The 144,179-nt window shown below is 45.4% G+C and overlaps 1 long non-coding RNA gene across 1 annotated transcript; it reads right to left on the minus strand.

The window, feature by feature from the left end:
* Positions 1–26,451: 26,451 nt before the first annotated feature.
* LOC143781514 (uncharacterized) lies at positions 26,452–97,103 on the minus strand. The gene is made up of 3 exons (XR_013216746.1): positions 96,963–97,103; positions 36,431–36,504; positions 26,452–26,701 (listed from the first exon to the last, which is right to left on the minus strand). It is a non-coding gene; the product is annotated as an uncharacterized LOC143781514 (long non-coding RNA).
* Positions 97,104–144,179: the final 47,076 nt, after the last annotated feature.

The following is a 144,179-nucleotide window of genomic DNA, read 5'->3' on the forward strand; positions in this document are numbered from 1 at the left end:
GGTGTCGGCCGGGCAAGGTGGGGCAAAAGATTTCGAAATCCAGTTGTGGTTCATTTTAATGAATGTTAGATCGTCAACATTTTGGGTAGCCAGACGAGTCCTTTTTTTCGGTTAATATTGAACCTGCAGCACTGAATACTCTTTCTGATAGGACACTTGCTGCCGGGCAAGCAAGCTCCTGCAATGCATATTCTGCCAATTCTGGCCAGGTGTCTAATTTTGATGCCCAGTAATCAAATGGGAATGACGGTTGAGGGAGAACATCGATAAGGGATGAAAAATAGTTAGTAACCATACTGGACAAATGTTGTCTCCTGTCACTTTCAATTGATGCAGCAGTACCTGTCCTGTCTGCGGTCATAGCAAAATCACTCCACAACCTGGTCAGAAAACCCCTCTGTCCAACGCCACTTCTGATGTGTGCACCCCTAACACTCCTAGTCTGTTGCCCCCTTGAGCTCGTGTGAGAACGATCACGTGCGCTGTGTGCTGGGAATGCCTGAAGCAAACGGTCACAAGAGTTGATTGTTTGGTTGCTAATATTAGTTCCAAGTTCTCATGTGGCATAATATTTTGCAATTTGCCTTTATAGCGTGGATCAAGGAGGCAGGCCAACCAGTAATCGTCATCGTTCATCATTTTCGTAATGCGTGTGTCCCTTTTTAGGATACGTAAGGCATAATCCGCCATGTGGGCCAAAGTTCCAGTTGTCAAATCTCCGGTTGTGATTGGGTGAGGGGCAGTTGCAGGCAAATCTACGTCACTTGTGTCCCTCAAAAAACCAGAACCCGGCCTTGACACGCAACCAATTTCCAGTGCCCCCGGGAAAGGTTCCGCATTAAAAATATACTCATCCCCATCATCCTCCTCGTCCTCCACCTCCTCTTCGCCCGCTACCTCGTCCTGTACACTGCCCTGACCAGACAATGGCTGACTGTCATCAAGGCTTTCCTCTTCCTCTGGTGCAGACACCTGCTCCTTTATGTGCGTCAAACTTTGCATCAGCAGACGCATTAGGGGGATGCTCATGCTTATTTCGGCGTTGTCTGCACTAACCAGCCGTGTGCATTCCTCAAAACACTGAAGGACTTGACACATGTCTTGTATCTTCGACCACTGCACACCTGACAACTCCATGTCTGCCATCCTACTGCCTGCCCGTGTATGTGTATCCTCCCACAAAAACATAACAGCCCGCCTCTGTTGGCACAGTCTCTGAAGCATGTGCAGTGTTGAGTTCCACCTTGTTGCAACGTCTATGATTAGGCGATGCTGGGGAAGGTTCAAAGACCGCTGATAGGTCTGCATACGGCTGGCGTGTACAGGCGAACGTCGGATATGTGAGCAAAGTCCACGCACTTTGAGGAGCAGGTCGGAGAACCCAGGATAAGTTTTCAATAAGCACTGCACCACCAGGTTTAAGGTGTGAGCCAGGCAAGGAATGTGTTTCAGTTGGGAAAGGGAGATGGCAGCCATAAAATTCCTTCCGTTATCACTAACTACCTTGCCTGCCTCAAGATCTACTGTGCCCAGCCACGACTGCGTTTCTTGTTGCAAGAACTCGGACAGAACTTCCGCGGTGTGTCTGTTGTCGCCCAAACACTTCATAGCCAATACAGCCTGCTGACGCTTGCCAGTAGCTGGCCCATAATGGGACAACTGGTGTGCAACAGTGTCATCTGCCGATGGAGTGGTTGGCCGACTGCGGTCTGTGGAAGAGCTGTAGCTTCTGCAGGAGGATGAGGAGGAGGAGGAGGAGGAGGGGGTGCGAACGCCTACAGCCAACTGTTTCCTAGACCGTGGGCTAGGCACAACTGTCCCTAAATTGATGTCCCCTGTGGACCCTGCATCCACCACATTCACCCAGTGTGCCGTGATGGACACATAACGTCCCTGGCCATGCCTACTGGTCCATGCATCTGTAGTCAGGTGCACCTTTGTACTCACAGATTGCCTGAGTGCATGGACGATGCGCTGTTTAACATGCTGGTGCAGGGCTGGGATGGCTTTTCTGGAAAAAAAGTGTCGACTGGGTAGCTCGTATCGTGGTTCAGCGTACTTCATCAGGGCTTTGAAAGCTTCGCTTTCAACTAACCGGTAGGGCATCATCTCTAACGAGATTAGTCTAGCTATGTGGGCGTTAAAACCCTGTGTACGCGGATGCGAGGATAAGTACTTCCTTTTTCTAACCAGAGTCTCATGTAGTGTGAGCTGAACTGGAGAGATGGAGATCGTGGAACTTGCGGGTGTGCCGGTGGACATGGCAGACTGAGAGACGGTTGGAGACGGTATTGTTTCCGCCAGTGCCCTAGATGCAATATTTCCGCCTACAAAACTGGTGATTCCCTGACCCTGACTGCTTTTGGCTGGCAAAGAAACCTGCACAGATACTGCCGGTGGTGCGGAAAATGGTGGCCTTACAGTGACGGAAGGGATGTTGCGTTGATGACTAGCTTCATTGGCCGAGGGTGCTACAACCTTAAGGGACGTTTGGTAGTTAGTCCAGGCTTGAAAATGCATGGTGGTTAAGTGTCTATGCATGCAACTAGTATTGAGACTTTTCAGATTCTGACCTCTGCTTAAGCTAGTAGAACATTTTTGACAGATGACTTTGCGCTGATCAATTGGATGTTGTTTAAAAAAATGCCAGACTGCACTCTTCCTAGCATCGGATCCCTTTTCAGGGATTGCAGACTGAGCTTTAACCGGATGGCAACGCTGTGCTCCAACAGGTTTTGGCTTTGACACGCGTTTTGGGCCAGATAGGGGCCCGTGTTGTGAAATTGGATTCTGGGCTCCCCCGGTGGCCACTTGTGGAATTGAACTTGTGTGCATCATCCCCTCTGTTCGCCTGCTCCTATCAGGATGTGGGAGTCGCTATATAACCATGCTCCTCTGTCAGTTTCTTGCCGGTCAACAATATAATCAGAAGCCTTCTGTGCTTGTTCCTGCTACTAGACAACTCCCAGCTAAGTTGGACTTTTGTCCTTGTGTGTTTTTGCATTTTGTTCCTGTTCACAGCTGCTGTTTCGTTACTGTGTCTGGAAAGCTCTTGTGATCGGAAATTGCCACTCTGGTGTTATGAGTTAATGCTAGAGTCTTAAAGGAATTTCTGGATGGTGTTTTGATAGGGTTTTCTGCTGACCATGAAAGTGTCCTTTCTGTCTTCCTGCTATCTAGAAAGCGGACCTCGATTTTGCTAAACCTATTTTCATACTACGTTTGTCATTTCATCTAAAATCACCGCCAATATATGTGGGGGCCTCTGTCTGCCTTTTGGGAAAATTTCTCTAGAGGTGAGCCAGGACTGTCTTTTCCTCTGCTAGGATTAGGTAGTTCTCCGGCTGGCGCTGGGCATCTAGGGTTAAAAAACGTAGGCATGCTACCCGGCCACTTCTAGTTGTGCGGCAGGTTTAGTTCATGGTCAGTATAGTTTCCATCTTCCAAGAGCTAGTTCTCATATATGCTGGGCTATGTTCTCTCGCCATTGAGAACCATGACAGTTTGACCGGCCCAAAAAAGGGTTAAATTACTGGCTGAGAAAGGAGAGAAAAAAGAAGTCTGCTACAATTTTTTTTTTTTTTCCTCTAGTTCTGAGTGTGCTCTTAATTGAATCACTTGCTAGTCTGCCTATACTGCAGCCTTCCTCTCTTTCTCTCCTTCTAATCCTTGAATGGCTCTGTGTTCACCTGTTTCAAATGGATCTTCAGAGTGTAGCTACAGGTTTGAATAATCTCGCCACAAAGGTACAAAATTTGCAAGATTTTGTTGTTCATGCACCTATGTCTGAGCCTAGAATTCCTTTGCCTGAATTCTTCTCGGGGAATAGATCTCACTTTCAAAATTTTAAAAATAATTGCAAATTGTTTTTGTCCCTGAAGTCTCGCTCTGCCGGAGACCCTGCACAGCAGGTCAGGATTGTAATTTCCTTGCTCCGGGGCGACCCTCAAGACTGGGCTTTTGCATTGGCACCAGGGGATCCTGCGTTGCTCAATGTGGATGCGTTTTTTCTGGCCTTGGGGTTGCTTTATGAGGAACCTCATTTAGAGCTTCAGGCGGAAAAGGCCTTGATGTCCTTGTCTCAGGGGCAAGATGAAGCTGAAATATACTGCCAAAAATTCCGCAAATGGTCTGTGCTTACTCAGTGGAATGAGTGCGCCCTGGCGGCGATTTTCAGAGAAGGTCTCTCTGATGCCATTAAGGATGTTATGGTGGGGTTCCCTGTGCCTGCGAGTCTGAATGAGTCCATGACGATGGCTATTCAGATCGATAGGCGTCTGCGGGAGCGCAAACCTGTGCACCATTTGGCGGTGTCTACTGAGAAAACGCCAGAAAATATGCAATGTGATAGAATTCTGTCCAGAAGCGAGCGGCAGAATTTTAGACGAAAAAATGGGTTGTGCTTCTATTGTGGTGATTCAACTCATGTTATATCAGCATGCTTTAAGCGTACTAAGAAGCCTGACAAGTCTGTTTCAATTAGCACTTTACAGTCTAAGTTTATTCTATCTGTGACCCTGATTTGTTCTTTGTCATCTATTACCGCGGACGCCTATGTCGACTCTGGCGCTGCTTTGAGTCTTATGGATTGGTCCTTTGCCAAACGCTGTGGGTATGATTTGGAGCCACTGGAGGCTCCGATACCTCTGAAAGGGATTGACTCCACCCCATTGGCTAGTAATAAACCACAATACTGGACACAAGTGACTATGCGTGTTAATCCGGATCACCAGGAGGTTATTCGCTTTCTGGTGCTGTATAATCTACATGATGTTTTGGTGCTGGGATTGCCATGGCTGCAATCTCATAACCCAGTCCTCGACTGGAGAGCTATGTCTGTGTTAAGCTGGGGATGTAAAGGAACTCATGGGGACGTACCTTTGGTTTCCATTTCATCATCTATTCCCTCTGAGATTCCTGAATTCTTGTCTGACTTTCGTGACGTTTTTGAAGAACCCAAGGTTGGTTCACTACCTCCGCACCGGGAGTGCGATTGTGCCATAGACTTGATTCCGGGTAGTAAATACCCTAAGGGTCGTTTATTTAATCTGTCTGTGCCTGAACACGCTGCTATGCGAGAATATATAAAGGAGTCCTTGGAAAAGGGACATATTCGTCCTTCGTCATCTCCCTTAGGAGCCGGTTTTTTCTTTGTGTCTAAGAAAGACGGCTCTTTGAGGCCGTGTATTGATTATCGACTTTTGAATAAAATCACGGTTAAATATCAATATCCGTTACCACTGCTTACTGATTTGTTTGCTCGTATAAAGGGGGCCAAGTGGTTCTCTAAGATTGATCTCCGTGGGGCGTATAATTTGGTGCGAATCAAGCAGGGGGATGAGTGGAAAACCGCATTTAATACGCCCGAGGGCCATTTTGAGTATTTGGTGATGCCTTTTGGTCTTTCAAATGCCCCTTCAGTCTTCCAGTCCTTTATGCATGACATTTTCCGCGATTATTTGGATAAATTTATGATTGTGTATCTGGATGATATTCTGATTTTTTCGGATGACTGGGACTCTCATGTCCAGCAGGTCAGGAGGGTTTTTCAGGTTTTGCGGTCTAATTCCTTGTGTGTGAAGGGTTCTAAGTGTGTTTTTGGGGTTCAAAAGATTTCTTTCTTGGGATACATTTTTTCCCCCTCTTCCATCGAGATGGATCCTGTCAAGGTTCAGGCTATTGGTGATTGGACGCAACCCTCTTCTCTTAAGAGTCTTCAGAAATTTTTGGGCTTTGCTAACTTTTATCGTCGATTTATTGCTGGTTTTTCTGATGTTGTAAAACCATTGACTGATTTGACTAAGAAGGGTGCTGATGTTGCTGATTGGTCCCCTGATGCTGTGGAGGCCTTTCGGGAGCTCAAGCGCCGCTTTTCTTCCGCCCCAGTGTTGCGTCAGCCTGATGTTGCTCTTCCTTTTCAGGTTGAGGTCGACGCTTCTGAAATCGGAGCTGGGGCGGTGTTGTCGCAGAGAAGTTCCGACTGCTCCGTGATGAGACCTTGTGCTTTTTTTTCCCGTAAATTTTCGCCCGCCGAGCGGAATTATGATATTGGGAATCGGGAGCTTTTGGCCATGAAGTGGGCTTTTGAGGAGTGGCGTCACTGGCTTGAGGGGGCCAGACATCAGGTGGTGGTATTGACTGACCACAAAAATTTAATTTACCTTGAGTCTGCCAGGCGCCTGAATCCTAGACAGGCGCGCTGGTCGTTGTTTTTCTCTCGGTTTAATTTTGTGGTGTCGTACCTACCGGGTTCTAAGAATGTTAAGGCGGATGCCCTTTCTAGGAGTTTTGAGCCTGACTCCCCTGGTAATTCTGAGCCCACAGGTATCCTTAAAGATGGAGTGATATTGTCTGCCGTTTCTCCAGACCTGCGGCGGGCCTTGCAGGAGTTTCAGGCGGATAGACCTGATCGTTGCCCACCTGGTAGACTGTTTGTTCCTGATGATTGGACCAGTAGAGTCATCTCTGAGGTTCATTCTTCTGCGTTGGCAGGTCATCCTGGAATCTTTGGTACCAGGGATTTGGTGGCAAGGTCCTTCTGGTGGCCTTCCCTGTCACGAGATGTGCGAGGCTTTGTGCAGTCTTGTGACGTTTGTGCTCGGGCCAAGCCTTGTTGTTCTCGGGCTAGTGGATTGTTGTTGCCCTTGCCTATCCCGAAGAGGCCTTGGACGCACATCTCGATGGATTTTATTTCGGATCTGCCTGTTTCTCAGAAGATGTCTGTCATCTGGGTGGTGTGTGACCGTTTCTCTAAGATGGTCCATCTGGTTCCCTTGCCTAAGTTGCCTTCTTCTTCCGAGTTGGTTCCTCTGTTTTTTCAAAATGTTGTTCGTTTGCATGGTATTCCTGAGAATATCGTTTCTGACAGAGGGACTCAATTCGTGTCTAGATTTTGGCGGGCATTCTGTGCTAGGATGGGCATAGATTTGTCTTTTTCGTCTGCTTTCCATCCTCAGACTAATGGCCAGACCGAGCGGACTAATCAGACCTTGGAGACATATTTGAGGTGTTTTGTGTCTGCGGATCAGGATGATTGGGTTGCTTTTTTGCCTTTGGCGGAGTTCGCCCTCAATAATCGGGCCAGCTCTGCCACCTTGGTGTCCCCGTTTTTCTGTAATTTGGGGTTTCATCCTCGATTTTCCTCCGGTCAAGTGGAATCTTCGGATTGTCCTGGAGTGGATGCTGTGGTGGAGAGGTTGCATCAGATTTGGGGGCAGGTGGTGGACAATTTGAAGTTGTCCCAGGAGAAGACTCAGCTTTTTGCCAACCGCCGTCGTCGTGTTGGTCCTCGGCTTTGTGTTGGGGACTTGGTGTGGTTGTCTTCTCGTTTTGTCCCTATGAGGGTTTCTTCTCCTAAGTTTAAGCCTCGGTTCATCGGCCCGTACAAGATATTGGAGATTCTTAACCCTGTGTCCTTCCGTTTGGACCTCCCTGCATCCTTTTCGATTCATAATGTTTTTCATCGGTCATTGTTGCGCAGGTATGAGGTACCGGTTGTGCCTTCCGTTGAGCCTCCTGCTCCGGTGTTGGTTGAGGGTGAGTTGGAGTACGTTGTGGAAAGGATCTTAGACTCTCGTGTTTCCAGACGGAGACTCCAGTATCTGGTCAAATGGAAGGGATACGGTCAGGAGGATAATTCTTGGGTCACTGCCTCTGATGTTCATGCCTCCGATCTTGTCCGTGCCTTTCATAGGGCTCATCCTGATCGCCCTGGTGGTTCTGGTGAGGGTTCGGTGCCCCCTCCTTGAGGGGGGGGTACTGTTGTGAAATTGGATTCTGGGCTCCCCCGGTGGCCACTTGTGGAATTGAACTTGTGTGCATCATCCCCTCTGTTCGCCTGCTCCTATCAGGATGTGGGAGTCGCTATATAACCATGCTCCTCTGTCAGTTTCTTGCCGGTCAACAATGTAATCAGAAGCCTTCTGTGCTTGTTCCTGCTACTAGACAACTCCCAGCTAAGTTGGACTTTTGTCCTTGTGTGTTTTTGCATTTTGTTCCTGTTCACAGCTGCTGTTTCGTTACTGTGTCTGGAAAGCTCTTGTGATCGGAAATTGCCACTCTGGTGTTATGAGTTAATGCTAGAGTCTTAAAGGAATTTCTGGATGGTGTTTTGATAGGGTTTTCTGCTGACCATGAAAGTGTCCTTTCTGTCTTCCTGCTATCTAGAAAGCGGACCTCGATTTTGCTAAACCTATTTTCATACTACGTTTGTCATTTCATCTAAAATCACCGCCAATATATGTGGGGGCCTCTGTCTGCCTTTTGGGAAAATTTCTCTAGAGGTGAGCCAGGACTGTCTTTTCCTCTGCTAGGATTAGGTAGTTCTCCGGCTGGCGCTGGGCATCTAGGGTTAAAAAACGTAGGCATGCTACCCGGCCACTTCTAGTTGTGCGGCAGGTTTAGTTCATGGTCAGTATAGTTTCCATCTTCCAAGAGCTAGTTCTCATATATGCTGGGCTATGTTCTCTCGCCATTGAGAACCATGACAGTTTGACCGGCCCAAAAAAGGGTTAAATTACTGGCTGAGAAAGGAGAGAAAAAAGAAGTCTGCTACAATTTTTTTTTTTTTTTTCCTCTAGTTCTGAGTGTGCTCTTAATTGAATCACTTGCTAGTCTGCCTATACTGCAGCCTTCCTCTCTTTCTCTCCTTCTAATCCTTGAATGGCTCTGTGTTCACCTGTTTCAAATGGATCTTCAGAGTGTAGCTACAGGTTTGAATAATCTCGCCACAAAGGTACAAAATTTGCAAGATTTTGTTGTTCATGCACCTATGTCTGAGCCTAGAATTCCTTTGCCTGAATTCTTCTCGGGGAATAGATCTCACTTTCAAAATTTTAAAAATAATTGCAAATTGTTTTTGTCCCTGAAGTCTCGCTCTGCCGGAGACCCTGCACAGCAGGTCAGGATTGTAATTTCCTTGCTCCGGGGCGACCCTCAAGACTGGGCTTTTGCATTGGCACCAGGGGATCCTGCGTTGCTCAATGTGGATGCGTTTTTTCTGGCCTTGGGGTTGCTTTGTGAGGAACCTCATTTAGAGCTTCAGGCGGAAAAGGCCTTGATGTCCTTGTCTCAGGGGCAAGATGAAGCTGAAATATACTGCCAAAAATTCCGCAAATGGTCTGTGCTTACTCAGTGGAATGAGTGCGCCCTGGCGGCGATTTTCAGAGAAGGTCTCTCTGATGCCATTAAGGATGTTATGGTGGGGTTCCCTGTGCCTGCGAGTCTGAATGAGTCCATGACGATGGCTATTCAGATCGATAGGCGTCTGCGGGAGCGCAAACCTGTGCACCATTTGGCGGTGTCTACTGAGAAAACGCCAGAAAATATGCAATGTGATAGAATTCTGTCCAGAAGCGAGCGGCAGAATTTTAGACGAAAAAATGGGTTGTGCTTCTATTGTGGTGATTCAACTCATGTTATATCAGCATGCTTTAAGCGTACTAAGAAGCCTGACAAGTCTGTTTCAATTAGCACTTTACAGTCTAAGTTTATTCTATCTGTGACCCTGATTTGTTCTTTGTCATCTATTACCGCGGACGCCTATGTCGACTCTGGCGCTGCTTTGAGTCTTATGGATTGGTCCTTTGCCAAACGCTGTGGGTATGATTTGGAGCCACTGGAGGCTCCGATACCTCTGAAAGGGATTGACTCCACCCCATTGGCTAGTAATAAACCACAATACTGGACACAAGTGACTATGCGTGTTAATCCGGATCACCAGGAGGTTATTCGCTTTCTGGTGCTGTATAATCTACATGATGTTTTGGTGCTGGGATTGCCATGGCTGCAATCTCATAACCCAGTCCTCGACTGGAGAGCTATGTCTGTGTTAAGCTGGGGATGTAAAGGAACTCATGGGGACGTACCTTTGGTTTCCATTTCATCATCTATTCCCTCTGAGATTCCTGAATTCTTGTCTGACTTTCGTGACGTTTTTGAAGAACCCAAGGTTGGTTCACTACCTCCGCACCGGGAGTGCGATTGTGCCATAGACTTGATTCCGGGTAGTAAATACCCTAAGGGTCGTTTATTTAATCTGTCTGTGCCTGAACACGCTGCTATGCGAGAATATATAAAGGAGTCCTTGGAAAAGGGACATATTCGTCCTTCGTCATCTCCCTTAGGAGCCGGTTTTTTCTTTGTGTCTAAGAAAGACGGCTCTTTGAGGCCGTGTATTGATTATCGACTTTTGAATAAAATCACGGTTAAATATCAATATCCGTTACCACTGCTTACTGATTTGTTTGCTCGTATAAAGGGGGCCAAGTGGTTCTCTAAGATTGATCTCCGTGGGGCGTATAATTTGGTGCGAATCAAGCAGGGGGATGAGTGGAAAACCGCATTTAATACGCCCGAGGGCCATTTTGAGTATTTGGTGATGCCTTTTGGTCTTTCAAATGCCCCTTCAGTCTTCCAGTCCTTTATGCATGACATTTTCCGCGATTATTTGGATAAATTTATGATTGTGTATCTGGATGATATTCTGATTTTTTCGGATGACTGGGACTCTCATGTCCAGCAGGTCAGGAGGGTTTTTCAGGTTTTGCGGTCTAATTCCTTGTGTGTGAAGGGTTCTAAGTGTGTTTTTGGGGTTCAAAAGATTTCTTTCTTGGGATACATTTTTTCCCCCTCTTCCATCGAGATGGATCCTGTCAAGGTTCAGGCTATTGGTGATTGGACGCAACCCTCTTCTCTTAAGAGTCTTCAGAAATTTTTGGGCTTTGCTAACTTTTATCGTCGATTTATTGCTGGTTTTTCTGATGTTGTAAAACCATTGACTGATTTGACTAAGAAGGGTGCTGATGTTGCTGATTGGTCCCCTGATGCTGTGGAGGCCTTTCGGGAGCTCAAGCGCCGCTTTTCTTCCGCCCCAGTGTTGCGTCAGCCTGATGTTGCTCTTCCTTTTCAGGTTGAGGTCGACGCTTCTGAAATCGGAGCTGGGGCGGTGTTGTCGCAGAGAAGTTCCGACTGCTCCGTGATGAGACCTTGTGCTTTTTTTTCCCGTAAATTTTCGCCCGCCGAGCGGAATTATGATATTGGGAATCGGGAGCTTTTGGCCATGAAGTGGGCTTTTGAGGAGTGGCGTCACTGGCTTGAGGGGGCCAGACATCAGGTGGTGGTATTGACTGACCACAAAAATTTAATTTACCTTGAGTCTGCCAGGCGCCTGAATCCTAGACAGGCGCGCTGGTCGTTGTTTTTCTCTCGGTTTAATTTTGTGGTGTCGTACCTACCGGGTTCTAAGAATGTTAAGGCGGATGCCCTTTCTAGGAGTTTTGAGCCTGACTCCCCTGGTAATTCTGAGCCCACAGGTATCCTTAAAGATGGAGTGATATTGTCTGCCGTTTCTCCAGACCTGCGGCGGGCCTTGCAGGAGTTTCAGGCGGATAGACCTGATCGTTGCCCACCTGGTAGACTGTTTGTTCCTGATGATTGGACCAGTAGAGTCATCTCTGAGGTTCATTCTTCTGCGTTGGCAGGTCATCCTGGAATCTTTGGTACCAGGGATTTGGTGGCAAGGTCCTTCTGGTGGCCTTCCCTGTCACGAGATGTGCGAGGCTTTGTGCAGTCTTGTGACGTTTGTGCTCGGGCCAAGCCTTGTTGTTCTCGGGCTAGTGGATTGTTGTTGCCCTTGCCTATCCCGAAGAGGCCTTGGACGCACATCTCGATGGATTTTATTTCGGATCTGCCTGTTTCTCAGAAGATGTCTGTCATCTGGGTGGTGTGTGACCGTTTCTCTAAGATGGTCCATCTGGTTCCCTTGCCTAAGTTGCCTTCTTCTTCCGAGTTGGTTCCTCTGTTTTTTCAAAATGTTGTTCGTTTGCATGGTATTCCTGAGAATATCGTTTCTGACAGAGGGACTCAATTCGTGTCTAGATTTTGGCGGGCATTCTGTGCTAGGATGGGCATAGATTTGTCTTTTTCGTCTGCTTTCCATCCTCAGACTAATGGCCAGACCGAGCGGACTAATCAGACCTTGGAGACATATTTGAGGTGTTTTGTGTCTGCGGATCAGGATGATTGGGTTGCTTTTTTGCCTTTGGCGGAGTTCGCCCTCAATAATCGGGCCAGCTCTGCCACCTTGGTGTCCCCGTTTTTCTGTAATTTGGGGTTTCATCCTCGATTTTCCTCCGGTCAAGTGGAATCTTCGGATTGTCCTGGAGTGGATGCTGTGGTGGAGAGGTTGCATCAGATTTGGGGGCAGGTGGTGGACAATTTGAAGTTGTCCCAGGAGAAGACTCAGCTTTTTGCCAACCGCCGTCGTCGTGTTGGTCCTCGGCTTTGTGTTGGGGACTTGGTGTGGTTGTCTTCTCGTTTTGTCCCTATGAGGGTTTCTTCTCCTAAGTTTAAGCCTCGGTTCATCGGCCCGTACAAGATATTGGAGATTCTTAACCCTGTGTCCTTCCGTTTGGACCTCCCTGCATCCTTTTCGATTCATAATGTTTTTCATCGGTCATTGTTGCGCAGGTATGAGGTACCAGTTGTGCCTTCCGTTGAGCCTCCTGCTCCGGTGTTGGTTGAGGGTGAGTTGGAGTACGTTGTGGAAAGGATCTTAGACTCTCGTGTTTCCAGATGGAGACTCCAGTATCTGGTCAAATGGAAGGGATACGGTCAGGAGGATAATTCTTGGGTCACTGCCTCTGATGTTCATGCCTCCGATCTTGTCCGTGCCTTTCATAGGGCTCATCCTGATCGCCCTGGTGGTTCTGGTGAGGGTTCGGTGCCGCCTCCTTGAGGGGGGGGTACTGTTGTGAAATTGGATTCTGGGCTCCCCCGGTGGCCACTTGTGGAATTGAACTTGTGTGCATCATCCCCTCTGTTCGCCTGCTCCTATCAGGATGTGGGAGTCGCTATATAACCATGCTCCTCTGTCAGTTTCTTGCCGGTCAACAATGTAATCAGAAGCCTTCTGTGCTTGTTCCTGCTACTAGACAACTCCCAGCTAAGTTGGACTTTTGTCCTTGTGTGTTTTTGCATTTTGTTCCTGTTCACAGCTGCTGTTTCGTTACTGTGTCTGGAAAGCTCTTGTGATCGGAAATTGCCACTCTGGTGTTATGAGTTAATGCTAGAGTCTTAAAGGAATTTCTGGATGGTGTTTTGATAGGGTTTTCTGCTGACCATGAAAGTGTCCTTTCTGTCTTCCTGCTATCTAGAAAGCGGACCTCGATTTTGCTAAACCTATTTTCATACTACGTTTGTCATTTCATCTAAAATCACCGCCAATATATGTGGGGGCCTCTGTCTGCCTTTTGGGAAAATTTCTCTAGAGGTGAGCCAGGACTGTCTTTTCCTCTGCTAGGATTAGGTAGTTCTCCGGCTGGCGCTGGGCATCTAGGGTTAAAAAACGTAGGCATGCTACCCGGCCACTTCTAGTTGTGCGGCAGGTTTAGTTCATGGTCAGTATAGTTTCCATCTTCCAAGAGCTAGTTCTCATATATGCTGGGCTATGTTCTCTCGCCATTGAGAACCATGACAGTTTGACCGGCCCAAAAAAGGGTTAAATTACTGGCTGAGAAAGGAGAGAAAAAAGAAGTCTGCTACAATTTTTTTTTTTTTTTTTTTTTTCCTCTAGTTCTGAGTGTGCTCTTAATTGAATCACTTGCTAGTCTGCCTATACTGCAGCCTTCCTCTCTTTCTCTCCTTCTAATCCTTGAATGGCTCTGTGTTCACCTGTTTCAAATGGATCTTCAGAGTGTAGCTACAGGTTTGAATAATCTCGCCACAAAGGTACAAAATTTGCAAGATTTTGTTGTTCATGCACCTATGTCTGAGCCTAGAATTCCTTTGCCTGAATTCTTCTCGGGGAATAGATCTCACTTTCAAAATTTTAAAAATAATTGCAAATTGTTTTTGTCCCTGAAGTCTCGCTCTGCCGGAGACCCTGCACAGCAGGTCAGGATTGTAATTTCCTTGCTCCGGGGCGACCCTCAAGACTGGGCTTTTGCATTGGCACCAGGGGATCCTGCGTTGCTCAATGTGGATGCGTTTTTTCTGGCCTTGGGGTTGCTTTATGAGGAACCTCATTTAGAGCTTCAGGCGGAAAAGGCCTTGATGTCCTTGTCTCAGGGGCAAGATGAAGCTGAAATATACTGCCAAAAATTCCGCAAATGGTCTGTGCTTACTCAGTGGAATGAGTGCGCCCTGGCGGCGATTTTCAGAGAAGGTCTCTCTGATGCCATTAAGGATGTTATGGTGGGGTTCCCTGTGCCTGCGAGTCTGAATGAGTCCATGACGATGGCTATTCAGATCGATAGGCGTCTGCGGGAGCGCAAACCTGTGCACCATTTGGCGGTGTCTACTGAGAAAACGCCAGAAAATATGCAATGTGATAGAATTCTGTCCAGAAGCGAGCGGCAGAATTTTAGACGAAAAAATGGGTTGTGCTTCTATTGTGGTGATTCAACTCATGTTATATCAGCATGCTTTAAGCGTACTAAGAAGCCTGACAAGTCTGTTTCAATTAGCACTTTACAGTCTAAGTTTATTCTATCTGTGACCCTGATTTGTTCTTTGTCATCTATTACCGCGGACGCCTATGTCGATTCTGGCGCTGCTTTGAGTCTTATGGATTGGTCCTTTGCCAAACGCTGTGGGTATGATTTGGAGCCACTGGAGGCTCCGATACCTCTGAAAGGGATTGACTCCACCCCATTGGCTAGTAATAAACCACAATACTGGACACAAGTGACTATGCGTGTTAATCCGGATCACCAGGAGGTTATTCGCTTTCTGGTGCTGTATAATCTACATGATGTTTTGGTGCTGGGATTGCCATGGCTGCAATCTCATAACCCAGTCCTCGACTGGAGAGCTATGTCTGTGTTAAGCTGGGGATGTAAAGGAACTCATGGGGACGTACCTTTGGTTTCCATTTCATCATCTATTCCCTCTGAGATTCCTGAATTCTTGTCTGACTTTCGTGACGTTTTTGAAGAACCCAAGGTTGGTTCACTACCTCCGCACCGGGAGTGCGATTGTGCCATAGACTTGATTCCGGGTAGTAAATACCCTAAGGGTCGTTTATTTAATCTGTCTGTGCCTGAACACGCTGCTATGCGAGAATATATAAAGGAGTCCTTGGAAAAGGGACATATTCGTCCTTCGTCATCTCCCTTAGGAGCCGGTTTTTTCTTTGTGTCTAAGAAAGACGGCTCTTTGAGGCCGTGTATTGATTATCGACTTTTGAATAAAATCACGGTTAAATATCAATATCCGTTACCACTGCTTACTGATTTGTTTGCTCGTATAAAGGGGGCCAAGTGGTTCTCTAAGATTGATCTCCGTGGGGCGTATAATTTGGTGCGAATCAAGCAGGGGGATGAGTGGAAAACCGCATTTAATACGCCCGAGGGCCATTTTGAGTATTTGGTGATGCCTTTTGGTCTTTCAAATGCCCCTTCAGTCTTCCAGTCCTTTATGCATGACATTTTCCGCGATTATTTGGATAAATTTATGATTGTGTATCTGGATGATATTCTGATTTTTTCGGATGACTGGGACTCTCATGTCCAGCAGGTCAGGAGGGTTTTTCAGGTTTTGCGGTCTAATTCCTTGTGTGTGAAGGGTTCTAAGTGTGTTTTTGGGGTTCAAAAGATTTCTTTCTTGGGATACATTTTTTCCCCCTCTTCCATCGAGATGGATCCTGTCAAGGTTCAGGCTATTGGTGATTGGACGCAACCCTCTTCTCTTAAGAGTCTTCAGAAATTTTTGGGCTTTGCTAACTTTTATCGTCGATTTATTGCTGGTTTTTCTGATGTTGTAAAACCATTGACTGATTTGACTAAGAAGGGTGCTGATGTTGCTGATTGGTCCCCTGATGCTGTGGAGGCCTTTCGGGAGCTCAAGCGCCGCTTTTCTTCCGCCCCAGTGTTGCGTCAGCCTGATGTTGCTCTTCCTTTTCAGGTTGAGGTCGACGCTTCTGAAATCGGAGCTGGGGCGGTGTTGTCGCAGAGAAGTTCCGACTGCTCCGTGATGAGACCTTGTGCTTTTTTTTCCCGTAAATTTTCGCCCGCCGAGCGGAATTATGATATTGGGAATCGGGAGCTTTTGGCCATGAAGTGGGCTTTTGAGGAGTGGCGTCACTGGCTTGAGGGGGCCAGACATCAGGTGGTGGTATTGACTGACCACAAAAATTTAATTTACCTTGAGTCTGCCAGGCGCCTGAATCCTAGACAGGCGCGCTGGTCGTTGTTTTTCTCTCGGTTTAATTTTGTGGTGTCGTACCTACCGGGTTCTAAGAATGTTAAGGCGGATGCCCTTTCTAGGAGTTTTGAGCCTGACTCCCCTGGTAATTCTGAGCCCACAGGTATCCTTAAAGATGGAGTGATATTGTCTGCCGTTTCTCCAGACCTGCGGCGGGCCTTGCAGGAGTTTCAGGCGGATAGACCTGATCGTTGCCCACCTGGTAGACTGTTTGTTCCTGATGATTGGACCAGTAGAGTCATCTCTGAGGTTCATTCTTCTGCGTTGGCAGGTCATCCTGGAATCTTTGGTACCAGGGATTTGGTGGCAAGGTCCTTCTGGTGGCCTTCCCTGTCACGAGATGTGCGAGGCTTTGTGCAGTCTTGTGACGTTTGTGCTCGGGCCAAGCCTTGTTGTTCTCGGGCTAGTGGATTGTTGTTGCCCTTGCCTATCCCGAAGAGGCCTTGGACGCACATCTCGATGGATTTTATTTCGGATCTGCCTGTTTCTCAGAAGATGTCTGTCATCTGGGTGGTGTGTGACCGTTTCTCTAAGATGGTCCATCTGGTTCCCTTGCCTAAGTTGCCTTCTTCTTCCGAGTTGGTTCCTCTGTTTTTTCAAAATGTTGTTCGTTTGCATGGTATTCCTGAGAATATCGTTTCTGACAGAGGGACTCAATTCGTGTCTAGATTTTGGCGGGCATTCTGTGCTAGGATGGGCATAGATTTGTCTTTTTCGTCTGCTTTCCATCCTCAGACTAATGGCCAGACCGAGCGGACTAATCAGACCTTGGAGACATATTTGAGGTGTTTTGTGTCTGCGGATCAGGATGATTGGGTTGCTTTTTTGCCTTTGGCGGAGTTCGCCCTCAATAATCGGGCCAGCTCTGCCACCTTGGTGTCCCCGTTTTTCTGTAATTTGGGGTTTCATCCTCGATTTTCCTCCGGTCAAGTGGAATCTTCGGATTGTCCTGGAGTGGATGCTGTGGTGGAGAGGTTGCATCAGATTTGGGGGCAGGTGGTGGACAATTTGAAGTTGTCCCAGGAGAAGACTCAGCTTTTTGCCAACCGCCGTCGTCGTGTTGGTCCTCGGCTTTGTGTTGGGGACTTGGTGTGGTTGTCTTCTCGTTTTGTCCCTATGAGGGTTTCTTCTCCTAAGTTTAAGCCTCGGTTCATCGGCCCGTACAAGATATTGGAGATTCTTAACCCTGTGTCCTTCCGTTTGGACCTCCCTGCATCCTTTTCGATTCATAATGTTTTTCATCGGTCATTGTTGCGCAGGTATGAGGTACCGGTTGTGCCTTCCGTTGAGCCTCCTGCTCCGGTGTTGGTTGAGGGTGAGTTGGAGTACGTTGTGGAAAGGATCTTAGACTCTCGTGTTTCCAGACGGAGACTCCAGTATCTGGTCAAATGGAAGGGATACGGTCAGGAGGATAATTCTTGGGTCACTGCCTCTGATGTTCATGCCTCCGATCTTGTCCGTGCCTTTCATAGGGCTCATCCTGATCGCCCTGGTGGTTCTGGTGAGGGTTCGGTGCCCCCTCCTTGAGGGGGGGGTACTGTTGTGAAATTGGATTCTGGGCTCCCCCGGTGGCCACTTGTGGAATTGAACTTGTGTGCATCATCCCCTCTGTTCGCCTGCTCCTATCAGGATGTGGGAGTCGCTATATAACCATGCTCCTCTGTCAGTTTCTTGCCGGTCAACAATGTAATCAGAAGCCTTCTGTGCTTGTTCCTGCTACTAGACAACTCCCAGCTAAGTTGGACTTTTGTCCTTGTGTGTTTTTGCATTTTGTTCCTGTTCACAGCTGCTGTTTCGTTACTGTGTCTGGAAAGCTCTTGTGATCGGAAATTGCCACTCTGGTGTTATGAGTTAATGCTAGAGTCTTAAAGGAATTTCTGGATGGTGTTTTGATAGGGTTTTCTGCTGACCATGAAAGTGTCCTTTCTGTCTTCCTGCTATCTAGAAAGCGGACCTCGATTTTGCTAAACCTATTTTCATACTACGTTTGTCATTTCATCTAAAATCACCGCCAATATATGTGGGGGCCTCTGTCTGCCTTTTGGGAAAATTTCTCTAGAGGTGAGCCAGGACTGTCTTTTCCTCTGCTAGGATTAGGTAGTTCTCCGGCTGGCGCTGGGCATCTAGGGTTAAAAAACGTAGGCATGCTACCCGGCCACTTCTAGTTGTGCGGCAGGTTTAGTTCATGGTCAGTATAGTTTCCATCTTCCAAGAGCTAGTTCTCATATATGCTGGGCTATGTTCTCTCGCCATTGAGAACCATGACAGGCCCGGCAGATGGAACCTGTTGCGATGTTGATGCCTGCTGCGGCCCCTCCTCCACCTCCGCTTCTGAACTACAGCTGCCTGCACCCTGTTCCCCCAATGGCTGCCAATCGGGGTCAACAACCGGGTCATCTATTACCTCCTCTTCGAGCTCGTGTGCAACTTTGTCTGTGTCACTGTGTCGGTCTGTGGTATAGCGTTCGTGGCGGGGCAACATAGTCTCATCAGGGTCTGATTGTGGATCTGTACCCTGAGAGGGCAATGTGGTGGTCTGAGTCAAAGGAGCAGCATAGTACTCTGGCTGTGGCTGTGCATCAGTGCACTCCATGTCAGAATCTACTTGTAATGGGCATGGCCTGTTAAGTGTTTCACTTTCTAAGCCAGGGACGGTATGTGTAAAGAGCTCCATGGAGTGACCCGTTGTGTCGCCTGCTGCATCCTTCTCTCTTGTTGTAGTTTTTGCTGAGGAGGACAAGGAAGCGACTTGTCCCTGACCGTGAACATCCACAAGCGACGCGCTGCTTTTACATTTACCAGTTTCAGAAGAGGAGGCAAAAGAGCTAGAGGCTGAGTCTGCAATGTAAGCCAAAACTTGCTGTTGCTGCTCCGGCTTTAAAAGCGTTTTTCCTACTCCCAGAAAAGAGAGCGTTCGAGGCCTTGTGTAGCCAGACGACGAAACTGGCTCCTCAGCTCCAGACTTAGGTGGAATATTTTTATCCCCACGACCACCTGATGCTCCACTACCACTACCATCATTACCAGCTGACAATGAACGCCCACGGCCACGACCTCTTGCACCAGACTTCCTCATTGTTTTAAAAAATTAACCAAAGTAACTTTATTTGTTGCTGTCAAACAACTTACACGGTGAGCTTCAGTATGATTTCTATATCCCTTAACAGGTTGGTGAGACCACAAGGAAAATCAGGCACAATGTTACACACTCTGTTTTCTGTGGCACAAAATCACAGAGATGACACACACGCAGGACTGTCACTCAAGCACTAATGTCAATATTATTCTCCCACCTAATTTTTTTTTTTTCTCAGGGAGACTTTAGAAACCAAATAAGATAAAATGTTTTTTTCAGGGACAATTTAGAAACCAAATACTAATAAAAAAAAAAAAAAAAAAAAAAAAAAATAGCCTTTCTATGGCCCACAATTAGAGAGAGAGAGGTGGCACACCCAGGAGTCAAGACTGGCACACAAGCTGAAAGGGCAATATTACTCTCCCACTGTTTTTTTATGTATTTTTTTTTTTTCACGGAGACTTTAGAAACCCAATAATATTAAAAAAACAAAAAAATAAATAGGCTTTCTATGGCCCACAATTAGAGAGAGAGAGGTGGCACACCCAGGAGTCAAGACTGGCACACAAGCTGAAAGGGCAATATTACTCTCCCACTGTTTTTTTATGTTTTTTTTTTTTTTTACGGAGACTTTAGAAACCCAATAATATTAAAAAAAATAAATAAATAAATAGGCTTTGTATGGCCCACTGAATGAGAGATGGCACACACAGGAGTGGCACACAAGCCCTGACTGAGGCCAATATTTTTCTCCCACTGATTGATGTAGTGTTTTTGTGTTGAGGTAGATTTTAGAACACAAATCTAGGAAAAAAATAAATAGGCTTTCTATGGCCCACAATTAGAGAGAGAGAGGTGGCACACCCAGGAGTCAAGACTGGCACACAATCTGAAAGGGCAATATTACTCTCCCACTGTTTTTTTATGTATTTTTTTTTTTCAGGTAGACCTTAGAAACCAAATAATATTAAAAAAAGCAAAAAAATAAATAGGCTTTCTATGGCCCACAATTAGAGAGAGAGAGGTGGCACACCCAGGAGTCAAGACTGGCACACAAGCTGAAAGGGCAATATTACTCTCCCACTGTTTTTTTATGTATTTTTTATTTTTCAGGGAGACTTTAGAAACCCAATAATATTAAAAAAAGCAAAAAAAATAAATAGGCTTTCTATGGCCCACAATTAGAGAGAGAGGTGGCACACCCAGGAGTCAAGACTGGCACACAAGCTGAAAGGGCAATATTACTCTCCCACTGTTTTTTTATGTTTTTTTTTTTTTTCAGGGAGACTTTAGAAACCCAATAATATTAAAAAAAACAAAAAAATAAATAGGCTTTGTATGGGCCACTGAATGAGAGATGGCACACACAGGAGTGGCACACAAGCCCTGACTGAGGCCAATATTTTTCTCCCACTGATTGATGTAGTGTTTTTGTGTTGAGGTAGATTTTAGAACACAAATCTAGGAAAAAAATAAATAGGCTTTCTATGGCCCACAATTAGAGAGAGAGAGGTGGCACACCCAGGAGTCAAGACTGGCACACAAGCTGAAAGGGCAATATTACTCTCCCACTGTTTTTTTATGTATTTTTTTTTTTCAGGGAGACTTTAGAAACCAAATAATATTAAAAAAAGCAAAAAAATAAATAGGCTTTCTATGGCCCACAATTAGAGAGAGAGAGGTGGCACACCCAGGAGTCAAGACTGGCACACAAGCTGAAAGGGCAATATTACTCTCCCACTGTTTTTTTATGTATTTTTTTTTTTCACGGAGACTTTAGAAACCCAATAATATTAAAAAAAACAAAAAAATAAATAGGCTTTCTATGGCCCACAATTAGAGAGAGAGAGGTGGCACACCCAGGAGTCAAGACTGGCACACAAGCTGAAAGGGCAATATTACTCTCCCACTGTTTTTTTATGTATTTTTTTTTTTCAGGGAGACTTTAGAAACCCAATAATATTAAAAAAAGCAAAAAATAAATAGGCTTTCTATGGCCCACAATTAGAGAGAGAGAGGTGGCACACCCAGGAGTCAAGACTGGCACACAAGCTGAAAGGGCAATATTACTCTCCCACTGTTTTTTTATGTTTTTTTTTTTTTCAGGGAGACTTTAGAAACCCAATAATATTAAAAAAAACAAAAAAATAAATAGGCTTTGTATGGGCCACTGAATGAGAGATGGCACACACAGGAGTGGCACACAAGCCCTGACTGAGGCCAATATTTTTCTCCCACTGATTGATGTAGTGTTTTTGTGTTGAGGTAGATTTTAGAACACAAATCTAGGAAAAAAATAAATAGGCTTTCTATGGCCCACAATTAGAGAGAGAGAGGTGGCACACCCAGGAGTCAAGACTGGCACACAAGCTGAAAGGGCAATATTACTCTCCCACTGTTTTTTTATGTATTTTTTTTTTTCACGGAGACTTTAGAAACCCAATAATATAAAAAAAAACAAAAAACTAAATAGGCTTTCTATGGCCCACAATTAGAGAGAGAGAGGTGGCACACCCAGGAGTCAAGACTGGCACACAAGCTGAAAGGGCAATATTACTCTCCCACTGTTTTTTTATGTTTTTTTTTTTTTTTCAGGGAGACTTTAGAAACCCAATAATATTAAAAAAAGCAAAAAATAAATAGGCTTTCTATGGCCCACAATTAGAGAGAGAGAGGTGGCACACCCAGGAGTCAAGACTGGCACACAAGCTGAAAGGGCAATATTACTCTCCCACTGTTTTTTTATGTTTTTTTTTTTTTTTTCAGGGAGACTTTAGAAACCCAATAATATTAAAAAAAGCAAAAAATAAATAGGCTTTCTATGGCCCACAATTAGAGAGAGAGAGGTGGCACACCCAGGAGTCAAGACTGGCACACAAGCTGAAAGGGCAATATTACTCTCCCACTGTTTTTTTATGTATTTTTTTTTTCAGGGAGACTTTAGAAACCCAATAATATTAAAAAAAACAAAAACATAAATAGGCTTTGTATGGCCCACTGAATGAGAGATGGCACACACAGGAGTGGCACACAAGCCCTGACTGAGGCCAATATTTTTCTCCCACTGATTGATGTAGTGTTTTTGTGTTGAGGTAGATTTTAGAACACAAATCAAGGAAAAAAATAAATAGGCTTTCTATGGCCCACTCAGTGAGAGATGGCACACACAGGGATGGCACTGTAGCAGAAATGCCAATCTTAATCTTCCACAAAAAAAAAAAAAACAGGGACTGTCCTACAATTACTATCTCCCTGCAGTAATGTAAGCCAGGTATGGCAGGCAGCAATAGGAGTGGACTGATGCACAAATTAAATAAAAAGTGTGGACAAACAAAAAAGATAGCTGTGCAGAAAGGAAGGAACAAGAGGATATGTGCTTTGAAAAAAGCAGTTGGTTTCCACAGTGGCGTACACACAGCAATACTGCTATCACAGAGCCTTCTAGGGCAGCCCAATGAGCTACAGCGCTGAGAGAAAAAAAAAAAAATTAGCTTCCACTGTCCCTGCACACCGAAGGTGGTGTTGGACAGTGGAAATCGCTACAGCACAAGCGGTTTGGTGGTTAGTGGACCCTGCCTAACGCTATCCCTGCTTCTGACGAAGCGGCAGCAACCTCTCCCTAAGCTCAGATCAGCAGCAGTAAGATGGCGGTCGGCGGGAACGCCCCTTTATAGCCCCTGTGACACCGCAGACAGCAAGCCAATCACTGCAATGCCCTTCTCTAAGATGGTGGGGACCAGGACCTATGTCATCACGCTGCCCACACTCTGCGTTCACCTTCATTGGCTGAGAAATGGCGCTTTTCGCGTCATTGAAACGCGACTTTGGCGCGAAAGTCGCGTACCGCATGGCCGACAAGCACAGGGGTCGGATCGGGTTTCATGAGACGCCAACTTAGCCAAAAGTCGGCGACTTTTGAAAATGAACGACCCGTTTCGCTCAACCCTATTTTCCAGTATTGGGACCAGCAGTGATCAGGCCTTTACCTGTCATCCTGTGGACAAATTGATTAATGTTCTTTATGGACATTCTCTTTATAATGATATCTGCATCTGTCACTACGGATAATATAGGAGTTATCTGTAAACTGATTTATCAATTCAAAAATCACGTGCATTAACCCCTTTGTGCACCCTGATGCAGCTCTACATCAGGCAGGTTTTGCCTGTATGGAGCAGGCTCAGGAGCTGTGTCTGCTCCATACACTGCTGATTGAAGCTGTAATACATAGCTGTCAACTGCTATAATAGCAATAACTTAAGCTACTGACAATTTAACTATTTATATGCCGCTGTCAATCACTGACAGTGGCATTTAATTAGTGTGATAGCTGCTGGCCGCCACAACCCACATCCATTGACTCCCAGCCACGCTATCTCGGGGAACCAAATGATTACCATGTGAGTCAGGGACCTGCTGAAAGTCCATGCCAGTCTTCGCTGTCATCTTGGCACTTCTCTAAAGCTCAGCTACAGGGTTTATTCACATGATCATTTAACACAGACAGTACACTGACTAATTTAATTCAACAGTGCTGTTCAGATGACTTTTGTTTCACACAAACTGAGCATCCGTGTGAAAAAAATTGCAAATGCACTATACTCTTCTAAGTCTCGGATAAAAAAAATCGGCTCCCACACAGAACTTCTGTGTAACATACAAATTTTAGGGCTGCATTTCCATTATTTAACAAGGAAACTGTGTCTAATCATATACATTTTTGAATGAAGATGTATGAAAACAGATTGCACAAAGATTTAAAAAATGGAAAAAATAGATGGCACCTGGATGACAAAATGGATGAAAATCAGCTATGTTTTCTGGATTAAAATCGAACAATTTTTCACATGCTCATCTGAGTCTGGCCATAGACTAAGCTTCAAAAGAGACTGCCATTTGTACCATATAATTCAATAGCGTGGCATTGTAGTTAATGGTATAAGAGATCGCAGGTTAAGGTCCCCTAAAAGACTGAAAGATAAAATAAAAAAATGTTTAAAAATCTTCTTTTTCCAGTTATGAAATTAAAAAAATGTAAATAATAATAAATATAATTGTCATCACCTCTTCTATCAAAAAATGATGTAATTGAAAACATATGTTGGATGCAAAATCAAATAAAAAAACAACAGATTTGCAGATTTTCGGATACCACAGTTTCTCAATCGAGTACAATCAAAAGTGAGCAACGTACTGTATGCGCACCAACATGCTACCAATAAAAGTGTCAGCTCCTTATGCAAAAAACAAGGCCTCAAACAGCTTCATTGAAAATTTTAAAAATTACAGAACATATTCACACAAACATTTGTTTTCTTTTGTTTGTTTGTTTGCTTTTTTTTACAAATTTCAGAACTTTATTAAAATATATTATAAAAAAAAACCTACACAAGTTTGATATCGCCATAATTGTACTGACCTAGAGAACCATGTTTTCAGGTTATTTTTGTTGCACAATGAATGATGTAAAATAACGATGCATTAGCAGAATTGTAGTTTTTTCACAACTTGACAACATTTGGATTTTTTCCCATTTTTCAGTTGATGATATAGTAAAATGAATAATTAAAAACGATAAGTAGTCCTGCAAAAAAGTCCTCAACTAGATCAATGGAAAAGTAAAAAAAGTTATGACCACTTGGAAGAAGGAGAGGAGAAATCCAAACCACAAAAAATGAAAAATTGGTGGGTCCCAAAGGTTTTAAACTCCTCAGCTCCCACTAGTGGTGGCTGATGGTAATCAGCATGTTATTCTTTTTACAAGTATTGAATTGCAGAGATTCACTTTAAAGGGACCTATCTTTCTTATCATATCTTTCCACTTTCTTATTAGTGATGGACAAACATGCTCGAATAACTTCTTATCCGAGCATGCTCGGGTGTTATCCAAGTATTTGGGGCGTGCTCGTATATTATGTCCGAGTCCCTGTGGCTGCATGATTTGCAGCTGTTAGACAGCCTGAACATATGTGGGGATTCCCTAACAAACAGGCAATCCCCACATGTGTTCAGACTGTCTAATAGCTGCAAATTATGCAGCCTTGGGGATGCAAGCATAATATACGAGCATGCCCAAGATACTCGGATAACACCCAAGCATGCTTGTGTAAGACGTTATCCGAGCACATTCGCTCATCACTATTCTTATATACTGCAGATTGATGGGAATCCGGATTTTGAGATGTCGAATAATCGCTCAACAAATGGTTATAAGTACATTCCTCAGCAGGCAGAATCCCTGAGTTATTGTATGAGAACTTTCACAAAAGCAGTATACCGGCTAATATATTTTCTAGATGTTGAACAACTAATTGAAATTCTAGAACTCAGACCCCACTAATCTGCAGGACATGTACAGAAGGGAACAGATAATAGTCATACACCATATTTTTCAGACTATAGAATCCATTTTTACCCCCAAAATTTGGGAGGAAAATTGGGTGCATCTTATAGTCCGAAAGTAGTTTACCGGAAGGCATTGGAGAAGGGTCACAAAGGGCAAGGTCACTGTTGCAGGAAGCCGGCAGTGGTAGGAAAGGGGCGATGCTGTGGGTCCTGCTCTGGGAGGAGAAGGTGTCCCATTGGTGAGCTTGATGAAAATGTTGGTGGTGCATGCAGTAGCGGGGTCCTCGCTCTGCAAATTGATCTACTGGCAGTGTGCTTCAGAAAAATTGTCACCTGAAGCAGCGCATGCGCAGAATGTTAGCTCATCAAAGAGCTGAGATCACAATCTGCGCATGCTCCAAATACGGCAGCCATTCTCCAGAAAACAGGTGGATATAAACAGAGTATAAAGTGTCACACTGTTTTTGGTTACTGCCAGGCACAGCTGATCAGTGGTGGTGATGAGTTTTGGACCCCCACCAATGTGACATTGAAGACAAATGCCAACAATATCGTTGCAATGGAAAACCCCTTTAAGGAAGACAGTTCTGATGATAAAATACATGTTTCCATAACAGTTGCACAGGAGTTAAATATGTTTATCTATTCCTGAGAAATGAATTTAATTTTATTTTGAGCTTTCAAAAACTAAGCCAATGACATATCAATGTCACTGCCACTCAGATTGCATGTAATGTGTGTTTTTCATTTCCATATTTAAGATAAGAAAATAAATAAACATTTAAATAAACACAAATAATTTCATTTCATTCGTTGTCAAACAAATGTTTATTTCGCGACAAGCAAATGTGGCTTTTGCCGAGTGTTTACTTTGTAAACCCAGCTCAGCATTGCTCGATGGAAGCCGGTGCCAAGTTTTCATTTCCACTGTGTTTCTTTAGTTGCATTATTTTCTTTTCTATCCATGATGCAAAGTCTGTACAATGACAGTATTTCCTTTTCCACTTGACACTACTGTTAGCAATGATGAATGTTTCCATGTGTTGAAACAGAAGATGAATCAAAATGGAAAGTCTGCTATAAGGACAAAGTTAAATCAGCATTATCTTGTCTCTCCATGCATGTAACATTGAATAATATATCATTCGATTATGAAGTGAAACACTATCATCATTCTTGAGAAAAATAATATATTATTTCATGGAAATGGGATTCTGACTCTATTAAATTGAGCAGTATTTCCAGAACTTCTGTTCCACTTAAGAAGCTCAAACTTTTTGTCTTCTTTTGTTTGTGCTAATGTGAGTAAATATACCCCAAATTAATCCCTTTCTGCCATCAGACATACTATTCCATCCATGTGAGCTGGGACTTACTTCCCATGGACAGAATAGTATGTCATCGCGATCTGCCGTTCACATGGGGGGTGCGCAGCTGGGTGTCAGCTGATTCTCACAGATGACACCCGGCACTAGGTGCCAGGAGCAGTCACAGACAGCTTCCAACACTTCAACCCCCAAAATGCTGCAAACACGATCGTAGTATTCCGGAGCCTTCACATGGGCTGACATCCACTTTGCTTTTGGATCAGAGACCCCGCGGCGTGCCATGGAGACCCGATGTCGTCATGATGACATCTGGGTCTTCAGAGCTGAGAGACTTCCTGTCATGCACAGTGATGATCAGGAAGTCTCACTGGTCAATGTAAATTACATGCAGTGCTGACAGCTTCTGTAGCATGCAGATGCTGCTTCATCTGCATGCTATAGAGGCGATCAGCCAGTAAAAAATCATTGTCCCATAGTGGGACAAAAGGTAAAACATAGAATGAATACAAAAAATAAATAATTGTAAAAATATTGAAAAAAATAATAAAACATAATAGTACAAAAGTCAATATTTATTCTATCACTAAATAAATATTTGAATGAAAAAAATCTAAACAATATTTAGATATAAAATATTTAGATATTTGGTATTGCCGCATCTGTATTGACCCAACTTATAAAAATGTCCCACTAGTTAACCCTTTTAGTGAACACCATAAAAAAAACGCAAAAAACATTGCTTTATCATCATACCACTGAACAAAAAGTGGAGTAACACGTGATCAAAAAGACAGATATAAATTATCATGGTACCCCTGAAAACATCATCTTGTTCCACAAAAAACAAGCCCCCGCACAGCTCCATCAGCAGAAAAATAAAAAAGGTTATAGCTCTTAGAATAAAGAGATGCAAAAATAATTATTTTTTATATAAAATAGTTTTTATTGTATAAAAGTGCCAAAACATAAAACAATATAAATGAGGTATCGCTGTAATCGTACTAACCAGAAGAATAAAACTGCCTTATCAATTTTACCACACATGGAATGGTATAAGTGCCCCCCAAAAAAGAAATTCATGAATTGCTGGTTTTTGTTCATCCTGCTTCCCAAAAATTGGAATAGAAAGCGATCAAAATATGTCATGTGCCCAAAAAAGATACCAATAAAAATGTCAACTCGTCCTGCAAAAAACGAGACCTCAAATGACTCTGTCAGCCAAAATATGAAAAAATTATAGCTCTCAATATATGGCAATGCAAAAACTATTTTTGCAATAAAAACCGTCTTTTAGTGTGTGACAGCAGCCAAACATAAAAACCCGCTATAAGGTCTCTTTCACACGTCCTGATATTTCTGGTATCGGAAATGTCAGTGTCCGTGTGTGTAATACTTGCAGCAAAAGTGTGGCATGTGTGTGCCGCATCAGTACCACACGGATGGGCACCAGGGAAGAAGCTTTACAGTAAGCGCTGTTCCCCAGCGCTGGGTGCTGAACACGGCTCTCATCATTCTCCCCTGCTCTGTCGGTAATAGACGCTTCTCCATTACTAAGCTGTGGGCTTGATGTCACCGGTGACATCAACCCCACAACTATTACCTTATTTGCCACTGCTTCTGGGCAAGTGAGAAGAGCTGGGAAAAGCACCAGAATTGGTGCATCTAACAGATGTGCCCTTTCTGGGCTGCTGTGAGCAGCTATTTTTAGGCTGGGGGGTCAATATCCAAGGTCCCTTACTAGCCTGAGAATACCAGCCCCCAGCTGTGAGCTTTAGCAAGGCTGGTTGTCAAGATGAGGGATCACCCACCGTTTTTTTAAAATTATTTATTTAAATAATTAAAAAATATGGCGTGGGGACCCCTCTATTCTTGATATCCAATTTGCTGAAGCTGGCAGCTGAGGGTTGCAGCACCCAGCTGTGAGTTTTTTCTGGCTGATTATGAAAATAGTGGGGAACCCACGCCATTTTTTTTAAATTACTGTATTTATTTAGAGCACATGAGTAGCAGATGAATACTCTGATCCGCCGCTCCTGCTGTCACTGTTGTTAGCAGAAGCAGGGGTAGGCTGATGGGAGTAATAAACCCATCAGCCACCACCTGTTGTCTCTTTTATTACTTAAATGCAACTCTCATCATTCTCCCCTGCCAGCACTGATCGTCAGCAGAGCAGGGAAGAATGAGGAGAGCCATGTTCAGCACCCGGCGCCGGGGAACAGAGCTTACTGTAACACTTCTTCCTTGGCGCCGATGCGTGTCACATGGATGACATCCATGTGTGTTATGTGTATGCAAGTGTGCGGGACATTATATGGCCTATGCTGACATAAAAAATGGACAAGACAGCGTGTTTTGCCCATGGCACACGGTCCGTGGGAACACACTGACATGTGCACAGACCCATTCAATTAAATAGGCAAATAGCGCTCCGTTCCTCCCGAGTCTCTCCGCATGGCTAAGTAGCACTGTACAGCCACATATGGGGTATTGCCACATTCAGTAGAAATTGTGGAACAAATTTTGTTGCCATTTTTACCCACTTCTTGTGTGAAAATGTAAAATCTTTCGCTAAAACAAAATGTTGGTGGTAAAAATGTAGTTTTTTTGTCCTCACTACCCAATGGTATAGAATTCTCTGACACACCCATGGTGTCAATATAATCACTGCACCCCTAGATGAATTCATTGAGAGGTGTAGTTGGGGTCACTTATGGGGTTCTGCTGTTTTGGCACCTAATGGGCTCTCCCAGTGGGTGATGGGACCTGCAACCCATAACTGTAAAATCTGGCGCTCCTTCCCTTCTGAGCTCTGCCATGCACCCAAACAGTGGTTTATCCCTACATATGGGGCATCCGCATACTCAGAACAAATTGAAAAACAACATTTGGGTCCAATTTCTCCTGTTACCCTTGGGAAAATAAAAAGTTGGGGGCAAAAAATAATTTATGTGAAAAAATATGATTTTTTATTTTTACAGCTCTACATTATAAACTTCTGAAAAGCACTTGGGGATTCAAAGTGCTCACAACATATCTAGCTAGGTTCCTTAGCGGGTCTAGTTTCCAAAATGGTGTCACTTGTGGAAGGTTTCCACTGTTTAGGCACATCAGGAACTCTCCAAACACGACATGGCGTCCGATCTCAATTCCAGCCAACTTTGCATTGAAAAGTCAAACGGAGCTCCTTCACCTCCGAGCTCTGCCATGCGCCCAAACAGTAGTTTATCTGCACATATTGGGTATTAGCGTACTCAGGATAAATTGCACAACAACTCTTGTTGTCTAATTTCTCCTGTTACCCTTGGTAAAATAAAAAATATTGGTTTGAATTAAATTGTTTGTGAAAAAAAGTGAAATATTCATTTTTTTAAAAAACATTAAAACCATTTCTGTGAAACACCTGAAGGGTTAATAATCTTCTTGAATTTGATTTTGAGCACATTGATGGGTGCAGTTATTAGAATGGTGTCACTTTTGGGTATTTTCTATCAAATAGACCCCTCAAAAGTGACTTCAAATGTGAAGTGGTCCACTAAAAAAAATAATGTTGTAAAAATGAGAAATCGCTGTTTAAATTTTAACCCTTATAACTTCCTAACAAAAAAAATTTTGGATAAAAAATTGTGCTGATGCAAAGTATCATGTCAACTGTAAATGTATGAGATTTTATTCAATGTGTGTATTGTCCAGATTTTTCGCAACATAATAAACTTTAATACTATATATATATATATATATATATATATATATATATATATATATATATCTTTGGTGAGTGGTGTGTGTGGATACTTGTTATCCATTTTTTAGGTTGTTACATTTTGACACACCCCCTGTCTAAATGCACTTGGGATTCACTCTAGTAGTGAAGGTCCCTATGTATTACTAATATGCTTTTGGACATGTTTGTAGTTATTAACTATTTTCTATTGCATATTTCTCTGTTTTAAGGGCATAAAAATTCAAAATTTACCACTAATATGAAGTACAATTTGTCATGAAAAAACATTCTCACAATCGCCAAGATCCGTTAAAGCGTTCCTGAGTTATTACCTCATAAAGGGACAATGGTCAGAATTGTAAAAATTGGCTTGGTCATTAGCATGCAAACCACCCTCGGAGGTAAAGGGGTTAAAAATATAATTTTGACCTGAAAACACGACATCATTTTTGAAAACAGAAACAACAGGTTTTTTTTAACTGAAGGTGCTTCAGGAATCTTTCTTTTACTCTGGTGTTTTGTACATCTGAAGCAGCTTCTTTTACGTGATGTGCACAATGCATTTGTTTTTCTGGAAGCGTTTTTTTTGCCATCCGTTTTTGTTGGTTTTGCAGTGGCTTTGCTGTCAGCATCTTTTTTTTTTAAATTTAATATATTAAATAGTGTCTGATTTGCTGGGCATATGCTTCCTATTTTTAACATTTATTAAGAGCTTTTTAAAGTGGGTGATATGCAGAATCTGCCTGAAAAAGATGTCCTTAGTGCACATATCCAGAGTGGTTTATGGTAGTTTCCCACAAGTTTTTCAAAGTTTTAGACTTTAGTTTTAGAGCTTTTTTTATACTGTTTTTCAAGCATTTTTGGGTGTCTATTTTTCTGGAATTTTCCAGGGTATTTTTTTTAAAGAGGTTGCCCACTACTTTTTCATTAATGACCTAGCCATAGGGTACAAATGCTTCTCAAAAATTAGAATATCATTCAAAATTTATTTTTTTTCAGTCCTTCAACAATAAAAGTTAAGCTAATATATTATATAATATAGAGTCATTACAAACAGAGTCATCTATTTTAAGTGTTTATTTCCTACAATGTTGATGATTATGGCTTACAGCCAATGAAAACCCAAAAGTCATTATCTCAGTAAATTAGAATACTTTATAACACCAGCTTGAAAAATGATTTTAAAATCTGAAACGTTGGCCTACTGAAATGGATGTTCAGTAAATGCACTCAATACTTGGTCGGGGCTCCTTTTGCACCAATTACTGCATCAATGCAGCATGGCATGGAGGCGATCAGCCTGTGGCACTGCTGAGGTGTTATGGAAGCCCAGGTTGCTTTGAAAGCAGCCTTCAGCTCGTCTGCATTGTTGGGTCTGGTGTCTCTCATCTTCCTCTTGACAATACCCTATTGATTCTCTATGAGGTTAAGGTCAGGTGAGTTTGCTGGCCAATTAAGCACACTGATACTGTTGTTTTTAAACCAGGTATTGGTACTTTTGGCAGTGTGGACAGGTGCCAAGTCCTGCCGGAGAATCAAGTTTCCATCTCTAAAAACCTTGTCAGCAGAGGGAATCATGAAGTGCTCTAAAATTTCCTGGTAGACAGCTGCGCTGACTTTGGTCTTGATAAAACACAGAGAACCTACACCAGGAGATGACATCGAGCCTTAAACCATAACTAATTGTGGAAACTTCATAGTAGACCTCAAGCAGCTTGGATTGTGTGCCTCGCCACTCTTCCTCCAGATTCTGGGACCATGATTTCCAAATGAAATGCAAAATTTACTTTCATCTGGAAACAACACCTTGGACCACTGAGCATCAGCCAGTTATTTTTCTCCTTGGCCTAGGTAAGATGCTTCTGGCATTTTCAATTGGTCTTGAGTGGCTTGACACAAGGAATGTGACACCTGTAGCCTATGTCCTGGATACGTCTGTGTGTGGTGGCTCTTGAGGCAATGACTCCAGCAGCAGTTCACTCATTATGAATCTCCCCAAAGTGTTTGAATGACCTTTTCTTAACAATCATTTCAAGGCTGTGGTTATCCCGGTTGCTTGTGCACCTTTTTCTACCACATGTTTTCCTTCCATTCAACTTTCCATTAATATGCTTGGATAGAGCACTCTGTGAACAGCCAGCTTCTTTAGCAATGACCTTTTGTGGTTTACCCTCCTTCTGGATTGTCACTGAATGCCTTCTGGACATCGGTCAAGTCAGCAGTCTTCCCCATTATTGTGGAACCTACTGAAACAAACTAAGGGCCTTTTTTTAAACGCTTAAGAAGCCTTTGCAGGTGTTTTTGTTAATAATTCTAATTTACTGAGATAATGACTTTTGGGTTTCCACTGGCTGTAAGCCATAACATTAACAGAAATAAACACTTGAAATAGATCACTCCGTTTGTAATGACTCTATACATTATATGAGTTTCACTTTTTGTATTGAAGAACTGAAAAAAAAATAACTTTTTGATGATATTCTAATTTTGTGAGAAGCACTTTTAGGTCTCAATGTCTAATTAGCCGGGATCTGACATCCAGCCGATCAGCAGTTATCAATGTTGGCCGCTAGCTGCAAGTACTCATTTGTGGAGCTGGCCATCTTCCGTTAGTGTCCAAGCCTTGATACTACACATATGCCTAATATTGAAATCAATAAAAGGTGGAAGTGTACTACCCTGCTAGCCTTTATCAGAAGACTGCCAGCTGCGCAAGTGAGTATTACCAGCCAGTAGTCGGCGCAGGCTCCGGTAACAGCTGATTAACAGGGTGCTGGGTTTCGGACCCTTGACAATCAGACACTGATGACCTATCCTTTGGATAGGTCATCAATGAAAAAGTACTGAACAACCTCTTTATCTCCATTCCGCAATGATGAAGCCTCTAGTGATTTTTGAAGCAAAATCTCTGATAAATGCTCAAAAATATTCCAGTATGTCTTCCGGATGTCTTTTGAGCCTTCCCACTGACTTCTTTTGCAAAGAATAGTTTTTGTCTAAAGAATGGTCAGGCCATTAGGTCATTTTCTTTTACTACATGGCATTTGTGGAAACTTAAAGCTGTTAAACACTGCTCAAAAGCTTGAACAAATGAACAGCAAGTCATTTTTACATAGATACGGTATGTATATGTTCATTCTTTGGAGCATTTCTTTAGCACTGTTTCAGGCAGTTTTTGCATGAAAGCGCATTAACAAAGTGCCAGAAGAAGACATCTTTTAAAAATATTTTAAAGGCTAAGCTCCCATAGTACTTAGTTGGTGTCTTTTTGATGCTGCAGATTTTCCACAACATTTTTGCACCAATTAGCTAACTAAGATTACTTACATTATTTGTTTTATTAAGCTATTAGTGCTTTTTCATTGTGTTTTTATTGTGTTTTTTCCACTTTTTTTGGTATGTCAAGTTTAAAATGAAAGTTTGCTTTGGAAACTTTCTGTTTTCTTAGTTACTTAGCTTGAATAAACGTAATTTGTAAATTACATGAATTTTACTTAATTTCTGATGCATAAACGCATAAAAGATTCTTTATGCGCTTTGTGTACATAGATTTTCCACATCTCATTTACAGTAAATGTTATGTATTTGAAAATAACTATGTTGGTTAATTTCTGCAGATTGAAGAAGAGCAAGTGGATATGAGATTTGTATAAAATTCATCCGATTTGTTTAAACTGTAAAATACTGCATTTTTCTGCATGCAAATGTGAAGTGGAAAATCTAAGTCCTGTAAATTAAACCTAAGGTTATTGACACTTAGGTTAAGTTTTCACATTGAGTATTTGGTGAGTTTCCTACATTGCATCTTTTCCAAAAAAGTAAACTATGTTACTGTTAAATATTAATTATTAATTATTCTTATTCTCAATTCTGTACTGAACACATTGCCTCTCGCTGACATTACAAAAGCTATTTAAGTATATATAGCTCAGAGTATAAGTTAACACCATATAGAGAGGACAAGTGGTCTGTGGGACATATATATTACGTCTCTTAGGAGGGAGGGGGCTGTCACGTGGGGGTTGTCCTGCCTTCACCATCATTCTCCATGGACGTCAGACAAGTCACAGAAGGAAGGAACAACTGGTAGCCATGATGACTTCAGACTTCACACAGACAGACGGCTTTTACCATTCAGAACTTTGGGAAAGATGTGGAACAAATGCTGATAGGAACAAATGGACAATCTGTTTGTTACTATTTCATCTATTTTATGTTTTGCTGCAATGTGGTTTTTCTGTGCACAATTCAATAAACCACTAAATTTTTTTATGAAAATATCATGACATTTTATCTTTAAGAGTAACGCATCTGGCAAAAAATCCTGATTAAATAAATGTGCAAAATAAGCATATTTAACAGATACATAATTAGTGCAGAAATGGTGCAGAAAATTTGCAACATCATAAACTCACCAAAAGCTCATCACCGGAAAGTAGCCTTGGAAAATTAATGTGCGCCCAATTCATCAAAACATTTTCTCCAGTTTTTTAGCTTAAAGGGACTATGTCAGCACAAAATAACTGTGTTCAAACCAAGTACAGGTGCTCAATGCTCCATGGCGGGACCAATCATTTTTTTACACCTTAATGGTTTCCGGGGGTGACCGTAAATATGTTTATATACACTTGTTTGATTTCCAGGGGTGAGCGTAAATATGTGACTTGCATACACCTGGTCAAATTCCAACTGTTTCCAACCACTTACTGAGTTTTTTGCTAGGAAAGTTCAAGCACCAACAGCAAACATTTCCAACCAGCTGCTGCATTCAGGTGTTGTGTACGAGTCTTAACATTAGACTGTTACAACAAGAGAGCAGTCAGGCATTTATTTTATTTCAACATGCACACTTCAGGAGATAGACAGTTGTGGTTATTTCAGGAAGCCCTCTTTTTGTGGCACACAAGCCTTGATTTCAGGATTTTGGCTTAGTTACAAAATTAAGAAACAGGGGTATTAAAATGCCTTTCTTTTTTTGCAGTGTGTAAAGAATGAAAAAAGTTGGTTATTAGGGTGCTGTTCCTGTAATATATCTTAGATCAATCAATTTACAGTCACACTAACTATGCAGTTCCAGCACCTGCATATCTCACTTCCTTCTTGGGATTATTATTCACACACTGAAATTACCACTCCCATTTTCAACACTGCAGTAGTAGACCACAATTGGGCCTTTCTCTATTCTTATGTGGAATGAGCTGTGTGCTTTGACCTTCCATCCATATGCTGCAAATTCTTAAAATGGGTAAATTAAATGGCGCTGCTTTGTTGGACCCCATCTTTTATATTGGCTTTCATATTCCACACTTGTGCTAAATACCAAGGCATTATTGGGAAGCCCATACAGCCTGATGTCATTATATTACTCTCTTCAGCAGTGCTTGAAATAGCATTTTTTTCTGCAATCCTCGGGAATCGAACGTCAAACTGTAGGAATTTTCAGGAGGTCCTGTGATTTTGAGGAAATGAGGCTAAAGGTCGATTCTCCTCTGATTGAACTGCTCATGTTTGGTGGCAAAATGTCTAAAAATCAAACCAACGGGTTTCCCAAAACAACAAATACTCTAGGTAATTAAGTCTCTATGTATTTTTCTTAGACTTATAATTTATGTTTTGTAGTGCTTTTATTTGGATTATGTAAATGAACTCTGTTCTTGCATATAATCTAATATGTTAAGCAAGAACACTCTATATTCAACTAATGTAGACATAAGCATCTGTCTAAGCACTTATGTGCCATGACATTCGGCAACTTACTGTAGCGTTAAGGGAGATTTCTGTTTTCTTGCCTCGAAAAGTGATTCTTCTATATGTGCTACAGCCATTATGCACTGTCAAGAAAAACAACATCTCTGTCAAATCACCCACATGCTTTCAGAACTGAGTCAACATCCATTAATCTCATCAGTAGAGCTATGGGAAATGCATGCAATAAAAGGCCACTAGTGTCTTCCCTGCAAGTGAAATACTACTGAATGTAGTAAAAAATAATGAAATGATTGGGGAAATGACAGCTGTCACTTTGAAAACTACTCAAGTGAAATAACTTCAGTTGATGCAACTTCAACAGTGATAACTATTGTAATATCGAAAAGCTAACGGCTATATGCCCCCTGCAACCTGTTATTCACAATGCAATGTTCAGATTGACCTGATTTACAGTAATTGTGATAATTCTACTTATTCAATGGTAAACATGTATGCAGCTGCTAAGTTTCCTTTTGGTTCTACTCCAGTTTTTTTAATGAAAATATGCTTTAGTTTTTTATCAGAAATTTAATTAACATTAAGGATGTTAAAGGTCCCGCAAATTTTTGAAAGCCAATGCAAATGAATACATAGAGCCACATATTCGTGGCCAACTATTCAATTTAGGTGAAGAGAAATGAGGACCTTGTTCTTGGGAAAAATGCTGGTTCAATGGTGGGAGAGGTGATGAGTTGCACTGCTTTGATTCATTTACTGGAAAATGAGATAGCAGACCCTCAATGGAGCAAATTGATTGGTTAATCAACCCTTTAACTTTCATTAGGAGATGTGGTCAATATGGTTACCACCAAGGGGGGATCTACAAGAAGTAGTTCCTAGAATAGTTTAAGCGTTACGATAATAGTGCTGTAGATGACACTGCAATGCTAGTAACTGAGAAATGGTCCTCCACTAGGAAAGCTGTAATGAAGCACTAAACAAAGAGATGATGCAGATTTCTAGACAAGAGCTAACCAAGAGTTATGACTTGAAAAATCAGTGCATTTACAGTAGAGATGACTGGATTTTTAGAAATTCAAGTTTGCTGAATTTATCCAAAAAATTAGATTTCCAGGGAAATAAATTCACAAAAATATCAATACTGGAAAGTTTGTAATTGAGCAGAAAATACGCATGGAAGTACCATGCTGACCATAAGAGCTTACACATTATAGAAGGGCGAGAACCATGCTGACCATAACAGCTTACACTCTACAAGTGAGAGAAAGGGAGAGAAACCTGCTGAATAAAAGAGCTTACACTCTACAGGAGAGAGAAGACCCCACTGGCCTAAAAAACTTACACTCTACAAGATAGAGAGAGTACACCGGTGACAAAAAAAGTATACTCTATAGAAGAGAGAAGAGCTCTTTGACCATAAGAACTTACATTCTACAGGAAAGATACTTACCCAGTGACACTGGAGATGGAAATTGACTGTGCTGTACAAACTGTGCTTCACTGGGAACCACTGATCTGTGATGGCCCAGGTATTGACCACCATTGTACAAGACATAATATGTTATGATCCGGTGACCTTGGAGCCGCATGAGACTTTCTCAGGAGAAGGTGGAGCCTGTACTGACCGGAAACCCTAAACTAACACCGCAACTAGAAGTAGCCGTGGGGTGTACCTAACACATCCTAGACACCTCGACACAGCCGGAGGACTAAATACCCCTATAGATGGAAATGGGAATTCTATCTTGCCTCAGAGCAGAACCCCAAAGGATAGGCAGCCCCCCACAAATATTGACTGTGAGTATAAGAGGAAAGACAAACGCAGGCAGAAATCACGATTTAGCAAAAGAGGCCATGCTAGCTAAATAGGAAAGGATAGGACAGAATTCTAAGTGGTCAGTATTTAAACCCTAAAAATATCCACAGCAGATAATACAAAAATTCCACAATCTAACTAAAGTCATGGAATGTATCTCTGCATCTCCTGAGAATCCAACTGGACTGAAAATATCCAAACACAGTCTAAGCTGGACAAGAAAAAACAATGAATAGCACTGAAATGTAAAGCACGCCGCATGTGTGCATCAGAAACAAAACCAGACACTTATCTTGGCTGATTTGGCAGCAGGGCAGGAGGAACCAGACAGAGATGAATAACCTCCAAGAACAATGGACAACTGGCAAGGGCTAATGAATCCTGCACACCTAAATACCCCAGTCAGAGCTGCAATCAGCAGGAACACCTGCCCAGGATTGCAACCCATGGACAACTGCATTACCACCAGCAACCACCGGGGGGAACCCAAGAGCAGAATTCACAACAGTACCCCCCCTTGAGGAGGGGTCACCGAACCCTCACCAGAGCCCCCAGGCCGATCAGGATGAGCCAGATGAAAGGCATGGACCAAATCAGCAGCATGGACATCAGAGGCAAAAACCCAAGAATTATCCTCCTGGCCATAACCCTTCCATTTGACAAGGTACTGAAGCCTCCGCCTCGAAAAGCGAGAATCCAAAATTTTTTCAACCACATACTCCAACTCCCCATCAACCAACACAGGGGCCGGAGGATCAACAGAAGGAACGACGGGCACCACATATTTCCGTAATAAAGATCTATGGAAGACATTATGGATAGCAAAAGAGGCCGGAAGGGCCAATCGAAAAGACACCGGATTAATAATCTCAGAAATCCTATAAGGACCAATAAACCGAGGCTTAAACTTAGGGGAAGAAAACTTCATAGGAACATGACGGGAAGACAACCAAACCAGATCCCCCACCTGAAGCCGGGAACCGACACACCGACGACGGTTAGCAATACGTTGAGCCTCCTCCTGAGACAATACCAAATTGTCCACCACATGAGCCCAAATCTGCTGCAACCTGTCAACCACAGAATCCACACCAGGACAGTCAGAAGGCTCAACCTGCCCCAAAGAAAAACGAGGATGAAAACCAAAATTACAAAAGAAGGGCGAAACCAAGGTAGCCGAACTAGCCCAATTATTAAGGGCAAACTCGGCCAATGGCAAGAAAGCCACCCAATCATCCTGATCAGCAGACACAAAGCATCTCAGATAAGTTTCTAAAGTCTGATTAGTTCGCTCAGTCTGGCCATTTGTCTGAGGATGAAATGTGGAAGAAAAAGACAAATCAGTGCCCAGCTTAGCACAAAAGGCCCGCCAAAACCGAGAAACAAACTGGGAACCTCTGTCGGACACAATATTCTCCGGAATACCATGCAAACGAACCACATGCTGAAAAAACAATGGAACCAAATCAGAAGAGGAAGGCAATTTAGGCAAAGGCACCAAATGGACAATCTTAGAGAACCGGTCACAAACAACCCAGATGACAGACATCTTCTGGGAGACCAGAAGATCAGAAATAAAATCCATAGAAATATGCGTCCAGGGCCTCTCAGGGACCGGCAAAGGCAAAAGCAACCCACTAGCACGGGAACAACAAGGCTTGGCCCGCACACAAGTCCCACAGGACTGCACAAAAGAACGCACATCACGTGACAAAGAAGGCCACCAAAAGGACCTACCCACCAAATCTCTGGTACCAAAAATACCAGGATGGCCAGCCAACACAGAACAATGAACCTCAGAAATCACTCTACTAGTCCATCTATCAGGAACAAACAATTTCCCCGCTGGACAGCGGTCAGGTTTGTCAGCCTGAAATTCCTGAAGAACCCGTCGTAAATCAGGGGAAATGGCAGAAAGAACCACCCCTTCTTTCAGAATGCCGACCGGTTCAAGGACCTCAGGAGAATCGGGCAAAAAACTCCTAGAGAGGGCATCAGCCTTAATGTTCTTAGAACCCGGAAGATAGGAGACCACAAAATCAAAACGGGAAAAAGCAAGGACAATCGAGCCTTTCTAGGATTCAGCCGCTTGGTAGACTCGAGGTAAATCAGATTTTTATGATCAGTCAAGACCACAATACGGTGCTTAGCTCCCTCAAGCCAATGTCGCCACTCCTCAAATGCCAACTTCATAGCCAGCAACTCCCGATTGCCGACATCATAATTGCGTTCAGCAGGCGAAAATTTACGGGAAAAGAATGCACACGGTTTCATCAAGGAACCAACAGGATCCCTCTGAGACAAAACGGCCCCTGCCCCAATCTCAGAAGCGTCAACCTCAACCTGAAACGGAAGAGAAACATCCGGTTGACGCAACACCGGGGCAGAAGTAAATCGGCGTTTACGCTCCTGAAAGGCAGAGACAGCCGCAGAGGACCAATTCGTCACATCAGCGCCTTTCTTCGTCAAATCGGTCAAGGGTTTAACCACACTGGAGAAGTTAGCAATGAAACGGCGATAAAAATTAGCAAAGCCCAAAAATTTCTGAAGGCACTTCATGGATGTGGGTTGAATCCAATCATGAATGGCCTGAACCTTAACCGGATCCATCTCTATAGATGAGGGAGAAAAAATGAAGCCCAAAAAAGAAACCTTCTGCACTCCAAAGAGACACTTAGACCCCTTCACAAACAAGGCATTATCATGAAGGATCTGAAATACCATCCTGACCTGTTCCACATGGGACTCCCAATCATCGGAAAAAATTAAAATGTCATCCAAATATACAATCATGAATTTATCAAGATAAGTCCGGAAGATATTGTGCATGAAGGACTGAAAAACAGATGGAGCATTAGAGAGCCCAAATGGCATCACAAGGTATTCAAAATGGCCTTCGGGCGTATTAAACGCAGTTTTCCATTCATCACCCTGCTTAATACTATTATTATTATTATTATTATTTATTTATTTATAAAGCACCATTGATTCCATGGTGCTGTACATGAGAAGGGGTTACATACAAGTTACAGATATCACTTACAGAAAACAAACTTACAATGACAGACTGATACAGAGGGGCGAGGACCCTGCCCTTGTGGGCTTACATTCTGCAGGATTAAGGGGAAGGAGACAGTAGGTTGGGGGTTTTCAGGAGCTCCGGTGTTGGTGAGGCGGTAGCTTCGGTGGTGATGAGGAGGCAGGGGGGTCAGTGCAGGCTGTAGGCGAACAAGATTATAGGCCCTACCGAAGGTCAATCTTCGTAAACCAACTAGCCCCCTTAATCCTAGCAAACAAATCAGAAAGCAGAGGTAAGGGGTATTGAAACTTGACCATGATCTTATTCAACAGGCGATAATCAATACAGGGTCTCAAGGAGCCATCCTTCTTAGCAACAAAAAAAAAACCCGCTCCCAATGGTGAAGAAGATGGTCGAATATGCCCTTTCTCCAAAGACTCCTTAACATATCTCCGCATGGCGGTATGTTCAGGCACAGACAGGTTGAAAAGTCGGCCCTTAGGAAACTTACAGCCTGGAATCAAGTCAATCGCGCAATCACAGTCCCTATGCGGTGGGAGAGAACTGGACCTGGGCTCATCGAATACATCCTGAAAATCAGACAAAAACTCTGGAATTTCAGAAGAAGAAGAAGAGGAGATTGAAATCAAAGGAACATCATTATGAACCCCCTGACATCCCCAACTAGTCGCAGACATAGACTTCCAATCCAACACAGGATTATGTACCTGCAACCCCCGAAAACCCAGCATGATAGCATCATGCAAATTATGCAACACCAGAAATCGACAATCTTCCTGATGGGCTGGCGCCATGCACATGGTCACCTGTGTCCAGAACTGGGGCTTATTTTTAGCCAAAGGTGTAGCATCAATGCCCCTTAAAGGAATAGGGTTCTGCAAAGACTGCAAGGGAAATCCACAACGCCTGGCAAACTCAAAGTCCATTAAGTTCAAAGCGGCGCCTGAATCCACAAACGCCATGACAGAAAATGATGATAATGAGCATATCAAGGACACAGATAACAGAAATTTAGGTTGTACAGTACTGATGGTAAATGAAGTAGCGATCCTCTTTGTACGCTTAGGGCAGACTGAAATGACATGAGAAGCATCGCCACAATAAAAACACAACCTATTCTGATGTCTGAATCCATGTTGTTCCATTCTAGACAGAATCCTATTACACTGCATTGGCTCAGGCATCTGCTCTGAGGACAACGCCACAGCGCACACAGTTCTGCGCTCCCACAAGCGCCGATCAATCTGAATGGCCAGAGACATAGAATCATTCAGACCGAAAGGCGAGGGAAACCCCACCATAACATCTTTGACGGCTTCAGAAAGACCCTTTCTGAAAATTGCCACCAAAGCATCATCATTCCATTTAGTCAACACAGACCATTTTCTAAATTTCTGACAATACAACTTTGCTGCTTCTTGACCCTGAACCAGGGCCAACAAGGTCTTCTCAGCTTGATCAACTGAATTTGGTTCATCATATAATAATCCTAAAGCCTGAAAAAAGGCGTCTACATTAAGCAAGGCTGGATTCCCAGATTCCAGGGAAAATGCCCAATCCTGAGGATCGCCACGCAGCAGGGAGATGACAATTTTAACCTGCTGAATGGAATCACCAGAGGATCGAGGTTTCAGAGCAAAAAACAGTTTACAGTTGTTTTTAAAACTCAAAAACTTGGATCTATCCCCAAAAAACAAATCAGGAGTAGGAATCCTAGGCTCCAAAACTGGAGTCTGAACAATATAATCAGAAATATCCTGTACCCTAGCAGCAAGCTGGTCCACACGAGAAGCCAATCCCTGAACATCCATGCTAGCACAAGACTCCTCAGCCACCCAGAAAAATAGAGGGAAGAAGAGACCAAGCAGACTACAGAAAAAAAATGGCTCAACACCTTTCTTCCCTTCTTCTGAGATGCATTTAACTCATTGTTGGCCAGTTGTACTGTTATGATCCGGTGACCTTGGAGCCGCTTGAGACTTTCTCAGGAGAAGGTGGAACCTGTACTGTCCGCAAACCCTAAACTGACACCGCAACTAGAAGTAGCCGTGGGGTGTACCTAACACATCCTAGACACCTCGACACAGCCGGAGGACTAAATACCCCTATAGATGGAAATGGGAATTCTATCTTGCCTCAGAGCAGAACCCCAAAGGATAGGCAGCCCCCCACAAATATTGACTGTGAGTATAAGAGGAAAGACAAACGCAGGCAGAAATCACGATTTAGCAAAAGAGGCCATGCTAGCTAAATAGGAAAGGATAGGACAGAATTCTAAGCGGTCAGTATTAAAATCCTAAAAATATCCACAGCAGATAATACAAAAATTCCACAATCTAACTAAAGTCATGGAATGTATCTCTGCATCTCCTGAGAATCCAACTGGACTGAAAATATCCAAACACAGTCTAAGCTGGACAAGAAAAAACAATGAATAGCACTGAAATGTAAAGCACACCGCATGTGTGCAGCAGAAACAAAACCAGACACTTATCTTGGCTGATTTGGCTGCAGGGCAGGAGGAACCAGACAGAGATGAATAACCTCCAAGAACAATGGACAACTGGCAAGGGCTAATGAATCCTGCACACCTAAATACCCCAGTCAGAGCTGCAATCAGCAGGAACACCTGCCCAGGATTGCAACCCATGGACAACTGCATTACCACCAGCAACCACCGGGAGGAACCCAAGAGCAGAATTCACAACAATAATAATCCTCTAGATGTCATAACTGTAGAGGATTATGAGGAATCCCACACGTCAATGTAAAATTACTTTCACCAGCTCCAAGATGCTTTAGCAGTGTGGAAAATGGTGATGGGCATGTTTATTTTCGCGAACTGCAAATTGAATCTCAAAATGCTCAAATTCACATGAAACTGCAGATTTCAGGAAATATGTCAAGAACTTGAACCTTCACCGATCAATATGCTTATGTACAATTAATAGGTAAATTGCTCAAAGAAGTAGATTAGGTGGTAGGTCAGAAGGAAGGCAAAATTCTGGTTATGGTATCAAATAGAATTCAATACACAATAATAAATGTATAAGAGCAAGTAAAGTCCATACCCTATTTACAAGGTGATGGTTAGCTCTTTAAAATTTAAAACAAAACCTAAAAAACAATGGTTCAATTGCATTTTTTTTTAAAGTTTTCCAGTACATTGTATGTTAATATTAATGATGTCATTCTAAATTACTACTTGTAACTAGCAATCCCTCATACAGCTATGGTAGTTACTACTGTTGGACTAAAAATGAAGAATAAAAAGCATAAAAATGAAAATTGGTCACAGTGAGAATAGGACTAGGCAATTCATAACTTACCAAGTTAGTAAGAACCCTTTATCGGGCTATATGTTAACGCCTTCACAACGCAGCCCATTTTCATTTTTTGCATTTTTGTTTTTCACTCCCATTTTTCATAACTTTTTAATTTTTCCGTCAATATGGCCATGTTAAAGCTTGTTTTATCCAAGTGCTATGAAATTGCAAAAAAAAGTGAAATTCCACAAATGTTTTGGGGATTTATTTTACCATATTCACCAAATACTAGAAATTACCTGCCATTATGATTCGCCACTTCATTACAAGTTCATAGATACAAAACATGTCTAGGTCCATTTTTTATTTAAGTGGTGAAAGAATAATCCAAAGTTTGTTAAAAAAAAATTCCGTCATTTTCCGAAACTCGTAGCATCTCCATTTTTTGTGATCTGGGGCTGGGTGAGGGCCAATTTTTTGCGTGTCGAGCTGACATTTTTAATAATGCCATATTGGTGTAGATATAATCTTTTGTTCGCCATTTATAGCATTTTAATGCAATGTTGCAGTGACAAAAAAATGTAATTCTGGTGTTTTTACTTTTTTTTTCGCTACGCCGTTTTAGCGATTGGATTAATTATTTTTATATCTTGATAGATCGGGTGATTCTGAATTCGGTGATACCAAATATATGTATTTTTTAAATTATTTTATTTTAAATGAGGCAAATGGGGGGTGATTTAAACTATTATATTGTTTCAATTTTTTAAATCTTTTTAAAAACATTTTTTTTTCACTTTTCACTTGCTTCAATAGTCTCCATTGGAGACTAGAAGCTGCGTTAATCCGATCGCCTCTGCTACAGAGGCGATGATCAGATCGCCTGTGTGTAGCAGAAATGCTCACTTGCTATGAGCGCTGACCGCTGGGCGTCGCTCACAGCAATTTAGCAATGATAACAACAGGAGTCTTCTGCAGACCCCGGGCTGTCATGTCACATCACCACGGGTAACCGATTGCGCGGGATTAGTGACGCACTTCCGGTGTGATCACATTAAATGCCGCTGTCAGAGATTGACAGCAGCATTTAACAGGTTAACAGCCATGGATGGACATGCTGAGATATGCCTGGAAAGATATGGGATCAGCGCCGGATCCCACATCAAAGGAAGAGATACAACATGCGCAGTACATGTACGGTGCATGTCGTGAAGGCATACCAATTCCATCAAATTTTTTAACCTGTTTATATGTTGCAGTCATCATATTATATGACACTGTGTACTTACAATTGCTCATTTTGCCTTTTCACCCAGATAATTCTTCTCTTTTACATTAAGTCTATGACATCATATGATTAAAAACTGACTAGCTGACTAGCTAGCTTCAAAGCTCTATGTAGAAACAGGAAGGCATTTTACCTGTATGAATTTTGAGTCCACTGCAAAAGTCCCTGGTTGACGGAAGAGAGAGCAGTTGAGTTACGAGTTGAAGTGGGGAATGATAAATGCAGGGACATGAGACTTCCTGTTTCTTCATAGAGCAGAGAAAAGAAAATAATTAGCTGTGTAAAAAAAGCAAAATAAGCAATTGTAAGTACACAGTGGCATATAATTTGGTGTCTGCGATATATTAAGAGCATGAAAACTTTGATGGGAATGCTTCTTTAATTCCAGGCACTGTAGTTTGTACAATATATAAACTGCTCAAAAAATAAAGGAAACACTAAAATATCACATCCTAGATATCATTGAATGAAATATTCCAGTTTCAAAATTTGGAATTATGCTCAAAATCAAAGCAGAAAATCAAATCACAGGCTGATAAACTTCAGTGGAAATGCCTCAAGGCAAGGAAATGATGCACAGTAGTGTGTGTGGCCTCCACATGCCTGTATGACCTCCCTACAATGCCTTGGGCAAAGTCCTGATGAAGTGGCAGATGTTCTCCTGAGGGATCTCCTCCCAGACCTTGAGTAAAGCATCAGTCAACTCCTGGACAGTCTGTGGTGTAACTTGGCATTGGTGGATGGAGCGAAACATGATGTCCTAGATGTGATTGATTGGATTCAGGTCTGGGGGGCCAGTTATTAGCATCAATGCTTTCACCATGCAGGAACTGCTGACACACTTCAGCCACATGAGGCCTTGCATTGGCATGCATGAGAAGGTACCCAGGGCTCAGTGCATCTGCATATGGTCTCACAATGGGTCTGAGGATTTCATCCCGGTACCTAGCGGTAGTTAGGGTACCTCTGGTTAGCATATGCAAAGCTATGTGGCCCTCCGAAGAAATGCCTTCCTGCACCATTAGTGACCCACTGACAAACCGGTCATGCTGCATGATGTTGCAGGCTGCAGAACATTCTCCAGGGTGTCTCCAGACGCTGTCATGTCTGTCACATGAGCTCAGTGTGAACTTGCTCTCATCCGTGAAAAGCACAGGGTGCCAATGTCAAATCTGCCAATCTTGGTGTTCTATGGCAAATGCCAATTGCTCTGCATGGTATTGAGTGGTAAGCACAACACTCACTTGTGGACGTCAGGCACTCATACCACCTTCACGGAGTCTGTTTCTGACAGTTTGGGCAAACACATGGATGTTAGTGGCTTGCTGGAGGTTATGTAGCAGAGCTGACACTGCTTCCCTGTTGCTCCTTGCACAAAGGAGGAGGTAGTGGTCCTGCTGCTGGGTTGTTGTCTTCCTATGGCCCCCCTCCATGTCTCCTGGTGTACTGGCCTGTCTCCTGGTATCTGCTCCATGCTTTTAACACTGTGCTGACAGACACAGCTACCCTTCTTGCCGCAGCTTGCATTGATGTGCCATCCTGGAAGAGCTTCACTACCTGAGAAACCTCTGTGGGTTTGTAGACACCACTTCATGCTAATGTACCTCTAGGGGTGAGAGCAATGGCAAAATGCAAAAATGACCAAAACAGCCAAAAAGGATGAGAACAGAGAAATGTTCTGTGGTCAGCCCCTGCAGAACCACTCCTTTACAGGTTGTCTTGCTCATTGCCTATGATTTCTACTTGTTGTCTGTTCCATTTGCACAACAGCAAGATAAATTCATCCACACTCATTGTTGCTTCATAACTGGATATGTTGATTTTATACAAATGTGATTATCTTGGAGTCTCATTGTATTGTTTAAGTGTTCTCTTTATTGTTTTGAGCAGTGTAGTTATCTGCCAGTTCAAAAATTCCTCTTTTATGCTATTCTTACTATGTTTGTATTTTGCTAGACACATAGGTGTCACTTTCTGAAATCGTGAAATCACTCTGGATTTTATCTTTTGTTCAGGCACAGGACTCATTAAGCATCTAATCAACCATTTTATTCATTGACCAATGCAGACTTTATTTTTGTCATCAAGAATAGTAGCATAGCATACAGTAGATAACATACATTGCTAAGCTAATATTTTTTTTCCCCTGGGGCATAAACATATTTTATTCGCTACAAGTGAGGGTCAATGGAAAAATATAGTAGGATATTCCTCATTAGGTTTCATAGATACTATTTCTCAGGCAGTTAAGCATGTTATCTGAAATGCTCACCAATTTCTAAGATTTGTATTAACTCTAGAAGGGTAACTATGTATATTGAGAATTATAAAGATGTCTATGAATCCATTCATTTTTATGCAATCTTATATTATAACAAGCTTAATATAGCATATTACAAAACTTTGGTTCTGACTCTATCTTATTTTACTCGCTTATATAGTGCTTCTAATTTCCACAGACACTATCATCACTGTCCCCATTGGGGCTCATAATCTACATTCCCTTTCAGTTTGTTTTTGGGGTGTGAGACGAAATCAGTGAACCCAGAGGAAACCCAAAGAAATACAGGGAGGATATACAAACTTCTTGAAGATGTTGTCTTTGGTGGGATTTAATATGGAGTATTCCCATTACAATGGCAGTGTGCATATTCAGTCGCTACTCTACTCATTCCTTATGGGGATGCCCAGTGCTGCACTTATTTTTTTCTGCCAGCAACAAAAAGAATGAATGGAGCATCTGTAAAGCATGCAGCCTGGCAGGCCCGGATTTAGGGGGGAGCCCAAGGGGCCTGGGCCCTGGGCCATCCACCAGGCGGGGGCCTCCCACCAACATAGGGATAAATATCTCAAAACATGTAAAATAGGAACATTTAACAAACGAGAAACTATTGAAAGTGTAGGGACCTGGCTACGGTCCTACATCTCAGTGGCTGGCGCAGAGCGGCAGTGTCATGGCACCTGACCTACGTCAGCATCCACTGACCTGGCTAGCCTAGCCAGACTTCCTTAGTACCCTCCCTGTACCTAATACTTAGCTAATGGCATGCGGAAGCCTTCTCCGATCCCAACAGAAGCTTGTAGGCGCTACCTATTCAGCAACATGCAAAACTGATCTAAACACTGCTGTGGCGTCACTGACCATCTTAAGAAACTATGTCGCATCAAAGCGTAACTCCTTCAAAATTTATGAGAAACAAGGCGAAGAGCTGCCTGGTACATATGTTCAGACGATAACTGGACACAGGCGCCGAAACGTGTGTCTCAATCCATTGGATTATGGCCATACGGAAGAAGTACAACTCAGCCCTTCTGAAAAATACAGAACAGAAACTTTCTTGCCTATCATTGATTAGTTTATCGCTTCTCTTGATCAACGTCTTCAAGCATATAAAGATGTATCAAGCAAATTTTGATTTTTTTAGCCATCTGACCGAACTGTCTTCAGAAGAGCTTAAGGCCACAGCAGATCAACTCATCAGGTCTTATTCAGATGACTTGGACCTTACATTTATCGATGAACTGTGCCAGTTGGTAACATTTGCCAATTTATTCACAGACGAGGAGCCAAAAGATATCAGCACTGAACTTTTCATGTACAAGCTTATCATGGAAAAGGGTGTGCAGGACACTTTCCCAAATATTGAGATAGCTCTAAGGATATAACTAATTTTGATGGTAACAAACTGCAGTGGTGAGCGTTCCTTCTCAAAACTCAAGTTAGTTGAAAACCAATTAAGGACATGAACATGAAGCAGGAAAGACTTGTAAATTTGGCTATCATGAGCATCGAGTCAGATATACTGCATGAATTGGACTTTAGTGACTTCATTAGTGATTTTGCAACACGAAAATCAAGGAAAGTGCCTGGATTGTAAAAAATGAATGACTGTGCGTAAATGATTTTTGTAAATAAAATTGCGTTCTTTTCATTTTGTGTTTTTGCATTACATATTGCAACACCTTGAAAAATGGGCCTCCCTCCAAAATGGGTCCCGGGCCACCCACCTCTTAAATCCGGCCCTGCAGCCTGCTACTTCCTTTTGTAATGGGGGTAAAAGTGCTCCACTGGAAATACAAATTCACAATTCTGCTGATTGTTTTGGGTCCAAGTAGTTGGACCCCCACCAATCAGTAAGCTAAATACCCTACCCTGTGGATAGATGATGACTTATTTTAAGAGATGAGCCTTTTACCACACTAAATCTTGATAAAACTCTGGAAATGGATAAGTTACACCCATGAGTTTTAAGAGAATTTAGTTCACTTATACCTGTACTCCAATGAATAATAATGAAAGTGCAGATTCTATTTTGAAAGGACTACCGTGAATACAGAATTGACATAAATTAATAAGTGATGGCTAGTGTAAGATTAAAGAAGTTGAACAAGCCAATCTATTCCTATATGAATTGATACCACAAAAGATTAGTGACAGGCATTGATATGCTAGGGGGGTTCAATGCATAAACGTATATCTCAATATGGACCGATTGTCACAATGTAACAGTCAAAGGGGAAAGGGAACCATCAGATAGGCATTCTTGGGTCCAAATGAAGTGTAATAAAATTACTTTATTAAATATATTTTATACAGGCAAGGTTAGGTGTGGGCAAACACATATAAGTCAACATACAGACTGTATGCTAGGAGTGTGCTGGACCACAAAGGAATAAGAGGTTTCGGGTAAAGTATGCTATTCTCAATTGAACTATTAAAAGGAACCTTTGGGTATCCATGATTACAAAGAACGTAACAGAGATTAACACTTACAATCAAAAATAAACATATTACACATTCAAATTTTTTACCTGAAGAAGTGCACTGGCTGGGAGCTTATGTGGTGCGCGCACCCACCCCAACGCGCGTTTCAGAGAAGCACCTTTTTCAGAAATTTAAAGCTACTTATACATTACTAACACATTGAATCTTCAGAAAATGTGCAGTGGGCAACCCCGATTCACATGACCACACAGCGACCTTGGACTTTTTGAGCACATGTGTGTTAGTACTTGGGAGAGAAGAACTGTGCTTTATTTTTAGAGGCCATCAGTACAAAACATGCAAAGAAGTGCAGAGAAATACATGAATGTGCAAAAGTAGATATCTCTTCTTAACTTTAGTGTTCTTATAATCCACTAAAAAGTTGTGCTTAGAGAACTCGGCAATCATCAAAATCGTATTATCCTTTTTTAAGTCCTTTACAATCTCTATCAATTTTTTTTATGTTATAACGGCACAGTCTGAGATTTTGGAAACACAATCACAAAACTTCTAAATATCTGCTTTCTGTTCATTTTCATCATCACAATTTTTTGTTTACTTTAAGCAGTGCTACAGAAAGGGATGCAACTTATGTGACATAGCAAAGTAACGGATGTAACATAACAATCGTTGGTCCTTTACAGGCATATATTTTTGACATTTATTGTGCTGCTCAACATTTCTATGAAAAAACCTGAATACCTGCGAAATCTCTTTGATGTCATTTTAATGAAAACATTGCTGGGCACTCTGACTCAACTCATAACACCGTAATATCAAGAGGGAATGAAAAACGCTCGAGAATCCAAGAAATGTAATGTTACTGAGTCCGTATTTTACTGAGATCGTGCACGCCATGACTAGTTTTACATTAGGATGAGTGAAGATAGTTTTGAAATGTGTGACATCAACCCTTTCAAACTTAACCGGGCTTCTATAAATATACCATAAATAGTGTTGAGCATTCCAATACCGCAAGTATCGGGTATCAGCCGATATTTGCTGTATCGGAATTCCGATACCGAGTTCTGATATTTTTGTGATATCGGAAATGGGAATCGGAAGTTCCCAGTGTATGGTTCCCAGGGTCTGGAGGAGAGGAGACTCTCCTTCAGGCCCTGGGATCCATATTCATGTAAAAAATAAAGAATAAAAATAAAAAATATGGGTATACTCACCCCTCCGGCGGACCCTGGACCTTAGCGATGTAACTGGCAGCCTCCGTTTCTAAGAATGCAGTGAGTGTAGAACCTGCGATGACGTTGCTGCTTGTGATTGGTCGCGTGAGCAGTCACATGAGCGGTCACGCGACCAATCACAAGCTGCATTGTCATCGAAGGTCCTTCACTCTGCATTCTTAGGAACGGAGGCTGCCGGTTATATTGCTAAGGTCCAGGGTCTGCCGGAGGGGTGAGCATATCCATATTTTTTATTTTTATTCTTTATTTTTTACATGAATATGGATCCCAGGGCCTGAAGGAGAGTTTCCTCTCCTTCAGACCCTGGGAACCTGTTGTGAACTCTATTTTTAGGCTCCCTCTAGTGGTCACAAGCGGTACTGTGTAGTGTTGTCTTTCTGCAGGTTGGCTGCATCAGCTGGTTCGTTATCCTTGGTTGGTTTCCTATTTAACTCACCTGGATACTCAGTTCCTTGCCTGCTATCAATGTATTCAGTGCTCTTCAGATTCCTTGTGATTACCTTGCTCCCAGCCTCTCCAAGACAAGCTAAGTTTTTGTCCGTTCATTTTTTGATTATCAGCATTCATCATGTTTCTTGTCCAGCTTGCTAAGATGTGATCTCCTCGCTTGCTGGTTGCTCTAGGGGACTGAGTTTCTCCCCCCACACCGTTAGTTGGTGCAGGGGTTCTTGAAATCTCAGTGTGGATATTTTGTAAGGGTTTTTTACTGACCGCACAGACCCCTTTACTATTTTCTGCTATCTAGTATTAGTGGGCCTCATTTGCTGAATCTGTTTTCACCCCTGTGTATGTGCCTTCCTCTTACCTCACCGTTATTATTTGTTGGGGGCTTCTATATCTTTGGGGATTATTTCTCTGGAGGCAAGAGAGGTCTTTCTTTCTCTCTAGGGGTAGTTAGTTCCTCAGGCTGGCTCGAGATGTCTAGGATTTTTAGACACGTTCACCGGCTACTTCTAGTGTGTTTGGATAGGTTCAGATTTGCGGTCAGTCCAGTTTGCCACCTCCCTAGAGCTTGTCCTATGTTTGTTACTTAGCTGGAGTAATTTGTGATCCTCAACCACTAAGGATCATAACAGGAACCATCCAGGATACCTTTCGATATTTGTGTCCCATTGACTTGTATTGGTATCGGGTATCGGTATCGGCGAGATCCGATATTTTGCCGGTATCGGCCGATCCAATCCGATACCGATACTTTCGAATATCGGAAGGTATCGCTCAACACTAACCATAAAGAAAGAAGATGACTGGAGGTTCAGCAGAGGCATCAATTTCTGTTGCTTCTGTAAAGGATGACAAATACTGGATCTTAAATGGAATCTGTCACCTCAAATTGGTGGGCTATGTAAATGCCCTTTGTCTGGTCCAATGGGTGGTGTTTTGTCTTCTTTTCTCCACCCCATCCTTCCCCGCTGTTCGCAATATTTTTGTGAATTTGAGTAGGTGTCCTCTATAGCTCGCGCATGCGCAATGCAATCTTGCCTCACTCACGCACAGTATGCTTTGCCCAACTACGGGCAAAGCTGAAAAGCATTTCTGCGCATGCACCAGTGTGCTATGTCCTGGAAGTATTTAGCTGTGTTTTGGGACATAGTGCGCCGGCGCATGCGCAGTAATGCTTTTTGGCTTTGCCTGCAGTTCGGCAAAGCAAGGCAAGATTGCATTGCGCACGCACGAACTATGGAGGACACCTACTCAAATTCACAAAAATATTGCGGACAGTGGGAAGGATGGGGTGGAGAAAAGAAGACGAAACACTGCCCATCGGACCGGACACAGGGCATTTACATAGCCCACCAATTTAAGGTGACAGATTCCCTTTAAATTGATTCTTTTATCAAGTCAAATAGTGGTGAAGTAGGGCCTGTTATGGGCCCTAGTGCTGGGCAATAATCAACAGTTATTAGAGCCATTAGTATTTTAAGAAATAGAGGTCTGCACATAGGATGAACACCTCTGTAGGAAAATATTCACATATTCTATTAAAACTGTTGAATATGATCTGTATAAAAATCTGTTCATCTATATTTAGACTATCCCTATTTTGAGCTACCTTGTGAACCATCTATTCACATTTTCCTTTGCAGAAAGTTGACAGTAATTATTCTAAATACCCTATGGTAATAAGCAGGTAATAAGTTGTATATATATCATATTGTTTATCACAACACTGTTACAAATTAGCCAGCCTTACACTGTAAGTAATGAAATCGTTTCTAATTTTTCTCACGCAAGTTGATAATGGAACAAATACCTGTTAAACATGCAGAAATAGAAGACCAGAAAACATTAATAACTGCATAACTAATATACGTGGAAATTGAGCTTAATTTGTTTTCTTGACAGGCAATTATTCAATGGCGTTTTACTGTTCTTTCTACAGCACTTAATGGATTTTGGCCTAATGTGTTCCTGCCCTCTGAATATGTGAATTGATTATTTTATTTTTAATTTTATATATGCTATTTTAAAATATTTAACTAGTAATGCTAAAGAAAAACAGATGATTTATATCATAGATCAGTTAAATTGTAGGAAGACTCTATCTGAGGTCAGTATTGAGAGATTAGGTGTCAAGGTATTTTGAAAATCACATATTATTTGTTTTATCTTGTGAAGCAAAAACATAAATTAAACATATAAAACTCAGGTATATGATTGCTGAAAAGATTTTGGCCACATTGGCCATGCTTGATAGTATTTTGGGGTTAATACCACAATTCTTGTTCTGTGCTGTTTATCTAAACCCAAAAATGTTGCAGCAGACACTGTGCAAATTAAATTTCAAATATGATGAATGAATAAAAATATATACACATACATTAAACATGTTAATAAACCATCAGACGTTTAACTAAAGTAGAACTTCCTAAGGATAAGTTAAAAAAAAGCTGACACCTCCAGGTTCTTTGAAGTAGAGATCCCCTGTAGAGTCCAGGTGAATTAAACAAGATATCTGCTGGAGCAAAAGACAGTAAGCTTTGAGATGTGTTTACACAGAAGAGGAAAGTGCAGGTGCTGTCTTTGTTTCAAGGCAAAAGCATCCTGTGTTCAAATGATTTTTATAAGAGTGTTCCAGAGTTTGTATCTTCATTTTCCAGCTATGACTATTAGAGTTTTTTATTATTCCAATATTTATAGGATATAGATTTTCAGCATCATAGCAAAGTAACAACTAGAAAGCATTCCCTCACATCACCATGGGGCCTCTAGAACATATCCAACTTAATAACAGGCTTCTAGATGATGTGAACCAGGCCCTGTTTGATCTCTATGTAAAAGTAAAATCATGATAAGAAATATGACATCAAACTCTACCGCCTTGAAAAATACGGGGCAAGATATCCTATAAATTGGGGCTCTCATAAAATTCAAACAGACTGAGCACATCGAGCAATCCACCCCCACATAAGCTCATCAAGGGGCGGTATATGGGCATAAGTTTGAGCTAATAAGAAGAAGCATTTGCATCTGGGCCATTTGTTAGTCCTTGGAAGACATAGTTTGCTGCGGGTTCTGTCCATTTTCCCAATCAGAGTGCTTCCCTCCGCTAAGCTCTGAGCCATTTTTGGGACCAGGTTCAGTAGTTTTCTTTCGTTATTCCTTTTTATTTTATGAGATTGTATATACAGTGCCTTGCGAAAGTATTTGGCTCCCTGGAACGTTTCAACCTTTTCCCACATATCATGCTTCAAGCATAAAGATACCAAAAGTAAATTTTTGGTGAAGAATCAACAACAAGTGGAACACAATTGTGAAGTTGATCACAATTTATTGTTTATTTTAAATTTTTGTGGAAATTCAAAAACTGAAAAGTGGGGCGTGCAATATTATTTGGTCCCTTTACTTTCAGTGCAGCAAACTCACTCCAGAAGTTCATTGTGGATCTCTGACTGATGCAATGTTGTCCTAAATGCCTAATGATGATAAATATAATCCACCTCTGTGTAATCAAGTCTCCGTATAAATGCACCTGCTCTGTGATATTCTAAGGCTTCTGTTTGAAGCACAGAGAGCATCATGAAGACCAAGGAACACAACAGGCAGATCCATGATACTGTTGTGGAGAAGTTTAAAGCTGGATTTGGATACAAAATGATTTCCAAAACTTTAAACATTCCAAGGAGCACTGTGCAAGCAGTCATATTAAAATGGAAGTATCATACCACTGCAAATCTACCAACACCCGACTGTCCCTCTAAACTTTCATCTCAAACAAGGAGAAGACTGATCAGAGATGCATCCAAAAGGCCCATGATCACTCTGGATGAACTGCAGGGATCTACAGCTGAGGTGTGACAATCTGTCCATAGGACAACAATCAGTCGTACACTGCACAAATCTGGCCTTTATGGAAGAGTGGCAAGAAGAAAACCATTTATCAAATATATCCATAAATAGTGTTGATTAAAGTTTGCAACAAACCACCTGGGAGACACACCACACATGTGGAAGAAGGTGCTCTGGTCAGATGAAACCAAAATTGAACTTTTTGGCAACAATGTCGAACGATATGTTTGGCGTAAAGGCAACAGAGCTCATCACCCTGAACACACCATTCCCACTGTCAAACATGGTGGTGGCAGCATCATGGTTTGGGCCTGCTTTTCTTCAGCAGGGACAGGGAAGATGGGTAAAATTGATGGGCATATGGATGGAGCCAAATACAGGACCAACCTTGAAGAAAACCTGTTGGAGTCTGCAAAAGACCTGAGACTGGGACGAAGATTTGCCTTCCAACAAGACAATGATCCCAAACATAACTCAAAATCTACAATGGAATGGTTCACAAATAAACTTATCCAGTTGATAGAATGGCCAAGTCAAAGTCCAGACCTCAATCCAATCGAGAATCTTTGGAAAGAGCTGAAAACTGCTGTTCACAAACGATCTGCATCAAACTTCACTGAGCTTGAGCTGTTTGCCAAATAAGAATGGGCAAGAATTTCAGTCTTTCGATGTACAAAACTGATAGAGACATACCCCCAGCGACTTACAGCAAAAGGCGGTGCAACAAAGTATTAAGTTAAAGGGGCCGAAAAATATTGCTCGCCCCACTTTCCAGTTTTTGAATTTCCACAAAAATTAAAAATAACCAATAATTTTCGTTCAACTTCACAATTGTGTTCCACTTGTTGCTGATTCTTCACCGAAAATTTACATTTGGTATCTTTATGTTTGAAGCATGGTATGTGGGAAAAGGTTGAAAAGTTCCAGGGAGCCGAATACTTTCGCAAGGCACTGTACTGTATTGTTTTGTCCCATTTTGTATCATCTTGTATATTTTTTACAAACACTGCCTATCTTTCTGGATTAAATATATAAAATGTAATAGCTCTGTTCCTCTTGCTCTGTAAACTGCACCATTGAAGCCATACACCAGCTGTAGCGGGTGCCAACTAAAAAGTAAAAACTATTTGTGGTGGCAGCTAGTAGTTATTTTGTTATTGTGGAGTGTGCAGTGACAGTATGGGGGGTATATACACATATTTGATGCATTGGAATCATAGGTGTATATACTATACTCTCTCTGTGATTTCCCCAATAATCGACCTAGTAGTGATAACAGCCATGACCTGGTCCTTCACTTGTGAGTCAATTGTGTAATTTTCCTTTCAATTTCCAGTGCTGATCCAGTCCTCTCAGTTACGTAACTTCTATTCTGTCTTGACAGATCACACTGGGGTCAATTTGTGGGCCGTAAGTCTTTTTTACAATGTAAGTCTATTCCTCCTTGTTCTGACACTCCATAAACCTACACAGTAAGAGTGATTTCTGACATCTCACACCTTAAGTTCTGTGTGATCTGGCACGTTGGAATAGCAATCATGTGAATGAGAAAAGGACAGTAGCAGTGCTGGAAAATGGAAAAGATGTTGATCAAAAAGTATATTACTTGACTTACACCACGCTACATATATATTTACACAGATTTAGAGAAAAAATATATTTGAAGTGCTTCATTAAGTAAGCACATGGTAAAAGTAACCAGTATGAGTACCTGTTTGAAATATCCCTAGCATGCTGCCCTTGCTGATTTTTTTTTCTGGTTTTGACTTTGGCTGACTCTGGACCTGGCATTGTTTTGATGCTTCACTTAACTGTTGACTACCTGTTAATTAACCCTGGACAGCTCATTCTTATACCCTGCTCTAATGTTGCTATTCAGAGTTTACTCCTACTAACATATCTATGTAAAAGATGAATATCAGTAAATCACAAAGACTTTACACCTTTGTCTTAGTGCCTAGCAGATTGAGACTCTGAAGATCTAGTTCATGGTGGACACCTCTGGCTGAGAAAAAAAAAAGCCTGCAGGCTCCCTATACCACCTGAAGATTGCTAAATCGTGACAGTGTGAAATGCTGTCACATTTCCCCTTTCAGCTTTCTGGCAGTCACATGTATACATGCTAGCACAGGGTTTTTATATGAAATCAGGGTAAGGTTCATTGTCCACAATAAACTTTATAGCTCTAAAATGAAAACAAACTTCTTTCAGCACACATGCATAACATAAATAGTTATTTATTCAGTGAACAAAGTAAATGTAGCGGCCTCAACAATCTCGCTATTCCAGGAAAAATTAGCCCAAGTTGTATTAAACATGTTCACCAAATACCTCAATTCAGCTCCAGCAGATCCCCCTTTCCTGAGCTAACATAGCTGCTGTTAATAGATCTGCAAGGCTCAGGCTGGATTATGGAAAGACCTTTTCCACCCAGACAATTTTGATTGCTCCTAAATCATGAACCCAAAATCCAGTCTCATTAAAATTCTCTTAGTATCCTAGTGTTACTGGTACAGACTTTACATTATCGAGGTCAACCACCTCAGTGACACATATCTGCCTCTCAGAACCGTACTTCCTGCTGACCTACACCCTATATTTAATATGTAATTTGGCAGTTATATATACACATGTATGTGATTTGCAAATTTTCAGTCATCTAAAGAGTAGTCTCTCCTGTGCTTTAACATTGATAAGTAGAGCTGAGTGTAGTTGGTACATGACCACAAGTATTCAAATCTCGTGTGTGACGACACAGCATTTGTTCTTGATTAGGCCAGACATGTTTTTCTTTAACGGGTCAAGAGACATAGGCCATTATTCGTATCAGCCTGAACATTGACTCTTAAATTGATATTTGTTGCAACTTATTGTGCTGCTACTAGTGTTGAGCGATACTTTCCGATATCGGAAAGTATCGGTATCGGAAAGTATCGGCCGATACCGTCAAAATATCGGATCCAATCCGATACCGATACCCGATCCCAATGCAAGTCAATGGGACGAAAATATCGGAATTAAAATAAACCCTTTATAAACTTGTAGGTTCATTCTACATGAAGGAAAACAACTAAGAATAATGTAGGATGTATTGGGGGACGTGGCGGAGATATTAAAGGGACAGAGGTTTAGCCCAATGTAATAGAATAGCAGGATTTTTAATTTTTTTTTATGAAGTTCGGCGTTAGAAAGAATTTGACTATGTTATTTTTTTTTTTTTTTATGTCAGATATTGATGTTTCACTACTTCCACGCCCTTCACCTTCTTTTTTACTTCTCCCACGCTTTCTTCTTAATTATCCTCATCATCAGCTTCTTTGACATCAACTTCTTCACCTTATTCATCTTCTTCTTCATCTTCTACCTATTATTTTTTGGGTTACATTGTTCATATTCTTTTTATTTTACTATTATCTTCATCATATTCAACTTCTTCATCATATTCTTATTTGTGACAGGCATTCCCGTAGTTGTTATCTATAAAAGTTTGAAGATTACACCTTCCGTTCTGCCTGTCACAAACCAGTTACATTTGTCCGCGTTCAGTTTGGCCTGCAGCATCAGGCTTTATCCAGGGGCACCACGAGGAGGAACGGACTCACCCCCATACACTGCTTAGTCTTCTTCTGCTTATAATTTACATAATATTTTTTTGCTCTGATATTTTGTGTTATGCTTAATGTCCTTCTGCTCTTTGTTCTGCAGCCTCTTGTTCTTCTGCTTCTCGGTCTTCCAGGTCGTCGTCGTCTCCAGGGTCGTCGTCTCCGGGGTCGTCGTCATCGGGGTGGTCTCCGGGGTCGTCGTCATCGGGGTGGTCTTCAGGGTCATCGTCTCCAGGGTCGTCGTCATCACGGTGGTTGTCGTCTCTGGTGTCGTCGTCATCTTAGGGGTGTTCTTCCGGGTCATCGTGTTTAGTCTCTTGAACTTGGAAATGTAGCAGAAGGTACAAGAAGGCTGAGAAAATGCCGAGAACCAGCTGATGGAACTGGAACTCGGATGGCTACCCGAAGGTCCAAGAGCCAATGGAACTACCGAGGACCAGCTGACGTTACTGGAACCCGGTTACTAAGCAGGAGGTACCCGTGCCTGAAAGCACTACCAAGGACCACCTGACGTTGGTGGAACTCGGATACCCAGAGGGAGGCACCTAAGCCAAAGGCTCTGCCCGGAACCAGCTGACGGTACTGGAACCAGGATGGGGAGCAGAAGGTACAAGAGCAAAAGACACTGCCGAGAACCAGCTGACGGTGCTGGAACCCGGATGGGTAGCCGAAGGTCCAAGAGCCAATGGAACTACCGAGGACCAGCTGACGTTACTGGAACCCGGTTACTAAGCAGGAGGTACCCGTGCCTGAAAGCACTACCAAGGACCACCTGACGTTGGTGGAACTCGGATACCCAGAGGGAGGCACCTAAGCCAAAGGCTCTGCCCGGAACCAGCTGACGGTACTGGAACCAGGATGGGGAGCAGAAGATACAAGAGCAAGTGTCTGCGTGGCTTTTGCAGGACACGATGCCGGCTGCACAGCAGGGGAACAGCTGGCGGTGCTGGACCCCACTGACACATTGGCTGGTGTTTTTCTCTGTGCAGCTAGCACATCTGGGCCCCAACTGGCGGTGTGTTAGAGCCCAGGGACAGCAGGAGGAGGAGCAGGAGGAGGAGGAGCAGGGGGAGGGGAGTGTAGGCCGAAGCCTGCACTGGCGGCAGCTTTGGGTGTGTTGTGTCTGCGTGGCTTTTGCAGGACACGTTGCCGGCTACACAGCAGGGGAACAGCTGGCGGTGCTGGACCCCACTGACACATTGGCGAGGTGTTTGGCTCTGTGCAGCCAGCACTTCCGGACAGCAACTAGCGTTGTTGGAGCCCGGGCTCTGCAGGTGGAGCAGAGTGTAGGCCGAAGCCTACTTGAACCGATTTCAAAGGTCACCTTTAACCCCCCCTCAGGGGTTAGAAAGTAGAAGAGCCACAGCTTATGCAGCAGTAGTGCTGCACAAGTCAAAGGTTGCTCTTTTAATTTTTCTCCTTGCACACGCTGAATGAAACACGTATAACATTTAGCCCTTTATACAGTCAAACTGTGTAATGGAGGCGAGAGTTCCCTTTGTAATGAGACGCAGCACAGGTGTCAAGAATCCCACCTTGGTGCTGGGTGCAGCCTCCCGAGCGTTGTTATTTGCTGTACAGGAGTCTGCGCTGTCGTGTTATCCCCTGGCCTAGCGCCGTTAGCGCTGCCCATCTTCTGGCATCATGTAATGTCGGCCGGTGCGGTTCGCGATGACCATGAATCCCAGCCCCGCAGTGTCTTAACATTGTTAAAACACTGCGGGGCTGGGATTCAGGGCCTGGCGCAGCACATATGTTGGCCTCTCACACTCGGGTCCTTACACCCGCTTCAGACTGTGCGGCGTCATCTGATCCCTTATCGCATGCCACGGCCATGAAGCCGCACAGTCCGAAGAAGGCGGAAGGAGAGGAGGGACAGGCGAACTGATGCACTGATCCTGCCCATCAATCACACCCTCGCAGTCCCAATAAATAAGACACCGAGGGGCGTTGTGTGGGTCAGGGCGGCCGCAGAGGCGCAGGCAGCCAAACAATGATGCCAGAAGACGGGCAGCGCTACCAAGGGGGTTGCAGCGTGTCATTACAAAGGAAAGTCACACCACCGGGACGGTTAAATGGTCACACAGAGGACACATTGCAGACGTGTTTTCAGTTCCACATGTGCGAGGAGAATACGTTTCTGAGCCACCTTGCACACATGCAGCATTACCGCTGTACAAGGTGGCTGGATAACGTAAAAACGCCTGGGGGAGGGGGGACAGGTTCCCTTCAATTTCAGTTCTTGTGTCTGCGTGGCTTTTGCAGGACACGTTGCCGGCTGCACAGCAGGGGAACAGCTGGCGGTGCTGGACCCCACTGACACATTGGCTGGTGTTTTTCTCTGTGCAGCTAGCACATCTGGGCCCCAACTGGCGGTGTGTTAGAGCCCAGGGGCAGCAGGAGGAGGAGCAGGAGGAGGAGGAGCAGGGGGAGGGGAGTGTAGGCCGAAGCCTGCACTGGCGGCAGCTTTGGGTGTGTTGTGTCTGCGTGGCTTTTGCAGGACACGTTGCCGGCTACACAGCAGGGGAACAGCTGGCGGTGCTGGACCCCACTGACACATTGGCGAGGTGTTTGGCTCTGTGCAGCCAGCACTTCCGGACAGCAACTAGCGTTGTTGGAGCCCGGGCTCTGCAGGTGGAGCAGAGTGTAGGCCGAAGCCTACTTGAACCGATTTCAAAGGTCACCTTTAACCCCCCCTCAGGGGTTAGAAAGTAGAAGAGCCACAGCTTATGCAGCAGTAGTGCTGCACAAGTCAAAGGTTGCTCTTTTAATTTTTCTCCTTGCACACGCTGAATGAAACACGTATAACATTTAGCCCTTTATACAGTCAAACTGTGTAATGGAGGCGAGAGTTCCCTTTGTAATGAGACGCAGCACAGGTGTCAAGAATCCCACCTTGGTGCTGGGTGCAGCCTCCCGAGCGTTGTTATTTGCTGTACAGGAGTCTGCGCTGTCGTGTTATCCCCTGGCCTAGCGCCGTTAGCGCTGCCCATCTTCTGGCATCATGTAATGTCGGCCGGTGCGGTTCGCGATGACCATGAATCCCAGCCCCGCAGTGTCTTAACATTGTTAAAACACTGCGGGGCTGGGATTCAGGGCCTGGCGCAGCACATATGTTGGCCTCTCACACTCGGGTCCTTACACCCGCTTCAGACTGTGCGGCGTCATCTGATCCCTTATCGCATGCCACGGCCATGAAGCCGCACAGTCCGAAGAAGGCGGAAGGAGAGGAGGGACAGGCGAACTGATGCACTGATCCTGCCCATCAATCACACCCTCGCAGTCCCAATAAATAAGACACCGAGGGGCGTTGTGTGGGTCAGGGCGGCCGCAGAGGCGCAGGCAGCCAAACAATGATGCCAGAAGACGGGCAGCGCTACCAAGGGGGTTGCAGCGTGTCATTACAAAGGAAAGTCACACCACCGGGACGGTTAAATGGTCACACAGAGGACACATTGCAGACGTGTTTTCAGTTCCACATGTGCGAGGAGAATACGTTTCTGAGCCACCTTGCACACATGCAGCATTACCGCTGTACAAGGTGGCTGGATAACGTAAAAACGCCTGGGGGAGGGGGGACAGGTTCCCTTCAATTTCAGTTCTTGTGTCTGCGTGGCTTTTGCAGGACACGTTGCCGGCTGCACAGCAGGGGAACAGCTGGCGGTGCTGGACCCCACTGACACATTGGCTGGTGTTTTTCTCTGTGCAGCTAGCACATCTGGGCCCCAACTGGCGGTGTGTTAGAGCCCAGGGGCAGCAGGAGGAGGAGCAGGAGGAGGAGGAGCAGGGGGAGGGGAGTGTAGGCCGAAGCCTGCACTGGCGGCAGCTTTGGGTGTGTTGTGTCTGCGTGGCTTTTGCAGGACACGTTGCCGGCTACACAGCAGGGGAACAGCTGGCGGTGCTGGACCCCACTGACACATTGGCGAGGTGTTTGGCTCTGTGCAGCCAGCACTTCCGGACAGCAACTAGCGTTGTTGGAGCCCGGGCTCTGCAGGTGGAGCAGAGTGTAGGCCGAAGCCTACTTGAACCGATTTCAAAGGTCACCTTTAACCCCCCCTCAGGGGTTAGAAAGTAGAAGAGCCACAGCTTATGCAGCAGTAGTGCTGCACAAGTCAAAGGTTGCTCTTTTAATTTTTCTCCTTGCACACGCTGAATGAAACACGTATAACATTTAGCCCTTTATACAGTCAAACTGTGTAATGGAGGCGAGAGTTCCCTTTGTAATGAGACGCAGCACAGGTGTCAAGAATCCCACCTTGGTGCTGGGTGCAGCCTCCCGAGCGTTGTTATTTGCTGTACAGGAGTCTGCGCTGTCGTGTTATCCCCTGGCCTAGCGCCGTTAGCGCTGCCCATCTTCTGGCATCATGTAATGTCGGCCGGTGCGGTTCGCGATGACCATGAATCCCAGCCCCGCAGTGTCTTAACATTGTTAAAACACTGCGGGGCTGGGATTCAGGGCCTGGCGCAGCACATATGTTGGCCTCTCACACTCGGGTCCTTACACCCGCTTCAGACTGTGCGGCGTCATCTGATCCCTTATCGCATGCCACGGCCATGAAGCCGCACAGTCCGAAGAAGGCGGAAGGAGAGGAGGGACAGGCGAACTGATGCACTGATCCTGCCCATCAATCACACCCTCGCAGTCCCAATAAATAAGACACCGAGGGGCGTTGTGTGGGTCAGGGCGGCCGCAGAGGCGCAGGCAGCCAAACAATGATGCCAGAAGACGGGCAGCGCTACCAAGGGGGTTGCAGCGTGTCATTACAAAGGAAAGTCACACCACCGGGACGGTTAAATGGTCACACAGAGGACACATTGCAGACGTGTTTTCAGTTCCACATGTGCGAGGAGAATACGTTTCTGAGCCACCTTGCACACATGCAGCATTACCGCTGTACAAGGTGGCTGGATAACGTAAAAACGCCTGGGGGAGGGGGGACAGGTTCCCTTCAATTTCAGTTCTTGTGTCTGCGTGGCTTTTGCAGGACACGTTGCCGGCTGCACAGCAGGGGAACAGCTGGCGGTGCTGGACCCCACTGACACATTGGCTGGTGTTTTTCTCTGTGCAGCTAGCACATCTGGGCCCCAACTGGCGGTGTGTTAGAGCCCAGGGGCAGCAGGAGGAGGAGCAGGAGGAGGAGGAGCAGGGGGAGGGGAGTGTAGGCCGAAGCCTGCACTGGCGGCAGCTTTGGGTGTGTTGTGTCTGCGTGGCTTTTGCAGGACACGTTGCCGGCTACACAGCAGGGGAACAGCTGGCGGTGCTGGACCCCACTGACACATTGGCGAGGTGTTTGGCTCTGTGCAGCCAGCACTTCCGGACAGCAAATAGCGTTGTTGGAGCCCGGGCTCTGCAGGTGGAGCAGAGTGTAGGCCGAAGCCTACTTGAACCGATTTCAAAGGTCACCTTTAACCCCCCCTCAGGGGTTAGAAAGTAGAAGAGCCACAGCTTATGCAGCAGTAGTGCTGCACAAGTCAAAGGTTGCTCTTTTAATTTTTCTCCTTGCACACGCTGAATGAAACACGTATAACATTTAGCCCTTTATACAGTCAAACTGTGTAATGGAGGCGAGAGTTCCCTTTGTAATGAGACGCAGCACAGGTGTCAAGAATCCCACCTTGGTGCTGGGTGCAGCCTCCCGAGCGTTGTTATTTGCTGTACAGGAGTCTGCGCTGTCGTGTTATCCCCTGGCCTAGCGCCGTTAGCGCTGCCCATCTTCTGGCATCATGTAATGTCGGCCGGTGCGGTTCGCGATGACCATGAATCCCAGCCCCGCAGTGTCTTAACATTGTTAAAACACTGCGGGGCTGGGATTCAGGGCCTGGCGCAGCACATATGTTGGCCTCTCACACTCGGGTCCTTACACCCGCTTCAGACTGTGCGGCGTCATCTGATCCCTTATCGCATGCCACGGCCATGAAGCCGCACAGTCCGAAGAAGGCGGAAGGAGAGGAGGGACAGGCGAACTGATGCACTGATCCTGCCCATCAATCACACCCTCGCAGTCCCAATAAATAAGACACCGAGGGGCGTTGTGTGGGTCAGGGCGGCCGCAGAGGCGCAGGCAGCCAAACAATGATGCCAGAAGACGGGCAGCGCTACCAAGGGGGTTGCAGCGTGTCATTACAAAGGAAAGTCACACCACCGGGACGGTTAAATGGTCACACAGAGGACACATTGCAGACGTGTTTTCAGTTCCACATGTGCGAGGAGAATACGTTTCTGAGCCACCTTGCACACATGCAGCATTACCGCTGTACAAGGTGGCTGGATAACGTAAAAACGCCTGGGGGAGGGGGGACAGGTTCCCTTCAATTTCAGTTCTTGTGTCTGCGTGGCTTTTGCAGGACACGTTGCCGGCTGCACAGCAGGGGAACAGCTGGCGGTGCTGGACCCCACTGACACATTGGCTGGTGTTTTTCTCTGTGCAGCTAGCACATCTGGGCCCCAACTGGCGGTGTGTTAGAGCCCAGGGGCAGCAGGAGGAGGAGCAGGAGGAGGAGGAGCAGGGGGAGGGGAGTGTAGGCCGAAGCCTGCACTGGCGGCAGCTTTGGGTGTGTTGTGTCTGCGTGGCTTTTGCAGGACACGTTGCCGGCTACACAGCAGGGGAACAGCTGGCGGTGCTGGACCCCACTGACACATTGGCGAGGTGTTTGGCTCTGTGCAGCCAGCACTTCCGGACAGCAACTAGCGTTGTTGGAGCCCGGGCTCTGCAGGTGGAGCAGAGTGTAGGCCGAAGCCTACTTGAACCGATTTCAAAGGTCACCTTTAACCCCCCCTCAGGGGTTAGAAAGTAGAAGAGCCACAGCTTATGCAGCAGTAGTGCTGCACAAGTCAAAGGTTGCTCTTTTAATTTTTCTCCTTGCACACGCTGAATGAAACACGTATAACATTTAGCCCTTTATACAGTCAAACTGTGTAATGGAGGCGAGAGTTCCCTTTGTAATGAGACGCAGCACAGGTGTCAAGAATCCCACCTTGGTGCTGGGTGCAGCCTCCCGAGCGTTGTTATTTGCTGTACAGGAGTCTGCGCTGTCGTGTTATCCCCTGGCCTAGCGCCGTTAGCGCTGCCCATCTTCTGGCATCATGTAATGTCGGCCGGTGCGGTTCGCGATGACCATGAATCCCAGCCCCGCAGTGTCTTAACATTGTTAAAACACTGCGGGGCTGGGATTCAGGGCCTGGCGCAGCACATATGTTGGCCTCTCACACTCGGGTCCTTACACCCGCTTCAGACTGTGCGGCGTCATCTGATCCCTTATCGCATGCCACGGCCATGAAGCCGCACAGTCCGAAGAAGGCGGAAGGAGAGGAGGGACAGGCGAACTGATGCACTGATCCTGCCCATCAATCACACCCTCGCAGTCCCAATAAATAAGACACCGAGGGGCGTTGTGTGGGTCAGGGCGGCCGCAGAGGCGCAGGCAGCCAAACAATGATGCCAGAAGACGGGCAGCGCTACCAAGGGGGTTGCAGCGTGTCATTACAAAGGAAAGTCACACCACCGGGACGGTTAAATGGTCACACAGAGGACACATTGCAGACGTGTTTTCAGTTCCACATGTGCGAGGAGAATACGTTTCTGAGCCACCTTGCACACATGCAGCATTACCGCTGTACAAGGTGGCTGGATAACGTAAAAACGCCTGGGGGAGGGGGGACAGGTTCCCTTCAATTTCAGTTCTTGTGTCTGCGTGGCTTTTGCAGGACACGTTGCCGGCTGCACAGCAGGGGAACAGCTGGCGGTGCTGGACCCCACTGACACATTGGCTGGTGTTTTTCTCTGTGCAGCTAGCACATCTGGGCCCCAACTGGCGGTGTGTTAGAGCCCAGGGGCAGCAGGAGGAGGAGCAGGAGGAGGAGGAGCAGGGGGAGGGGAGTGTAGGCCGAAGCCTGCACTGGCGGCAGCTTTGGGTGTGTTGTGTCTGCGTGGCTTTTGCAGGACACGTTGCCGGCTACACAGCAGGGGAACAGCTGGCGGTGCTGGACCCCACTGACACATTGGCGAGGTGTTTGGCTCTGTGCAGCCAGCACTTCCGGACAGCAACTAGCGTTGTTGGAGCCCGGGCTCTGCAGGTGGAGCAGAGTGTAGGCCGAAGCCTACTTGAACCGATTTCAAAGGTCACCTTTAACCCCCCCTCAGGGGTTAGAAAGTAGAAGAGCCACAGCTTATGCAGCAGTAGTGCTGCACAAGTCAAAGGTTGCTCTTTTAATTTTTCTCCTTGCACACGCTGAATGAAACACGTATAACATTTAGCCCTTTATACAGTCAAACTGTGTAATGGAGGCGAGAGTTCCCTTTGTAATGAGACGCAGCACAGGTGTCAAGAATCCCACCTTGGTGCTGGGTGCAGCCTCCCGAGCGTTGTTATTTGCTGTACAGGAGTCTGCGCTGTCGTGTTATCCCCTGGCCTAGCGCCGTTAGCGCTGCCCATCTTCTGGCATCATGTAATGTCGGCCGGTGCGGTTCGCGATGACCATGAATCCCAGCCCCGCAGTGTCTTAACATTGTTAAAACACTGCGGGGCTGGGATTCAGGGCCTGGCGCAGCACATATGTTGGCCTCTCACACTCGGGTCCTTACACCCGCTTCAGACTGTGCGGCGTCATCTGATCCCTTATCGCATGCCACGGCCATGAAGCCGCACAGTCCGAAGAAGGCGGAAGGAGAGGAGGGACAGGCGAACTGATGCACTGATCCTGCCCATCAATCACACCCTCGCAGTCCCAATAAATAAGACACCGAGGGGCGTTGTGTGGGTCAGGGCGGCCGCAGAAGCGCAGCCAGCCAAACAATGATGCCAGAAGACGGGCAGCGTTACCAAGGAGCTTGTTGCGTGTGTCAATACAAAGTCAAATCACACCTGAGGGACGTTTTAATGGTCACAGAGGACACATTTTAGACGTGTTCACTTCAACATGGGCAAGGAGAATAAGTTTCTGAGCCACCTTGAACACATGCAGCATTACTGCTGTTCAAGGTAGCTGTAAAACATAGAAACACCTGGGGGAGGGGGGACAGGTTCCCTTCAATTTCAGTTCTTGTGTCTGCGTGGCGGTCGCAGGACACGTTGCCGGCTACACAGCAGGGGAACAGCTGGCGGTGCTGGACCCCACTGACACATTGGCTGGTGTTTTTCTCTGTGCAGCTAGCACATCTGGGCAAAAACTGGCGGTGTTAGAGCCCAGGGTCAGCAGGAGGAGCAGGGGGAGCGGAGTGTAGGCCGAAGCCTGCACTCGAGCAAGTTGAAAGGAAACCTTTAACCCCCCCCCCCCAGGCGTTTGTAGCTGAAAGAGCCATTGTGTACAGCACTAATGCTGGAAAAGGTAAACTTAGCTCTTTTAATTATGGTCCTTGTACATGCGGAACCTAACATTTATGAAATGTGTCCCCACACAGCGTTAAACCGTCCGGTAGGTGGAACTTTCCTTTGTCGTGTGACGCAGCACAGCCATCATTTTTACCCCCTTGTCGCCGTTCGCCCCCTCCTCAGCGTTGTTTGAATCTGTCCCGGAGCCTGCGCTGTTAGGTTAGCCCATGGCTATGCACACATGTTGCGCTGCCCGTCTTCTGACCTCATTTGGTGTCAGGCTGGCTGCGCCTGTGCGGGTGCGTTGGCCGAGATCCCGCCTCGCAGTGTCGTCTCATGTAATCCCACCGCGGGCCTGTGATCCGTGCCCGTGCGCAGTGCATATCCTCTCCTCTCACTCCCCTCCCTACGGCTTTTTCAGACTGTGCGGTGTCACGGCCGTGGCATGCTATTAGGGACCAGCTGACATCGCACAGTCTGAAGAAGCCGTAGGGAGGGGAGTGAGAGGAGAGGATATGCACTGCGCACGGGCACGGATCACAGGCCCGCGGTGGGATTACATTAGACGACACTGCGAGGCGGGATCTCGGCCAGCGCACCCGCACAGGCGCAGCCAGCCTGACACCAAATGAGGTCAGAAGACGGGCAGCGCAACATGTGTGCATAGCCATGGGCTAACCTAACAGCGCAGGCTCCGGGACAGATTCAAACAACGCTGAGGAGGGGGCGAACGGCGACAAGGGGGTAAAAATGATGGCTGTGCTGCGTCACACGACAAAGGAAAGTTCCACCTACCGGACGGTTTAACGCTGTGTGGGGACACATTTCATAAATGTTAGGTTCAGCATGTGCAAGGAGCATCACGAAAAGAGGCACTTTTTCCCTTTGCATCATCATTACTGCTGCACAAGGTGGCTCCTTCAGTAACAAACGCCTGGGGGGGGGGGGGGGGTCAGGTTCCCTTACATTTAACTTGTTGTGTCTGCGTGGCGGTCGCAGTGCACGTTGCCGTATACACAGCAGGGGAACAGCTGGCGGTGCTGAACCCCACTAACACATTGGCGAGGTGTTTGGCTCTGTGCGTACAGCACTTCTGGACGGCAACTAGCGGTGTTGGAGCCCAGGGACAGGTGGAGGAGGAGGAGGTTGGAGGAGGTAGGAGGAGGTAGGAGGGATTGCCACACACACAGCAGGGGAACAGCTGACGTTACTGAACCCCAATAACAGAGGAGCGACTGTTGGGACTGTGCGTACAGCACTTCTGGACGGCAACTGGCGGTGTTGGAGCCCAGGGACAGGTGGAGGAGGAGGAGGTTGGAGGAGGTAGGAGGGATTGCCACACACACAGCAGGGGAACAGCTGACGTTACTGAACCCCAATAACAGAGGAGGGACTGTTGACTGTGCGTACAGCACTTCTGGACGGCAACTGGCGGTGTTGGAGCCCAGGGACAGGTGGAGGAGGAGGAGGTTGGAGGAGGTAGGAGGGATTGCCACACACACAGCAGGGGAACAGCTGACGTTACTGAACCCCAATAACAGAGGAGGGACTGTTGACTGTGCGTACAGCACTTCTGGACGGCAACTGGCGGTGTTGGAGCCCAGGGACAGGTGGAGGAGGAGGAGGTTGGAGGAGGTAGGAGGAGGTAGGAGGGATTGCCACACACACAGCAGGGGAACAGCTGACGTTACTGAACCCCAATAACAGAGGAGCGACTGTTGGGACTGTGCGTACAGCACTTCTGGACGGCAACTGGCGGTGTTGGAGCCCAGGGACAGGTGGAGGAGGAGGAGGTTGGAGGAGGTAGGAGGGATTGCCACACACACAGCAGGGGAACAGCTGACGTTACTGAACCCCAATAACAGAGGAGGGACTGTTGACTGTGCGTACAGCACTTCTGGACGGCAACTGGCGGTGTTGGAGCCCAGGGACAGGTGGAGGAGGAGGAGGTTGGAGGAGGTAGGAGGGATTGCCACACACACAGCAGGGGAACAGCTGACGTTACTGAACCCCAATAACAGAGGAGGGACTGTTGACTGTGCGTACAGCACTTCTGGACGGCAACTGGCGGTGTTGGAGCCCAGGGACAGGTGGAGGAGGAGGAGGTTGGAGGAGGTAGGAGGGATTGCCACACACACAGCAGGGGAACAGCTGACGTTACTGAACCCCAATAACAGAGGAGGGACTGTTGACTGTGCGTACAGCACTTCTGGACGGCAACTGGCGGTGTTGGAGCCCAGGGACAGGTGGAGGAGGAGGAGGTTGGAGGAGGTAGGAGGAGGTAGGAGGGATTGCCACACACACAGCAGGGGAACAGCTGACGTTACTGAACCCCAATAACAGAGGAGCGACTGTTGGGACTGTGCGTACAGCACTTCTGGACGGCAACTGGCGGTGTTGGAGCCCAGGGACAGGTGGAGGAGGAGGAGGTTGGAGGAGGTAGGAGGGATTGCCACACACACAGCAGGGGAACAGCTGACGTTACTGAACCCCAATAACAGAGGAGGGACTGTTGACTGTGCGTACAGCACTTCTGGACGGCAACTGGCGGTGTTGGAGCCCAGGGACAGGTGGAGGAGGAGGAGGTTGGAGGAGGTAGGAGGGATTGCCACACACACAGCAGGGGAACAGCTGACGTTACTGAACCCCAATAACAGAGGAGGGACTGTTGACTGTGCGTACAGCACTTCTGGACGGCAACTGGCGGTGTTGGAGCCCAGGGACAGGTGGAGGAGGAGGAGGTTGGAGGAGGTAGGAGGGATTGCCACACACACAGCAGGGGAACAGCTGACGTTACTGAACCCCAATAACAGAGGAGCGACTGTTGACTGTGCGTACAGCACTTCTGGACGGCAACTGGCGGTGTTGGAGCCCAGGGACAGGTGGAGGAGGAGGAGGTTGGAGGAGGTAGGAGGGATTGCCACACACACAGCAGGGGAACAGCTGACGTTACTGAACCCCAATAACAGAGGAGGGACTGTTGACTGTGCGTACAGCACTTCTGGACGGCAACTGGCGGTGTTGGAGCCCAGGGACAGGTGGAGGAGGAGGAGGTTGGAGGAGGTAGGAGGAGGTAGGAGGGATTGCCACACACACAGCAGGGGAACAGCTGACGTTACTGAACCCCAATAACAGAGGAGGGACTGTTGACTGTGCGTACAGCACTTCTGGACGGCAACTGGCGGTGTTGGAGCCCAGGGACAGGTGGAGGAGGAGGAGGTTGGAGGAGGTAGGAGGAGGTAGGAGGGATTGCCACACACACAGCAGGGGAACAGCTGACGTTACTGAACCCCAATAACAGAGGAGGGACTGTTGACTGTGCGTACAGCACTTCTGGACGGCAACTGGCGGTGTTGGAGCCCAGGGACAGGTGGAGGAGGAGGAGGTTGGAGGAGGTAGGAGGGATTGCCACACACACAGCAGGGGAACAGCTGACGTTACTGAACCCCAATAACAGAGGAGCGACTGTTGGGACTGTGCGTACAGCACTACCAGGCAACAACTAGCGGTGTTGGAGCCCAGGGACAGGTGGAAAAGCAGAGGAACACAATGTAGGCCGAAGCCTGAGAAAGTCGAAAGGGAACCTTTAACCCCCCCCCAAGGCGTTTGTAGCTGAAAGAGCCAGCTTGTGCAGCACAAAAGATGCAAAAGGAAAAGGTGGCTCTTTTCATCATGCTCCTTGCAAACACAGAACTAAACACTTCTAAAATGTGTCCCCTGCAACCGTAAAACCGTCCCGGAGGTGGGACTTTCCTTCGTAATGTGACGCAGCCCAGCCGTCATTCCTACCCCCCCGGCGCCGCGCACCGGCTCCTCAGCGTTGTTTTATTCCGTCCAGGAGCCTGCGCTGTTATGTTATCCCGTGGCCAGGCACACTTAGCGCTGCCCGTCTTCTGGCATCATTTGGTGTCTGGATGGCTGCGCCTGTGCGGCCGCGCTGGCAGAGAGCCCGCCTCGCAGTGTTTTCTGATTTAATCCCACTGGGGGCCTGGGATCCATGGACATGCGCAGTGCATATCTGAACCTCCACCTCTCACTCATCTCCCTATGGCTTCTTCAGACTGTGCGGTGTCACGGCCGTGGCATGCTGTTAGGGACCAGCTGACACCGAACAGTCTGAAGAAGCCATAGGGAAATGAGTGAGAGGTGGAGGTTCAGATATGCACTGCGCATGTCCATGGATCCCAGGCCCCCAGTGGGATTAAATCAGAAGACACTGCGAGGCGGGCTCTCTGCCAGCGCGGCCGCACAGGCACAGCCATCCAGACACCAAATGATGCCAGAAGACGGGCAGCGCTAAGTGTGCCTGGCCACGGGATAACATAACAGCGCAGGCTCCTGGACGGAATAAAACAACGCTGAGGAGCCGGTGCGCGGCGCCGGGGGGGTAGGAATGACGGCTGGGCTGCGTCACATTACGAAGGAAAGTCCCACCTCCGGGACGGTTTTACGGTATCAGTGGACACATTTTATAAGTGTTAAGTTCTGCGTGTGCAAGGAGCTAAACAAAAATAGCTACCTTTTCCTTGGGCAGCATTACTGCTGCACAAGGTGGCTCTTTCAGTAACAAACGCCTTGGGGGGGGGGGGGACAGATTCCCTTACATTTCAGTTGTTGTGTCAGCGTGGCGGTCGCATGACACATTGCCGGCTACACAGCTGGGGATCAGCTGACGTTACTGAAACCCAATAACACTGGGTCGTATGTTTTGACTGTGCAGACGGCACGTCTGAGCCTCAACTGGCGGTGTTGGAGCCCAGGAATTTAAGTTCAGGTGGTAGAAAGATGAACACAACAGGAGACCTGGATAACGTATACAGTGACCTAATTATTCAATCAGGAGGAGGAGTGGCAAATTCCGGCGAGATCCAGGCCTTGTTCATTTTCAGGAAAGTAAGCCGGTCAACGTTATCGGAGGATAGTCGCATGCGACGGTCAGTTAGTACACCACCTGCAGCACTAAAGACACGTTCCGATAATACACTGGCCGCAGGGCAAGACAGCACCTCCAATGCATACTGGCTTAGCTCTGGCCATGTATCCAGCTTTGAGACCCAAAACTTGAAAGGGGAAGAGCCGTCTGGGAGTACAGCAAGAGGGCAAGACATGTAGTCTGTCACCATCTGACGGAACCGTTGCCTCCTGCTGACTGGAGCCGTCTGTGATGGTGTAGACTTTTGTGGCGGGCACAGAAAACTGTGCCACAGTTCGGCCATACTGGTCTTGCCTTGGGCAGAGGCACTGCTTCTGCTCCCTCTTTGTGCAGAGCCTCCACCACGGCCTGGACGCACTGAGCTGCTTTGGAATGCACTAGCAGCACTTCTCTCAGTTGGAATGGAGAAGATGATGGAATTGACCAGTGTGTCTTGGTACTCCCGCATTTTTCGCTCCCGGTTCAACGGTGTGATGAGGCTTTCTACGTTGTCCCGGTAGCGAGGATCGAGGAGGGTGAACACCCAATAATCAGACATGTTGAGAATGTGGGCGATGCGGCGGTCGTTTCTCAGGCACTGCAGCATGTAATCCACCATGTGCTGCAGACTGCCAACTGCCCAAGAAACGCTGTCCCCTGCTGGAGGCGTGATCTCTGCCCGCTCGTCATCACCCCACCCTCGCTGTACACACTGACTACTGGACAATTGTGTAACTCCCTCCTCTGGACGGATGTCTTCCTCCTCCATTGACTCCTCCTCATCCTCCTCACAAACGGTCCCCTGCCTACGCGTTTGTGAGGAACCACGTGGCGCTGACTGTCCAGAAGATGATGGAAATGGTGAATCCTCATCCTCCACCTCTTCCACAACATCATCCCTTAGCGCTTGCAGTGATTTTTCAAGCAGGCAGATAAGGGGGACAGTCATGCTGACTAGTGCATCATCTGCACTCGCCATCCGCGTGGAATAATCAAAGGGACGCAAAACCTGGCAGACGTCATTCATAGTGGCCCACTCTGTGGTTGTGAAGTCTGTACGGCGCTGACTGCGACTTTTTTGCGCCTGAAGCAGCTGGTACTCCATTACAGCTTGCTGCTGCTCACACAACCGCTCCAACATATGTAACGTGGAATTCCACCTGGTAGGTAGGTCACATATGATGCGATGTTCCGGCAGGCGGTGTCGGCGCTGCAGAGCCGCAATGCGCGCTTTTGCCGTGCTGGAACGCCGCAAGTGAGCACACTCTAGGCGGACCTTGTGCAGCAGTGCATCAAGATCCGGATAGTCCCTCAAAAAGCTCTGCACGACCAAATTGAGCACATGTGCCAGACATGGGATGTGAGTGAGGTTGCCGAGGCCCAGAGCTGCCACCAGATTTCGGCCATTATCACACACTACCATGCCTGGCTGGAGATTTGCTGGCACAAACCACACATCGCTCTCCTGCTTGATGGCATTCCAGAGCTCCTGCGCTGTGTGGCTACGATTCCCCAAGAAAATTAATTTCAAGACGGCCTGTTGACGTTTGGCCACGGCTGTGCTCATGTCGGTCGTAACAGGTACACGTTCATCACGGGTCCATGTGGAGGTGGACTGTGACGGCTCCTGCAGCGATGATTCTGAGGAACTGGTGTAAGAGGAGGAGTCAATGCGTACAGAATGGATTCCTGCAATCCTTGGAGTGGGCAGGACACGTCCTGCGCCACTCGCACGGTCTGTACCCGGCTCAACGACATTAACCCAATGGGCAGTGAGGGAAAGGTATCGCCCCTGTCCATGTTGACTGGTCCACGCATCGGTGGTGAGGTGGACCTTGCTACTGACGGCGTTCAGTAGCGCGTGTTTTATGTGTCCCTCCACATGCTTCTGCAGGGCAGGGACGGCTTGCCTGCTGAAGTAAAAGCGGCTGGGCACATTGTACTGTGGGACTGCCAATGACATCAAGTCACGGAAGCTGTCAGTCTCCACCAGCCTGAATGACAGCATTTCCAGTGACAGAAGTTTGGCAATGCCTGCAGTCAGAGCCTGTGCTCGTGGGTGGTTTGACGAGAAAGGCCGCCTTTTCTCCCATGCCTGTACTACCGATGGCTGTAGACTGGGCTGGGAGTGTGTGGATGACTGGGAAAGTGGCGCTGCGGGTGGAATTACAGCGGGTCTCTGGACAACAGGGGCAGAGGTTCTTCCACGGCGATCCTGGGAGGACGCCGAACCAGCTGCGTGTGAGGTAGAGGAAGAGGCAACACGAGCTGAAGAGGTGGTAGCTGCCGCTGTTGGTTGGCCTACCTCTTCAGTGTGTTTTTCTAACTCCGCCGGGTGCCTGTTGCGCACATGTTTCCACATGTTGGAGGTATTGAGGTTGCTGACATTTTTCCCTCTTTTGACTTTTTGATGACACACGTTGCATCTGACATAGCAAATGTCATCTGCAACTGTGTCAAAAAAGGACCAGGCACTGCAAGTCTTGGGAGCGCCCTTTTTGGCTTTTGGAAGAGACATGCTCCTAACGGGTGCCAAAGCGGAGGCTGCAGGATCCGCAGTCTTCCCCCTCCCTCTCCCTCTTTGGGCCGTACGGGGAATCTCTTCCTCAGAGCTGCTCCCACCACCTTCCTGTCCCTCACGCCAAGATGGGTCGAGGACCTCATCATCTACACTACCCTCTGCCCCCAACTGCTCCTCCTGGGTAGTCTCAGCAGCAGAGCACGCACCAGTAAGTGGCACCTGAGTGTCATCATCAGCTGATGCGGCCTGCGATGTGGTGACCGGAGCCACTGGCCCACCCGCCTCTTCAGAGGAAGACAGAAAAAGCTGTTGGGCATCACTGCACCCTGCCTCTTCTTCCATTTCTCCAATGCTGCTTGGCTGGCCCCCTGTTTCCAAGCCAAGAGATTCAGAGAACAGAAGTAGAGACGGCTCCTGTCCTGGGCTCTCTGTCTGCCTGGGCAATTTGGCAGGTGGTGAAGAGACAGATGGCTGCTCTCCAGTGCTCTGTGTCTGAGAGGATGTGGCACTAATGGAAGTTGATGCATTAGCTGCCATCCATCCGACAACAGCTTCAATTTGTTCTTCACGCAGCAGCGGTGTACGGCGCTCGGACACAAAGCTTCGCATGAACGACTGTTGCCTGGTGAAAGTGGGTGCTGATGAGTCACCGGTGCCCGCAGCAGGCACAGAATCCCCACGTCCCCTCCCTGCTCCGCGCCCACGCCCACGCCCACGTGCCTTACTCACTGCCTTCTTCATCTTGGTTGACTGATAAAGATAAGCAGAAAAGTACTAACGGATTTGTGTGCTTATTCCTGAGCAACTCCTCCTAACAGGTATAAGAAGCACTAATTATCTAAAGTGTGGACTAGACTTTAATATGAGCTAATGTGGCCTACAGAAATGTAAAGTGGTGTAACTGGTGTGTTTGGTGAACTTTATTATTTATTTATTTTTTGGGGGCTGAACTGACAACAGATAGAGCTGCAGTCACACGGAGACCGTGCAGACAGACGTAAACGGCGCTACAAGGCCCAAAAACCCTCCTCTACTTTATCCTATGTAGTGTTTTTCCACAAATTAGCTGGAGACGGGTGGAAAGACACTAATAGGATTTTTTTGAATAAATTAGCAGCAGACTACACTATTTGGAAAAAAAAGAAAATTGATTTGGCGGTATGACGCAGTGAAAAACCCTGAGCTGGAGACAACCAGGCTATAGCTGCTCACAGATTACAGGGCGAGCTGCAGTCACACGGAGACCGTGCAGACAGCCGTAAACGGCGCTGCAAGGCCCAAAAACCCTCCTCTACTTTATCCTATGTAGTGTTTTTCCACAAATTAGCTGGAGACGGGTGGAAAGACACTAATAGGATTTTTTAAAATTAATTAGCAGCAGACTACACTACTTTGAAAAAAAAGAAAATTGATTTGGCGGTATGACGCAGTGAAAAACCCTGAGCTGGAGACAACCAGGCTATAGCTGCTCACAGATTACAGGGCGAGCTGCAGTCACACGGAGACCGTGCAGACAGCCGTAAACGGCGCTGCAAGGCCCAAAAACCCTCCTCTACTTTATCCTATATAGTGTTTTTCCACAAATTAGCTGGAGACGGGTGGAAAGACACTAATAGGATTTTTTTAAATTAATTAGCAGCAGACTACACTACTTTGAAAAAAAAGAAAATTGATTTGGCGGTATGACGCAGTGAAAAACCCTGAGCTGGAGACAACCAGGCTACAGCTGCTCACAGATTACAGGGCGAGCTGCAGTCACACGGAGACCGTGCAGACAGCCGTAAACGGCGCTGCAAGGCCCAAAAACCCTCCTCTACTTTATCCTATGTAGTGTTTTTCCACAAATTAGCTGGAGACGGGTGGAAAGACACTAATAGGATTTTTTAAAATTAATTAGCAGCAGACTACACTACTTTGAAAAAAAAGAAAATTGATTTGGCGGTATGACGCAGTGAAAAACCCTGAGCTGGAGACAACCAGGCTACAGCTGCTCACAGATTACAGGGCGAGCTGCAGTCACACGGAGACCGTGCAGACGGCCGTAAACAGCGCTGCAAGGCCCAAAAACCCTCCTCTACTTTATCCTATGTAGTGTTTTTCCACAAATTAGCTGGAGACGGGTGGAAAGACACTAATAGGATTTTTTTGAATAAATTAGCAGCAGACTACACTACTTGGGAAAAAAAAAAAAAAAGGAACAGTATGAGGCAATGAACCACCCTCCCTGAACTGAATACAACCAACTATGGATGGCCTATGTGGCTGCACTCAGACTGGAGACTGGGCTGCACTCACACACACACACACACAGACCCTGCAGATCGCTGTGAAAACAGCGCTACAAGGCAAAAGCAAGGTGAATAGTAGGTGAACACAGCGGTTGCTAAATTAGCCTTTGGAAAGCACAAAGAAGCAAATCGCTATCTCTAAACTGTCCCTCAGTCAGCAAACAGCGTCCTGTCACTAACTGAATTCACAGCAGAGTGATCGCAAAATGGCGCCAGCGACTTTTAAACTGCATCATGACATCATTACACCAGCCAATCACAGCCTTGCCAGTAGTTTCATGCCCTCCATGCTAAACAGGATGTGCCCACACTTGGAATCAATCTCATTGGCTGAATTTCTGCTTTTTGAATCTTAGAACTTCCGATTCCGGTATCCGATACGCGGCAAGTATCGGAATCCCGGTATCGGAATTCCGATACCGCAAGTATCGGCCGATACCCGATACTTGCGGTATCGGAATGCTCAACACTAGCTGCTACCCTTGGAAGACAGGGAAGCAGGATAATTGAACAATCATTGTTGCTAATATGTTGACCCATTGTATTAGTCCACAAGCTTGTTGACCTGCAAACAGTGAAGGACAAACTATGCAGATTGATTAAATATTTGAACAATGAGCGTTGACTACCCACCTTTCCCCTGATCTTTGGATAATGGCCTAGAGGACAGCCGTGGGTATAAAAAGGAACCTCTATACTTCTGCAGAGAGACTTTACAGAACAACATCCAGGCACCATGGCTCCAACCAGAGGAATAGAGATTTGATGGCCACATACCCAAATGAACTGTCAGTTTCCTAAGCTTGCCGCTACCTCCTCTCTCAAGATCGGGGTAGTTGGCCCTGGAAGCCCCAAAACCGCAGCTTCTCTAATACTGGCAACCCAGCGCAAAGGTGAGATTCTGTTATTTCCACCGTCTGTACTATATGTTATTGTCTATTGATGGTTCAATAAAATATTGCCCCACTGTGTCACCCTCACAATGTGTTGTAGTATTATGCCCACTGGAAAGGAATACAAGTGTTCGGTAAGATAAGCACTGGTCCATGCAGTCTTTCTAAAGACAGCCAGGCAAGTGGACAAGAGCACCCACTGACCCTCATGTCTCCACACTATACATACAAACTTGACCATTCACTCTTATGGGGAATACCCATATTGACAACGTGCATATCACACACTGTTACAAGATTTATTCTCAGCCCAAAATACCCCTTTAAGGCTAGGTTCACAGTAGCATTCTGAGTTCTATTTTTCTGTTCCTTTATAAAAACAGAAATAGAAAACTCAAGCAGCAAACAAACTCATCACATGTGGGACACAAACAGAACCCAAAGGACCCATCTATGTCCATTAGAAAGTGAATCATGCTGCACACATTCTTTCTGTTAAAATGAAGCAAACAGCGACGTATGCACTCCTTGGATTTGTCATTTAATGGATCAGGCAAAGAGCTTCCAGTATGAACACAGAGGTGAATAGAGTCCTATATTATTTTCTAGTGATTTTAAGGCTGCTCTATTGAATAGTCACCATTAGGGTTGAGCGACTTTCATTTTTTTAAGATCGAGTAGGGTTTTGGGAAACCCGATTTTGTCCAGAGTCGAGTCGAGTGCAGTCGGCCGATTATCGCTAAAAGTCGGGGATCGACCGAAACACGAAACCCAATGCAAGTCAATGGGGAAGCATAGTCGGCAGTGAGTGGAGGCCAGGAAAACACCTACAGTGCCCATTTTAATGCCAAAAACATCCATTCTTGTTTCTGAAGCTTGCCAATCTTAATTAACTGTATAATAATAGTTGGGCATAAGGAATTGGGGGAAAGTTGTGGGGGGAGTAGGGCTGGCTCAAGTTTTTCGTGGGCCCAGGAAATGCGGACTACGTCACGGCGGTGTTGCAGGGAAAGGTAAGTATTTAAAAGTTGCAAGTGCTGTGATCCTGAGCAAGCAGGGGGGGCCCACTCGTTCGCATTGCCACTGGCACAGGGCCCCTCAAAGTACGGCGGTGTGTTTGCATGGCGGGGGCGCCTCCCACCAGCAGCGACACTTTTGCGTACTCTGAGGGGCCCTGTGCCAGTGACGTCGCCAACGAGTATGCCCCCCCACCTGATGAAGGAACCTGCACTTTCATCTGCACCTTCCTCTTTGTCCCTGTGTAAGGTGGTATAACATGCGGGAAGGGGAACCTTACTTTCAGCAGGGTCAGATTCTGGCTGTGTAGAGTACAAGGGGAATGTAGTGGTCTAGGTCAATGTACCAGCAGACTCATTTAGCAGTGGCTGGGCAATGGGCAGGATGAGGAGGAAACAGATATAGGGCCAAAGAATAAAGTAGGCTACATGCAGTTCAAAATTGGTAACAGGACTAAACAGGCGGCATTGCTTTGTTCAGTGGAGTAGCAAACCCAAGAGCAGCAGACACTGTTTCAAGGGCCTAACCACACTAGTAGGCCAAATGCAGTTTAATATCTGATAGTATAGGGCGAAAGCCAGAATGTGGAAGCTCAGCTTTGTTCAGTTGAGGACAACACCAGGGAGGGGCAGACACCTTTAGTAGGCCGGAAAAGCCTATTGCATTTTTTAAAATGGTAATTTGGAGCAGAAGGTTGAAGCTCAGCTTTATTTAGTTGAGGGCAACACCAGGGAGGGGCAGAAGCCGTTAGTAGGCCCTAACCACCATTTTTTTTTTTTTTAAAACCACTTAATGAGAGCCGGAAGGTTGAAGCTCAGCTTTATTTAGTTGAGGACAACACCAGGGAGGGGCAGAAGCCGTTAGTAGGCCCTAACCACCATTTTTTTTTTAAAACCACATAATGAGAGCCGGAAGGTTGAAGCTCAGCTTTATTTAGTTGAGGACAACACCAGGGAGGGGCAGAAGCCGTTAGTAGGCCCTAACCACCATTTTTTTTTTAAAACCACTTAATGAGAGCCGGAAGGTTGAAGCTCAGCTTTATTTAGTTGAGGACAACACCAGGGAGGGGCAGAAGCCGTTAGTAGGCCCTAACCACCATTTTTTTTTTTTTTAAAACCACATAATGAGAGCCGGAAGGTTGAAGCTCAGCTTTATTTAGTTGAGGACAACACCAGGGAGGGGCAGAAGCCGTTAGTAGGCCCTAACCACCATTTTTTTTTTAAAACCACTTAATGAGAGCCGGAAGGTTGAAGCTCAGCTTTATTTAGTTGAGGACAACACCAGGGAGGGGCAGAAGCCGTTAGTAGGCCCTAACCACCATTTTTTTTTTTTAAACCACATAATGAGAGCCGGAAGGTTGAAGCTCAGCTTTATTTAGTTGAGGACAACACCAGGGAGGGGCAGAAGCCGTTAGTAGGCCCTAACCACCAATTTTTTTTTTTTTAAAACCACTTAATGAGAGCCGGAAGGTTGAAGCTCAGCTTTATTTAGTTGAGGACAACACCAGGGAGGGGCAGAAGCCGTTAGTAGGCCCTAACCACCATTTTTTTTTAAAAACCACTTAATGAGAGCCGGAAGGTTGAAGCTCAGCTTTATTTAGTTGAGGACAACACCAGGGAGGGGCAGAAGCCGTTAGTAGGCCCTAACCACCATTTTTTTTTTTAAAACCACATAATGAGAGCCGGAAGGTTGAAGCTCAGCTTTATTTAGTTGAGGACAACACCAGGGAGGGGCAGAAGCCGTTAGTAGGCCCTAACCACCATTTTTTTTTTTTTTAAAACCACTTAATGAGAGCCGGAAGGTTGAAGCTCAGCTTTATTTAGTTGAGGACAACACCAGGGAGGGGCAGAAGCCGTTAGTAGGCCCTAACCACCATTTTTTTTTAAAAACCACTTAATGAGAGCCGGAAGGTTGAAGCTCAGCTTTATTTAGTTGAGGACAACACCAGGGAGGGGCAGAAGCCGTTAGTAGGCCCTAACCACCATTTTTTTTTTAAAACCACTTAATGAGAGCCGGAAGGTTGAAGCTCAGCTTTATTTAGTTGAGGACAACACCAGGGAGGGGCAGAAGCCGTTAGTAGGCCCTAACCACCATTTTTTTTTTTTAAACCACATAATGAGAGCCGGAAGGTTGAAGCTCAGCTTTATTTAGTTGAGGACAACACCAGGGAGGGGCAGAAGCCGTTAGTAGGCCCTAACCACCAATTTTTTTTTTTTTAAAACCACTTAATGAGAGCCGGAAGGTTGAAGCTCAGCTTTATTTAGTTGAGGACAACACCAGGGAGGGGCAGAAGCCGTTAGTAGGCCCTAACCAAAGTTGAAGGCCAAATGCAGTTTAATTTCTGATACTATAGGCCGAAAGCCAGAAGGTGGAAGTTCCGATTTAGACAGTGGAGGACAATTTGAATTAGGGACTGCAGACAGACTTAGTAGGCTGTCCCCTGTGGACCATGCATCCACCACATTAACCCATTGCGCCGTAATGGACACGTAATCTTCCGTGGCCATGCCTACAGGTCCATGCGTCTGTTGTCAGGTGCACCTTTGTACTCACAGATTGCCAGAGTGCATGGACAATGCGGTCTTCTACATGCTGGTGGAGGGTTGGGATGGCTTTTCTCGCAAAAGAAGTGTCGACTGGTTAGCTTGTAGCGTGGTACAGCGTAGTCCATCATGGCCTTATTAATAGTAAATAAAATATATAACTAGGCTCTATGAACTTTTAAATAGGTTCCAGGGGTACACGGGCAGCATTGGTGTGGTCAGTGGAGGAGTATTGCAAGTAGGGGCTGCAGACAGGCTATCAAAGGCCTAAAATAACAAACAGTAGGCAGTCATGGCAGTTTTACATCGGTTACATGGATACACAGGCAGGCACTCCAGGCAGCATTGTGCTCAGTGGAGGAGTATTGCAAGTAGGGGCCGCAGACAGGCTATCAAAGGCCTAAAATAACAAACAGTAGGCAGTCATGGCAGTTTTACATCGGTTACATGGATACACAGGCAGGCACTCCAGGCAGCATTGTGGTCAGTGGAGGAGTATTGCAAGTAGGGGCCGCAGACAGGCTATCAAAGGCCTAAAATAACAAACAGTAGGCAGTCATGGCAGTTTTACATCGGTTACATGGATACACAGGCAGCTAGGTGGTGAGTGGAGGAGTATTTAAAGTAAGGACCGCAGACAGGCTATCAAAGGCCTAACATAACAAACAATAGGCTCATGGCAGTTTTACAGCGGTTACATGGATACACGGGCAGGCAGCTTGGTGGTGAGTGGAGGAGTATTTAAAGTATGGACCGCAGACAGGCTTCGAAGGCCTAACACAATAAAATGGGCTGGCTGTAGGCACTTTAAAATTGGTTCCAGGGGTACACGGGCAGCAGTGGTCTGGTCAGTGGAGGACTAGTGGAAGTATGGACCGCAGACAGGCTTCGAAGGCCTAACACAATAAAATGGGCTGGCTGTAGGCACTTTAAAATTGGTTCCAGGGGTACACGGGCAGCAGTGGTCTGGTCAGTGGAGGCCTAGTGGAAGTATGGACCGCAGACAGGCTTCGAAGGCCTAACACAATAAAATGGGCTGGCTGTAGGCACTTTAAAATTGGTTCCAGGGGTACACGGGCAGCAGTGGTCTGGTCAGTGGAGGACTAGTGGAAGTATGGACCGCAGACAGGCTTCGAAGGCCTAACACAATAAAATGGGCTGGCTGTAGGCACTTTAAAATTGGTTCCAGGGGTACACGGGCAGCAGTGGTCTGGTCAGTGGAGGACTAGTGGAAGGAGGGAGCGCAGAAAGGCTTCAAAGGCCTAAAATAACAAACAATAGGCTCATGGCAGTTTTACAGCGGTTACATGGATACACGGGCAGGCAGCTTGGTGGTCAGTGGAGGAGTAGGGACCGCAGACAGGCTATCAAAGGCCTAAAATAACAAACAATAGGCTCATGGCAGTTTTACAGCGGTTACATGGATACACGGGCAGGCAGCTTGGTGCTGAGTGGAGGAGTAGTGCAAGGAGTGTCTGTCCCAGTACTCCCAAAATATAAATAGATGTTAATGTCTCGCAAAACAACCAAAACAAAAAAAAAGATGGCATACTTAGGTACAGGGGTGGGCTCATCTGCTGTGTTTCTGACATAGTAATTTGGCAGTAACTATTTAATGGTGCCAATATAGGACACAGACACAGACTACTTTAAGTTGCATCATAGATGTCTACAAATTTGTATTGTCAGTGCCAGACATTGAATGATGTCAGCGAATAGACTAAAGATTGGTGGAGCTGTGCGACATAATTTTGCACGTAGTAGAGCCCAGTTTGAGCTGGGGTAGGGGGGAACTCTCTTGAGGCCGGCGGGACCGCCCCAGGGCCACTCATGTTACAACGGTGTGTCTGACGTTGGGTGCGCACCACCACCGCCAGAGACACTACATTGTACTATGAGGGACCCAGTAGCAATGCCGTCAACCAAAAGCGAGCACACCCACCTCTTCAGACAAACAGCAGTCTCACGGGTGCTTGCGCCAAGTCGCACGGCCCCGTGTGGGGAGTTTGGCCATTTAGGGAGGTGTAAACATGTCGTATGCTGTACAATCTGCAGCAGCAAATTAGACATTAGAAAAGTAATTCACAGGCAAGAGCTTTTCATAGGAAAGCTAGGTGTCGGCCGGGCAAGGTGGGGCAAAAGATTTTGAAATCCAGTTGTGGTTCATTTTAATGAATGTTAGATCGTCAACATTTTGGGTAGCCAGACGAGTCCTTTTTTCGGTTAATATTGACCCTGCAGCACTGAATACTCTTTCTGATAGGACACTTGCTGCCGGGCAAGCAAGCTCCTGCAATGCATATTCTGCCAATTCTGGCCAGGTGTCTAATTTGGAGGCCCAGTAATCAAATGGGAATGACGGTTGAGGGAGAACATCGATAAGGGATGAAAAATAGTTAGTAACCATACTGGACAAATGTTGTCTCCTGTCACTTTCAATTGATGCAGCAGTACCTGTCCTGTCTGCGGTCATAGCAAAATCACTCCACAACCTGGTCAGAAAACCCCTCTGTCCAACGCCACTTCTGATGTGTGCACCCCTAACACTCCTAGTCTGCTGCCCCCTGGAGCTCGTGTGAGAACGATCACGTGCGCTGTGTGCTGGGAATGCCTGAAGCAAACGGTCAACAAGAGTTGATTGTTTGGTTGCTAATATTAGTTCCAAGTTCTCATGTGGCATAATATTTTGCAATTTGCCTTTATAGCGTGGATCAAGGAGGCAGGCCAACCAGTAATCGTAATCGTTCATCATTTTCGTAATGCGTGTGTCCCTTTGTAGGATACGTAAGGCATAATCCGCCATGTGGGCCAAAGTTCCACTTGTCAAATCTCCGGTTGTGATTGGTTGAGGGGCAGTTGCAGGCAAATCTACGTCACTTGTGTCCCTCAAAAAACCAGAACCCGGCCGTGACACGCAACCAATTTCCTGTGCCCCCGTGAAAGTTTCCGCATTAAAAATATACTCATCCCCATCATCCTCCTCGTCCTCCACCTCCTCTTCGCCCGCTACCTCGTCCTGTACACTGCCCTGACCAGACAATGGCTGACTGTCATCAAGGCTTCCCTCTTCCTCTGGTGCAGACGCCTGCTCCTTTATGTGCGTCAAACTTTGCATCAGCAGACGCATTAGGGGGATGCTCATGCTTATTACGGCGTTGTCTGCACTAACCAGCCGTGTGCATTCCTCAAAACACTGAAGGACTTGACACATGTCTTGTATCTTCGACCACTGCACACCTGACAACTCCATGTCTGCCATCCTACTGCCTGCCCGTGTATCCTCCCACAAATAAATAACAGCACGCCTCTGTTCGCACAGTCTCTGAAGCATGTGCAGTGTTGAGTTCCACCTTGTTGCAACGTCTATGATTAGGCGATGCTGGGGAAGGTTCAAAGACCGCTGATAGGTCTGCATACGGCTGGCGTGTACAGGCGAACGTCGGATATGTGAGCAAAGTGCACGCACTTTGAGGAGCAGGTCGGAGAACCCAGGATAAGTTTTCAATAAGCACTGCACCACCAGGTTTAAGGTGTGAGCCAGGCAAGGAATGTGTTTCAGTTGGGAAAGGGAGATGGCAGCCATGAAATTCCTTCCGTTATCACTCACTACCTTGCCTGCCTCAAGATCTACTGTGCCCAGCCACGACTGCGTTTCTTGTTGCAAGAACTCGGACAGAACTTCCGCGGTGTGTCTGTTGTCGCCCAAACACTTCATAGCCAATACAGCCTGCTGACGCTTGGCAGTAGCTGGCCCATAATGGGACAACTGGTGTGCAACAGTGTCATCTGCCGATGGAGTGGTTGGCCGACTGCGTTCTGTGGAAGAGCTGTAGCTTCTGCAGGAGGACGAGGAGGAGGAGGAGGGGGTGCGAACGCCTACAGCCAACTGTTTCCTAGACCGTGGGCTAGGCACAACTGTCCCTAAATTGATGTCGCCTGTGGACCCTGCATCCACCACATTCACCCAGTGTGCCGTGATGGACACATAACGTCCCTGGCCATGCCTACTGGTCCATGCATCTGTAGTCAGGTGCACCTTTGTACTCACAGATTGCCTGAGTGCATGGACGATGCGCTGTTTAACATGCTGGTGCAGGGCTGGGATGGCTTTTCTGGAAAAAAAGTGTCGACTGGGTAGCTCGTATCGTGGTTCAGCGTACTCCATCAGGGCTTTGAAAGCTTCGCTTTCAACTAACCGGTAGGGCATCATCTCTAACGAGATTAGTCTAGCTATGTGGGCGTTAAAACCCTGTGTACGCGGATGCGAGGATAAGTACTTCCTTTTTCTAACCAGAGTCTCATGTAGGGTGAGCTGGACTGGAGAGCTGTAGATCGTGGAACTTTCGGGTGTGCCGGTGGACATGGCAGACTGAGAGACGGTTGGAGACGGTATTGTTTCCGCCGGTGCCCTACATGCAATATTTCCTCCTACAAAACTGGTGATTCCCTGACCCTGACTGCTTTTGGCTGGCAAAGAAACCTGCACAGATACTGCCGGTGGTGCGGAAAATGGTGGCCTTACAGTGACGGAAGGGATGTTGCGTTGCTGACTAGCTTCATTGGCCGAGGGTGCTACAACCTTGAGGGACGTTTGGTAGTTAGTCCAGGCTTGAGAATGCATGGTGGTTAAGTGTCTATGCATGCAACTAGTATTTAGACTTTTCAGATTCTGACCTCTGCTTAAGCTAGTTGAACATTTTTGACAGATGACTTTGCGCTGATCAGTTGGATGTTGTTTAAAAAAATGCCAGACTGCACTCTTCCTAGACTCTGATCCCTTTTCAGGGATTGCAGACTGAGCTTTAACCGGATGGCAACGCTGTGCTCCAACAGGTTTTGGCTTTGACACGCGTTTTGGTCCAGATACGGGCCCGGCAGATGGAACCTGTTGCGATGTTGATGCCTGCTGCGGCCCCTCCTCCACCTCCGCTTCTGAACTACTGCCGCCTGCACCCTGTTCCCCCAATGGCTGCCAATCGGGGTCAATAACTGGGTCATCTATTACCTCCTCTTCGAGCTCGTGTGCAACTTCGTCTGTGTCACTGTGTCGGTCGGTGGTATAGCGTTCGTGGCGGGGCAACATAGTCTCATCAGGGTCTGATTGTGGATCTGTACCCTGAGAGGGCAATGTGGTGGTCTGAGTCAAAGGAGCAGCATAGTACTCTGGCTGTGGCTGTGCATCAGTGCACTCCATGTCAGAATATACTTGTAATGGGCATGGCCTGTTAAATGTTTCACTTTCTAAGCCAGGGACGGTATGTGTAAAGAGCTCCATGGAGTGACCCGTTGTGTCGCCTGCTGCATCCTTCTCTCTTGTTGTAGTTTTTGCTGAGGAGGACAAGGAAGCGACTTGTCCCTGACCGTGAACATCCACAAGCGACGCGCTGCTTTTACATTTACCAGTTTCGGAAGAGGAGGCAAAAGAGCTAGAGGCTGAGTCTGCAATGTAAGCCAAAACTTGCTGTTGCTGCTCCGCCTTTAAAAGCGGTTTTCCTACTCCCAGAAAAGAGAGCGTTCGAGGCCTTGTGTAGCCTGACGACGAAACTGGCTCCACAGCTCCAGACTTAGGTGGAATATTTTTATCCCCACGACCACCTGATGCTCCACTACCACTACCATCATTACCAGCTGACAATGAACGCCCACGACGACCTCTTGCACCAGACTTCCTCATTGTTTTAAAATCTTAACCAAAGTAACTTTATTTGTTGCTATCAAACAACTTACACGGTGAGCTATAACTTCAGTATGATTTCAATATCCCTTAACAGGTTGGTGAGACCACAAGGAAAATCAGGCACAATGTTACACACTCTGTTTTCTGTGGCACAAAATCACAGAGATGACACACACGCAGGACTGTCACTCAAGCACTAATGTCAATATTAATCTCCCACCTAATTTATTTATTTTTTTTTCTCAGGGAGACTTTAGAAACCAAATAATATTAAAAAAAAAAAAAAAAAGGCTTTCTATGGCCCACAATTAGAGAGAGAGAGGTGGCACAACCAGGAGTCAAGACTGGCGCACAAGCTGAAAGGGCAATATTACTCTCCCACTGTTTTTTATGTTTTTTTTGTTTTTTTCAGGGAGACTTTAGAAACCAAATAATATTAAAAAAACCAAAAAAAAAAAAGGCTTTCTATGGCCCACTGAATGAAAGGGAGAGAGGTGGCACACCCAGGAGTCAAGACTGGCACACAAGCTGAAAGGGCAATATTACTCTCCCACTGTTTTTTTAGGTTTTTTTTTTTTTTTCAGGGAGAATTAGAAACCAAATAATATTAAAAAAAAAAAAAATAGGCTTTCTATGGCCCACTGAATGAAAGGGAGAGAGGTGGCACACCCAGGAGTCAAGACTGGCACACAAGCTGAAAGGGCAATATTACTCTCCCACTGTTTTTTTATGTATTTTTTGTTTTTTCAGGGAGACTTTAGAAACCCAATAATATTTTAAAAAAAAAATAAATAGGCTTTCTATGGCCCACTGAATGAGAGGGAGAGAGGTGGCACACCCAGGAGTCAAGACTGGCACACAAGCTGAAAGGGCAATATTACTCTCCCACTGTTTTTTTAGGTTTTTTTTTTTTTTTCAGGGAGAATTAGAAACCAAATAATATTAAAAAAAAAAAAAAAAAAAAAAAAAATAGGCTTGCTATAGCCCACTGAATGAGAGATAGCACACACAGCAGTGGCACACAAGCCCTTACTGAGGCCAATATTTTTCTCCCACTGATTGATGTAGTGTTTTTGTGTTGAGGTAGAATTTAGAACACAAATCACGGAAAAAATAAATAGGCTTTCTATGGCCCACTGAATGAAAGGGAGAGAGGTGGCACACCCAGGAGTCAAGACTGGCACACAAGCTGAAAGGGCAATATTACTCTCCCACTGTTTTTTTATGTATTTTTTGTTTTTTCAGGGAGACTTTAGAAACCCAATAATATTTAAAAAAAAAAATAAATAGGCTTTCTATGGCCCACTGAATGAGAGGGAGAGAGGTGGCACACCCAGGAGTCAAGACTGGCACACAAGCTGAAAGGGCAATATTACTCTCCCACTGTTTTTTTAGGTTTTTTTTTTTTTTTCAGGGAGAATTAGAAACCAAATAATATTAAAAAAAAAAAAATAGGCTTTCTATGGCCCACTGAATGAAAGGGAGAGAGGTGGCACACCCAGGAGTCAAGACTGGCACACAAGCTGAAAGGGCAATATTACTCTCCCACTGTTTTTTTATGTATTTTTTGTTTTTTTCAGGGAGACTTTAGAAACCCAATAATATTTAAAAAAAAAAATAAATAGGCTTTCTATGGCCCACTGAATGAGAGGGAGAGAGGTGGCACACCCAGGAGTCAAGACTGGCACACAAGCTGAAAGGGCAATATTACTCTCCCACTGTTTTTTTATGTATTTTTTGTTTTTTTCAGGGAGACTTTAGAAACCCAATAATATTTAAAAAAAAAAATAAATAGGCTTTCTATGGCCCACTGAATGAGAGGGAGAGAGGTGGCACACCCAGGAGTCAAGACTGGCACACAAGCTGAAAGGGCAATATTACTCTCCCACTGTTTTTTTAGGTTTTTTTTTTTTTTCAGGGAGACTTTAGAAACCAAATAATATTAAAAAAAAAAAAAAAAAAAAAAAAAATAGGCTTGCTATAGCCCACTGAATGAGAGATAGCACACACAGCAGTGGCACACAAGCCCTTACTGAGGCCAATATTTTTCTCCCACTGATTGATGTAGTGTTTTTGTGTTGAGGTAGAATTTAGAACACAAATCACGGAAAAAATAAATAGGCTTTCTATGGCCCACTGAATGAAAGGGAGAGAGGTGGCACACCCAGGAGTCAAGACTGGCACACAAGCTGAAAGGGCAATATTACTCTCCCACTGTTTTTTTATGTATTTTTTGTTTTTTCAGGGAGACTTTAGAAACCCAATAATATTTAAAAAAAAAAATAAATAGGCTTTCTATGGCCCACTGAATGAGAGGGAGAGAGGTGGCACACCCAGGAGTCAAGACTGGCACACAAGCTGAAAGGGCAATATTACTCTCCCACTGTTTTTTTAGGTTTTTTTTTTTTTTTCAGGGAGAATTAGAAACCAAATAATATTAAAAAAAAAAAAATAGGCTTTCTATGGCCCACTGAATGAAAGGGAGAGAGGTGGCACACCCAGGAGTCAAGACTGGCACACAAGCTGAAAGGGCAATATTACTCTCCCACTGTTTTTTTATGTATTTTTTGTTTTTTTCAGGGAGACTTTAGAAACCCAATAATATTTAAAAAAAAAAATAAATAGGCTTTCTATGGCCCACTGAATGAGAGGGAGAGAGGTGGCACACCCAGGAGTCAAGACTGGCACACAAGCTGAAAGGGCAATATTACTCTCCCACTGTTTTTTTAGGTTTTTTTTTTTTTTCAGGGAGACTTTTGAAACCAAATAATATTAAAAAAAAAAAAAAAAAAAAAATATAGGCTTGCTATAGCCCACTGAATGATAGCGCACACACAGCAGTGGCACACAAGCCCTGACTGAGGCCAATATTTTTCTCCCACTGATTGATGTAGTGTTTCTGTGTTGAGGTAGATTTTAGAACACAAATCACGGAAAAAATAAATAGGCTTTCTATGGCCCACTCAGTGAGAGATGGCACACACAGGGATGGCACTGTAGCAGAAATGCCAATCTTAATCTCCCACAAAAAAAAAACAAAAAAAAAAAAAAACTGTCCTACAATTACTATCTCCCTGCAGTAATGTAAGCCAGGTATGGCAGGCAGCAATAGGAGTGGACTGATGCACAAATTAAATAAAAAGTGTGGACAAACAAAAAAGATAGCTGTGCAGAAAGGAAGGAACAAGAGGATATGTGCTTTGAAAAAAGCAGTTGGTTTCCACAGTGGCGTACACACAGCAATACAGCTATCACGGAGCCTTCTAGGGCAGCCCAATGAGCTACAGCGCTGAGGGGAAAAAAAAAAAAAAATAGCTTCCACTGTTCCTGCACACCGAAGGTGGTGTTGGACAGTGGAAATCGCTGCAGCACAAGCGGTTTGGTGGTTAGTGGACCCTGCCTAACGCTCTCCCTGCTTCTGACGAAGCGGCAGCAACCTGTCCCTAAGCTCAGATCAGCAGCAGTAAGATGGCGGTCGGCGGGAACGCCCCTTTATAGCCCCTGTGACGCCGCAGACAGCAAGCCAATCACTGCAATGCCCTTCTCTAAGATGGTGGGGACCAGGATCTATGTCATCACGCTGCCCACACTCTGCGTTCACCTTCATTGGCTGAGAAATGGCGCTTTTCGCGTCATTGAAACGCGACTTTGGCGCGAAAGTCGCGTACCGCATGGCCGACAAGCACAGGGGTCGGATCGGGTTTCATGAGACGCCGACTTAGCCAAAAGTCGGCGACTTTTGAAAATGATCGACCCGTTTCGCTCAACCCTAGTCACCATATTTCACCTGTAGTGACCGACATCCATAGCCAGTGACTGGATACTCCAGTGAGGAGAGCTGATCTACAGGTCTTTTAAGCCCTTAATGACCTTGCGATTTTCCATTTTTGCACTTTCGTATTTTCCTCCTCTTCTTCTAAGAGCCATAGCTTTTTTATTTGAGGGCATTTGAGGGCTTGTTTTTTGTTGTACGCGTTTTCTTTTTGAGTGATACCATTCATTTTATCTTGTGATGCACTAAAAAGCAGAAACAAAATTCCAAGTGTATTGAAATTGAAAAGAAGTGCAATTCCACAATTGATTTTTAGATTTTTTATTTTTCATTTTTCAGTATATGGTAAACTGACCTGGCAACATGATTATCCAGGGCAGTAGGAGTACATAGATACCAAACATGTATAGTTTTTCTTTATTTAGGTGGTGAAATAAATTTTGGAAATTTGTAAGAAAAAAATATTTTGCTTATGTTGCCATTATCCGAGACCAGTAACGTTTTTATTTTCCAGGATATGGGGCTGTGTGAGGGCTTAATTTTTGTGCCCTTAAATGATGTTTTAATTATTATCATTTTGGTATAGTTATGATGCTTTGATTGCCTTTTATTGCATATTTTTGCAGTGTTTTGATTTTTTTTCTCGTTACACAGTTTGCTGATCGGATTAATTTGTTTCCTATTTTGATTGATCGGTCTTTTATCTTTTATGAATGCAGCGATTCCAAACATGTGTATTTTTTGTTTTATTTTTAATGAGGAAAAAAGAGGGGTGATTTAACCTTTTAGTGACAGCCAAATTTTAAAAATCTGACCAGTGTCACTTTATGTGGTAATAACTCTGGAACACTTCGACAAATTCCAGTGATTTTAAGATTTTTTTTTTTTTTTGTGACACATTATGCTTTATGATAATGGTAAATTTAAGTTGATATGTTTTGTGTTTATTTATAAAAAATATCAGAAATTTTACAAAAATGTAAAACAAATAGCAATTTTCAAACTTTGAATGATTATCCCTTTAATTCGGATAGTCAAACCACTGCAAAACATTAATAAATAACATTTCCCACAAGTCTGCTTTACATCAGCACCATTTGTAGAATATTATTTTATTTTGTTAGCATTTTAGGAGGTTTACAAATGTAGCAGTAATTTTTCATTTTTTAAAGGAAATTTACTAAATTATTTTTTTAGGGGGTTAGGTTTGAAGTGACTTTAGGGGTCCTATATATTGGGAATCCCCATATGTGATACCATTTTAAAAACAACACCCCCTGACATACTGAAAACTGCTGCCAGGTAGTTCATTAACCCTTCATGTGCTTTTCAGGAATTAATACAAAGTGGCATGATAGGAATGAAAAAGTAGATTTTTACCACCTAAATGTTGCTGACTTTTTAACAGGTCAGTATAGCCGTCAGACTCTAAGGCCGCTATTTGCTCGTGAATTGCCATGGCAAACATCAGAATCACACCATCATGATCTCAGGGTGCCGATGGGGATAAAGAGGGAGAAGCCACACTCTTTTAAACATTTATATGATATAGTAATTATTGACAGCAGCATCTAAGAGGTTAAACAGATTTGCACAGTGCAAATACTGATTGTGGCTAATGCAGCAAGTTGTCAGCTATAGTGTCCAGCCGACAGCTGCTGGATTGTCACCTGTATGGGGAGGCTATTCCCTTATATCTGAGGTCAGTTAAAAGATGTATCAGTGGTCATTAAAGGATTAAACTTTTTTTTTTTTTAAAAAAAACGTTATTTTCTCAGGTTTTACAGTATTTAATAGTCCTCTAAGGAAATTTGAAGCTGCGATCATCCGATTATTTGTGCTATACATAGCAATGCATCGTCACTGCTTTGCATAGAAGAAATCTCGTTCTCCTATGAATGCCGGCCAGGGAACCGTGTTCACAAGAGGATCTAAATGATAGGCATGGGAGTCATCAGCAATTCCCTGCTGTCATGACAAACCATTGGCGCCCCGCAGTCAAGTCATGGTCGCACTGATGGGTGGGACTGTGGCACCTCAGGGTCCTGTTCATCACAGTAGCATTGCTTTCCTCACGGGGAGAGTGATGTTACATTTGGAAGCGATGAAGGATAACTCTTATCAGTTAACCACCATACACACAACATTTTCACACTATCCTATTTACTAGGTGACTCCCCTATATATATTGTGGTTTGGAGATCAGATTGTCAGAGACAGAGGAGAGCAGACTGACATAGAGTGTCAGAAGGTCTGAAGGGGCCGTGTGATATAAAGTACCACAGCTCCTGGAAAGAGACATACAGAAAGCCGAACATTGTTCAGTGAGCGTGAAGGAGAGCGAAGCACAGGAGAGTAACACCAGGGGAGACCAGCTAAGAGCAGGCTGCCTCCTTCTGAAACGCAGATAACCGGTAGCCAGACCACCAAGGTTGTAAGGACTCTACAACTTACATCAGAAACCGGCAGGACAGCTGAACTGCAAGTTACCTGTCCGCCTTAATACCCAGGAGGCACGGTGACACCTTTAGAGCCTGGGGCATGCTAGAGTCCCTGTAAAAAGGCTTAAGTCACCAGTCATACAGGTTATGTCCTATCCTTTATGGGGGACAGAGAGAAGAACTGTGAGGACCTTATGTGAAGTCATAGGCAGTAAGGGACTACAATACCACTGCACTAGAGGAAGGCTTTTAACTCCACCTGGTAAAAGGGGACTCTGGATTCACATCCAAGCCGGCCGGACCCTGCCTGCCCTGTTATCTGGTGCCCTGGACTGTGGCTGCCTGAAGTCTTCAGTAAACCAGATAAAGAGACTGCAAACCTGTGTCCTCGTTCTTTACTGCGCCATTCACCATCTTCCATCTACACACTGGGAGCCCTGGGGACACACTTCACCTGTGGGAAGTTATGCCATCTAGCTGCCATAACATCACCCCAGAGGACCCCTTAAAGCAGCGTCTGTCCCCCCTGACCAAATACCACAGGTGGCATCACGAACATAAACTCTATTCACCAAATCCCTTTAAAGACTTTCCCCTTTTACATGGGCGCCCAGGGCCACGGACCGGGTCGCCACCGTGACATCCCCCTGTGAACACCGGACCCGGTACCGGGTACCCCACTGCTCTGGTGGGCAACTCAGGAGCAGCAAGTTTTTGCTATGTAATCTGAGACAGCATGAGGTAGTGGTTAAAAAACTGAATTTAGCAATGCGTCGCTTATCAGGTTTTCTGCTGTTGTTAACTTACAATCATGGATTTATCACCAGGATATCATCCCTGTCCTAGACTAGCTGCCTCATGCCATTTCTTCTGACCACACCCCCTCCTCTGATAAGCAGTAAGCAGCTCACTATCAATATACAATGTACACAAAAAGCTGAGGTGTGGGCAGGGTTAGCTTACTGAACCCTGCTATGTGTTCATCTAAGAACTCTGTGTCATAACTGCTTGACTCATTAAAGTAAATGATACATCATTGGATTCAGGGTCTCTTTTCCTACATTATGCAGCTCTCAGATGATGTAGCAAAAGCCTGGTGACAGACTCCCTTTTGTTCAGCAGAATACATGTTTTCATAGAAACAATGGTCACTCAGATTAGATCCTTTTTAGATAGATCCTATGTTTTTATACTTGTAAAAAAACTTTAACAATGCCTGACAAATAAACAAATGTTGAAATGTTCATCAAAAGCTTGTGTGTGAAGATTAACAAGTAATAAACATGCACCAACAGAGCAACCTATAGCCTTTTCTCATCTTCTGCATGTGATACGTGTCCTCTAACTATGAGTAAAGCCTCATTATCCAGATATTCCATGCTTATTTTACATTGTGTGTTTTTGAGCCTATAATTATTATGCCTTTTTAGTCACATCTGATTCAGGCTAATTAAACATGAAATAATGCCAGAGAAAAAAGGCCATTAATAATATGAGCAATATATAATTTATTCTAAATAACATCTACAGTACACTGAAGAGGAGCAGATGTTGCCTTTGTACAAGCTTTGTACATTTGTGTGTCATTATGTTTTAAACAGCGTATACAGAACAGTTGAAAAGAAAGTCACGGGGAAGAGTTCACATTACCGTACTTTTTACTATCCAGCCCGCTTAAATAGTCAACAAATCAAGTTATTTCCGTAGTTTATAAATGTTGTCAATTCATGTATTTTTTTTGTGGAAAATTACTACTACAATTATTCAGATTCAAAATCAGCTGTGTACAAGGAATCTTTTTAAAGGATCCTCAGATAATAAGCTGATCCCAGGATGTCCTGCTCAAATATTACTACGAGTAGAGATGAGCGGATGACACAAAACTCACGTGTATTTTCCTTAGAAATTAGATTTGCAGAAAATGTATTTCTTGCAAATTACCGTAAATGTCCCGTATTATGCTCTAGGGTATCTCCAGTAGTATATCACCCATCTGGTTCTCTTCGCATCTTCAGTTTGCCATGGCTTGTGCTAAAACCCCCGGGTCTCTTATGCTTTGACAAGTCTTCATGCCATCTTTGTAACCCGAGAGGGTTGTGCGCATGCGTTCACAAGGTCATAGTAAACGTCATGACATCATGATGACGTCACATTTCACGTGCTTCCGCTGTATCCTCCAGGCCTTATCAAAGCCAAAAGTCTTTGCTCAGTGTTGCCCGGGGATTTCAGCACAAGAGGCTTCAATCAAAATTCCTGGTAGGAACAAACGGCTGGAAAGAAGAAGTGAGCAGTTAAGTGAGTATAAGGATTTAATTTTTTTAACATTTTGATGATCTTTTTCTATTAAAAAAAAAATCTGCGTAATCCATACAGAAGCAAATTATAGCAAAATCTGCATTTTGGCATGACTGCTGCCTAGTTCTTGGTTTTGCTTTATTTTCTTGGACTTTGCACATACAGTTGTGTGCCTCCTCCCCATTTTGGGCTGTGCATTCCTTATAGCTTTCCAAGGACAGGTGTTGAAACATTTAGTTCTGGGACCTGCTTCTGCCTCCATCTTTTTTTAAGCCTGCTGAGTGCTGACACATACCAAAATGAACTGCAAGAGTTTAGGACCATCCTGATAGTGTACGCCTTGTCACGGTGGGATGACTTTTATGGGTTTTTTCATCAAAATTGTTTCAGCTAAGTACCCTACGTTATTTACATTCAGTTGATCCATAAAAATAATTGGACCACGCTCGGCTGACATCCGAGAGCAGTCCGATTTTTATGGACGGCCACAATGGAGAAGTTGGAGAGATTTTTCTCTTCCATCTTCTCTATATCCGAGAAAATTGGATCACACTCTGTTCAAACTCTGATCAGAGTGTGATTAGCATAATCGGACCAATCTTCTCGGATGAAGGAAAATACAGTGGTGTGACCTTGGCCTTAGGTAGTCTTAGCCTTCCTTACCTTATCATTAATGTGGTAATGTATTCATGATAATAGTTATCACATTCTTATCCATTTTAATAGGTCAGGTGTATGTATTAGACCGAGGATATTCTTATTTGTGACAATTTGTATATTTGCCTTTAAAAAAAAAGTCAAGCCTGTAGCCCACACAAATAGATTACTATTCTCTTGCTGATGAACTAGCAGCTGCTGACAAGCTGGAAACTTAGATTACAGTACATGATTATGTGTATGGCCAAATGCAGAAGAGCCGGGCCTGCCTTATTCATCACAGCAAATGGATAGGCACAAAGATTAAATACTTCTCCTCGTGTTGTTTTATGGATATTGCTTTTGACAAGCGTATTATATTTTTTTGTTTATTTTTTTCTTATAAAGATACAAGGAGAGAGGTAGTGTCAGGTTGCAAATTAGTGTATGATTCTTTGTGTCAGCCTCGGCATCAGTGATGCACTGATCAATTTCATTAGTATGCTTGGCTTCCTTCCCTAACCATTCTGTGCCTCATGAGGTGAATATACAAGTAATATTCTGGTACTACAAAGCGGATGCAAATGTGCTCAATCTGGAAAATACTATTGTACATATGAAAAGATATTCAGCGGCGTAGTCAAGGCTCCTAAGGGATTCTCAACGCCGCGAGAGTCAGGTTTACGCAGGCTGTCTTAGTACAGTGGGGTTTTAATGCAGTAGTTGTTTTCCTGTCCAACGGTTTCCATGACTTTTCACATATCCATATATTATTTTCTTCATCTATAGGAGTGAAGAAAGGGTAAAAATAGAAATATTGTAGCAAGATCAGCAGTAGAGATGAGAGAATATGTTCGGGTCCCTCCTTATTCGGCAAGCTATAGCGCTTACCGAATAAGCTGCAGAGAGAACCCAGCTACCTGGGTAGTTCCTGGTAATCAGTTGTCCGTTGCCGCAGCTGCATGTGTCCCGGCTGTTTTTCCTATTGCACCTGAGGTCTGGACATTGCTTTTTGAGACCGGCTGATCCTGCATCCCTTCCACAACTTTCCCCTTTTTATTCTGCAGGCGAGATGCTCACTTCCAGTCACCGGGGCAGTGCAGGGAGTCGTTAAAGTCACTGCTCTCCACACAGGTAGCACTCTGCAATCAATCTTCTGGATTTTGATTGACAGCCTTCTCTGCAGTGTGCACCATATGTATACAGCCTATACTCACTTTATAGTGAGTGGTGATTGTAAGCGCTTCCTGTACCACCTCGATGACTGGAAGTGAGCATCTCGCCTGCAGGGGAAATCTAACTTCATTGTCTCCCTGTAGTCGTTGCTCCAGTACATCAACTACACAGGATTGAGCTGCTATGCCCCCCAAAAATTACCAGTATATTTGCAGTGAAATACTGTTAAAGTTGTTGAGGTGAGATATTATCTTTTGATGAGTGTTGGTGAGGGTGGTGTGCTTGTGAATATCGAAAGTTTGGACCAGCAATGAATCCATGCCTCTTGTCAGAACTCTAAATCTTGAGGAACACAACCAACCAGAAAGTAAGGTGGCAAAGAACGGGCACACTTCTGAAGATACAACACTCATGCTATTAGTAGAGGCTACTTTGCAGCATGAGAGAAGCGCAGGAGCACTGAAGCTAGCCAGATCCAGTGTAATTTGATGCTTCACAGCTGCATTTGCAAACTCTAAAGTAGGGCTTACAAGTCACACACTCCATAGGTAGGTAACATGCCAATCTGAGACTGCAGGTCAGAAACCATGGCGAAGCGCTGCACATTATCAAATCCATTCTTTAAAACAGAAAGGATTTTTAATAAAAAGCACATTGCAAAGTTGATGCTTTTTACAGGGTGGAGCGCGGTAATTTGCTGATTTGGGAATGAAATAAAAAAATTATGATCATTAGAAAAATTTATTTTATATTTTAATTATACTGAACAGTAATGGAATTTTTAAATTACATGGTTTTAAATAGTGTATCTGGCAAATGTCGACCTTCGCTATCCACACACTGCTGCATACGTTTTCTGAAGTTTTCATGAACTCTAACAAGCATGTCCACTGGTATTCTGCCAATTTCAGCTTCAATATTGTTCCTTAGGTCTTCCAAGGTGTTGGGACGGTTGATATACACCTTAGACTTCAGGTAACCCCAAAGGAAAAAATCGCATGGGGCTAAATCTGGTGAGCGTGCTGGCCAGTTCACATCTCCCCTCAAAGAGATAAGCCGTCCAGGAAACATTTGCCTCAAACAATTCATGGTAACCCTCGCTGTGTGTGCAGTGGCACCATCCTGTTGGAACCATGTATCCTCTAGTTCCATTGCCTCAAGAGCCGGCTGAAAATAATCCTGTATCATAGACAAGTACCGTTCGGAGTTCACAGTCATGCCGACCGTTATCCTGAAAAAAGTAAAGACCAATGATGCCTACCCGTGATATGGCGCACCACACAGTGACGCGGTCCGAATGCAGAGGTCTCTCGTGAACTTCTCTGGGGTTTGTTTCACTCCAGTAACGCATATTTTGTTTGTTTACACACCCACTAAGGTGAAAATGTGCCTCATCAGAAAAAAACACAATTGCGTCACGGGGTATCGTTGCTAACATGTCTTCACAAGAGGTCCGCCGTGTCAAATAGTCCCGTGCTGACAATTGTTGGACCACGCACATTTTATACGGGTGAAAATTCAGTTCATCATGAAGAATCCGGTGGAGAGAACGTCTTGAAATGCCAAGAGCAAATGATTGCTTCCGAGCAGAGCGTTTCGGAGATTGCAGTACTGCTGCTCTAACTCTCTCGATGTTTTGTGGTGTTGTAATCCTTCTCTCAGGTCCCCTTCGTACACATGACACATTCCCTGCTGTTCTGAATGCATTCACCCAATTTACAATTGATTGCCGTCCAGGAACACGTCCGCGTGGAGGAACAGCGAATTGTAAACGAAAAGCACGCTGCACTGCAATGATCGAGTGGGCATTTGAAAAATACGCTTCAACACAAAATGACCTCTCCTCACGTGTCCACTGCATGATGGCAACTGAAAGGCGGAGGAATACAAATCTCCCATCAGCCACTGTAAGCCACACCCACTCTCCCCTCTCTTCGACCGACAGTGCCGCCACAGCATGCAGTGCAAAAAAGCAAATTACCGCGCTCCACCCTGTACAAGCACTTTGCAATCTTAAAGGGAACCTGTCACCCCCAAAATCGAAGGTGAACTAAGGCCACCAGCATCAGGGGCTTATCTACAGCATTCTGTAATGCTGCAGATAAGCCCCCAATGTATCCTAAAAGATGAGAAAAAGAGGTTAGATTATACTCACCCAGGGGTGGCCCTGGTCCGGTTCTGGTCCGATGAGCATCGCGGTCCGGGGCCTCCCATCTTCTTACGATGACGTCCTCTTCTTGTATTCATGTTGAGGCTCTGGTGCAGGTGTACTTTGTCTGCCCTGTTGAGGGCAGAGCAAAGTACTGCAGTGCACAGGCGCTGGGCCTCTCTGACCTTTCCCGGCACCTGCGCACTGCAGTACTTTGCTCTGCCCTCAACAGGACAGACAAAGTGGACATGCGCCGGAGCCGCATTTTGAATGCAAGAAGAGGACGTCATCGTAAGAAGATGGGAGACCCCGGACCAGACCGCGACACCCATCGGTCCAGAATCGGACCGGGACCGCCCCTTGGTGAGTATAATCTAACCTCTTTTTCTCATCTTTCAGGGTACATCGGGGGCTTATCTACAGCATTACAGAATGCTGTAGATGAGCCCCTGATGCTGGTGGGCTTAGCTCACCTTCGATTTTGGGGGTGACAGGTTCCCTTTAATTATTTAAAAACTTGAGACATCCCCTTTAACACAACAAATGACACCGATCATATGCACTGATATTGAGTCTACTTACAAAATGCTGCATATGTATGAAAGCAACTGGGAAAAAATATCTCAAACTAATAAAATAACATTGGAGACAATGATATAGTCAAAGATATGTAGATTATGGCAAGGGTTGGCTATTGCTAAAATAAACTGAAAAGAATATTGTCCAAAATTGCCCTTGAGATAATACATAATAAATGTAAACTTATCAAAATATCAGGCCACCGGGGATAAGGTGGACATGTCTTATTGGTTTATGTGTCACTTGACCAGAGTGGTGTGTAATGTTGGCACTTCATTGGTGAAGCCATGTGGAGAAATACAGTGGGGGATCAGAGAAGCTTCACCACAGGAACCACACCGGATTATTAAATTATTAAAAGGCGTTATAAGCCTTTTCATCTTGTAATGAAGACAATTGTAGAGTCAAAAAAATTTATAGCTAAGCAACGTTTTAGGACTCTGCATTTTTCATAAGAATGAAATGAAATGTGCCATCACAAAAAGCAAAGCATGTGATGTGCTTGTCTGTGCTCTCTATGGTAATTTTTGCATAGCATCACACTTTTTTATAGTTAAAGTAAAATTTTATAAGTATGTTCCTTGAGGCATATTTTGCATTCATAGCAACTTTACCTGTTTACGCTTGCTTTATTTTGTTATGAGGTGCTATTCATATACATTGGGGGAAATAAGTGTTTGATCCCTTGCCTATTTTGTAAGCTTGCCCACTGACAAAGATATGAATAGCCTATAATTTTAAGGGTAGGTTAATTTTAACATTGAGAGATAGAATATTATATATAAAATCCAGAAAATCACATTGTATAAATTATATTAATTTATTTGCATTTTGCAGTGAGAAATAAGTATTTGATCACCTACCAACCATTAAGAGTTCTGGCTCCTACAGACCAGTTAGACGATCCTAATCAACTCGTTACCAGCATTAAAGACAGCTGTCCTACATGATCACCTTTATAAAAGACTTCTGTCCACAGACTCAATTATTCAATCAAACTCTAACCTATGCAACATGGACAAGACCAAAAAGCTTTATAAGGATGTCAGGGACAAGATCTAAACTGCATGCTCGCAAACGCCAGAAGCCTGACAAACAAGATGGAAGAACTAGAAGCAGAAATATCTACAGGTAACTTTGACATAGTGGGAATAACTGAGACATGGTTAGATGAAAGCTATGACTGGGCAGTTAACTTACAGGGTTACAGTCTGTTTAGAAAGGATCGTAAAAATCGGAGAGGAGGATGGGTTTGTCTCTATGTAAAGTCTTGTCTAAAGTCCACTTTAAGGGAGGATATTAGCGAAGGGAATGAGGATGTCGAGTCCATATGGGTCGAAATTCATGGAGGGAAAAATGGTAACAAAATTCTCATTGGGGTCTGTTACAAACCCCCAAATATAACAGAAATCATGGAAAGTCTACTTCTAAAGCAGATAGATGAAGCTGCAACCCATAATGAGGTCCTGGTTATGGGAGACTTTAACTACCCGGATATTAACTGGGAAACAGAAACCTGTGAAACCCATAAAGGCAAAAGGTTTCTGCTAATAACCAAGAAAAATTATATTTCACAATTGGTGCAGAATCCAACCAGAGGAGCAGCACTTTTAGACCTAATACTATCTAATAGACCTGACAGAATAACAAATCTGCAGGTGGTCGGGCATCTAGGAAATAGCGACCACAATATTGTACAGTTTCACCTGTCTTTCACTAGGGGGACTTGTCAGGGAGTCACAAAAACACTGAACTTTAGGAAGGCAAAGTTTGACCAGCTTAGAGATGCCCTTAATCTGGTAGACTGGGACAATATCCTCAGAAATAAGAATACAGATAATAAATGGAAAATGTTTAAGAACATCCTAAATAGGCACTGTAAGCGGTTTATACCTTGTGGGAATAAAAGGACTAGAAATAGGAAAAACCCAATGTGGCTAAACAAAGAAGTAAGACAGGCAATTAACAGTAAAAAGAAAGCATTTACACTACTAAAGCAGGATGGCACCATTGAAGCTCTAAAAAACTATAGGGAGAAAAATACTTTATCTAAAAAACTAATTAAAGCTGCCAAAAAGGTAACAGAGAAGCACATTGCTAAGGAGAGTAAAACTAATCCCAAACTGTTCTTCAACTATATCAATAGTAAAAGAATAAAAACTGAAAATGTAGGCCCCTTAAAAAATAGTGAGGAAAGAATGGTTGTAGATGACGAGGAAAAGGCTAACATATTAAACACCTTCTTCTCCACGGTATTCACGGTGGAAAATTAAATGCTCGGTGAAATCCCAAGAAACAATGAAAACCCTATATTAAGGGTCACCAATCTAACCCAAGAAGAGGTGCGAAACCGGCTAAATAAGATTAAAATAGATAAATCTCCGGGTCCGGATGGCATACACCCACGAGTACTAAGAGAACTAAGTAATGTAATAGATAAACCATTATTTCTTATTTTTAGGGACTCTATAGCAACGGGGTCTGTTCCGCAGGACTGGCGCATAGCAAATGTGGTGCCAATATTCAAAAAGGGCTCTAAAATTGAACCTGGAAATTATAGGCCAGTAAGTCTAACCTCTATTGTTGGTAAAATATTTGAAGGGTTTCTGAAGGATGTTATTCTGGATTATCTCAATGAGAATAACTGTTTAACTCCATATCAGCATGGGTTTATGAGAAATCGCTCCTGTCAAACCAATCTAATCAGTTTTTATGAAGAGGTAAGCTATAGGCTGGACCATGGTGAGTCATTGGATGTGGTATATCTCGATTTTTCCAAAACGTTTGATACTGTGCCGCACAAGAGGTTGGTACACAAAATGAGAATGCTTGGTCTGGGGGAAAATGTGTGTAAATGGGTTAGTAACTGGCTTAGTGATAGAAAGCAGAGGGTGGTTATAAATGGTATAGTCTCTAACTGGGTCACTGTGACCAGTGGGGTGCCGCAGGGGTCGGTATTGGGGCCTGTTCTCTTCAACATATTCATTAATGATCTGGTAGAAAGTTTACACAGTAAAATATTGATATTTGCAGATGATACAAAACTATGTAAAGCAATTAATGCAAGAGAAGATAGTATTCTGCTACAGATGGATCTGGATAAGTTGGAAACTTGGGCTGAAAGATGGCAGATGAGGTTTAACAATGATAAATGTAAGGTTATACACATGGGAAGAAGGAATCAATATCACCATTACACACTGAACGGGAAACCACTGGGTAAATCTGACAGGGAGAAAGACTTGGGGATCCTAGTTAATGATAAACTTACCTGGAGCAGCCAGTGCCAGGCAGCAGCTGCCAAGGCAAACAGGATCATGGGGTGCATTAAAAGAGGTCTGGATACACATGATGAGAGCATTATACTGCCTCTGTACAAATCCCTAGTTAGACCGCACATGGAGTACTGTGTCCAGTTTTGGGCACCGGTGCTCAGGAAGGATATAATGGAACTAGAGAGAGTACAAAGGAGGGCAACAAAATTAATAAAGGGGATGGGAGAACTACAATACCCAGATAGATTAGCGAAATTAGGATTATTTAGTCTAGAAAAAAGACGACTGAGGGGCGATCTAATAACCATGTATAAGTATATAAGGGGACAATACAAATATCTCGCTGAGGATCTGTTTATACCAAGGAAGGTGACGGGCACAAGGGGGCATTCTTTGCGTCTGGAGGAGAGAAGGTTTTTCCACCAACATAGAAGAGGATTCTTTACTGTTAGGGCAGTGAGAATCTGGAATTGCTTGCCTGAGGAGGTGGTGATGGCGAACTCAGTCGAGGGGTTCAAGAGAGGCCTGGATGTCTTCCTGGAGCAGAACAATATTGTATCATACAATTATTAGGTTCTGTAGAAGGACGTAGATCTGGGGATTTATTATGATGGAATATAGGCTGAACTGGATGGACAAATGTCTTTTTTCGGCCTTACTAACTATGTTACTATGTTACTATGTTACTATCATAGACCTGCACTAAGCTGGAATGGGAAACAAAACCAGAAGTAAGATGCTGGGTGAGAAGTACACAATAGTTGGTGCAATAGTAAGAACAAGGAAGAAATACAAAATGACTATCAATCGACATCGATCTGGGGCTCCACGAAAAATCTCACCTTGTGGGGTATCCTTGATTATGTGGAAGGTGAAAGATCAGCCTAAAACTACATGGGGGAACTTGTTAATGATCTCAAGGCAGCTGGGACCACAGTCACCAAGAAAACCATTACTAACACACACACTGTATCCTCACCCATCCCTTGTAGATTGTGAGCCTTCGCGGGCAGGGTCCTCTCTCCTCCTGTACCAGTTATGACTTGTACTGTTTAAGATTATTGTACTTGTTTTTATTATGTATACCCCTCCTCATATGTAAAGCGCCATGGAATAAATGGCGCTATAACAATAAATAATAATAATAATAATAACACATTATGCCATAAGGTTTAAAATTCTGCAGTGCCCACAAGGTCCCTCTGCTCAAGAAGGCACATGTGCAGGCCCATCTGAAGTTTGCCAATGAACACCTGGATGATTCTGTGAGCGACTGGGAGAAGGTGCTGTGGTCAGATGAGGCAAAAATTGAGGTCTTTAGCATTAACTCAACTCGTTGTGTTTGAAGGAAGAGAAATGCTGCCTATGACCCAAAGAACATCGTCCCCACTGTCAAGCATGGAGATGTAAACATTATGTTTTGAGGGTGTTTCTCTGCTAAGGGCGCAGGACTACTGCACCTCATCAATGGAAGAATGGATGGAGCCATGTACCGTAAAATCCTGAGTGACAACCTCCTTCCCTCTGCCAGGACATTAAAAATGGGTCATGGCTGGTTCTTCCAGCAAGACAATAACCAAAAGCATACAGTCAAGGCAACAAAGGAGTGGCTCAAAAAGAAGCACTTTAAGGTCAAGGAGTGGCCTAGCCAGTCTCCAGACCTTAATCCTATAGAAAACTTATGGAGGGAGTTGAAGCTCCGAGTTGCCAAGCAACAGCCTGAACATTTCAATGATTTAGAGATGATCTGCAAAGAAGTGGACCAAAATTCCTCCTGACATGTGCGCAAACCTCATCATCAACTGCAAACAACGTCTGACTGCTGTGCTTGCCAACAAGGGTTTTGCCACCAAGTATTAAGTCTTATTTGCCAAGGGGATCAAATACTTATTTCTCACTGCAAAATGCAAATAAATTTATATAATTTATACAATGTGATTTTCTGGATTTTATTTTTGATATTTTGTCTCTCAATGTTAAAATTAACCTACCCTTTAAATTATAGACTGTTCATGTCTTTGTCAGTGGGCAAACTTACAAAATCAGCCAGGGATCAAGTACTTATTTCCCCCACTGTATTTGTTTATAGCATCTATCTATATATCTATCTATCTATATATCTTGGACAAGTGATTTCACTTGTATGACCAAGTATCGCAAGTCTGCCGCCTGAATGTTACTCTGTTCTGTTCTTTAAACTACACATCCAAGCCATTATTTTCTCCTATTGCCTCCAACTCAAAATTATTTCCAGAATACGTACATTCCTTAACAACAAATGAATTCAAATGTTAGAACATGACCTCATGTAAATACATCATCTCCTGCCGTGACTACTGCAATATTCTCTGCGGCTTCCCAAGTAACTGTCGCATCCCTTCGCTAACTTCCAATTCACCGGTGAATCCATTTTAAACTTCCAAAAATGATTTGCAAAGATGTCCATAATTTGACACCCCAATACATCTCCAAACTAATTTCCTGATACCTTCCTATAAGTAATACACAGGTCAATCCATATCTCTCATCTGAACCTCACATAATCGCCTCCAAGATTTTTCACGAACAACTCCCATCCTATGAAATTCAAAGCCCAAACATGCCCAATTATCTCTCAGAACTGAAACCTTCATATGCAACCTGAAAACTCATATCCTCAGAAGAGCCCTCAGCCTTCAAAAACCCCGCTCCGTCTTACTACCACCGGATCAGTTCCAACTCCCCCAACTGTCTCCTTCCCCAATACACCATAGATTGTAAATCTGCCATGAAGGGTCCTCTTCTCCTTTACACAAGTATGTTGCTGTTAGTTTATGGGATTTTATATATCTATAGTATGTATGTATACCCTCTTCTCATGAACAGCACCATAGAATTAATGGTGTTTTAAAAATAGATAAATGTAATAATAATTATCTTTCTAGAAGCCATTAGATGATCTAGATCTGATTTGCTCCATGGACCAAAATAATTTCCCGTCTTAGTCGGTTTCTCACTCCAATGTTTATTCCTCGTTTTATCCATTTGCATTGAACAAGTAAAATTAAAACTTAATGAGTTAAACTTGTCCAGTACAGTGGTTCATTAAAGGGAATCGCATTAATAACATGATTAATGTCTGCATTTGTTAAAAGAACATGATTTTTTTTCCAGCTCTACCAGGTTTAAAAGAGGAAAAGAAAATACCTTACTTTCTCCTTATTCTGTTTGATGAGTTTGCTAGTAAGATAACAACAGTTCAAATAATTTCAGTCTTAAAGTTTTTGGAAGGAACCTTGTTGGTAAAAAAGAAAAGTCTATTAAAATCAGACTGACTTCAGAAAGTCTCCGCTGCTGAATACCAATTAGAAGATTAACAGTAAATACCAGAAAAAACACAATTTCAAAAGTAGTCTGAGTGAGCCTTAAAAGGAACCAGGTTTTGGCTCTATGATCTGAAAGCAGCAAAATATAGGGCCAAAGCCTTGATTTCAGCGATATATATCACTTACTGGGCTTTTTCCAGTAGTTTCAATACAATCAGTATTTTATTAGCAGGATACAATCACTAGAGGACTAGGTGTCCTGTTCCCGACAGTCTGTGTAACCCCGCCCCCACCACTGATTGGCAGCTTTCTCACAGAGTACAGTGTACACAGGAAGCTGCCAATCAGGTGTATCGGTTGCTTTATATGCAGCTCAACATCTCCGAAATAGAAAACAGGGATTATCTAACATTTGCAGCAAGCAGTCATAAATGATAGATTGCTGAAATCGGGCGTTCTGTCCTGATATCATGCTTTTCTGAAATTACATAACATAAGTGAGCTGACAGATTCCCTTTCAAGGGTTGTACCAACTTTATAAGTATTTCTAGTCATAACAAAGGGGATAACATAATTATTTTTGTAGGTCCATCTGATGGAACCCCCAGTGATCCTCAGAATAGAGCCATGAAGACCGTAACTTCAGTGGAGAAAAAGTCTAGCGTCCACACCTCTGCTTCATTCATTCTTGATGGGAATGCAGTATTTTGCACAGCACAGCAATCAAGCGACATTCTCACATCCTTCTGAAAAGTTTTGCCTATGTAAACGTTGCACCAAATAGTTTCAAGGCCTAGTCTTTTACAAAGATAACCATGTCCGATAAACTAAGCACAATGCCCAAGGTAGCAGTGTTAACTAGCGTTGAGCGAATCGGATGGACAAATTGAAAAATCGCCGACTTTTGGCAAAGTCGGGTTTCATGAAACCTGACCCAATCCCAGTGTGGGATCGGCCATGCTGTCGGCGATCTTCGCGCCAAAGTCATTTTCGTATGACGCTTTCAGCGCCATTTTTCAGCCAATGAAGGAGGACACAGAGTGTGGGCAGCGTGATAACAGGTCTCGGTCCCCACCATCTTAGAGAAGGGCATGACAGTGATTGGCTTGCTTTCTGTGGCATCACAGGGGCTATAAAGGGGCATGCACGCCGACCGCCATCTTACTTCTGCCGATCTTAGCATAGGGAGAGGTTGCTGCAGCTTCGTCAGAAGCAGGGATATTGTTAGGGAGGGAAGATTAACTCCCAAACCGCTTGTGCTGTAGCAATTTCCACTGTCCAACACCACCTTTTCTTTGCAGGGACAGTGGAGGCAAGATTTCTGTGCATCAGCTCTGTAGCTTATAAGGCTCCCTGATAGCTGCATTGCTGTTTGTATGCCGCTGTGCAAACCAACTGCTTTTCTAAAAGCAAAAATCCTGTTGCTCCTTTCTGCACAGTTCTATTGTTTATTTGTCCACACTTTTGTGTGCAGCAGTCCTTTTTATTGCTGGCTGCCATACTTGTACTGAGATCATTGTAGGGAGATTGTTATTGTAGTACAGTCGCTTATATATATATATATATATATATATATATATATATCTTCCAGCCACGTTCTGCCACTTACATTGTGTAGTGTAATACAGTGGGCCTGGATTTTGCAGCAGTCTCCCACACAAAAAAGGGAGATTTAAATTGCCCCTAAGTGGATCTGCGTCAGTTCTGTTTGTCGTATATCTGCCAGCCACTTTCTGCCACTTACATTGTGTAGTGTAATACAGTAGGCCTGGTTTTTGCAGCAGTCTCCCACACAAAACAGGGAGATTTAAATTGCCCCTAAGTGGATCTGCGTCAGTTCTGTTTGTCGTATATCTGCCTGCCACTTTCTGCCACTTAAATTGTGTAGTGTAATACAGTGGGCCTGGTTTTTGAAGCAGTCTCCCACATAATAAAGGGAGATTTAAATTGCCCCTAAGTGGATCTGCATCAGTTCTGTTTGTCGTATATCTGCCTGCCACTTTCTGACACTTACATTGTGTAGTGTAATACAGTGGGCCTGGTTTTTGCAGCAGTCTCCCACACAAAAAAGGGAGATTTAAATTGCCCCTAAGTGGATCTGCGTCAGTTCTGTTTGTTGTATATCTGCCTGCCACTTTCTGCCACTTAAATTGTGTAGTGTAATACAGTGGGCCTGGTTTTTGAAGCAGTCTCCCACATAATAAAGGGAGATTTAAATTGCCCCTAAGTGGATCTGCATCAGTTCTGTTTGTCGTATATCTGCCTGCCACGTTCTGCCACTTACATTGTGTAGTGTAATACAGTGGGCCTGGTTTTTGCAGCAGTCTCCCACACAGAAAAGGGAGATTTAAATTGCCACCAAGTGGATCTGCGTCAGTTCTGTTTGTCGTATATCTGCCAGCCACTTTCTGCCACTTACATTGTGTAGTGTAATACAGTGGGCCTGGTTTTTGCAGCAGTCTCCCACACAAAAAAAGGAGATTTAAATTGCCCCTAAGTGGATCTGCGTCAGTTCTGTTTGTCGTATATCTGCCAGCCACTTTCTGCCACTTACATTGTGTAGTGTAATACAGCGGGACTGATTTTTACAGCAGTCTCCCACATAATAAAGGGAGATTTAAATTGCCCCTAAGTGTATCTGCGTCAGTTCTGTTTGTCGTATATCTGCCAGCCACTTTCTGCCACTTACATTGTGTAGTGTAATACAGCGGGCCTGATTTTTGCAGCATTCTCCCACATAATAAAGGGAGATTTAAATTGCTACTAAGTGGATCTGCGTCAGTTATGTTTGTCGTATATCTGCCTGCCACTTTCTGCCACTTACATTGTGTAGTGTAATACAGTGGGCCTGGTTTTTGCAGCCTTCTCCCACATAATAAAGGGAGATTTAAATTGCCCCTAAGTGGATCTGCATCAGTTCTGTTTGTCGAATATCTGCCAGCCACTTTCTGCCACTTACATTGTGTAGTGTAATACAGTGGGCTTGGTTTTTGCAGCAGTCTCTCACACAAAATAGGAGATTTAAATTGCGCATAAGTTGATCTGCGTCAGTTCTGTTTGTCGTATATCTGCCAGCCACTTTCTGCCACTTACATTGTGTAGTGTAATACAGTGGGCCTGGTTTTTGCAGCAGTCTCCCACATAATAAAGGGAGATTTAAATTGCCCCTAATTGGATCTGCGTAAGTTCTGTTTGTCGTATATCTGCCAGCCACTTTCTGCCCTTACATTGCGTAGCGTAATACAGTGGACCTGGTTTTTGCAGCAGTCTCCCACACAAAAAAGGGAGATTTAAATTGCCAGCAAGTTTATATACACCTTCTACCTTGTTTTGCAGTACCATATAATGGTTGTTAGTTTGGTTACATTTTCCCAAAAATGAGGAAGTCTGGTGGAAGAGGCCGTGGGCGGTCATTGCCAGCTGGTAATGGTGGGTGTGGTGGTGGTGGAGCATCTGGTGGTAATGGGAAAAGCAAAATAGCACTAAGGCTCGAGTTGTTCAGACAGCGTCATTGTCTGGCTACACAAGGCCTCAAAGGCTCCCTTATCTGGGAGTAGGAAAACCGCTTTTAAAGCCGGAGCAGCAGGAACAAGTTTTGGCTTTCATTACTGACTCAGCCTCTAGCTCTTTCGCCTCCTCTTCAGAAAGTTCGAAATATAAAATCAGCGAGTCGTCAGTGGATGCTCCCAATCAGGAACAAGTCACGTCCTTGTGTCCTTCACCCAAAGCAAAAGTGAAGGATGCGGCAGGCGACACTACAGTTTTCTCCATGGAGCTCTTTACACATACCGTGCCAGGGTTAGAAAGGGAAATAGTTAACAGCCCATTACAAGATGAATCAGACATGGAGTGCACAGATACACAGCCACAGCTAGATTATTATGCTGTTCCATTGACTCAGATCACTACATTGCCCTGGCAGTGTACTGAGCCAGAATCTGACCCTGATGAGACTATGGTGCCCCGTCCCGAACGCTATAGCACCTTACACGGTGACACAGAGGAAGGTGCACAGGACATTGAAGAGGAGGTGATAGATGACCCAGATGTTGACCCAGATTGGCAGCCATTGGGGGAACAGGGTGCCGCTGGCAGTAGCTCTGAAGCGGAGGAGAATGATCCACAGCAGGCATCAACATTGCAGCAGCTTTCATCTGGCAGGCCCGTATCATGCCAAAAATGTGTGTCTAAACCAAAAACAGTTTTAGGACAGCATGGCCATCCAGTGAAAGTAACACAGCGTGCAATGCCTGAAAAGGTATTCGATAGTAGGAAGAGTGCAGTGTGGCAATTTTTTAATCAAAATCCGAATGATCAGTGCAAAGTTATCTGTAAGAGATGCTCAAAGACCTTTAGCAGAGGGAAGAATCCCCTAAATTTAAATACAACGTGCATGCGTAGACATTTAACCAGCATGCACTTGCAAGCCTGGACTAACTACCAAACGTCCCGTACCATTGATGCACCCGCTCAGAATGAAGGTAGTCAGCAACGCTACATTGCTTCCCTCACTGTAAGCCCACCGTTTAGGACACCACCGGCAGCAAATGTGGAGGTATCGTCGCAGTCAGGGAATCACCAGGTTCTTGGTAGGAAACACTCTATGTAGGCCAACATCAAGAATACCATCACCAACCCTCTCTCAATCTGCCATGTCCACCACCACCCCCACTAGTTCCACCATATGCAGCTCTCCAGTCCAGCTCACCCTACAAGAGACTCTTGTTAGGAAAAGGAAGTACTCATCCTCTCATCCGTGTACACAGGGTTTGAATGCCCACATTGCTAGACTAATCTCGTTAGAGATGATGCCCTACCGGTTGGTTGACAGCAAAGCTTTCAAAGCCCTGATGGCCTACGCAGTACCATGCTATGACCTACCCAGTCGACACTTCCTTGCGAGAAAAGCCATCCCAGCCCTCCACCAGCATGTCAAAGACCGCATTTTCCATGCACTCAGGCAATCAGTCAGTAGAAAGGTGCACCTCACAACAGATGCATGGACCAGTAGGCATGGCCAGGGATGTTACGTGTCCATCACGGCACACTGGGTTAATGTGGTGGATGCAGGGTTCACAGGGGACAGCCATAGTGGGACAGTTCTGCCTAGCCCACGATCTAGGAAACAGTTGGCAGTAGGCGTTCGACACCCCTCCTCCTCCTCCAGAAGTGAAAGCTCGTCCAGAGAGCGCAGTCGCCCAACCACTCCATCCGCAGCTGCCAGTGTTGCACACGAGGTGTCCCATTATGGAACAGCTAGTGGTAAGCGTCAGCAGGCTGTGTTGGAAATTAAGTGTTTGGGCGTCAACAGACACACCACGGAAGTACTGGTAGAGTACTTGCAGCAAGATACTCAGTCATGGCTGGGCAGTGTACATCTTGAGGCAGGCAAGGTAGTCAGTGATAACGGAAGGAATTTTATGGCTGCCATAGCCCTTTCAGGACTGAAACACATACCTTGCCTGGCTCACACCTTGAACCTGGTGGTGCAGTGCTTCCTGAAAAATTATCCGGGGTTACCAGCCCTGCTCCTGAAGGTGGGAAGACTTTGCTCGCACATCCGCCGGTCGCCCGTACACTCCAGCCATATGCAGAACCATCAGCCATCGCTGAAGCTTCCCCAGCACGCCTAAAAATCAACAATGCAACAAGGTGGAACTCCACAGTGCACATGTTTCAGAGTCTGTGCAAACAGAGGCATGCTGTAATGTATTTGTGGGAGGATACACATACAGGGGCAGGCAGTTGGATGGCAGACATGGAGTTGTCTGGTGTGCAGTGGTCGAAGCTACAAGACCTCTGTCAAGTCCTTCAGTGTTTTGAGGAATGCACACGGCTGGTAAGTGCAGACAACGCCATCATAAGCATGAGCATCCCACTAATGCGTCTGCTGATGCAAAGTTTTAAGCACATTAAGGAGCAGGCATCTGCAGCCGAGGATGAGGGAAGCCTTGATGACAGTCAGCCATTGTCTGCTCAGGGAACTCTCCTGGACGAGGTGGTGGACGAAGAGGAGGAGTAGGAGGATGATGGGGATGAATATTTATGGGAGGAGGATGCTTCTCAGGGGGCAATAGAAACTGGTGGCGTTGCAAGGTCAGGTATAGGGTTTTTGCGGGAGACATGTGATGTTGATTTGCAAGAAAGTGCTCCTCAACCCAGCACAAGCGGTGAATTGACACCTGGAAAATTGGCCCACATTGCTGATTATGCCTTGCGTATCCTAAAAAGGGACCCCTGCATTATAAAAATGATGACCGATGAAGATTACTGGTTGGCCTGCCTCCTGGATCCACACTACAAAGGGAAATTACAAAATATCATGCCACATGAGAACCTTGAGCAAATATTGGCTACAAAACAAGCAACTCTTGTAGACCCTTCAGTAGTGTTGAGCGATACCGTCCGATACTTGAAAGTATCGGTATCGGAAAGTATTGGCCGATACCGGCAAAGTATCGGATCCAATCCGATACCGATACCCGATACCAATACAAGTCAATGGGACTCAAGTATCGGACGGTATTCCTGATGGTTCCCAGGGTCTGAAGGAGAGGAAACTCTCCTTCAGGCCCTGGGATCCATATTAATGTGTAAAAGAAAGAATTAAAATAAAAAAATATTGCTATATTCACCTGTCCGAAGCAGCCTGGACCTCAGCAAGGGAACCGGCAGCGTTGTTTGTTTAAAATTTGCGCTTTTACTTGGTTACGTGAAGTCCCGGCTTGTGATTGGTCAGGGCGGCCATGTTGCCGGGACGCGGACCAATCACAGCAAGCCGTGACGTAATTTCGTCACGGCTTGCTGTGATTGGTCCGCGTCCCGGCAACATGGCCGCCATTAACCAATCACAAGCCGTGACGTCACGGGAGGCTGGACATGCGCGTATTTTAAAAAGCCCGCGTGTCCAGCCTCCCGTGACGTCACGGCTTGTGATTGGTTAATGGCGGCCATGTTGCCGGGACGCGGACCAATCACAGCAAGCCGTGACGTAATTTCGTCACGGCTTGCTGTGATTGGTCCGCGTCCCGGCAACATGGCGCCGTGACCAATCATAAGCCGGGACGTCACTGGAGGCTGGACACGCGCGCTTTTTAAAATACGCGCATGTCCAGCCTCCCGTGACGTCACGGCTTGTGATTGGTTAATGGTGGCCATGTTGCCGGGACGCGGACCAATCACAGCAAGCCGTGACGTAATTTCGTCACGGCTTGCTGTGATTGGTCCGCGTCTCGGCAACATGGCCTCCCTGACCAATCACAAGCCGGGACTTCACGAAATCAAGTAAAAGCGCGAAATTTAAACAAACAACGCTGCCGGTTCCCTCGCTGAGGTCCAGGCTGCGTCGGAGAGGTGAGTATAGCAATATTTTTTATTTTAATTCTCTCTTTTACACATTATTACATTAATGTTGTTGCGATACCCGATACCCGATACCACAAAAGTATCGGATCTCGGTATCGGAAATTCCGATACAGCAAATATCGGCCGATACCCGATACTTGCAGTATCGGAATGCTCAACACTACCCTTCAGGCATTCCCAGCACACAGCGGCGGTGATGGTTCCCACACGAGCTGTAGGGGGCCACATGGCAGAGGTGTTAGAGGTGCACAAATCAGAAGTGGCGTTGGACAGAGGGGTTTTATGACCAGGTTGTGGAGTGATTTCGCAATGACCGCAGACAAGACAGGTACTGCTGCATCGATTCAAAGTGATAGGAGACAACATTTGTCCAGTATGGTTACGAACTATTTTTCCTCCCTTATCGATGTTCTCCCTCACTAGTGTTGAGCATTCCGATACCGCAAGTATCGGCCGATATTTGTGGCATCGGAATTCCAATACCGAGTTCCGATATTTTTGCGATATCGGGAATCGGGATCGGAATGCATATTCACGTGTAAAATAAAGAATAAAAATAAAAAATAGGGATATACTCACCCTCTGAAGCGTCCTGGTTGCAACCGCTGCAACCGGCAGCCTCCGTTCCTAAGAATGAGCGAGTGAAGGACCTGCAATGACGTTGCGGTCTTGTGATTGGTCACGTAACTGTACACGTGACCGCTCACGCGACCAATCACAAGCCGCGACGTAATCGAAGGTCCTTCACTCACTCATTCTTAGGAACGGAGGCTGCCGGTTGCAGCGGTTACAACCAGGGCGCGTCAGAGGGTGAGTATATCCCTATTTTTTATTTTTATTCTTTATTTTACACATGAATATGGATCCCAGAGCCTGAAGGAGAGTTTCCTCTCCTTCAGACCCTGGGAACCATCCAGGATCACTTCCGATATTTGTGTCCCATTGACTTGTATTGGTATCGGGTATCGGTATCGGCGATATCCGATATTTTTCGGATATCGGCCGATACAATCTGATACCGATACTTTCAAATATCGGAAGGTATCGCTCAACACTATCCCTCACACGTCATTCCCCTTTGATTACTGGGCATCTAAAATAGACACCTGGCCTGAATTGGCAGAATATGCATTACAGGAGCTCGCTTGCCCAGCTGCTAGTGTGCTATCAGAAAGAGTCTTTAGTGCTGCTGGTTCAATACTGACCGAAAAAAGGACTCATCTGGCTACCCAAAATGTTGACGATCTAACCTTCATTAAAATGAACCAATCATGGATTTCTAATTATTTTGCCCCACCTTCCCCTGCTGACACGTAGCTTGCCTGAAAAATGTCTTGCTTTTGGACTCCTCTTACTGACTGCTCCATTTCCTCCATTTGCAGCTGCTGAATGTCCACCATAGGCCAATTTTTTACCTCCATAAATGGGCTGACTCCTCCCACAGGGCCGTGGTCACCACCTAGCGCAAGCACCCGTGCGAGTGCCGTTTGCCTGGACAGGTGGGTATGTCCATTCTTGGGCAACGGCACTGGCACAGGGTCCCTCATAGTACAATGAAGTGTCTCTGATGGTGGTGGTGCACAACCAATGTCAAACACACTGTCGTAATATGAGGGGCCCTGGGCCAGTATCACCGCCCACGAGAGAGTGTCCCCCCCAGCTCGAACAGCGCTCTACCACTTGCAAAACTTACCTCTCCCGGCTCCACCACTGTGTAGTCTGTGCTGTTAAATACTTCAATGGCACTGCCAATAAAAATGTGTTGAAATGATAGATGATAGTAAAAATATACAGGGGCCCTGGCCTCCATTTAGACCATTTAATACTTTGCGCCAACTACCACTGTCTGCTACTCAGTAGAGGAGCCCACCCCTGTAGGTAGCTATGCCACCTGTTTATTTATGAAAAAAATTTTGGCAGACATTTACCTCACTTTATTATTTTGGCCTACTAACTGTGTCATCCACTCCTTACAGTTGTCCTCCACTGAACAAACTCATGCCGCCAGTTTACTCCTGTTACCAGTTTTGAACTGCATTTAGCCAACTTTTTTATTTTAGGCCTACTAAGTGTGTCTGCGCCACTCCTTGCAATCGTCCTCCACTGAACAAACCAATGCTGCCTGTGTACCCCTGTAACCTATTTTAAACTGCATTGAGCCAACTTTTTTATTTTAGGCCTACTAAGTGTGTCTGCGCCACTCCTTACAATCGTCCCCTGCTGAACAAACCTATGTCGCCAGTTTACTCCTGTTACCAGTTTTGAACTGCATTTAGCCAACTTTTTTATTTTAGGCCTACTAAGTGTGTCTGCGCCACTCCTTACAATCATCCTCCACTGAACAAACCAATGCCGCCTGTGTACCCCTGTAACCTATTTTAAACTGCATTGAGCCAACTTTTTTATGTTAGGCCTACTAAGTGTGTCTGCGCCACTCCTTACAATCGTCTTCCGCTGAACAAACCTATGTCGTCAGTTTACTCCTGTTACCAGTTTTGAACTGCATTTAGCCAACCTTTTTATTTTAGGCCTACTAAGTGTGTCTGTGCCACTCCTTACAATCATCCTCCGCTGAACAAACCAATGCCGCCTGTGTACCCCTGTAACCTATTTTAAACTGCATTGAGCCAACTTTTTTATGTTAGGCCTACTAAGTGTGTCTGCGCCACTCCTTACAATCGTCTTCCGCTGAACAAACCTATGTCGCCAGTTTACTCCTGTTACCAGTTTTGAACTGCATTGAGCCAACTTTTTTATTTTAGGCCTACTAAGTGTGTCTGTGCCACTCCTTACAATCTTCCTCCGCTGAACAAACCAATGCCGCCTGTGTACCCCTGTAACCTATTTTAAACTGCATTGAGCCAACTTTTTTATTTTAGGCCTATTAAGTGTGTCTGTGCCACTCCTTACAATCGTCCTCCGCTGAACAAACCAATGCCGCCTGTGTACCCCTGTAATCTATTTTAAACTGCATTGAGCCAACTTTTTTATTTTAGGCCTAATAACTGTGTCTACGCCAATCCTTACAATCTTCCTCCGCTGAACAAACCAATGCCGCCTGTGTACCCCTGTAACCTATTTTAAACTGCATTGAGCCAACTTTTTTATTTTAGGCCTACTAAGTGTGTCTGCGCCACTCCTTACAATCATCCACCGCTGAACAAACCAATGCCGCCTGCGTACCACTGTAACCTATTTTAAACTGCATTGAGCCAACTATTTTATTTTAGGTCTACTAAGTGTGTCTGCGCCACTCCTTATAATCGTCCTCCGCTGAACAAACCAATGCCGCCTGTGTACCCCTGTATCCTATTTTAAACTGCATTAAGCCTACTTTTTTATTTTATGAAGGAACAGATGATTGGCCTCGGGGAGACCAAAACATCCAACACCGCGGAGACACCATCACGTGTTTCTCAACGCAGTGATCCAGAACACTGCCCTCATCCCTTATGTGTTGGATGTTTTGGTCTCCCCGAGGCCAATCATCTGTTCCTTCACAGCCTTTTACTTGGCACTGCTCCTAATAGCCAGATTCCTACTTCACACTGATGAGGGGCAAACACCCCGAAACAGCTGTCTGTGGATGGATACCATGCTTGGCATAGGTGGTTTTCCTGTATTGGATGCTGCCCTTCCCGTGGTTGTTCCTTCCCGGGGAAAGGTCTGGCTATTCACTGCTTGCGTTGAGAAACACGTGATGGTGTCTCCGCAGCTATCCTACATACTTTTTTATTTTAGGCCTACTACCTGTGTCTGTCTGCGCCACTCAATACAGCTGTCCTCCACTGAACAAAGCTGAGCTTCAATTTTCAGCCTATATCACATATTAAACTGCATTTGACCTACTTGTTTGGTTGGGCCTACTAACGGTGTCTGCCGCTGCTTGCTTTTCTCCTCCACTGAACAAAGCTGAGCTTCAATTTTCAGGCTTTCAGCCTATAAGAAATATGAAACTACATTTGGCCTACTTGTTTGGTTGGGCCTACTAACGGTGTCTGCTGCTGCTTGTAGTTCTCCTCCACTGAACAAAGCTGAGCTTCAATTTTCAGGCTTTCAGCCTATAAGAAATATGAAACTGCATTTGGCCTACTTGTTTGGTTGGGCCTACTAATGGTGTCTGCCGCTGCTTGCTTTTCTCCTCCACTGAACAAAGCTGAGCTTCAATTTTCAGGCTTTCAGCCCATATAAAATATGAAACTGCATTTGGCCTACTTGTTTGGTTGGGCCTACTAACGTTGTCTGCCGCTGCTTGTTGTTCTCCTCCACTAAACAAAGCTGAGCTTCAATTTTCAGGCTTTCAGCCTATAAGAATTATGAAACTGCATTTGGCCTACTTGTTTGGTTGGGCCTACTAACGGTGTCTGCTGCTGCTTGTAGTTCTCCTCCACTGAACAAAGCTGAGCTTCAATTTTCAGGCTTTCAGCCTATAAGAAATATGAAACTGCATTTGACCTACTTGTTTGGTTGGGCCTACTAACGGTGTCTGCCGCTGCTTGCTTTTCTCCTCCACTGAACAAAGCTGAGCTTCAATTTTCAGGCTTTCAGCCTACAAGAAATATGAAACTGCATTTGGCCTACTTGTTTGGTTGGGCCTACTAACGGTGTCTGCTGCTGCTTGTAGTTCTCCTCCACTGAACAAAGCTGAGCTTCAATTTTCAGGCTTTCAGCCTATAAGAAATATGAAACTGCATTTGGCCTACTTGTTTGGTTGGGCCTACTAATGGTGTCTGCCGCTGCTTGCTTTTCTCCTCCACTGAACAAAGCTGAGCTTCAATTTTCAGGCTTTCAGCCCATATAAAATATGAAACTGCATTTGGCCTACTTGTTTGGTTGGGCCTACTAACGTTGTCTGCCGCTGTTTGTTGTTCTCCTCCACTAAACAAAGCTGAGCTTCAATTTTCAGGCTTTCAGCCTATAAGAATTATGAAACTGCATTTGGCCTATTTGTTTGGTTGGGCCTACTAACAGTGTCTGCCGCTGCTTGCTTTTCTCCTCCACTGAACAAAGCTGAGCTTCAATTTTCAGGCTTTCAGCCTATAAGAAATATGAAACTGCATTTGGCCTACTTGTTTGGTTGGGTCTACTAACGGTGTCTGCCGCTGCTTGCTTTTCTCCTCCAATGAACAAAGCTGAGCTTCAATTTTCAGGCTTTCAGCCTATATGAAATATGAAACTGCATTTGGCCTACTTGTTTGGTTGGGCCTACTAATGGTGTCTTCCGCTGCTTGTTGTTCTCCTCCACTGAACAAAGATGAGCTTCAATTTTCAGGCATTCAGCCTATATGAAATATGAAACTGCATTTGGCCTACTTGTTTGGTTGGGCCTACTAATGGTGTCTTCCGCTGCTTGTTGTTCTCCTCCACTGAACAAAGATGAGCTTCAATTTTCAGGCATTCAGCCTATAAGAAATATGGGCCTACTAACGGTGTCTGCCGCTGCTTGCTCTTCTCCTCCAATGAACAAAGCTGAGCTTCAATTTTCAGGCTTTCAGCCTATATGAAATATGAAACTGCATTTGACTTAGTTGTTTGGCTGGGCCTACTAACGGTGTCTGCCACTGCTTGCTTTTCTCCTCCACTGAACAAAGCTGAGATTCAATTTTCAGGCTTTCAGCCTATAAGAAATATGAAACTGCATTTGGCCTACTTGTTTGGTTGGGCCTACTAACGGTGTCTGCCGCTGCTTGCTTTTCTCCTCCACTGAACAAAGCTGAGCTTCAATTTTCAGGCTTTCAGCCCATATAAAATATGAAACTGCATTTGGCCTACTTGTTTGGTTGGGCCTACTAACGTTGTCTGCCGCTGCTTGTTGTTCTCCTCCACTAAACAAAGCTGAGCTTCAATTTTCAGGCTTTCAGCCTATAAGAATTATGAAACTGCATTTGGCCTACTTGTTTGGTTGGGCCTACTAACGGTGTCTGCCCCTGCTTGTTGTTCTCCTCCACTGAACAAAGCTGAGCTTCAATTTTCATGCTTTCAGCCTATATGAAATATAAAATTGCATTTGGCCTAGTTGTTTGGTTGGGCCTACTAACGGTGTCTGCTGCTGCTTGCTTTTCTCCTCCACTGAACAAAGCTGAGCTTTAATCTTCAGGCTTTCAGCCTATATGAATTATGAAACTGCATTTGGCCTATTTGTTTGGTTGGGCCTACTAACAGTGTCTGCCGCTGCTTGCTTTTCTCCTCCACTGAACAAAGCTGAGCTTCAATTTTCAGGCTTTCAGCCTATAAGAAATATGAAACTGCATTTGGCCTACTTGTTTGGTTGGGTCTACTAATGGTGTCTGCCGCTGCTTGCTTTTCTCCTCCAATGAACAAAGCTGAGCTTCAATTTTCAGGCTTTCAGCCTATATGAAATATGAAACTGCATTTGGCCTACTTGTTTGGTTGGGCCTACTAATGGTGTCTTCCGCTGCTTGTTGTTCTCCTCCACTGAACAAAGATGAGCTTCAATTTTCAGGCATTCAGCCTATAAGAAATATGGGCCTACTAACGGTGTCTGCCGCTGCTTGCTCTTCTCCTCCAATGAACAAAGCTGAGCTTCAATTTTCAGGCTTTCAGCCCATATAAAATATGAAACTGCATTTGGCCTACTTGTTTGGTTGGGCCTACTAACGTTGTCTGCCGCTGCTTGTTGTTCTCCTCCACTAAACAAAGCTGAGCTTCAATTTTCAGGCTTTCAGCCTATAAGAATTATGAAACTGCATTTGGCCTACTTGTTTGGTTGGGCCTACTAACGGTGTCTGCCCCTGCTTGTTGTTCTCCTCCACTGAACAAAGCTGAGCTTCAATTTTCAGGCTTTCAGCCTATATGAAATATAAAATTGCATTTGGCCTAGTTGTTTGGTTGGGCCTACTAACGGTGTCTGCTGCTGCTTGCTTTTCTCCTCCACTGAACAAAGCTGAGCTTTAATCTTCAGGCTTTCAGCCTATATGAATTATGAAACTGCATTTGGCCTATTTGTTTGGTTGGGCCTACTAACAGTGTCTGCCGCTGCTTGCTTTTCTCCTCCACTGAACAAAGCTGAGCTTCAATTTTCAGGCTTTCAGCCTATAAGAAATATGAAACTGCATTTGGCCTACTTGTTTGGTTGGGTCTACTAACGGTGTCTGCCGCTGCTTGCTTTTCTCCTCCAATGAACAAAGCTGAGCTTCAATTTTCAGGCTTTCAGCCTATATGAAATATGAAACTGCATTTGGCCTACTTGTTTGGTTGGGCCTACTAATGGTGTCTTCCGCTGCTTGTTGTTCTCCTCCACTGAACAAAGATGAGCTTCAATTTTCAGGCATTCAGCCTATAAGAAATATGGGACTACTAACGGTGTCGGCCGCTGCTTGCTCTTCTCCTCCAATGAACAAAGCTGAGCTTCAATTTTCAGGCTTTCAGCCTATATGAAATATGAAACTGCATTTGACTTAGTTGTTTGGCTGGGCCTACTAACGGTGTCTGCCACTGCTTGCTTTTCTCCTCCACTGAACAAAGCTGAGATTCAATTTTCAGGCTTTCAGCCTATAAGAAATATGAAACTGCATTTGGCCTACTTGTTTGGTTGGGCCTACTAACGGTGTCTGCCGCTGCTTGCTTTTCTCCTCCACTGAACAAAGCTGAGATTCAATTTTCAGGCTTTCAGCCTATATGAAATATGAAACTGCATTTGGCCTACTTGTTTGGTTGGGCCTACTAACGGTGTCTGCCGCTGCTTGCTTTTCTCCTCCACTGAAGAAAGCTGAGCTTCAATTTTCAGGCTTTCAGCCTATATGAAATACGAAACTGCATTTGGCCTACTTGTTTGGTTGGGCCTACTAACGGTGTCTGCCACTCATTACAGTTTTCCTCCACTGAACAAAGCAATGCCGCCTGTTTAGTCCTGTTACCAATTTTGAACTGCATTTAGCCTACTTTATTCTTTGGGCCTATATCTGCATTTCCTCCTCATCCTGCCCATTGCCCAGCCACTGCTAGATGAGTCTGCTTGTACATTGACCCAGACCACTACATTCCCCTTCCACTCTACACAGCCAGTATCTGACCATGCTGAAAGTGTGGTTCCCCTTCCCGCATACTATACCACCTTACACGGAGACAAAGAGGAAGGTGCAGATGAAAGTGCAAGTTCCTTCATCAGGTGGGGGGGCATACTCGTTGGCGACGTCACTGGCACAGGGCCCCTCATAGTACGCAAAAGTGTCTCTGCCAGTGGGAGGTGCCCCCGCCATCAAACACACCGCCGTACTTTGAGGGGCCCTGTGCCAGTGCCAATGCAAATGAGTGTGCCCCCCTGCTTGCTCAGGATCACAGCACTTGCAAAGTTGAAATACTTACCTCTCCCTGCTATACCGCCGTGACGTAGTCCGCGTTTCCTGGGCCCACGAAAAACTTGAGCCAGTTTTACCCCCCCACAACTTTTGCCAAATGACCCCCAATTTTCAATGCCTAACTATTATTATTAGGTAAATTAAGATTGACAAGCTTAAGTAACAAGAATTGAGGTTTTTGGCATTAAAATGGGCACTGTAGGAGTTTTCCTGTCCTCCATTCACTGCCGACTTTGCTTCCCAATTGACTTGCATTGGGTTTCGTGTTTCAGTCGGATCCCCGACTTTTCACAATAATCGGCCGATTTCACCCGATCCGACTTTTGACAAAGTCGGGTTTCGCGAAACCCAACTCGATCATAAAAAAGTAAAAGTTGCTCAACTCTAGTGCTAACCAATGAGCGACTGGTTTCTTTCAGAGATTTTTTGACTTCCTCAGTGATAAATTAGTGTCCATGTAGGCGTTAGCCCATGCACAATATTCATTATGCTCCCAAGCCGAAGGACAAGTTTTTGGGAGCCATCTACAACTTACAGTCCTTAAGCAAATTACTAATGGTTCTTTATTGACTAGTGAAATTAAGTAAAGCTCCTTAACCCCTTCCTGACATCTGACGTACTATCCCGTCGAGGTGGGGTGGGCCCGTATGACCACGGACGGGATAGTACGTCATACGCGATCAGCCGCACTCACGGGGGGAGCGCGGCCGATCGCGGCCGGGTGTCAGCTGCATATCGCAGCTGACATCCGGCACTATGTGCCAGGAGCGGTCACGGACCGCCCCCGGCACATTAACCCCCGGCACACCGCGATCAAACATGATCGCGATGTGCCAGCGGTGCAGGGAAGCATCGCGCAGGGAGGGGGCTCCCTGCGGGCTTCCCTGAGCCCCCCACAGCAACGCGATGTGATCGCGTTGCTGCGAGGGTCTTACCTCCCTCCCTGCCTGCTCCAGACCCGGATCCAAGATGGCCGCGGATCCGGGTCCTGCAGGGAGGGAGGTGGCTTCACAGAAGCCTGCTCAGAGCAGGCACTGTGAAGCAGCCTGCACTTCTCGCAGATCGGTGATCTGTCAGAGTGCTATGCAAACTGGCAGATCACCGATCTGTATTGTCCCCCCCTGGGGCAAAGTAAAAAAGTTAAAAAAAATTTTTCCAAATGTGTGAAAAAAAAAAAAAAAAAATTCCAAAATAATGAAAAAAAATATATATATTATTCCCATAAATACATTTCTTTATCTAAATAATAAAAAAAAAACAATAAAAGTACACATATTTAGTATCGCCGCGTCCGTAACGACCCTACCTATAAAACTGGCTCACTAGTTAACCCCTTCAGTAAACACCGTAAGAAAAAAAAAAAAAAACGAGGCAAAAAACAACGCTTTATTATCATACTGCCGAACAAAAAGTGGAATAACACACGATCAAAAGGACTGATATAAATAACCATAGTAACGCTGAAAACGTCATCTTGTCCCGCAAAAAACGAGCCGCCATACAGCATCATCAGCAAAAAAATAAAAAAGTTATAGTCCTGAGAATAAAGCGATACCAAAATAATTATTTTTTCTATAAAATAGTTTTTATCGTATAAAAGCGCCAAAACATAAAAAAAATGATATAAATGAGATATCGCTGTAATCGTACTGACCCGACGAATAAAACTGCTTTATCAATTTTACCAAATGTGAAACGGTATAAACGCCTCCCCAAAAAGAAATTCATGAATAGCTGGTTTTTGATCACTCTGCCTCACAAAAATTGGAATAAAAAGCGATCAAAAAATGTCACGTGTCCGAAAATGTTACCAATAAAAACGTCAATGCGTCCCGCAAAAAACAAGATCTCACATGACTCTGTGGACTCAAATATGGAAAAATTACAGCTCTCAAAATGTGGTAACGCAAAAAATATTTTTTGCAATGAAAAGCGTCTTTCAGTGTGTGACGGCTGCTAATCATAAAAATCCGCTAAAAAACCCGCTATAAAAGTAAATCAAACCCCCTTCATCACCCCCTTAGTTAGGGAAAAATAAAAAAATTAAAAAATGTATTTATTTCCATTTTCCCATTAGGGTTAGGGTTAGGGCTAGAGTTAGGACTAGAGTTAGGGCTAGGGTTAGGGTTAGGGCAAGGGTTAGGGCTAGGGTTAGGGCTAGGGTTGGGGCTAGGGTTGGGGCTACAGTTAGGGTTGGGGCTAAAGATAGGGTTAGGGTTTGGATTACATTTACGGTTGGGAATAGGGTTGGGTGTGTCTGGGTTAGAGGAGTGGTTAGGGTTACTGTTGGGATTAGGGTAAGGGGTGTGTTTGGATTAGGGTTTCAGTTATAATTGGGGGGTTTCCACTGTTTAGGCACATCAGGGGCTTTCCAAACGGGATATGGCATCCGATCTGAATTCCAGCCAATTCTGCGTTGAAAAAGGAAAACAGTGCTCCTTCCCTTCCGAGCTCTCCCGTGTGCCCAAACAGGGGTTTACCCCAACATATGGGGTATCAGCGTACTCAGGACAAATTGGACATCATCTTTTGGGGTCCAATTTCTCCTGCTACCCTTGGGAAAATACAAAACTGGGGGCCAAAATATAAGTTTTGTGGGAAAAAAAAGATTTTTTTATTTTCACGGCTCTGCGTTGTAAACTGTAGTGAAACACTTGGGGGTTCAAAGTTCTCACAACACATCTAGATAAGTTCCTTGGGGGGTCTAGTTTCCGATATGGGGTCACTTGTGGGGGGTTTGTACTGTTTGGGTACATCAGGGGCTCTGCAAATGCAACGTGACGCCTGCAGACCAATCCACTTAAGTCTGCATTCCAAATGGTGCTCCTTCCCTTCCGAGCTCAGTCATGCGCCCAAACAGTGGTTCCCCCCCACATATGGGGTATCAGCATACTCAGGACAAATTGGACAACAACTTTTTAAGTCCAATTTATCCTGATACCCTTGTGAAAATACAAAACTGGGGGCTAAAAAATCATTTTTGTGAAAAAAAAAAAGAATTTTTATTTTCACGGCTCTGCGTTATAAACTGTAGTGAAACACTTGGGGGTTCAAAGTTCTCACAACACATCTAGATAAGTTCCTTGGGGGGTCTAGTTTCCAATATGGGTTCACTTGTGGGGGGTTTGTACTGTTTGGGTACATCAGGGGCTCTGCAAATGCAACGTGACGCCTGCAGACCAATCCATTTAAGTCTGCATTCCAAATGGCGCTCCTTCCCTTCCGAGCTCTGTCATGCGCCCAAACAGTGGTTCCCCCCCACATATCAGGTATCAGCATACTCAGGACAAATTGGACAACAAATTTTGGGGTCCAATTTATCCTGATACCCTTGTGAAAATACAAAATTGGGGGCTAAAAAATCATTTTTGTGAAAAAAAAAAAAAGAATTTATTTTCACGGCTCTGCGTTATAAACTGTAGTGAAACACTTGGGGGTTCAAAGTTCTCACAACACATCTAGATAAGTTCCTTGGGGGGTCTAGTTTCCAATATGGGGTCACTTGTGGGGGGTTTGTACTGTTTGGGTACATCAGGGGCTCTGCAAATGCAACGTGACGCCTGCAGACCAATCCATTTAAGTCTGCATTCCAAATGCCGCTCCTTCCCTTCCGAGCTCTGTCATGCGCCCAAACAGTGGTTCCCCCCCACATATGGGGTATCAGCATACTCAGGACAAATTGGACAACAACTTTTTGGGTCCAATTTATCCTGATACCCTTGTGAAAATACAAAACTGGGGGCTAAAAAATCATTTTTGTGAAAAAAAAAAGAATTTTTATTTTCACGGCTCTGCGTTATAAACTGTAGTGAAACACTTGGGGGTTCAAAGTTCTCACAACACATCTAGATAAGTTCCTTGGGGGGTCTAGTTTCCAATATGGGGTCACTTGTGGGGGGTTTGTACTGTTTGGGTACATCAGGGGCTCTGCAAATGCAACGTGACGCCTGCAGACCAATCCATTTAAGTCTGCATTCCAAATGGCACTCCTTCCCTTCCGAGCTCTGTCATGCGCCCAAACAGTGGTTCCCCCCCACATACGGGGTATCAGCATACTCAGGACAAATTGTACAACAACTTTTTGGGTCCAATTTATCCTGATACCTTTGTGAAAATACAAAACTGGGGGCTGAAAAATCATTTTTGTGAAAAAAAAAAAGAATTTTTATTTTCACGGCTCTGCGTTATAAACTGTAGTGAAACACTTGGGGGTTCAAAGCTCTCAAAACACATCTAGATAAGTTCCTTAGGGCGTCTACTTTCCAAAATGGTGTCACTTGTGGGGGTTTTTAATGTTTAGGCACATCAGGGGCTCTGCAAACGCAACATGGCATCCCATCTTAATTCCAGTCAATTTTGCATTGAAAAGTAAAATAGCGCTCCTTCCCTTCCGAGCTCTGCTATGCGCCCAAACAGTGGTTTACCCCCACATATGGGGTATCGTCGTACTCAGGACAAATTGCACAACAACTTTTGTGCTCTAATTTTTTTCTCTTACCCTTGGGGAAATAAAAAAATCGGGGCGAAAATATCATTTTTGTGAAAAAATATGATTTTTTATTTTTACGGCTCTGCATTATAAACTTCTGTGAAGCACTTGTTGGGTCAAAGTGCTCACCACACATCTAGATAAGTTCCTTAGGGGGTCTACTTTCCAAAATGGTGTCACTTGTGGGGGGTTTCAATGTTTAGGCACATCAGGGGCTCTCCAAACGCAACATGACGTCCCATCTCAATTCCAGTCAATTTTGCATTGAAAAGTCAAATGGCGCTCCTTCCCTTCCGAGCTCTGCCCTGCGCCCAAACAATGGTTTACACCCACATATGGGGTATCAGCGTACTCAGGACAAATTGCACAACAATTTTTGGGGTCCAATTTCTTCTCTTACCCTTGGGAAAATAAAAAATTGGGGGCGAAAAGATCATTTTTGTGAAAAAATATGATTTTTTATTTTTACCGCTCTGCATTATAAACTTCTGTGAAGCACTTGTTGGGTCAAAGTGCTCACCACACATCTAGATAAGTTCCTTAGGGGGTCTACTTTCCAAAATGGTGTCACTTGTGGGGGGTTTCAATGTTTAGGCACATCAGGGGCTCTCCAAATGCAACATGGCGTCCCATCTCAATTCCAGTCAATTTTGCATTGAAAAGTCAAATGGCGCTCCTTTCATTCCGAGCTCTGCCATGCGCCCAAACAGTGGATTACCCCCACATATGGGGTATCAGCGTACTCAGGACAAATTGTACAACAAATTTTGTGGTCTATTTTCTCCTGTTACCCTTGGTAAAATAAAACAAATTGGATCTGAAATAAATTTTGTGTGAAAAAAAGTTAAATGTTCATTTTTATTTAAACATTCCAAAAATTCCTTTGAAACACCTGAAGGGTTAATAAACTTCTTGAAAGTGGTTTTGAGTACCTTGAGGGGTGCAGTTTTTAGAATGGTGTCACACTTGGGTATTTTCTATCATATAGACCCCTCAAAATGACTTCAAATGAGATGTGGTCCCTAAAAAAAAATGGTGTTGTAAAAATGAGAAATTGCTGGTCAACTTTTAACCCTTATAACTCCGTCACAAAAAAAAATTTTGGTTCCAAAATTGTGCTGATGTAAAGTAGACATGTGGGAAATGTTACTTAATAAGTATTTTGCGTGACATATGTCTGTGATTTAAGGGCATAAAAATTCAAAGTTGGAAAATTGCAAAATTTTCAAAATTTTCGCCAAATATTCATTTTTTTCACAAATAAACGCAACTTATATCGAATAAATTTTACCACTATCATGAAGTACAATATGTCATGAGAAAACAATGTCAGAATCGCCAAGATCCGTTGAAGCATTCCAGAGTTATAACCTCATAAAGGGACAGTGGTCAGAATTGTAAAAATTGGCCCGGTCATTAACGTGCAAACCACCCTTGGGGGTGAAGGTGTTAATCAAACTAATCCAAAAAATGGCCCATTTGAATCACAAAATATGAAGGCCAAACTATTCTTTAATCTTTTTCAAGTTTACATGTGGATTTGACTGGCACCTTCAACTACTTGACCATAATCCATTGGGAAGTACATTATCACCTGCATATTTTATCAGAAGAGTTCAGCAAGAGTACAAAGATTTCCTTTGGTTTTATATATATTTTTCATTGGAACATGAGGGAGTTGAGGGTTGGGACATCCAGTGCACTCAGATTGTAGGGTAATGGTGCAAATATCGTGTTATTTAATTTCTAAACTTTATAAATTGTTCATATTTGCTGCTTCCTGAGAAAGAAATATGTGAGCTTTCTGTTTTAATATATCCTCAAAAGCTTTTAGTTGCATCATGAGTGTAGTAATAGACTGGAATGTTGTTTTGTAATTTTTTATGTGATTTAATGAGGATCTTAGAATTCTTATATGATCCTTCTCTCGCATCAATATTGTTCATTATATCTCCGGTAGCCTACTAAATCCTATTTTATGGATCATACAACCGTAATACACATGTGGGAAAAGAGTAGAAATTGAGATTTTTAGTTGACTTTAACATTATGTTCTAGATTACCCATGTATGAAATTTCCGCTGTTATACCCTAGTATAAATTGGTCACGTAACTCATTGCATAACTGCAATTTTCATAAAGCAATTCATCTCTTTACGACCATCTCATACTGTACATCTCAATTTCATCTTTAATTTTACTAGTATCAGACATCTTATTTCTTATTTAGCTTTTTTGGAGTACATTTGTGACCCTTAACTATTAAACATCTTTGCTAATATTGGTCTTCTGGGCCCCTTAGACTTCTGGATCTAGGTGTCACTGCAAACCATTTGCTCAATATAGTTTTGCCCATGTGTATCAGGGACGCAAGCTTTGCTGCTTTGATGGGAAATACAATGGAAATTTAGCTACTTATCCCTTTTGGAATTATTTTTCTGCTTATCATTATTTTTTGGGAATTTTTATGGGGTTATCTAGCTAAAATAGAATTTCTGCAAAGGTTTTTAACCCCTTCACCCCGGGCGATTTTCATTTTCTCCTTTCCTATTTTTTCTCCTCTTCTATCAAGACCCAAAACTTTTTATTTTTCTATCCATATAGCTGCATGAGGGCTTGTGTTTTGTGGGATGAGATGTACTTTTGAATTACACCATTAATTCTGACACATAGTATACTGGAAAAAAGTACAATTCTGCAATGTATTTTTTTTGTTTACCTTGTTCAATATATGGTAAAACTGACTTGGCAATAGGATTCCCAAGCTCAGTATGAATGCACAGATACCATATATATATATTTTTTTTTTAATGGTGAAAAAAAAATCATAAATTTGTATAAAAAAAATTATCTTTTGTCACCATTTTCCGAGACCTGTAAAGTTTTCATTTTTCTGCGGCTGGGTGATAGCTTACTTTTCGTACTCTGACATTTTTAGTGCTACTACTTTTGACGATTCAATAAAGAAAAAGGACCAGCACATCTAAACTAGTGTGAATAGGCTCCAACCAAAAAAAAGCATATAAACAACAAATAGGTTGCACCATAATATACAAGGAAGGATTGCTCTAGAACATTAAAACTGCATTGCTGTCATAGGAAATAGGAAAAAATGGGGACATTATCAGGACAGGGACCCAATTTACGAAGGACCCCTTGACGTGGCAATTGGGCTCACATATATTGGCCAATCTATGAGCGAAGTACCATCCTTTTTTCATAACAATTTTTAAAGCTAAATATTTCATGTGCACATTATATAATGCTTTTTTGCATTTTTTACTATTTCCTATGACAACAATGCAGTTTCAATGTTCTAGATCAATCCTTCCTTGTATATTATGGTGCAACCTTACTATTTGTTGTTTATATGCTTTTTTTGTTTGGCACCTGTTCACGCTAATTTAGATGTGCTGGTCCTTTTTCTCTATTGAATCATAGCCTTCTGGACACGTGCACTCCCACTCCCATTAGACACAGGTGATTTTAAGCAGATAAGCTGGTCCTTTCCTGCCCCATAAACTGTATGCTTTTTTGCCCAGGAGAGGTGATGTATCAGAACAGGGACCCAATTTATGAAGAACGCCTTGACGTGGCAATTGGGCTCACATATTTTGGCCAATCTATATGCGAAGTACCTTCCTTTTTTCATAGCAATATTTGCAGATAAATATTTCATAAGTACGTTATATAGCACTTTTTTCAATATTTTACTATTTTCTAAGGCACCAATGCAGTTTCAATGTTCTGGATCAATCCTTAATTGTATATTATAGTTAAACCTTACAATTTGTTGTTTACATGATGAAAAAAGTCACATGGTCTGGGGTTTAAATAAATGGGCTCTAGAGGCAGTCTTGCTTCAGCAAGACTGGAGAGAGTATTCTCCAGTGGTCTTGTGTCTTGTGGTAGAAAAACTGAACTCGTGTGGTGGTGGAGTATGATGTGTTGACACAACCGCATGTAAGATTGAACCCTAAGCCCTATAGAATTCCTAAAGCATGCCAGGAGAAAATATCAAATGAGGAAAAGCGAATACTAGACCTCGGTGTGATAGAGGAGACAAAAAGTGGATGGTTGAGTCCCATCGTCCTCATACCAAAGCCCAACAGTTAGTGATGGCTATTTAATGACTACTGCAGGCAGAATGAGGTATACAGTTTTGATGCGCATCGAATGCCCCACTTGAATGAACTCATTGAGAGACTAGGACCCGCGAGGTACATTACAACCCTCAACCTGATGAAGTGCCACTGGCAGATACCCTTGTCCCAGAGTGCCACAGAGAAGATGGCCTTCTCAATTCCTGATGAGTGTTTTCAATACACCAGAATGCCATTTGGACTGCAGGGGGCCCCAGCTATCTTCCAGAGGGCTAAAGATCAGATCTTAGCTCCTCATAAAAAGTATGTCATAGCCTATCTTGATGACATTGTGGTCTTCAGCCCTGACTGGGGTAGTCATCCACCAAAGGTACAGGCAATCATGGATGCTTTGAGAAAAGTTACGTTCACCATAAAACCAAAAAAGTGTGCCATAAGTAGTGTTGAGCGATACTTTCCGATATCGGAAAGTATCGGAATCGGAAAGTATCGGCCGATACCGTCACAGTATCGGAATCCAATCCGATACCGATACCCGATCCCAATGCAAGTCAATGGGACGAAAATATCGGAATTAAAATAAACCCTTTATACACTTGTAGGTTCATTCTACATGAAGGAAAACAACTAAGAATAATGTAGGATGTATTGGGGGACGTGGCGGAGACATTAAAGGCACAGAGGTTTAGCCCAATCTAATAGAATAGCAGGATTTTTTTTTTTTTTTTATGACGTTCGGCGTTAGAAAGAATTTGACTATGTTATTTTTTTTTTTTATGTCAGATATTGATGTTTCACTACTTCCACGCCCTTCACCTTCTTTTTTACTTCTCCCACGCTTTCTTCTTCATTATCCTCATCATCAGCTTCTTTGACATCAACTTCTTCACCTTCTTCATCTTCTTCTTCATCTTCTACCTATTATTTTTTGGGTTACATTGTTCATATTCTTTTTATTTTACTATTATCTTCATCATATTCTACTTCTTCATCATATTCTTATTTGTGACAGGCATTCCCGTAGTTGTTATCTATAAAAGTTTGAAGATTACACCTTCCGTTCTGCCTGTCACAAAACAGTTACATTTGTCCGCGTTCAGTTTGGCCTGCAGCATCAGGCTTTATCCAGGGGCACCACGAGGAGGAACGGACTCACCCCCATACACTGCTTAGTCTTCTTCTGCTTATAATTTACATAATATTTTTTGCTCTGATATTTTGTGTTATGCTTAATGTCCTTCTGCTCTTTGTTCTGCAGCCTCTTGTTCTTCTGCTTCTCGGTCTTCCAGGTCGTCGTCGTCTCCAGGGTCGTCGTCTCCGGGGTCGTCGTCATCGGGGTGGTCTCCGGGGTCGTCGTCATCGGGGTGGTCTTCAGGGTCATCGTCTCCAGGGTCGTCGTCATCACGGTGGTTGTCGTCTCTGGTGTCGTCGTCATCTTAGGGGTGGTCTTCCGGGTCATCGTGTTTAGTCTCTTGAACTTGGAAATGCAGCAGAAGGTACAAGAAGGCTGAGAGAATGCCGAGAACCAGCTGATGGAACTGGAGCTCAGATGGCTACCCGAAGGTCCAAGAGCCAATGGAACGACCGAGGACCAGCTGACGTTACTGGAACCCGGTTACTAAGCAGGAGGTACCCGTGCTGAAAGCACTACCAAGGACCACCTGACGTTGGTGGAACTCAGATACCCAGAGGGAGGCACCTAAGCCAAAGGCTCTGCCCGGAACCAGCTGACGGTACTGGAACCAGGATGGGGAGCAGAAGGTACAAGAGCAAAAGACACTGCCGAGAACCAGCTGACGGTGCTGGAACCCGGATGGGTAGCCGAAGGTCCAAGAGCCAATGGAACTACCGAGGACCAGCTGACGTTACTGGAACCCGGTTACTAAGCAGGAGGTACCCGTGCCTGAAAGCACTACCAAGGACCACCTGACGTTGGTGGAACTCGGATACCAAAGGGAGGCACCTAAGCCAAAGGCTCTGCCCGGAACCAGCTGACGGTACTGGAACCAGGATGGGGAGCAGAAGGTACAAGAGCAAGTGTCTGCGTGGCTTTTGCAGGACACGATGCCGGCTGCACAGCAGGGGAACAGCTGGCGGTGCTGAACCCCACTGACACATTGGCTGGTGTTTTTCTCTGTGCAGCTAGCACATCTGGGCCCCAACTGGCGGTGTGTTAGAGCCCAGGGACAGCAGGAGAAGGAGGAGGAGCAGGAGCAGGGGGAGGGGAGTGTAGGCCGAAGCCTGCACTGGCGGCAGCTTTGGGTGTGTTGTGTCTGCGTGGCGGTCGCAGGACACGTTGCCGGCTACACAGCAGGGGAACAGCTGGCGGTGCTGGACCCCACTGACACATTGGCGAGGTGTTTGGCTCTGTGCAGCCAGCACTTCCGGACAGCAACGAGCGGTGTTGTAGCCCGGGCTCTGCAGGGGGAGCAGAGTGTAGGCCGAAGCCTACTTGAACCAATTTCAAAGGTAACCTTTAACCCCCCCTCAGGGGTTAGAAAGTAGAAGAGCCACAGCTTATGCAGCAGTAGTGCTGCGCAAGTCAAAGGTTGCTCTTGTAATTTTTCTCCTTGCACACGCTGAATGGAACACGTATAACATTTAGCCCTTTATACAGTCAAACTGTGTAATGGAGGCGAGAGTTCCCTTTGTAATGAGACGCAGCACAGATGTCAAGAATCCCACCTTGGTGCTGGGTGCAGCCTCCTGAGCGTTGTTATTTGCTGTACAGGAGTCTGCGCTGTCGTGTTATCCCCTGGCCTAGCGCCGTTAGCGCTGCCCATCTTCTGACATCATTTAATGTCGGCCGTTGCGGTTCGCGATCACCATGAATCCCAGCCCCGCAGTGTCTTAACATTGTTAAAACACTGCGGGGCTGGGATTCAGGGCCTGGCGCAGCACATATGTTCGCCTCTCACACGCGGGTCCTTACACCCGCTTCAGACTGTGCGGCGTCATCTGATCCCTTATCGCATGCCACGGCCATGAAGCCGCACAGTCCGAAGAAGGCGGAAGGAGAGGAGGGACAGGCGAACTGATGCACTGATCCTGCCCATCAATCACACCCTCGCAGTCCCAATAAATAAGACACCGAGGGGCGTTGTGTGGGTCAGGGCGGCCGCAGAGGCGCAGCCAGCCAAACAATGATGCCAGAAGACGGGCAGCGCTACCAAGGGGGTTGCAGCGTGTCATTACAAAGGAAAGTCACACCCCCGGGACGGTTAAATGGTCACACAGAGGACACATTTCAGACGTGTTTTCAGTTCCACATGTGCGAGGAGAATACGTTTATGAGCCACCTTGCACACATGCAGCATTACCGCTGTACAAGGTGGCTGGATAACGTAAAAACGCCTGGGGGAGGGGGGACAGGTTCCCTTCAATTTCAGTTCTTGTGTCTGCGTGGCTTTTGCAGGACACGTTGCCGGCTGCACAGCAGGGGAACAGCTGGCGGTGCTGGACCCCACTGACACATTGGCTGGTGTTTTTCTCTGTGCAGCTAGCACATCTGGGCAAAAACTGGCGGTGTGTTAGAGCCCAGGGACAGCAGGAGGAGGAGCAGGAGGAGGAGGAGCAGGGGGAGGGGAGTGTAGGCCGAAGCCTGCACAGGCGGCAGCTTTGGGTGTGTTGTGTCTGCGTGGCTTTTGCAGGACACGTTGCCGGCTACACAGCAGGGGAACAGCTGGCGGTGCTGGACCCCACTGACACATTGGCGAGGTGTTTGGCTCTGTGCAGCCAGCACTTCCGGACAGCAACTAGCGTTGTTGGAGCCCGGGCTCTGCAGGTGGAGCAGAGTGTAGGCCGAAGCCTAATTGAACCGATTTCAAAAGTCACCTTTAACCCCCCCTCAGGGGTTACAAAGTAGAAGAGCCACAGCTTATGCAGCAGTAGTGCTGCGCAAGTCAAAGGTTGCTCTTGTAATTTTTCTCCTTGCACACGCTGAATGGAACACGTATAACATTTAGCCCTTTATACAGTCAAACTGTGTAATGGAGGCGAGAGTTCCCTTTGTAATGAGACGCAGCACAGATGTCAAGAATCCCACCTTGGTGCTGGGTGCAGCCTCCTGAGCGTTGTTATTTGCTGTACAGGAGTCTGCGCTGTCGTGTTATCCCCTGGCCTAGCGCCGTTAGCGCTGCCCATCTTCTGACATCATTTAATGTCGGCCGTTGCGGTTCGCGATCACCATGAATCCCAGCCCCGCAGTGTCTTAACATTGTTAAAACACTGCGGGGCTGGGATTCAGGGCCTGGCGCAGCACATATGTTCGCCTCTCACACGCGGGTCCTTACACCCGCTTCAGACTGTGCGGCGTCATCTGATCCCTTATCGCATGCCACGGCCATGAAGCCGCACAGTCCGAAGAAGGCGGAAGGAGAGGAGGGACAGGCGAACTGATGCACTGATCCTGCCCATCAATCACACCCTCGCAGTCCCAATAAATAAGACACCGAGGGGCGTTGTGTGGGTCAGGGCGGCCGCAGAGGCGCAGCCAGCCAAACAATGATGCCAGAAGACGGGCAGCGCTACCAAGGGGGTTGCAGCGTGTCATTACAAAGGAAAGTCACACCCCCGGGACGGTTAAATGGTCACACAGAGGACACATTTCAGACGTGTTTTCAGTTCCACATGTGCGAGGAGAATACGTTTATGAGCCACCTTGCACACATGCAGCATTACCGCTGTACAAGGTGGCTGGATAACGTAAAAACGCCTGGGGGAGGGGGGACAGGTTCCCTTCAATTTCAGTTCTTGTGTCTGCGTGGCTTTTGCAGGACACGTTGCCGGCTGCACAGCAGGGGAACAGCTGGCGGTGCTGGACCCCACTGACACATTGGCTGGTGTTTTTCTCTGTGCAGCTAGCACATCTGGGCAAAAACTGGCGGTGTGTTAGAGCCCAGGGACAGCAGGAGGAGGAGCAGGAGGAGGAGGAGCAGGGGGAGGGGAGTGTAGGCCGAAGCCTGCACAGGCGGCAGCTTTGGGTGTGTTGTGTCTGCGTGGCTTTTGCAGGACACGTTGCCGGCTACACAGCAGGGGAACAGCTGGCGGTGCTGGACCCCACTGACACATTGGCGAGGTGTTTGGCTCTGTGCAGCCAGCACTTCCGGACAGCAACTAGCGTTGTTGGAGCCCGGGCTCTGCAGGTGGAGCAGAGTGTAGGCCGAAGCCTAATTGAACCGATTTCAAAAGTCACCTTTAACCCCCCCTCAGGGGTTACAAAGTAGAAGAGCCACAGCTTATGCAGCAGTAGTGCTGCGCAAGTCAAAGGTTGCTCTTGTAATTTTTCTCCTTGCACACGCTGAATGGAACACGTATAACATTTAGCCCTTTATACAGTCAAACTGTGTAATGGAGGCGAGAGTTCCCTTTGTAATGAGACGCAGCACAGATGTCAAGAATCCCACCTTGGTGCTGGGTGCAGCCTCCTGAGCGTTGTTATTTGCTGTACAGGAGTCTGCGCTGTCGTGTTATCCCCTGGCCTAGCGCCGTTAGCGCTGCCCATCTTCTGACATCATTTAATGTCGGCCGTTGCGGTTCGCGATCACCATGAATCCCAGCCCCGCAGTGTCTTAACATTGTTAAAACACTGCGGGGCTGGGATTCAGGGCCTGGCGCAGCACATATGTTCGCCTCTCACACGCGGGTCCTTACACCCGCTTCAGACTGTGCGGCGTCATCTGATCCCTTATCGCATGCCACGGCCATGAAGCCGCACAGTCCGAAGAAGGCGGAAGGAGAGGAGGGACAGGCGAACTGATGCACTGATCCTGCCCATCAATCACACCCTCGCAGTCCCAATAAATAAGACACCGAGGGGCGTTGTGTGGGTCAGGGCGGCCGCAGAGGCGCAGCCAGCCAAACAATGATGCCAGAAGACGGGCAGCGCTACCAAGGGGGTTGCAGCGTGTCATTACAAAGGAAAGTCACACCCCCGGGACGGTTAAATGGTCACACAGAGGACACATTTCAGACGTGTTTTCAGTTCCACATGTGCGAGGAGAATACGTTTATGAGCCACCTTGCACACATGCAGCATTACCGCTGTACAAGGTGGCTGGATAACGTAAAAACGCCTGGGGGAGGGGGGACAGGTTCCCTTCAATTTCAGTTCTTGTGTCTGCGTGGCTTTTGCAGGACACGTTGCCGGCTGCACAGCAGGGGAACAGCTGGCGGTGCTGGACCCCACTGACACATTGGCTGGTGTTTTTCTCTGTGCAGCTAGCACATCTGGGCAAAAACTGGCGGTGTGTTAGAGCCCAGGGACAGCAGGAGGAGGAGCAGGAGGAGGAGGAGCAGGGGGAGGGGAGTGTAGGCCGAAGCCTGCACAGGCGGCAGCTTTGGGTGTGTTGTGTCTGCGTGGCTTTTGCAGGACACGTTGCCGGCTACACAGCAGGGGAACAGCTGGCGGTGCTGGACCCCACTGACACATTGGCGAGGTGTTTGGCTCTGTGCAGCCAGCACTTCCGGACAGCAACTAGCGTTGTTGGAGCCCGGGCTCTGCAGGTGGAGCAGAGTGTAGGCCGAAGCCTAATTGAACCGATTTCAAAAGTCACCTTTAACCCCCCCTCAGGGGTTACAAAGTAGAAGAGCCACAGCTTATGCAGCAGTAGTGCTGCGCAAGTCAAAGGTTGCTCTTGTAATTTTTCTCCTTGCACACGCTGAATGGAACACGTATAACATTTAGCCCTTTATACAGTCAAACTGTGTAATGGAGGCGAGAGTTCCCTTTGTAATGAGACGCAGCACAGATGTCAAGAATCCCACCTTGGTGCTGGGTGCAGCCTCCTGAGCGTTGTTATTTGCTGTACAGGAGTCTGCGCTGTCGTGTTATCCCCTGGCCTAGCGCCGTTAGCGCTGCCCATCTTCTGACATCATTTAATGTCGGCCGTTGCGGTTCGCGATCACCATGAATCCCAGCCCCGCAGTGTCTTAACATTGTTAAAACACTGCGGGGCTGGGATTCAGGGCCTGGCGCAGCACATATGTTCGCCTCTCACACGCGGGTCCTTACACCCGCTTCAGACTGTGCGGCGTCATCTGATCCCTTATCGCATGCCACGGCCATGAAGCCGCACAGTCCGAAGAAGGCGGAAGGAGAGGAGGGACAGGCGAACTGATGCACTGATCCTGCCCATCAATCACACCCTCGCAGTCCCAATAAATAAGACACCGAGGGGCGTTGTGTGGGTCAGGGCGGCCGCAGAGGCGCAGCCAGCCAAACAATGATGCCAGAAGACGGGCAGCGCTACCAAGGGGGTTGCAGCGTGTCATTACAAAGGAAAGTCACACCCCCGGGACGGTTAAATGGTCACACAGAGGACACATTTCAGACGTGTTTTCAGTTCCACATGTGCGAGGAGAATACGTTTATGAGCCACCTTGCACACATGCAGCATTACCGCTGTACAAGGTGGCTGGATAACGTAAAAACGCCTGGGGGAGGGGGGACAGGTTCCCTTCAATTTCAGTTCTTGTGTCTGCGTGGCTTTTGCAGGACACGTTGCCGGCTGCACAGCAGGGGAACAGCTGGCGGTGCTGGACCCCACTGACACATTGGCTGGTGTTTTTCTCTGTGCAGCTAGCACATCTGGGCAAAAACTGGCGGTGTTAGAGCCCAGGGTCAGCAGGAGGAGCAGGGGGAGCGGAGTGTAGGCCGAAGCCTGCACTCGAGCAAGTTGAAAGGAAACCTTTAACACCCCCCCCCCCAGGCGTTTGTAGCTGAAAGAGCCATTGTGTACAGCACTAATGCTGGAAAAGGTAAACTTAGCTCTTTTAATTATGGTCCTTGTACATGCGGAACCAAACATTTATGAAATGTGTCTCCTCACAGCGTTAAACCGTCCGGTAGGTGGAACTTTCCTTTGTCGTGTGACGCAGCACAGCCATCATTTTTACCCCCTTGGCGCCGTGCGCCCACTCCTCAGCGTTGTTTGAATCTGTCCCGGAGCCTGCGCTGTTAGGTTAGCCCTTGGCCATGCACACATGTTGCGCTGCCCGTCTTCTGACCTCATTTGGTGTCAGGCTGGCTGCGCCTGTGCGGGTGCGCTGGCCGAGATCCCGCCTCGCAGTGTCGTCTAATGTAATCCCACCGCGGGCCTGTGATCCGTGCCCGTGCGCAGTGCATATCCTGTCCTCTCACTCCCCTCCCTACGGCTTTTTCAGACTGTGCGTTGTCACGGCCGTGGCATGCTATTAGGGACCAGCTGACATCGCACAGTCTGAAGAAGCCGTAGGGAGGGGAGTGAGAGGAGAGGATATGCACTGCGCACGGGCACGGATCACAGGCCCGCGGTGGGATTACATTAGACGACACTGCGAGGCGGGATCTCGACCAGCGCACCCGCACAGGCGCAGCCAGCCTGACACCAAATGAGGTCAGAAGACGGGCAGCGCAACATGTGTGCATGGCCAAGGGCTAACCTAACAGCGCAGGCTCCGGGACAGATTCAAACAACGCTGAGGAGTGGGCGCACGGCGCCAAGGGGGTAAAAATGATGGCTGTGCTGCGTCACACGACAAAGGAAAGTTCCACCTACCGGACGGTTTAACGCTGTGTGGGGACACATTTCATAAGTGTTAGGTTCAGCATGTGCAAGGAGCATCACGAAAAGAGGCACTTTTTCCCTTTGCATTATTACTGCTGCACAAGGTGGCTCCTTCAGTAACAAACGCCTGGGGGGGGGGGGGGTCAGGTTCCCTTACATTTAACTTGTTGTGTCTGCGTGGCGGTCGCAGTACACGTTGCCGTATACACAGCAGGGGAACAGCTGGCGGTGCTGAACCCCACTAACACATTGGCGAGGTGTTTGGCTCTGTGCGTACAGCACTTCTGGACGGCAACTAGCGGTGTTGGAGCCCAGGGACAGGTGGAGGAGGAGGAGTTTGGATGAGGTTGGAGGAGGTTGGAGGGATTGCCACACACACAGCAGGGGAACAGCTGACGTTACTGAACCCCAATAACAGAGGAGGGACTGTTGACTGTGCGTACAGCACTTCTGGACGGCAACTGGCGGTGTTGGAGCCCAGGGACAGGTGGAGGAGGTAGGAGGAGGTAGGAGGGATTGCCACACACACAGCAGGGGAACAGCTGACGTTACTGAACCCCAATAACAGAGGAGGGACTGTTGACTGTGCGTACAGCACTTCTGGACGGCAACTGGCGGTGTTGGAGCCCAGGGACAGGTGGAGGAGGAGGAGGTAGGAGGAGGTTGGAGGAGGTAGGAGGGATTGCCACACACACAGCAGGGGAACAGCTGACGTTACTGAACCCCAATAACAGAGGAGCGACTGTTGACTGTGCGTACAGCACTTCTGGACGGCAACTAGCGGTGTTGGAGCCCAGGGACAGGTGGAGGAGGAGGAGGTTGGAGGAGGTTGGAGGAGGTAGGAGGGATTGCCACACACACAGCAGGGGAACAGCTGACGTTACTGAACCCCAATAACAGAGGAGGGACTGTTGACTGTGCGTACAGCACTTCTGGACGGCAACTGGCGGTGTTGGAGCCCAGGGACAGGTGGAGGAGGAGGAGGTAGGAGGAGGTAGGAGGGATTGCCACACACACAGCAGGGGAACAGCTGACGTTACTGAACCCCAATAACAGAGGAGGGACTGTTGACTGTGCGTACAGCACTTCTGGACGGCAACTGGCGGTGTTGGAGCCCAGGGACAGGTGGAGGAGGAGGAGGTAGGAGGAGGTTGGAGGAGGTAGGAGGGATTGCCACACACACAGCAGGGGAACAGCTGACGTTACTGAACCCCAATAACAGAGGAGGGACTGTTGACTGTGCGTACAGCACTTCTGGACGGCAACTGGCGGTGTTGGAGCCCAGGGACAGGTGGAGGAGGTAGGAGGAGGTAGGAGGGATTGCCACACACACAGCAGGGGAACAGCTGACGTTACTGAACCCCAATAACAGAGGAGGGACTGTTGACTGTGCGTACAGCACTTCTGGACGGCAACTGGCGGTGTTGGAGCCCAGGGACAGGTGGAGGAGGAGGAGGTAGGAGGAGGTTGGAGGAGGTAGGAGGGATTGCCACACACACAGCAGGGGAACAGCTGACGTTACTGAACCCCAATAACAGAGGAGCGACTGTTGACTGTGCGTACAGCACTTCTGGACGGCAACTAGCGGTGTTGGAGCCCAGGGACAGGTGGAGGAGGAGGAGTTTGGATGAGGTTGGAGGAGGTTGGAGGGATTGCCACACACACAGCAGGGTAACAGCTGACGTTACTGAACCCCAATAACAGAGGAGGGACTGTTGACTGTGCGTACAGCACTTCTGGACGGCAACTGGCGGTGTTGGAGCCCAGGGACAGGTGGAGGAGGTAGGAGGAGGTAGGAGGGATTGCCACACACACAGCAGGGGAACAGCTGACGTTACTGAACCCCAATAACAGAGGAGGGACTGTTGACTGTGCGTACAGCACTTCTGGACGGCAACTGGCGGTGTTGGAGCCCAGGGACAGGTGGAGGAGGAGGAGGTAGGAGGAGGTTGGAGGAGGTAGGAGGGATTGCCACACACACAGCAGGGGAACAGCTGACGTTACTGAACCCCAATAACAGAGGAGCGACTGTTGACTGTGCGTACAGCACTTCTGGACGGCAACTAGCGGTGTTGGAGCCCAGGGACAGGTGGAGGAGGAGGAGTTTGGATGAGGTTGGAGGAGGTTGGAGGGATTGCCACACACACAGCAGGGGAACAGCTGACGTTACTGAACCCCAATAACAGAGGAGGGACTGTTGACTGTGCGTACAGCACTTCTGGACGGCAACTGGCGGTGTTGGAGCCCAGGGACAGGTGGAGGAGGTAGGAGGAGGTAGGAGGGATTGCCACACACACAGCAGGGGAACAGCTGACGTTACTGAACCCCAATAACAGAGGAGGGACTGTTGACTGTGCGTACAGCACTTCTGGACGGCAACTGGCGGTGTTGGAGCCCAGGGACAGGTGGAGGAGGAGGAGGTAGGAGGAGGTTGGAGGAGGTAGGAGGGATTGCCACACACACAGCAGGGGAACAGCTGACGTTACTGAACCCCAATAACAGAGGAGCGACTGTTGACTGTGCGTACAGCACTTCTGGACGGCAACTAGCGGTGTTGGAGCCCAGGGACAGGTGGAGGAGGAGGAGGTTGGAGGAGGTTGGAGGAGGTAGGAGGGATTGCCACACACACAGCAGGGGAACAGCTGACGTTACTGAACCCCAATAACAGAGGAGGGACTGTTGACTGTGCGTACAGCACTTCTGGACGGCAACTGGCGGTGTTGGAGCCCAGGGACAGGTGGAGGAGGAGGAGGTAGGAGGAGGTTGGAGGAGGTAGGAGGGATTGCCACACACACAGCAGGGGAACAGCTGACGTTACTGAACCCCAATAACAGAGGAGCGACTGTTGACTGTGCGTACAGCACTTCTGGACGGCAACTAGCGGTGTTGGAGCCCAGGGACAGGTGGAGGAGGAGGAGTTTG

Source organism: Ranitomeya variabilis, chromosome 6 (assembly GCF_051348905.1).
Source record: "Ranitomeya variabilis isolate aRanVar5 chromosome 6, aRanVar5.hap1, whole genome shotgun sequence".
Taxonomy (NCBI): Eukaryota; Metazoa; Chordata; class Amphibia; order Anura; family Dendrobatidae; genus Ranitomeya; species Ranitomeya variabilis.